The sequence below is a fragment of the Aquarana catesbeiana genome, linkage group LG13 (genome assembly GCF_042186555.1).
Source record: "Aquarana catesbeiana isolate 2022-GZ linkage group LG13, ASM4218655v1, whole genome shotgun sequence".
Classification (NCBI taxonomy): Eukaryota; Metazoa; Chordata; class Amphibia; order Anura; family Ranidae; genus Aquarana; species Aquarana catesbeiana.
In genome coordinates, this window is record NC_133336.1 from 186,442,513 (window position 1) to 186,586,691 (window position 144,179).

The 144,179-nt window shown below is 44.6% G+C and overlaps 2 protein-coding genes across 3 annotated transcripts in view; one reads left to right on the top strand and one right to left on the bottom strand.

Moving 5' to 3' along the window:
* Nucleotides 1-29,224: 29,224 nt before the first annotated feature.
* On the top strand, nt 29,225-89,122 carry LOC141117509 (cathepsin K-like). Its single transcript, XM_073610407.1, has 8 exons — nt 29,225-29,366; nt 30,556-30,704; nt 31,536-31,658; nt 48,831-48,983; nt 55,662-55,883; nt 63,952-64,111; nt 80,219-80,324; nt 88,865-89,122. Exons 2-8 carry the CDS (start codon nt 30,573-30,575, stop codon nt 88,962-88,964), a joined length of 996 nt encoding a protein of 331 aa, XP_073466508.1. The 5' UTR covers nt 29,225-29,366; nt 30,556-30,572; the 3' UTR covers nt 88,965-89,122.
* Nucleotides 89,123-119,661: 30,539 nt separating this feature from the next.
* Nucleotides 119,662-144,179, bottom strand: part of ARNT (aryl hydrocarbon receptor nuclear translocator) — a 114,381-nt gene continuing 89,863 nt past the window's right edge. For both annotated transcript variants that reach the window (XM_073609339.1, XM_073609342.1), the window contains 11 exons: nt 143,045-143,179; nt 140,538-140,612; nt 138,185-138,336; nt 136,307-136,417; nt 132,002-132,077; nt 129,293-129,416; nt 127,045-127,147; nt 125,633-125,780; nt 124,598-124,739; nt 123,205-123,353; nt 119,662-122,257 (listed from right to left, as the gene is read on the bottom strand). In XM_073609339.1, the coding sequence (XP_073465440.1) occupies nt 122,168-122,257; nt 123,205-123,353; nt 124,598-124,739; nt 125,633-125,780; nt 127,045-127,147; nt 129,293-129,416; nt 132,002-132,077; nt 136,307-136,417; nt 138,185-138,336; nt 140,538-140,612; nt 143,045-143,179 (1,305 nt within the window). In that variant the 3' untranslated portion in view covers nt 119,662-122,167. The remainder of the gene's footprint in view (nt 122,258-123,204; nt 123,354-124,597; nt 124,740-125,632; nt 125,781-127,044; nt 127,148-129,292; nt 129,417-132,001; nt 132,078-136,306; nt 136,418-138,184; nt 138,337-140,537; nt 140,613-143,044; nt 143,180-144,179) is intronic.

Consider the following 144,179-nt stretch of genomic DNA (forward strand, 5'->3'; position numbering starts at 1 on the left):
ATATTCAACCACCACGATGCGAAGTATACCCCCCTCTGTCAGAGTGGTCCCAGGGAATTTCACCTGCTTTGCCAGCACCGAGGATAGTGGACAGCAGGTAGGAGACTTAGCCCCGACTTACTGCATACAAAATACATCAACTAGTGACCCACCATACAAGCAGGATTGGTTTCAAAACCAAAAGAAACAATTAGCTGATGTGTGGTGGTTGTGCGGGGATATGAAACTTAGGACCAAACTCCCTCCTAAATGGAAAGGGAGCTGTGCTTTAACCCATTTGCTTCTCCCTTTTTATATGATACCTGTAGGTGATGAGATAAAGTTGCCACAGTTGAAGAAACAACATTTCCGAATGAAAAGGAATGCACCGCAAGGATCGTTTGACAACGAGTACCGCGAGGAGTCCCTAATGAATTCAAAGCACAAGACCAGATATCCGCCGGAATTCACCTCCATCTTTTTGTGGATTCAACCTAACAAGAATGTTGATTGGATAAACTACATCTACTATAACCAGCAAAGGTTTGTGAACTATACCAGAGATGCCCTTAAAGGAGTAGCCAGCCAACTGGATGCAACCTCATTGACAGCCTGACAGAATCGTATTGCTCTTGATATGCTGTTGGCAGAGAAGGGAGGGGTGTGCAAGATGTTCAGAACCTTTTGTTGCACTTTTTATTCCTAACAATACAGCACCCGATGGTAGCATAACAAAGGCCCTGCAAGGATTGCAGATGCTGTCCGAAGAACAGGCTGAAAACTCTGCTGTGGAAGATCCAGTGGCTGGACTCTTTGAGACATGGTTCGGTAAATGGGGTGAACTGGCAAGAAATATGTTAATTTCAATAGTGATGGCGGCCACCGTACTGACTCTGTGTGGTTGCTGTTGCATTCCCTGTGTCCGAGGACTCATTCAACGGTTTATTGACACATCCTTGACAAAGACTATGTTTCTCCAAAAAGATCTAAATGAACTCTATTCTGGATTTCATTCTGAAACAGATGAGGGCGAGTATAAGAACTTTACCCCTGACTCTCATGTGTGAACTATATGATGGACCTTGGTGAAATCCTGAAAGCTGAAGTGCTGAAAGAACTGTCATAAATGAGTATAAACAGGGGGGAAATTAGATTCTTATTTTATAGTCATTTATGAATGCTTGCATGAGATTGCTTTGAAGTAGAATAATTAGAATTAATAATAGATATTAAATAATAGAGTTATTTCGAGTCCTTGAAATGCATATACATCACAGAGATAAGACAGTTCATTTTTAGTTTACTAAAGAGAAAAGAGACTTTTGACAGCTACAGCCTGATAAGATAAAAACATCTTATACAGGTGGTTTAGAAATAATTATGTGGAGTATGGCAAAAGTTATGTACAGTACATTAATTAAGTTTGACAGGGTCAAACAAAGGTCTGCTTGTGCCCTTATTAAAACTACTAAAATACATTGAATAAGAAAACACTGATATGTATGTATATATTAATAATTAGACAATATTGAATAAAGTAATTGGCTTTGTATATATATATATATATATATATATATATATATATATATATAGTATATATATATGCGGTATATATATATGTGCATATATATATATTGTAAGTGATACAGTGCCTTTTTGTAGAACCAATGCAAGTTTTACAATTGTTAGACAGACAAGTCAGATAGGAGCTCATAAGGCTGAACTCTATGTATGCTGCCCTATTGCACGGGTCATAGAGGTCAGAACCAATGGGTAAATATCTGTCCTTTTGTTGTAACTTGTCTCCTCGTACCAGTCAAATAAAGAAAACTTCTTAACTTGATCCAGAGTGTGGTCTAAGGTGAATTTCACTCACAGTAGTTTCCTAGACAGGGGGAGGGTGTAGCATCCTGGTGTTTAGGCAGGGTTTCTAACAAATTTAGTTTGCTAGGTAGTAATTGTCCTGGCTAGTTGTTAGAAGATCCACTGATTCCTCTCTAATTCTGGAATTGCTGCACCTTTTCTCTTCTGTCACTAGGTGGCAATGTGGCTGGTGACATTAGATCGACAAGGGTATAGCAGATTAGAAATGGATGGGGTGTCTCAGCCAATGGGCTGGGTTTTTTTTAGTCCCTTGGCCTGCTGGGAGAGCCTATTTATTTGGGTTGAGTTAGGTGATCGGGGTTCTGTGCCACCTGGACGTGTGTTATGCTGGAAGCCAGAAGCTTATTCCTAACACACCTGGCTGCTACGCTGCCTGAGGCCTATCCAGGAGCAGGAGAAGCAGCAAAGGGTTGGCACTGCAGAATGGGGTCCAACCAACTTGCGAAGGTTCAGCCGGACGGGGAACCAGTTGTGGTCGGAGGTAAAGGGGAGTCAGTCGCCACTAGGGGACCATCCACCTTATTACCCAAGACTACTGTGATTAAGCTAGAGCAAGTACCAGAGCAGTCTTCTTACCAGTTGGGGATGGTGAAGAAATGGGAAAGCTACAGTGAGTGCCAAGCCAGGGACTCAGCGGGTTAGCAGGGGTGATGCTTGAGGAGTATACAGCGGGTTAGCTGTGGAAGAGTTTAGGAGATCTGGTGACGACTAGGATCTGGAAGTCTAGTGAGAGACTGGGAGCTCAGCGAGTGAAGACCTACAGTGGCATACTAAAAGGTAAGAGAAGAACTATTCTGTGTTACCAAGAGTTACCAAGACTACATTTAGTGACTGTTACAAGTCAAGTTGCCATAGGAGACAGCGGACCTACCTATACAGACGTGGCATCCGGCTGGAGGCCTTTCCTTGTACAGCTGTCTACCTATAGTGTCTCAGAGTCTGCCAATTACCATTGCATCTACCTAATGGTGTCCTGGCCCTAACCTGCTCTCCCACAGTTCTTGTTAAGAGACAATAAATCTCTTGTTCGCATTCAAAAAGTGACTGGCGCCCATCATTTCATCTTGCATTACACCCACCATGCCTGTTAACCCACTCTACAAGGGAGGCTGTCAGCTCTCCCTGACTCTCATATTTGTGTCTTGTCAGTCAGGTACCGTATTTATCGGCGTATAACATGCACTGGCGTATAACACGCACCCCAAGTTTAGGAGGGAGTCTTAAGAAAAAAAACTTACATTTAAATGCCCATCAATGCAGCCTTATCAGTGTCCATTTGCAGCCTTTCAGTCTCATTTGCAGCCTTGTAGTGTCATTTGCAGCCTTTCAGTGTCATCTGCAGCCTTGTGTCATCTGCAGCCTTGTGTCATTTGCAGCCTTATGTCATCTGCAGCCTTGTGTCATCTGCAGCCTTTCACTCTCATTTGCAGCCTTGTAGTGTCATTTGCAGCCTTGTAGTGTCATTTGCAGCATTTCAGTGTCATTTGCAGCCTTTCAGTGTCATCTGCAGCCTTTCAGTGTCATCTGCAGCCTTGTGTCATGTGCAGCCTTGTGTCATTTGCAGACTTATGTCATCTGCAGCCGTGTGTCATCTGCAGCCTTGCCCAGTGACACTGCAGCCTTGTAGTGTCACTGCAGTTTTTAAAAATGGCGCCGCCAAGAGACACAGAGCCAGTCCTGTGTCTTTTGGCAGCTCTCGGCTGCTTTCGGCTTCTCTCGTAGTCCTGTGGTCGGACCCAAGCACCGCCGACATTCATACATAGCCGAGTGCACTCGGCTAGGTTTGGCTAGCTCCGGTCACAGTTACGCCCAGTCCCTGTGTTATGTCCATCTTAGGGCGGGACTGGGCGTGACTGTGAGCGGAGCTAGCCGAACCTAGCCGAGTACACTTGGCTATGTATGAATGTGGGCGGCGCTCGCTCCTCCGCTCACAGTCAGCGGGGGATTGACGGGGATTGGCCTGTAACACGCACCCGCGATTTTCCCCTGACTTTAAGGGGAAAAAAGTGCGTGTTATACGCCAATAAATACGGTATATAGAGCACCAGACTCCTAATCACAGCCTCCCATCATTCAACATAATAGAGTACAGATTTAACACAGATCATACATAGGAACTGTGACAGGAGGGCCCGTGGAACTCAGAATACATCTTATGTCTAAGTCACCCTGTGCCATCCTGGCACAGGGTGAGTGAGAAAATATATCTTGGACTACTTAAAATGGGACAGTAATATTTGTCCACAATATCTCCCAGGATGTATGTAGAGACTACTATTGGTTTGGTTGATTCTGAACGCAACCTGTTAATTGAATGAGCTGATCACATTGTCCTCTATACAATGTAGGGGACGGGACGACTCCTATTGGAGCTCATGTTAATTAGGTTAATTAGGTTTTGTTTGTATTGTTAATTGTAATTAGCTCCAGCTATTGTGTTTATATTACTGTGTGAAGCTCGGTGCCCACAAGTCAAACAGAATGCTCTCCGGAGGGATATGACTTTGGCGGCCCTGGATTGCTGTGGGAGAGCCTTACAGATCTTTTTATGTTTGGCGATGAAGGGGAATCTGACCTTGAGGACCTGGGAGAATATAGAGAGTCTATGCTCGGTCTTGCAGGGGTCTCAGAGCTCAAACCTGATCTGGACCATTTGCTAAGGAAGGAACAGCATCTGGAAAGGGCATACAGGAAACTGCTAGAACAAGTTCAGCAGCATGCCAGAGAATCAGCAGTGGAAAATCCGGAGATTGCCGTCCCCAAACCTGAAGTGCTGACAACAGGGCAGAGCTCTGCTAACCTCTGCCCAGATATGATAGCATCTTCTGGGTTCCATGGACAGGAGATGGTGAACCTCTATCCCCAGACATCAGTTGCAGAGACATGGGATTTGATAGACTTTTCTGCTGAGGAAGAACAACCTGATGAGCCTCCAGCAGAAGAGCTGCTATCAGGGCCAAAGTTCACTGTGTTCTGCCCAGCACCAACAGTGGCTTCGGCCTTCCTGAGAGAAGAGGTAGTCGGCCTTTCTCCCACAACACTGACAGGGACATGTGATTTTCTGCCAGCAGCATCTATGGAGTTAAAACAAACTTCTCCAGCTAAAGATCTGGTAACTGAACAGAGGGTCCAAGACCTCTGTCCCACACTTTTACCAATTCCAGAGACTGGGGATTTAATAGACGTTTCTGTAGAGGAGGAACCACCTGGCAAACCCCCAGCAGAAGTGCTGGCAACCAGACAGAGGGTCCAAGATCTCTGCCCCACACCTGCAGCAATTGTGGAGGCTCAGGGTGAGACGATGGCAATCACTTCCCAGCAGCAGATACAGGGGGAGAAGGGAGAGGAGATGTGTGTTGTCCCTCCCCAACAGTTGGCCAGGGTGGAGGAAGCGGGCTTTCCTCCCCAGCAAAGATCCGTGTACCTGGGAGACAGTACCATCGACATGTCGTCTCAGCAGCCAGATGAGGGAATAGAAAAGGAAGCAGCCGGCTCACCTCCCCAATGGCAGCTACACAGTTTGGGAGTGGAGGAAGCCAGCCTCCTGCCCCAACGGTTAGCCGGAGCGGAGGATGCGGAGTCCCCAGCAGAAGTGCTGGCAACAGGGCAGAGTGTTACCAACCTCTGCCCAGCACCGGCAACAACTACAGAGTTCCAGGGAGGCGGGGCAGTCGGCCTCCCTCTCCAACAGTTAGCCGGAACAGATGGTGTGGGGTTTCCAGCAGAAGGGCTGGCAACAGGGCCGAGGACTGCTGGACTCTGCCCTCAACTAACAGAGGATGGATTTCCTGTGAAGGTGGATGGGACTTCAGTCTCCACCTGTATACCCCAGGGATGCTGGGCAGTGGGCCCCGATCCCCAACAGCATGACAGAGTGAGCCCAGTCCCCCTGTCTTCTCTCCAGCGGCAGAAAGGATTCCAGGGAGAAGGGCCAGTCCAGGCCTCTCCCCAGCGGCGGATATGTTCTCTGAGAGAGGCAGAGGTTGGCTGGGTGAGTAATAATCTGTTTGGAACAATTTGTTTGGGGTACTGTGTGGGTACAGGCATTAGAGGACTGGAACTACTTACTAACTTCGGAGTCAACCCGTCAGGGGTCTCCTCCTGTGTTAGTCTCCTGCCGAAAGGGGAGAAATGTGACGGGAGGGCCCGTGGAACTCAGAATACATCTTATGTCTAAGTCACCCTGTGCCATCCTGGCACAGGGTGAGTGAGAAAATATATCTTGGACTACTTAAAATGGGACAGTAATATTTGTCCACAATATCTCCCAGGATGTATGTAGAGACTACTATTGGTTTGGTTGATTCTGAACGCAACCTGTTAATTGAATGAGCTGATCACATTGTCCTCTATACAATGTAGGGGACGGGACGACTCCTATTGGAGCTCATGTTAATTAGGTTAATTAGGTTTTGTTTGTATTGTTAATTGTAATTAGCTCCAGCTATTGTGTTTATATTACTGTGTGAAGCTCGGTGCCCACAAGTCTGGGCGAAAGGTCATGTCTCAGTCACCTAGGCTGTATAAAGGATTAGATAATTAGCTCATGTTAATAAGGTTACAGTTGTATTGTTAGAGGAGGTTCCAACGGCATATAAAGTCTTGTAATTTTGATTCTAAATAAAGTTAGTCCTGATGTACTCCAAGACTGGTGTTGTCTAGTTCTTGGGGGTTCCTATAGCCAGATCCATTGGACTTGTGTTCCAGAACTTAGGAAGCGGTATACAGACGGAAGCACTCAAGCGGAGTGTGGGACGTTCCGTGACAGGAACTATAAAATATTCCATCAAACACTGTGAACTTCAGTGAGAAAGTGAGCTCTCAACGTATTTCGTGGATCATGCTTCATCGGGAGAGACTTTCATGCTGGTGATATAAGAGTACATAATAATTAGGCAAACAAAAATCAATATATGCATTTGCATATACAGTAAGTATGTCATACATTTTTGCTACTCGCGACTGGTAGGAATGGAGGAGATATGGCCCAACCACAGCAGAAATACTGAGGTGAAAGGTGCGAGAGAACCAACTTGAACACCAATGCTCACATGGCTGCAGAGGGCGTAGTCAATCAAGGTGTGGTGATGGTTTGAGACATGTCTCACCTGAGCTCTCTACCTTGGCAGACAGACAGCAAAAGAAGCTTGTTTCTCCTTTCAAACTCAACTGGTTTCTTGGGTCCTGACCCTGGATCTCACTGGATCTCGCTGCTCTATGCTGTTCCATACTAAACTGAACTGAACTGTTCCATAAGTTCCATAAGTGCATGGACTGCTCCGTACTGCTCCACGGAACCATGGAATATTGCCTAAAGCATTGAGCACTAAACCCAGAGGTATTATGCAATTTCTGAGAAGCACTTGAGAAAATTATTTGGCGGCTGTTTGGCGGCTCTATTACAGCTCTATTGCATTCTATTGCATTCCTGGCTTCTCATCAACTCAATTTGATACTTTCCATGAGTTACTTACTGAACCCTGTTAGAAGCGCTTAACAGTGAATGGTGGATAGCATCCTCATCAGCATCTGAGAAAAGCCTGAGGCATTGGATAAAAGCCTGAAAAGAAGCCTGAGAGCCTGAAAGCCTGAAGTGTTTGTTTTTTTTTTTTTTTGCTCACCTGCTTTAGTACCACGGCTTCACGGAGCTACAGCTGCCTCGACTTATTCGGCTTTATTGGCCCCTTTTTTTTTTTTTGACTTATTAGCGCTGTGGCTTTTTTTGGCTTATTATTGCTGCAGCTGCGGCTTTCAAGCTCTTTGTGAGAACATTATCACTGAACCTTATCAGAAGTGTCTGAGAAGTACAGAGTGGCATCGGCAAAGCCTGAAAGTGTTGGTTGTCTTCCTTTTCTTTTACCTGCTTAGTGGCTCCCCCGCTTCCTCCGCTCCACAGCCCCACAGCTTGGGCACCTGAGAAAAGCACCTGAGAAAAGCCTAAATGGTCTGAAGTTTGAAATGTTTGTCTTCCTTGCCTGCTTGCCTATATACCGGCTCCTCCGGTTCTTCGATTCTATGACCCTATCAGCTCCTACAGCTTAATGGCTTCTCCAACATTGCCTCCACTGAGTTTATATTGAGCCTTATATTGAGCCTTATTTTACCTGGAAAAAAAAAAAAAAAGCACCAGTTCACGAGACCACCCGACCAGCTATTTTGCAAATCTGCTAAACTAGGAACCTGGGAAGGGAAGCCTCTCTGCCTCTTTGCTTAGGCTCTACGGCTTTCAAGTTTTCTGGTTTTGGATTCCGACACAAGTGACTCAGCAAGTGTCTCAGCTGAATTGAAAAACGGAACTGCAAAATTGAACTGTATAACTTTTACCTGTTTACCTGCTGTTTACCTGTTATTTTGGTCTTTTAGGTCTTTGGCTTATAGCTTTACAGTCTCTTTTAATACAGATAGTATTAAGCCCAGCTATATAACAGCTACATAACAGCCATCTAACAGCTACAAAACAATTATATATTATACAACAGCTACACTTGATCAATTATGGTGAATAAGCGACAACAGAAGCAGGATCAAAAATCGAAGCCAGATATTATGCCAGAATCACATACTCCAGATTTAAACCGACAGTTAAGATCTGGCCCCCGTGTGAACCCTTTGAATTCTCTGATGCCATCTAAAATTACTGCAAGTGCTAATGCAATTACTAATTATGATGCTGGTATTGGCACTGGTGCTGGTGCTGCTATAGCTGCTGTTTCTGCTACTTCTGTTGCTGCTGATGTCTATGTTACTGATCACACTGTTACTCTTGGTCCCTCATCTGTCTCATCTGTTTTAGACTATCTTACTGTTCCAAGTCCAGTCTCTGGAGTTGTGCCCTTTGAGCCCATTGAGCAGAATTCTACTGTGAATGAGCAAGTACTAACCTCTGCTTCAGGGGCCGATGGTAATATTTCTGGAAATTGTTCTATCTCTCTGGATGAGCAGAATATCGTAGTAAATACCAAAAGTTTTACGGGAGGATGCACTGCTAAGGTCGCAGGGATTACTATGCTTGTATCAGGTAACATCGCTGCTGAATCAGTTATTCCAGCTCTGGTTATTTTTGATGAACTTAATGTTCTCCCTGCTTCTTCTAATATACTGTCTACTATATTGTTCGATACATTGTCTAACAAAACCGATAAAGTATCTGATATACTGTCAGGCCCAGAGCTGCTGCATACTAACTTACAGCTGCAAGGTGAGAGTGTGAGCTTGAGGAAGCCTTTGTCTGAGCCATTGTCTGAACTGTCAAGGGATGATATAGATCTTTCATCTTATATTCGGTCACTACCGACAAGATCAGATATGGAAAATTATGTTTCTCGATTAGAGATAATGTGTAAAACGGAGATCTCTGTTCTTAAAGCCGAAGTTTCTCATATTGGATCTCGGATTAACGATATAGAAATTACTGCTAATGTTTCTAATGAACGTATAGATTAGCATCATAGTGTTTTGAATGAACATACATTACAGGAGATGATATTGCAATTAGACGATCAAGAAAATAGGGCAAGACGAAATATAAGAATTTGAGGATTACCGGAGACTATAGAGCATAAAGAATTATTAACTACACTTCAACAAATGTTTAATAATATATTAAATAGAGATCCATCAACGGCCATTAAAATTGATAGAGCACATAGAATTGCAGGTGTGAGATGTTTAGAACCAGGTAAAACAAGAGATATTATTTGCTGCATTCATTTTTTTGCGGTAAAAGAAGCCATTATGTCAGCAGTAAGGAAATCTAAGGGTGTTCAGTTTAAAGGCTCCCCTATAATGTTTTTGTCGGATCTCTATAAACGTACGTTACTATTAAGGAGATCAGTAAAACCTTTTCTGGAAATACTAAACATTAATGGAGTCCATTATAGATGGGGATTTCCATTTAAATTGATCATCTCAAAAGATGGGAAAACAATGGTGTTCAAACAATCAGGTAACCTACCGAAAATTTTGACAACATTTAAGCTGCCTAATTTAGATTTACCAGATTGGCCATTTAAGTCCTTATTACTCGACTATGTTTCAAGAGAAAATTAGGAGAAAGTCTCTTCCACTTGATCTGAATTAACTCGATTTGTAACGATAGAAGCGATATTGACGCATTTGGGTAAGGATTTGAATGGCTTTATTAATAAGGAGGATTATGTTATGATCTGGGAGCTGATTTTGCTAAATATTATAGAAAGGAAATAACTGTAAAAAATATGAGGGGGTGAGAGAAAAACAATTAAAAATCCCCCCCCCCCTTTATTTTTTCCTCCCTATTTCTGTCCCTTCCATTATGGAGGGTTGTAGTAACAACAGATACCCGGCTGTTTGAAGGTTTGAAATGAAGATTAGGTAATAGAAACCCCCCCATTTTTTTTGTCGGAGGGATAATAACAGGGAAATTAAACTTTGTGATAATAATGTAATTGCTGCGGCTTTGCAGCAGAGAGAGATGTTCTTTTTCATATGTCCATTTATATATTATTTTATCTTTAAATAAATTACTATGAATTTAGGTATTATGATCACATGTTTTTATATATATGTTAGTATAAAAAGAAGTACCATAACATAGGGGTGAAGGCCCCCTCCCCCCCTCCCAACCCCCCCTTTTTATTTTTTTTGTCGTTCTGGCTATATTGCCAGTTAGATTTTTTATTCTCTGGAAATATTCAGAGACATTTAAGACACACACAGACTGCGATATGTCTTATTTTAAAATTAGTTGTTTGGGGGGTTTTTGGGGGGTTTTTTGTTCTTTTCTTCCTTTTTTTCTTTTTTTCTTTTTTCTTTTCTCTCCTTAATTTTTTTGCTCTCACTTAATAAATTCATGGAAATGCTTAAAAATAAAATGTTACCGCTTTATGTCATTTTCAATATGCTCCTTTAATGTGAAGGGTCTTACCCACCCGAATAAACGTTCACAAATTTTTCAATATCTTAATAAAGAAACAAATCGATATAGTGTTTTTCCAAGAAACCCATTTTCGTATGGATGTAATTCCAGCATGTAAAAATATATATTATACCACTTGGTATCATAGTACAAATCCATATGCAAAAATCTAAAGGAGTATCAATCGCTATGCATAAGAATGTGAAGTGCCAAATCTTAGATTCTTGTCAGGTCACCTTGAGGCTAGGTGACAGATGCACTCTGTAGGAGTCAGAAGTGCACTGCTAGGTAGTGGACCCTAGGACTGACTGCTGAGGATTGAACCCTGGGAGGTTCAGGAAGCAGGTCTACTGGATCACTGACACAGATCCCACTGGGAGCTAGAGCATAGATTCTCCAGGGCGCGTAGTCTAAGAGCCAGCAGGTGTTCACCAGAGCCTCTAGTGGTGAGGATGGACTGCGCTGCAGTCTGGCTCCAGGTCACGGCCCCCAGGGTCTCACAGCTCACGCTCACGGTAGACTACAGGAGAAGAGGAAGGAGGTAGCAGGCTGGAACAACAAGGAAAGTAAGGAACAAGCCAAGGTCAGGGCCACAAGCAGACAAGGACAACAGCGTTCACACCAAGGTTCAGGATCACAGACAAACAGGGATGGTCGGGGACATGCCAAAGGTCAGGATCATGAGCAGACAGGAATAGTTAAGAACAGGCCAAAGTCGGTAACTGGAACCAGACGTAGGAAAAACAGCAAGTACACACGAAGGCTAACACACAATGGTTGATCAGCACTGCTGGCTTGCAGTGCACAGGTTAATATAGGGTTCCCTGATAGGGCCTGGGGTGAGGCCATGCTTAGAGGAGAGGTTACAAAAGCAGTCAGGTGAGGGTCAGCTGGTCTCTAGAGATGAACACATGGAGACAGGTAAGCTGACCGACAAACTCTATTGCATAACCATGACAATTCTAAATCAGATATTCAAGGTAGATACCTATTTTTAAAAATTAGAATTCAGAATAAAATATATACTATAGCTAATGTATGCTCTCCAAACACTTCTCAAATTTCTGAAGGCCTTAAATATATACATATTCTTGAAAGCTTTGCAGGGGGTGACATTATTCTCGGAGGTGATTTTAACTTAGTTTTTGATCCTCGAATGGATTCATCCTCGGGGAAAACTCATATTTTGTACTCAGCTAATTGTAGATAAAACACATAGTAGGCTTGGACTATATTTTTGTATCTCAAACATTATTAGATGCTACTCCGACAATTAATATTAAATCTAAAATATGGTCAGACCATTCACCTCTTTTTTGTCTCTGTTTTTTAATCTAGCAGAATTATGTGCCAGGAATAGATCTTGGAAATTAAATTTATTGCAGATCCACTATGTATAACTGATATCAGAAAAGCGATAACACATTTTGTAGAAGACCATAAATCAGATAATACCGCACCACCAATTAAATGGGAGGCTTTAAAGTGTGTTTTGAGGGGAATTTTTTATATCGCACGGATCCAGATTTTAAAAAATCAGAACTAAAGAGTATTTAGCTTTATTAAAGAAAATCTCTGATTTAGAATTAGTTCATAAAAATAGTAATAGCGATAGAGCTAGAATCAAACTTGTCAACGCTAGGAGTCAACTTTTGCACTTACTCGACCAGCAGTCCTTAATAGCTAGAGATAAAACATTGAGAAGGTCTTATGAATATAGTAATACGAGTGGCTCCTTTTTGGCGCACTCTCTTCATCCTAAAACTTCATCATCATCTATATTGAAATGATCTGCTCCTGGTAAAGGATTGGTGTATACTAATTCAGCTATTGCAGAGACTTTCTGTAATTATTACTCTTCATTATATAATATCTCACAAACCAATTCTAAAACTGACCATTCTTTCATAGAGATGGAAAAAAAAATTATTTCATACATGGAAGAAACAGCTCTCCCAAGTCTTGATTTGGCTCCTCCTTAGAGAATTCCTTTACCTCTGAGGAATTGCTAAATGTTATTAAGAATAGTAAGAATGGTAAAACACCAGGGCCTGATGGATTTTCTAGTCGGTTTTCTAAAAATCTTTGCAACAGATCTGTCTCCAATTTTGTTGTGTTCATTTAATTCAATTTTAAGTTCTCAGACTTTTCCGCCCGAAACACTAAAGGTTTATATTTCTGATATTTTGAAACCGGGTAAGGATGAAACAAATCCAAATAGTTATCGCCCTATCTCATTGCTGAATCATGATATAAAGTTTTATGCTAAAATTATTGCACATAGGCTTCAACCTTTATTGCCTAAAATGATTCATCCAGACCAGACTGGCTTTGTGTAGGCTAGAGAGACTCGAGATAACACTAGCAAGACTCTTTCATTGATCTCTTTGTCACAGAAACGACAAATTCTGGCGTGCCTGCTTTCAATAGATGCCGAAAAGGCTTTCGACAGATTAAATTGGAGATTTCTATTTTATTCACTTTGCCAGATTGGTCTGGGGGATAATTTGATAAATAAAATTATGGCTTTATATACAATTCCTTCTGCTCAAGTTTGAATAAACGTTACTTTTTCTAATAGATTTGAGATTAATAAAAGTACCCGTCAGGGGTGCCCGCTATCTCCATTACTTTATGTGATTACAATAGAACATATAGCTATACGTAATAATCCCTCTATACATGGTATTACTATTAGTGAAATAGATTATAAAATTTCACTTTATGCAGATGATGTTTTACTTTATATAACATTACCAAGGATCAGCATCTCCAGCATCTCCTCTGCTTTAAAAGAAATTAATTAGTTTTGATATTTAAGTAATTTTAAGGTAATCTAACTAAATCTGATTTATTGAATATCTCACTACCTAGAGGTGAGGTTTCTTATCTGGCAGTGCTATATGAATTAAACTTCCTTCCACTTCTACTTCAAACGCAAGCCAAATTGCTATTACGGTTCTTTATCATGGTTTGGTCGTATTGATTCAATTAGGATAGATATTCTTCCTAAGTATTTGTATCTGTTTCAAACCTTACCTATTAAAATACCTAAAATATTTTTTTAAAAATTGACAAATTATTATCGCAATTTATCTGGAAAAATATTAAATCTCAAATTAACTGAAAAACACTCTATCGATCTAAAGATCGTGGAGGAGCAGGTTTCGAGTGCTATTATAAAGCAGCAATATTTACTCGTGTTTTGGATTGGTTCCATCATCCCAACGATAAACAATGGGTCCAATTGGAAATAGGTTCTTCTCCATTGAACCCTAAAGCTGCTCTATGGCTCTGTTTTAAGGATATAGGATCACGTTCTTCTTGGCCTTTGGAGTGTTGGCATCATTAATTAAAATTATTTCATTTATCTTCTATTCCATCTCCACTCACTCCTTTAATAGATAATCCTTCTCTTTCTATTGGTACTCGTTCAAATGCTATTCTAACTTGGGACAAATCTTATTGGCCCCAGATTAGACATATGATTTTGGAGGATACCTTTATGCCATTTGGAAATTTTCAAACTTTACATGATCAGAGGAAAGGTATATGGTTTGTTTAGTTACAATTGCAAAGTTTTTACTCTTCTTTTAATCCAAAATATTCTATCCTTCGACCGCTTACAGACTTTAAGCAGCTGTGCATATCTCTAGCACCACCAATACATACTATATCTAAGATATACTATCTACTCTCAACCCACCTGGTTTACCACCATATATGATCAAATGGGAGTTGGAACTAAACCAGTTATTACAAGAGGAAGATTGGGATCAAATTTTTATCAATATTCATACATTTTCAATAGCTTGTGATACCCAAGAGCGTAATTTTAAATTGCTATCTAGATGGTACCGCACTCCAGCTAATTTAAACCGAATTTTTCCATCACAATCAGATCGATGTTGGCGTTGTAATATCACTACAGGTAATTTATCCCATCTCCCACCTCCATTTATAAATTATGGGATCAAGTAATTAACTTGTATAACATGGTGGTTGATGAATCAATTAACAATTCTGTCGAATTGGCTCTTTTTTTTCTTACCTCAAGTATTATCTAAACCCAAAAAAGCTCTTCTTTGGTTTTTTTTATCAGCAGTTAGACAACTGATACAAAGATATTGAAAATCCCCTACTATTCCTACAATTCTGGACTGGATTGAGACTCTTAATAGTATTATGCATATGGAGATACTGATAGCTGAAAATAATGACACTATATAGAAGTTTAACAGGGTGTGGCAGAGCTGGATAACATTTAAAAACTCAACATTTTTGGAAATTTGGTAATGTTCAAAGTTATTGCTGTAGGAGTATAAATACTTTATTTTCGTCAGAAACAATTATACAGGTTGGGAAAACAAAGATTCCATGATATTGTTAATGTGAGACATTATTATTTGTGTGTTTTCTCTATTCTTCCTTTTCCTTTCCCCTCTTCTCCTCCCGCCTTGTTTTGTCACTCTGAATAAATCATCCCTGGCCACCAGTATACTTGTTATTTCTGGTACTGGGACAGTTTACACTTACTCCTCAACCATGGCCACTAATGGGAAGTTGTCAAGTACCTCTGACGTAGAAGGGTCAACATCCCCCGCAAGCTCAAGCAAAATAGGAACATCATTTACTTCAGATATGTTTTTAGGCTTAGTTACCTGTTTTTTCTCCCCAGAGTTTCCAAAAAAGAGGAAAATCACAGTTCAGTATTAAACATGTACCCATACCCCCACAGGCACTGCTGGTAACTGGCTCCCCTAGTTCTATACAGCCAGGCAACACGCATTCTCCACTTGCATTCAAACACAAGAAGTAAGTCACTTGGTTTAGTTTTTATGTTTTAATAGGGGTGACAACCTGGATGGGTGAAGAGATTTATGGGATGTCCAACTTGAAGTAAAGAACAAAAAGGGGACAACTTCCTTCTTCTGTAAAAAAAAAAAAAAAAAGATACTGAAATGCTTACTTCCCTTTCCTCACACAATCCTTAGTAAATTAGTAGCAACAGTTCATTACAGATTAGGAGCTCTCAGCCCCTCTTGGAAATAGCACAAAAATTGAGGCAAACTGCACATAGGAGTGTATCCTCTCCTTGTATAGAACTTTTCCAAGCTACACAGCTTGCATGCACTACCAGCCCTCCTGACTGCTCTGAAGATCTCCCAGGGGCCCAGGGGTTAAGCACAAAATGTCCTTTAGAAAGCTTGCTACATGTGGCAGTCTCTCAGTTTGTAATGTACTCACTCAGTCCTCTTTGCTCCTACTGCTCTCAGGCAAGATTCCAAATCAAACTGTTCTGCTGAATGGATTCTCCTGAGCCAGCCCAAGCCCAGACTCATCCATATTTAAGGGCTGGCCTAGCCACCCTGCCAGGAAAGTACACCTGGGTAATGGCTAGGTTCCCCTAACTTTGCACATCAACCCTCCTGGCCTCCACCCACTAACTTCTATAAGTTTGTCCAAACTTCCAGAACTAGGGGGAGGCACCAGAGACATGCCTTTGTGAGTCATCCAGCATGACCTGCAATAAAGCCTGACCCAGATTCCAGCCTCACACTTACCATGATTAATATATTTGCCTGCACTAAACTAATAGCACACTAGTGGGTGCTACACACAGTTCCACTAGGTGCCTCCTCTGTGAGCACTGCAGTAGGGCATACCTCCCAACTGTCCTGGATTCCCTGGTACTGTCCCACGATTTGATGTAAGTCCCGGCGTCCAAGCGAATCAAGGCTTTGTTCCAGAGTGGAACCAAGTGCTGGAACAGGTTTCAGCACTAGGCTCCAGTGGCTTGCCCGCAATCATGCAGTCGCATGGGCACCAGTAACATCCGCCCTGCGCCTTGTGCGGGTGTTACGGGTTCCGCACTGTTGTGTGTGTTTGACAGGCAACCGGCCGTGAGAGATGCCAGCTGCCGTACACTCATACAGTGCATGGCAGAACAGCTTGCGGCTCCCCCAGGTGCAACATCCATAGGGGGCAGAATTAGTCCTGGGCCCGCTGTCCTGACCCCTGAGTATGCTGTGTGGCAGGAGCTCACTGTAAGGTCTTCGTGATCTCCACAATAATGCTAACCCCCGCTGGCCTGTCACTACTGTGTGGAGAGTGACGAAATGCGAGCACCAGGAGGGAGGAGTTTAATGCCGCTGCGGGTCAGTGTACACTACAGGTGAGGAGCAGAGCACATTGTGGGCTGTGATGCAGACATGAGGGGGGAGGTGGGGAGAGTGATGTCATGCCTGGATCAATGGGGTGGTGGGGGGTGGGCTGTCCCCCCCTTCCATATTTCACTTGTGCCCCACCCCATGGCCACTCCCCCTGGCTGCTGAGAGAAGTGACAGCAGCTGTGCTCTACCTTTCCTGTCATTTCAGCGATCCTCCATATGACAGGTGACACCGGATCCATTGATTGAACTATACACTGTATGATTAGTGCTCCCTGTGTCCTCCAAGAGCTGCTCATCTTTCAGCAAGAATTGTGGATGGGGGTCGTAATCATACAGTGTACAATTTGATCTATGGATCTGACCAGTGTCATGTGCTGTATGGAGGAGCTAAAGTATGCCACAATGGGGGGGGGGCTATTTGCACTGGGGAGGTTAATTTGGGAGGGGGGTTGTCACGGAACGTCCCACACTCCGCTTGAGTGCTTCCATCATATACCACTTCCTCCCAGTCTGTATACATTTATCAGATATTCCAAATGCTTCCAAGCACAAAACAAGGTGGCACTTGCTTAGCTGCTAACATGAACTAACTTTTTTTAGAATCAAAATTACAAGACTTTATATGCCGTTGGAACCTCCTCTAACAATACAACTGTAACCTAATTAACATGAGCTAATTATCTAATCCTTTATACAGCCTAGGTGACTATGTCTCCTAGCTCATTGACTATTCAACACACATTACCATAAACATCAACACAGGGTTAATTAGAACAAACAACAATGAGTTGAATACCCTTAGAACCTGTGATACTAAACTCATTTACATTAACCACATTATAGCTGACATCAGACAGGTGAGTGGAGTTGATGACATTAGCATCTTCTCACAGTATGAGTCCCAACAGTATGACTCAGTCTCTATTGCTACTATTGCAAATACAGGGTCCCCAGAGTCTGTGTGTCCTGGGGGACAAGGACCTGAAGCCAAAGTAACAACACCTCAAGGGTACCCCAAATGCCATGGCCCATAATCTGTAGGCAAGAGGCTCACATTGAGTCCCCTCCAAAAGCCTCTATCCCGGGTGAGTCTGTCACATTTTTCCCCCATAAAAAGTTGACTAACAAGGTCCCAGACCCCCACCTGGTCTGGACATGCGTTAGTCAGGCAGAGTGAACTCACAAAGTCTGTCCGCATGATCTCCTTTCTTGGTTGCAAGGAATAGTTGACCTCAGTAGGTGTGAGGCAGAGGTCATTGACTCTCTGTCCGTCTGTCAGCTCTTCATCTGGGTGGTGTTTACCATTCCATGGCTTGGCCTGTTGCTGGGCAGAGGGGCTCACTGTCCCAGTTCCCTGAAGCTGAGAAGAAACTGTAGGTGCTAGGCAGAGGCCAGCAGTGCTCTGCCCTATTGCCAGCGATTCAGCTGGGAGTAGCATCTCCACTACATCAGCTTGTCCCTGGAGAGAGGGGCCGACTGCCCCGGCTCCCTGGGACTCCACAGTTGTTGCCGGTGCTGGGCAGAGGTTGGTAGCACTCTGCCCTGTTGCCAGCACTTCTGCTGGGGACTCTGCATCCTCCGCTCCGGCTAACCATTGGGGCAGGAGGCTGGCTTCCTCCACTCCCAAACTGTGTAGCTGCTATTGGGGAGGTGAGCCGGTTGCTTCCTTTTCCATTCCCTCATCTGGCTGCTGGGACGACATGTCTATGGTACTGTCTCCCAGGTGCACAGATCTTTGCTGGGGAGAAAAGTCTGCTTCCTCCACCCTGGCCAACTGTTGGGGAGGGACAACACACACCTCTTCTCCCTTCTCCTCCTGTATCTGCTGCTGGGAAGTGATTGCCACCTTCTCACCCCGAGCCTCCGAAACTGCCACAGGTGTGGAGCAGAGGTCTTGGACCCTCTGTCCGGTTGCCAGCACTTCTGCTGGGGGTTCGCTAGGTGGTTCCTCCTCTACAGAAACGTCTATTAAATCCCCAGTCTCTGGAATTGCTAAAAATGTGGGGCAGAGGTCTTGGACCCTCTGTTCCGTTACCAGATCTTCAGCTGAAGAAGTTTGATGTAACTCCATAGATGCTGCTGGCAGAAAATCACATGTCCCTGTCAGTGTTGTGGGAGAAAGGCCGACTACCTCTTCTCTCAAGAAGGCCGAAGCCACTGTTGGTGCTGGGCAGAGCACAGTGAACTTTGGCCCTGATAGCAGCTCTTCTGCTGGAGGCTCATCAGATTGTTCTTCCTCAGCAGAAAAGTCTATCAAATCCCATGTCTCTGCAACTGATGTTTGGGGATATAGGTTCACCATCTCCTGTCCATGGAACCCAGAAGATGCTATCATTGCTGGGCAGAGGTTAGCAGAGCTCTGCCCTGTTGTCAACACTTCAGGTTTGGGGACGGCAATCTCCGGATTTTCCACTGCCGATTCTCTGGCATGCTGCTGAACGTGTTCTAGCAGTTTCCTGTATGCCCTTTCCAGATGCTGTTCCTTCCTTAGCAAATGGTCCAGATCAGGTTTGAGCTCTGAGACCCCTGCAAGACCGAGCATAGCCTTTCTATATTCTCGCAGGTCCTCAAGGTCAGGTTCTCCTTCATCGCCAAACATAAAATGATCTGTAAGGCTCTCCCACAGCAATCCAGGGCCTCCAAAGTCATATCCCTCCAGAGGGCATTCTGCTGTCTCCCCTAAATATCCCTCCTCTGCGTGCCATTGCAGGGCCTGATAACTATTGTCCAGCTCTATCTCCTGCTGGACCAGCCTGTCCAACTCAGTCACCAATTGTTCCTGGGGCCGCTCTCCCAGGAATGCCATCCGCAATGCCCGTTGGTCACTGGCCCGTTGCTCTTGGGTTGGAAAGCACTTGCCCTGTTTTATACCAGCAAGCTGGAGGGCTCCAATCCAGAGCTCCACCCGAATCTGCTGCCTGAGCTCCAGGTATTCATCCTCAGACACAGTCCTGGTGTATGTTGAAAGGATGATCCGCAGCAGCCCCGGGAACTCTGATGCCAGGTCCATATCTCCGCTGGGGTGACAAGTCTGGATCCAAGTCTGCTATGCTGATCTTGGATCCAGTTGGAGGTTTGGATGTCCCAGACTGCAGGAAGCGTCCCACTGCTGCCACCAATTGTGACGGATCCAATCCCACACTCCGCTGAGTGCTTCCGTCAGTAATACCGCTTCCTCCAGTCTAGCCATCAGAGAGATATAATATTATAGCTGCATTGAATACAAGTCTAGTCGATAATAGCTTGTAGAATCTTGAATGATTTATTGGACAGAACACAGCCTTTTTATACACATTTAACACAAGGGGTTAGATAACGAGGTAGGGCTGACTCTTGGATACTCCCCCCTCCCCTCTAGCAAAAACTTAAAAGACAATAATATAATTAACATGTTAATTAACACAACACCCTGGTGACCAGACAGTTCGTCACCGCAGGCTAATGTGATCAGCTCTTTCAAGAATCATGTATTGTTCAGAATAAACAACTAAGAATAGTCTTTGGGCAAGTCCACAAAAAAAAATAACAAAAAAAAGATTAATATAGAAATACCAAATAACAGGGTGAATGTGGACAGAAAAAGGTCCTTGCAGCCAGTGTCCGCGACAGGGGTATTCTTGCTAAGAGGAGGAATGGGGGGGTGAATTTGTGCTAGGAAGGGGTGAAGAGATTTTGGTTAAGAGGAAGAATGGGGGGGGATTTGACCCCCTGTAGCCTTCCCTACTGACTCCTGTCCAATGTCCTGCTGACCTCTGTACCCTTCCCTACTGACTCCTGTCCTCTGTGCTGCTGACCCCTGTACCCTTCCCTGCTGACCCCTGTACCCTACCCTACTGACTCCTGTCCTCTGTCCTGCTGACCCCTGTAGTCTTCCCTACTGACCCCTGTATCCTTACCTTACTGACTCCTGTCCTCCGTCCTGCTGACCCCTGTACCTTTCTCTACTGACTCCTGTCCTCTGTGCTCCTGACCCCTGCTGACCCCTGTACCCTTCCCTACTGAAGCCTGTCCTCTGCCCTGCTGACCCCTGTAGCCTTCCCTACTGACTCCTGTCTTCTTTGCTGCTGACCCCTGTACCATTCCCTGCTGACCCCTGTACTCTACCCTACCCTACTGACTCCTGTCCTCTGTTCTCCTGACCCCTATATCCTTCCCTACTGACCCCGTCCTCTGTCTTGCTGACCCCTGTACTCTTCCCTACTGACTCCTGTCCTCTGTGCTGCTGACCCCTGTACCCTTCCCTACTGACTCCTGTCCTCTGTGCTGCTGACCCCTGTACCCTTCCGTACTGACTCCTGTCCTCCATCCTGCTGACCCCTGTAGCCTTCCCTGCTAACCCCTGTACCCTTCCCTACTGACACCTGTCCTCTGTCCTGCTGACCCCTGTACCCTTCCCTACTGACTCCTGTCCTCTGTGCTGCTGACCCCTGTACCCTTCCCTGCTGACCCCTGTACCCTTCTCTACTGACTCCTGACTTTCGTCCTGCTGACCCCTGTAGCCTTCCCTACTGACTCCTGTCCTCTGTGCTGCTGACCCCTGTACCCTTTCTGCTGACCCCTGTACTCTTCCCTACTGACCCCTTTCCTCAGTCCTGCTGACTTCTGTCCTCCATCCTGCTGACCCCTGTAGCCTTCCCTACTGATTCCTGTCCTCTGTACCCTTCCCTACTGACCCCCCTGTCCTCCATCCTGTTGATCCCTGTCCTCTGCCCTTGTGACCCTTCTTCTCTGCCATACTGACCCCTGGGCCCTGCCCTGCTGACCCCTGTATAGGTTCAAGGAAGCCCAGGTTTTGTTTAACTACACTCCTTAAACCCATCCCACTGTTGAGTATGGCCACACCCACATTTCTGAAGTTCAAACATTGGTAGGTATGCAGTAGGATAGTCTTTAGCATCTCCATGTATACAAAGTATTCTCACTCATTCTGAGCCAAGCTTGGTAGGGTCCACTAAACTGGCATGTACCAAGGGGATGAGGCTTATGGAGTCTAATTATGTCTTCTATTGGTGTCCTTCTATTGTAATAGGACATGTTGCTTTCCACTATCAGTTTCTAGGTATGTTGCATGACCAAGTTTGACAAATATTGACATATACCTACCCAGATAACATTCTATAGATCATAGAACAAATAGTAGCCACATGTCCCAGTCCTTGGTACCACCACCATCTTATATGCTGTGTCCCTCTCAAGGAAGAGATTGCTTTTGGGCTAGAAGGCCATTCATATCTGGCACTCATACATCTCCCAACCCCCTCCCTAGAAACCTATTTGCCTGATGGATAAAAAAGAATAGTCCTACCCAAGGTTAATATTTTCTTTTTTTCAGTTATCAATGGGTACCCAAAAATAGAGAAGATGGCTTGCAACAAAACCTCCATAATATAGATGACAGCAAAGCAGGGTACGTATAAAGTCAACAGAACTCAAGACATATAAAACATTATGCATGGCACTATGCTTAAACAATTGCTTATGTTCCCATATACTGCAGTACACTCATACATTTTTGGATGTTCTGCCTCTATGATCTTGAACAAAGTCTCGGGTACATAAGGAAAGTCTAAAACATGTTCAAAAAACATGCTGTACTAGAGAGTTGTATAATCGAGACAACCGGGTCAACTTATGCCATCCCTAGCCTGGATGTAGATACGGAACGGGTTGCTGAATGGCAATTTGTACACCATTGGAAGTCTCTCCTTTCCTCCTCCTTGCCCTCTGTGGTGTTGAAGGAACTTCATTCCTCCCAAGGATTGGGGAATTTCTGGTATCTACCCTTCTTCTCAGCCCCAACACACACTGGGGCACTTGCCGACACGCTCACCGGTCCTTCTGCAGCCACCACAGCTGCCAGTGCCACTGCATTCTTCTGAGAATTGTACGTCCCCAGCCAGTCCTCTGCGCCTACTGTGCTCTGCTCTGGGGACACCACTTCTTCCCCTAGATCTGGAGGGTTCAACAACTGTGGCTCTTGGGCCTGTACCGCTGGTTTTATTGCAGAACAGGGTTCAGTTGTCTCCTCACTGTTACTTTTAACCCTGGAAAGTAACTGAATAATTGTTGGAAGCAAAGCCACCAATTCCCAGGTTCTCCTCTTTAGACTCACGATGGACAGGTTCAACCCCACTGTTCTTGGGGGGAACCCTGGTGCTGACTTCCCTCCACACATGGCACCAAGTTCCAAGACCCCAGATGCACCATCTATACATGCTGCAGAAGATCTTTAGAGTCTCAGACTGAGACCCATGCTACATCTTCCTCCCAGAGCACTCATTGCTTACACAGACGCACTAGCAGGAAGCACTTTAACCACTTCCGCCCCGGAAGATTTTACCCCCTTCCTGACGAGAGCACTTTTTGCGATTCGGCACTGCGTCACTTTAACTGACAATTGCGCGGTTGTGCGATGTTGTACCCAAACAAAATTGATGTCCTTTTTTTCCCACAAATAGAGCTTTCTTTTGGTCGTATTTGATCACCTCTGCGGTTTTTATTTTTTGCGCTATAAAAAAAAAAAACAACAATTTTGAAAAAACCGCAGTTTTTTACTTTTTGCTATGATTAAATATCCCCCCAAAATATATAAAAAACAATTTTTTTCCTCAGTTTAGGCCAATATATATTCTTCTACATATTTTTGGTGAAATAAAAAAAAATAAATAAATAAATCGCAATAAGCATATATTGATTGGTTTGCGCAAAAGTTAGTGTCTACAAAATAGGGGATAGTTTTATGACATATTTATTATTAATTTTGTATTCATTAGTAATGGCGGCGATCTGCTATTTTTATCGTGACTGCGACATTATGGTGGACACTTTTGATACTATTTTGGGGCCTATATGAGAATAAAAAAAGCACTCACATTGCCTCATCCGTAAATAATTTTGGAAATACAAAAAGAAAGGGTTCCAAAAGGTAACCCAAGGTCAGACTTTAAAGGCACAGTAAACAATAAGGATATGAAAAAATATTAATATTTATTGAAACATAGATGTAAATATGTACATGGTATGAAAGTGGACATAGAAAAAGGATAAAAATCATATACATAAAAATACATGATATATGATGTGGTGCGTCAACGCGTTTCACTGTTAAGCTTCTTCAGGACATATTTGGGATTCATTGGTTGCAAGAAAAGGAAAAGGTCTCATTAGCTTGCAGGATAGTGAGCCTTGTTCAACAAGTGGTCAAAAAGGGGGAACAGTTTCCAAAAAAAGAAAGGGTTGGCTCACAGCAAGAGCAAGTCACGAGACGAGGATTCATAGAAGGCTCATAAAGCCGGGTATTCTAGTGTATTAACCTCGGACAGGGGATAAGATATTGAATGAAGAACAGACAGCCATATACAGGTTGTATAATTGTGAGAGGAGATAGTCCTTCAAGCGGGGTTCCACTCAAATTTTTAACTTAATCTTACCCCCTTCAGTTAATTGCATAGATGTTCAAATGCCGCACAAAATTTTTTTTTATCACTGTAATTACCTTTATATTGTACTTTATTGTGGCACTTCCTGTCTCTCCTCCCATGGGAGTAGGCGTGTTTATTGCCTTTCCCCGGCGCCGCACTGTCTCCTGGGAGCTTAGCATCAGGCTTCCCAAGATTCAGTGCGGAAACAATGATCATGCGCGTGAACAAGCTGTGAATGAACAGCATTCACCGCATCCCGGAAATCAATGCTTGTGGGCTTCACATGCCCACAAGCAAGATGGAAGCAGCCAGCATCATATTTTTTAAGTTATTCTTTAGTATGAAAACAGACAGAGGCGGAAATATTACACCCAAACTGTGAGTATTATTTTGGGGTTAGCAAAGTGTCTCAATGACCTAAAAAAAAAAAAAAAAAAAGTTTGGTCGCCGGACTCCCGCTTTCAGTCCAAAATGACCAATATGGAGGCTCAGCTATACCCAAGTAAAATACTCAATAGCGATCCAAATCAAATTGTTGTCACCCAAAAAAGAAGCATCTTGCTCTCTCCCAGGGGATCATCATTATAGTGCCATATTATCAACTTTTTTGAATGACAACAATTTGATTTGGATCGCTATTGAGTATTTTACTTGGGTATAACTGAGCCTTCATATTGGTCATTTTGGACTGAAGGACTATCTCCTCTCACGTTTATACAACCTGTATATGGCGGTCTGTTCTTCATTCAATAGCTTATCCCCTGAGGTTAATACACTAGGATACCCGGCTTTATGAGCCAACAGTTGGCTTCTATGAATCCCCGTCTCATGACTTGCTCTTGCTGTAAACCAACCCTTCCTTTTATTGGAAACTGTTCCCCCTTTTTGACCACTTGTCGAACAAGGCTGACTCTCCTGCAAGATAATGAGACCTTTTCCTTTTCTTGCAACCAATGAATTCCGAATGTGTCCTGAAGAAGCTTAACAGCGAATGGCGTTAACGCACTAGGGCTCACATCATATATATATATATATATATATATATATATATATATATATATATATATATATATCAATCATATTTTTATGTATATGATTTTTAACCCTTTTTTCTATGTCCCCTTTCACACCATGTATATATTTACATCTATGTTTCAATAAATATTAATATTTTTTCATATCCTTATTGTTTACTGTGCCTTTAAAATCTGACCTTGGGTTACCTTTAGGAATCCTCTCTTTTTGTATTTCCAAAACTATTTTGGGACCATTGTCATTTATACAGTGATCAGTGCTATAAAAATGCACTGATTACTGTGTAAATTACACTGGCAGGGAAGGGGTTAAACACTAGGGGCGATGAAGGGGTAAAGTGTGTCCTAGGGAGTGATTCTAACTGTGGGGGGAGGGGCTACCTAGGACATGACAGCGATCACTGCTCCTGATCACAGGGAGCAGTGGATCTCTGTCATGACACAAGGCAGAACGGGGAAATGCCTGGCTTACATAGGCACTTCCCCGTTCTACCTCTCCACACCACAATCGCGGGCCACCAGAGAACATCGAGTTCTCGGGACCCACGGGCACGCTCCTGCGGCGTGCGCCCAAAGGGCGGCAAATTTCATGGGACGTACCTGTACGCCTATTTGCCTGCCTGTGCCATTGTGACAATGTACATCTCTGTGTGGCGGTTGGCAACCAGTTAAAGAGGCCCTGAGGCCATCTGGAATCAAGCCACAGATCTGCTAAATAAAAGCAATGAATGGCAAGGTCCTTCTACCTCCACCCTAAGATGCCATAGCTATTCCACCTGGGTGTTCAGCCCTGCGGAAGTCTCTTTCTCCCACTTGACAAATGTAAAGGGGCTTGTGATTGGCTGGCTGTTGGAGCCAAATCACCAATAGGATGGATAGGACAGGGACTCACCTACTGGTAGTTATTAGCCTTTGCCATATTGTACCCAACTCCTTCCCAGTGGCCTTCCTATGACATTCCCTGCCATTAGCGTTTATATTCACATAAAAGGTATTTCCAGACAAAATGTATTTTCTGCACTTTACTGTTGTCCATCAAAGATGGCAGTGATGAATCAGTGATGAATCACATCACACAGACATACTATCCAGGGTGTATAGTGGACGTACCGTAGCAGTCATTATGTGAAAGCTGCACATTGTGCATCACCGATAAGTCATCTTCCCTTAGTAGCGCTCTCTCTCATTCCCCAGGGTCTTCAGTACTCACTCAGAGTGCTCAGACTTGCCCATCAGGCTCTATGAATCCAGCTCACAACTCTCTGCATGTGAGTTTTTTGTTAAGATTGTTTACTTTATTCAGACTTTGTGTATGTCATATATGTATGAAGCAATCAAATTTAAATACAATAAAATATATATTCATTGCATGCAAAGTTGTGTTTATATGAATGTTTCTGGGGAGGGAGTCCATAGTTTTCATCGGATTCCTAAAGGGGACCGTAACTCAAACAAGGTTAAGAACCACTGCCTTGGGGGATTCCGCTTTCCCTCTTTGGGGGAAGGTAGGCATCTGATTTGATACCCAATTCTCGCAAGAGTTCAGGCAGCCATCTTAACAAGTGAGTCTTCAAAAAAGGGGTATCATTTGGGTGTGACTTAAGTGAGCGGTAGGTTAGTTTGAGGAACCTGCTTATGGTCTACTGCGCCTGTGCACATGAGGTAGCAGTCACGCGGGATGCACTCATCAGTGCCTAGGACCAGGCAGAGACTGAGGTCATGTGAATTGTCAAACATTAATGCAGTTCCCTGACTTAGAGATGAACCTTTACTGTATGCAGCAATAAAGTGCAGAGTTCCTTTGAAAAGGGACATGCTGAGCCTGCACCCATTCCACCAGTCCAGCATACCTCTGTTACCTCACTCCCAGTAACAGAATGGGGTCCCACCGAGCACATAGCACAGACCTCATGCATGCACTCACTTAACTCTGTCCTTCCCTTACCATGTGACCAGGCCATTGATCTCTAGTCTGCTGCCAGTTGCTATGGCAGACTGACTGCTGGGGATTACATCAACCCCCCTCACTACTACAGGACTTGTCACCCCACCAGGCCCTACGCTTAATGACTGGTGCTCCCTCACTTGGTTACACATAGCAATTACATTTCTCTTCCTTGTCTCGCCGAGTTTACCCTTAATGTATCAGTGTTACTTCATACCCAGTAGTGCAATTACAGATCCAGATTCTTTGAAATATGTCAGAACCAACATGCGCCCCTTTGAATAACTTCAGATGAGGCTTAGGGTGGTTACCATAACTTTACTGCTGAAATGCAGCAGGATAATAGAGCACAAATACTGTCCTTTCCCTAATCCTAGCTAACATGATGTAGTGGCCCACACCTACCTTCATGAGGTGAGAGTCCATGTAGGTATTGTCCATGACTTGGATGTCCGTGACTCCTGGTATCCTCACGTTTTCTCCTAATCGATTGCCTCTGTCATTGCTACTTCAACTGTTCCCTGCTTCTTTTCCTTTATCTCTGATCTCAGAGGTCCTCCCATCCATTAAACACAGGTGGGCCCGCCAAAATAAAAAACCCTGGGAACCGGTCCGAAAAGTGCCCACCCCCCTTCCCACCCTGGGCCAGCTGCTGGAAATGAACTAAATTAATTTTAACCTGCCTACACGCTGGTTAGGGACAGTGTTTTGCTCAGGGAAAAGGTTCCTAGTGAGTAGGGACAGAGTAAAGTACACCATCTAATGCCAAAAAATCTTCTGAGGATCCCTTTTTAGTGGACCACTGGTTTTAGAATATACTGCCACCCCTACTACAGAAGCCATCCTTTGATAACACTACTGCCACCCATATAACAGTGGACTGTGTTGATACTGTCTTGTTTAACAGTGTGCCATAACATTCTTCTATTGTAAACTACAGCTCTAAACTGCCACTATAAAACGAATACAGCGCCAAGACCCTGTGCGTACCTTGTTCAAGGCCTCACCTACACCCAGAGCTTAAAGCCTCGTACACACGGTACGATTGTTGGCCAACCAAGCGTCTAATTTTTGTCAAAAGGGTGTGTGCCAGGATCTTGTCTTGCATACTAACGTTACACAATTATCGTGCCACAAACATGAACGTAGTGACGTACTACGAGGAATTTCAGCTCTTGAGCGTGACCCTTTGGACCCCTTCGGCTAATTTCGTGTTTGGTGAGCATGGATTCCGAGCATGCGTGTTTGTACTTTTGACTTTTGTGCAACGGATTTGTGTACTGACCGTACGGAAATCAGACATGGAGCCGTTGTCCGCCGAAAATTTAAAAGCCGGCCATCCAACATTTGTTGCCCGAAAATTGGAAAACAAGTGTCTAAAGGAGTGTACTAATGGTAAGAATTTAGGACAACAGTCTGTCAACAGACAATCCCCTTCAAACAATTGAACCGTGTGTACGAGGCTTTACACTATTAAAGACATTTGGGATGAATTTGAAAACCATTTGTCACCAAGGCCTTCCCCTCCAATAATAGTACCAGAGCTCACATAGCTCTTTTGACTGAACTGGCACAAAGTGCCATTCCCAAATTGGAGGCTGTTATAGAGACAAAAAATGGGCCAACTTCCCATGGTTTTGGAATGTTCAAAATGTTTTTATAGGTATGATGATCAGGCGTCTAAAAACCTTTGCTGATATATTGTATATAACTGATCCTATGAAGATTTTCAGGATGCAGAATTAGACTTTCTAGGTGCTTGTAGCATAACTTTGATACTTTACACTGATAGTCATTCTGACTTTTGGTTGGGTGACCATTGGTGTCTTCCAACAAGTGATAATTGCGAAAGTCTGAACAGAAGTTCTGCATTCTTCGGGAAACTCCCATCATTGATCAATTCACGTGCCAGAGTCTGGTAGTTTTGTATGGGGAAGTGACTACACGAATTGTGGCTTTGCGGAATACATAAAGCATAAATAGCCCTCAAACTTTACCATTCAGACACCGGCAGCTCTGAATAAACCTGTCTTGGTGAGTAGTAACAATAACTGTCAGCATTTTAATGGTGTCCAGGGACACTCTGTTTTCAAGCCAGTACTACTAACCATAACATGTATAGTACTGTCTTGCTGGATCAACAATTACTGTGTTTTAAAGTATGTTGTTTTATATTGGAATATGCCCTTGTCCCTACACTAAAAGACCCATCTTCTGAAGCTTTTAAGAAGAGATGAGTATTTATGAGTTGCTTAAAGGCAGACTGACTAGGAGATAGCTGGATTGATTGAAGTAGGGAGTTCCAGAAGATGGGAGAGGCTCTGAAGAAGTCCTGGAGGCAAGCATGGCAGAAAGTGACAAGGGAGCTAGAGAGCAGCAATAAAGAGGGAGTTGTAACAAGGAAGTTAATTAGTTGCCTGGTGGTGCCATTGGTTAAGAATGATCTATTTTGGAAATATTACAAAGGTGATGGCAGCAAGATTTGGACAGTCATTAGATATGGGTCTAAAAGGGCAGGTCAGAGTCCAGGATTACACTTAGCAACCTGGCATGAGGAGAGGGGCTAATAATTGTGTTAAAGATTTTGGCAGAAAAGACATGGGAGGCGCACAGGGAGGAAATATCATGAGCTCTAATTTGGAAATATTGAGCTTTAGAAACTGGTGTGACATCCACACTGAATTCGTAAATCAGTAATGCTGAAGGAGAGATCTGAGGAGTAAAAAGATAGATTTGGATATTGTGGGCATAGAGATGTAATTTGAAGCCATGGGAGGTTATCAATTGACCAGGGAATGAGGTGCATATAGAGAATAGAAGGAAACCAAGGAAAGAGCCTTAAAAGACCCCTGCAGACCCTAACACTGAATTAGCATTAAATAGGTGGGAAGAGAATCAGGAAAGAACAGAATGTTGGAAGACAGGGGAGTGGAGTTTTTGAGGAGGAGCAGTTGGACAAATAGTGTACACCAGCCTTTCTCAACCTCTTCAACACAGAGGAACCCTTGAAATTACTTTCCGTATCAGGGAACTCCTGTTTATAATTAGTATTTTACCAGCCTCTGGAGGAACCCTACTTGAAAAAGTCTGGTGTAGAGGCTTTTGGCTTTAAACGTTAGTGACTTTTTAGTACAGCAGTTTCCTTGGAGTATTGCTATAGACAAAGTAATTGGTATAAACCTGTAAAATACTTACATGTTAAATAAATATTTTTTTTTAACAGGTTGACATTGTAAGATAATGGGCTCCCCTGTAACCAGACTTGCATGCTTGCTCAATATTATAATGTCTGTTTATGGCGGTCCTGATCCCACTCTGGATTACCACTGGAAGCTATGGGTTCTACAAAACCAGAAAGTCTACATGAATGCGGTAATATATAATGCCAATGAGGATCTTTATTTGGTGTTTGTTTTTATACCATTTTAGCATTTAACCATCTTGTCCTTATTTATAAAATGCATTGATTACTCTGTAAAAAATTAGTAGAACATTGCAAGCTGCATCTGTGTTACCATCAAGGGCTTGTGGCTGTATTGTTACCTATTTGTATGTTACCTTCAATTAAAATATTGAAACAGACAAATTAGTAGAACAAGCAGCAATGGTATAAAAAGGGCAGTGACGCAAATTCAGTTTTCTATAAAATGGTGAAGTCTTATTGAAGCAATGTTTTAATATTGCCAACCACTTAGGATAACTAAAGGACTACTCTCATAGAAACACTGTACTCTGATAACTGTGTGTGTTAATACATGTAACATTATATATACATTCCTTTAAAATGAATTCCTGTTTTGAATGCTTTTACTGTATTACATGGATCTAAAACCAAAACCTTTTTTATTTTCACTTTGCCAGCAAACATCCATTGCCCAGCACCCGCATAAGTGGCGTGCTGGGAGCATGCACGCGTGCCCCCTACCAGGAAGTGCAGAATCAGGTATATATATGTGATTCTGCACAGTTTTGATTCATAACAAATGTTATAGGTTGATTTTACAGAAGTCTGTTTGTGTAATGCTTACTTTTAGATGGCTTGTATACATTTTGATGATTCCATTATCTCCCCACCAGAAAAAAAAACTGAAATAATACCTGGGAATAGTATAAAAGACATTTATATATGAGTCTGCATTTGTTTTATGTCAATCCTGGATGTTTTGAAGTTGTAATGATGATATCCATTTCCTAACATTATAGATGGAAGAGATGGAAAGACGGAATATCTGGGAAGATAGTGTGAAATTTGTCACCATTCACAATCTGGAGTACAGCCTGGGGCTTCACACTTATGAGGTTGGAATGAACCATCTGGCAGACATGGTAAGAACATGTCTCCAAATGTATGCTTTTAAGTATTTGAAATGAAAATACATTTTTACAAATTTTTCCATTTTCACTGTATATTTTAGTTCTTTTAGAGTGAAATCCTCACTGGGCCTTTTTGCTTCTCTATTCAATGCAGGCAGATTATGGCCGGTGGAAGGGGCCAGCAGGGTGCTGTACATAGCTTCCTGATAATCACAGCACCCTGCCTCAGTACTCCTCCCAAGAGCCCTCAGGACTGATACAATTATTGGGAGGTTTTATGCAAATATCAAAGAGCTAGGTGATGCTGGACGTCCTCCAGGCAGAAAATGAGGCATGTTCTATCTGACTTGCTGCAACTTCGAATGCACATTGTGAGATGCTCACAGTGAGCAGGGAAATCAGAGTAAGGCATTTTAGTTCAAAGAGTAGCCTGACTGCACAAGACTGAATAATAGACTGGAGTTCAGCTTTTAAGTGTACTTTTTGTTTTTTAAAAAAAAAACAACCCCCTCTGCACACCTCACAACTTTTTGAGATGGGAATGAGGGACACCTATCAGCAAAAGTATGTAGGCATAGGATACACCCCTTGCCACGCCCCCTTAAAGGAGAATTGTACTAAAAACAAGATTGGTTAAACCCACAAGTGCTTTTTTTACCACTACTATTCCTTTATATTGGCTTTTGGCATTTACAAATGCAGCAATTTAGAAATCAGGTTTAGTGCTGGAAAACACCTTTTGATGGATAAAAAGTGCATTTTATATACATCTATATAGATCAGACCAAAATGAGGGACAAATGAGGAGGAATGAGGGACAGAGGGACATTGCTCCAAATCAGGACAGTCCCTCGAAATCAGGGACAGTTGGGAGCTATGCCAGTGTTAAAAACAGGAGTTGTAGATCACCCAAACTGTTAGACAGAATAATTTTGTTGGTAGCAGATTGGTCGGTAAGTTGAGCTGGGAATTTTCTTTAGTTTTGTTTTGCATGTGTTGCCCTTTCAAGTGCTTTCTGTGAAGGCCAGTTATAGGTGGGGGCAGTGGCCAGTTGTTTGTTACTGATGTAATATTGGTGAGGGGATGCACTGGACACCTTTGCTGCCATTGTGCTATGTGCTGGGTGTCCAGTGCGCTCTTCTGCCTTTAAGGAGGGATGGGCTACCTCCAGACTCACCTGACCTCTGCCTATCAATTAGAATGCATGTGCTTCCACTGTGGAGGCTCTCATAAATTTACAAGAGTTAGGACTGCAGAAATATTAGGGTGCCTTGGAGCTGCTCTGCAGCCCCGGAAGGTTTTACCCCCCCTTACCAACCAGAGCACTTTTAGCAATTTGGCACTGCGCTGCTTTAACTGGCAATTGCACGCTCATGCAATGCTGAACCCAAACGAAATCTGCGTCCTTTTTTTTCCCACAAATAGAGCTTTCTTTTGGTGGTATATTATCACCACTGGGATTTTTATTTTTTGCGATATAAACATAAAAAATTTTTTAAAAAGAATGAAATTTTCTTTTTCTTAAAACAAATATTCAATAAACTAAATTTTTGTCATACATTTAGGTCAAAATGTATTCAGCTACATGTCTTGGGTAAAAAAATGTTTCAATAAGCGTATATTTATTGGTTTGCGCAAAAGTTATAACATCATCAGACTATGGTATAATTTACACAGCTTATAGTTTATGACTGCCTATCTTATTTCTTGAGGTGCGTAAATTGCTCATTTCACTTCCTCACTACCTATCACAGTTTGAGGCCCTGAAATGTCGAGATAGAACATAACACCCCCCCCCCCCCAAATGACCCCCTTTTCGTGAAGTAGACACCCTAAGGTATTCTCTAAGAGGTATGGTGAGTATTTTTCAGATCTCGTATTTTTGTCACAAAGTTTTGAAAATTGAAAAAAAGAAAAGAAAATATAAACTTTCCTTTTCTTTCTTCATTTTCTAACATACTTGATTTGTTGTAGCCGTATTAGTGCAATTGTGACAGAGAAAATTGAGTACTGTCCGTGATACTTTTTTTATTTGCACTAACATACAATTTTTCAGGACAAGCTTTCGGGTATGTCCCCTTCTTCAAGGTCCAAGCAGTCAGTGCTTGGACCTTGAAGAAGGGGACATACCCCGAAAGCTTGTCCTGAAAAATTGTATGTTAGTGCAAATAAAAAAAAGTATCACGGACAGTACTCAATTTTCTCTGTCTTCATTTTCTAAAAAATTGTGGCAATAAATGAGATCTGAAAAATACTCACATGCCTCTTAGCAAATACCTTGGGGTGTCTACTTTCTGAAAAGGGGTCATTTGGGGGGGGGGTGTTTGTGCTAGCTTCACATTTCAAGGCCTCTGAAACTGTAATAGGTAGTGAGGAAGTGAAATGAGCAATTTACGCCCTTTGAAATCCTGAAGGTGATGATTGATTTTCGACACCCGTACACGGCTAGGCTCTCAAAAAGTCTCACACATGTGGTATCCCAGATGCAGCAGAATGTATTTTTGGGTGTAATTCCACATATACCCATGGCATATGTGAGCAATATATAATTACAACTTTGTGTAAAAAAAAAAAAAGAACATTTTTGTTGCCGTTTTCCCGAAACTTGTAGCAAAACAAAATATTCCATGGACTCAACATGACTCTCAGCAAATAACTTGGAGGGTCTACTTTCCAAAAAGAGGTCATTGGGGGGGGGGGGGGGGGGGTTTGAACTGTCCTGGCATTTTATGCCCAACATTAGAATCTTATGCCACACATCACCCACACTTCTAACCACTTGAAGACCAAGCCTTTTCAAGGATAGCTGATGGTCCTGAAAAGGCTACCCTCTTAAGGAAGAGGTTTTATATATATATTTTTTTTTCCCCTTTGAGGATAGCTGACAGTCCCAAAAAGGTTACCCTCTTAACCGGTTCCCGACCGGCTTCTGTACATTTATGTTGGCAGAATGGCACGGCTGCGCAAAGTAACGTATCCGTACGTTACTTTGAATGTGCCGCCATGTGCGCGAGCGCCGCCGGGGGTGCGCAAGCCTGCCGCGATCCCCGTGAATCGGGTCGCAGGTCCCGCGGACTCGATCGCCGCGGGCATACCCGCGATCGCCTCACGGAGAGGACGAACAGGGAGATGCCGTTGTAAACAGCATCTCCCTGTTCTGCCTAGTGACAAGTGTCACTCGATCTCTGCTCCCTGTCATCGGAGCAGAGATCAGTGACATCACACACACAGCCCATCCCCATGACAGTTAGAAATCACTCCCCTAGGACACACTTAACCCCTCCCCGCCCCCTAGTGGTTAACCCATTCACTGCCAGTGTCATTTCTACAGGAATCAATGCATTTTTATAGCATTGATTGCTGTATAAATGACAATGGTCCCAAAAATGTGTCAAAAATGTCTGACATAACATCAAAGTCACAATAAAAATCACTGATCGCCGCCATTACTAGTAAAAAAAAAATTATTAATAAAAATGCCATAAAACTATCCCCTATTTTGTAAGCGCTATAACTTTTGCGCAAACAAATCAATAAACGCTTATTGCGATTTTTTTTTACCAAAAATATGTAGAAGAATACGGATCGGCCTAAACTGAGGAAAAAAAATGTTTTTTTATATATTTTTGGGGGATAATTATTATAGCAAAATGTAAAAAATAATGCGTTTTTTTTCAAAATTGTCGCTCTTATTTTGTTTATGGCGCAAAAAATAAAAATCGCAGAGATTATCAAATACCACCAAAAGAAAGCTCTATTTGTGGGAAAAAAAAGGATGCAAATTTTGTTTCGGAGCCACGTCGTACGACCGCGCAATTGTCAGTGCCGAATCGCAAAAAGTGCTCTGGTCAAGAAGGGGTGAATCCTTCCGGGGCTGAAGTGGTTAAGGAAGGGGTTTTATATTTTTTTTTTCCTTTCTCCTCCTCTCGGTCTTCCCTTGCTCCTCCGCTCACAGCTGACCGCAGAAATGACTAGGGTAATACATCATATAATGTTAAGGGGTTGAATACCCCAGAGAAATGGTTTAGGCTCCTGGCTGAACTGGGAAGATTGAGATCACAAATTATTTTTCTACAGGAGACACATTTTAGAAGTTATAAAATACCAAGACTAAAAAAAAAAAAAAAAAAAAAAAAAGAAAAATCAGATTCCCGACAATGTATCATAGTGCATCTCGGACCTCTAAGTCAAGTGGGGTATCCACTGTTTTATCAAAGCAGACACCATGGAAAGAATCTAAGGTAATTACAGATGAGGGACGTCTCCTTATTGTAAAAGGAACCATAGGGCAGCAGAAGGTCGTGTAGAAGAAGGTGGATGGAGGGCGTGTGATCAACCGCTTACATCAAAACATGTTTGGTTTATTCATGTCAAATGGAATACAAACATATAAATAATACAAATACTACGTTTCTTAAAAACAGGTGACAAAATATGCACTAAAAAGTTAAAATTGGGATATGTCCATGTTGAGGCAAGTATTTAAAATAGGCTGACGCGTTTCGAGGGTAACCTCTTCATCAGAGCCTGGAGAACAAGAGCACAGTCTGTGTTAGCCTGTAGGCCGACATGTGTACATGGGGAGGAGTGGCTAGTTGGAAGGTATGTCCTGTAATGGGTAATTTATTATTCTAAGCTCCAAAAGCAAAAGGTCACATTAGTAAATATATATTTACCAAATGAGGATCAGATCACTTCTCCAGAGACCTCTCTCCAGTTAGTTAATCAACATAGGGAGGGAACCTTAGTGATAGGTGGAGATCTTAATGTGGACCCCATTTTAAACACATCTAAGGGCTCTTCTTATGTATCATATGAGAAATTACGAAGAGTAAAAGGAACTTCTACAGGTGCTGCAATTGATAGATACTTGGAGGACTGTTCATGTACAGGACAGGGATTATACTTTTTTTTCGGCAAAATATAAGACGTACACCAGAATTGATTATATTTTTATATCTCAAAATGCAATCACATCCCTGATGAGAGCTGCTATTGGATCATTTACTTTGTCAGATCATGCACCGACAAATTGTGTGGTGGAAATAGGGGAATTAGATGCCCGAGAGTGGCATTGGAAGATTAATGAGACCCTTTTAAAAGAAAGGGAATACGAGCAAAAACTAAGTCAGGAACTGGACTCCTTTTTCTCAACAAATGAGACAGGGGAAGTAACTCATTTTTGCCTGTGGGAAACACATAAGTGTGTGATGAGAGGTGTTCTTATCTCCTTGGGTGCACATAGGAAAAGGAAGCTCAATGAACAGATTGAATTGCAGCTTAAAAGTATTCGGGAACTGGAATTGGTACATAAAAAATCCCAGGCACAACAAATAGAGGAGAAATTAGGCGGCCTACGTGAGGAGCTAAATTTACTACTTATCGATAAGGCAAAAGCCAAGGTAAAACGCTGTAGGCAGACATTTTATGAATTTGGGAATAAGCCAAACAGTATGTTAGCAAATGCCCTTAGAGAAACTAGTGTACGGAACCATAGTGTGCGTATTAAAACACAGAGAGATGAGATGGTTAGCTCCTCACAGACAATTGCACAGGCTTTTAAGCAGTATTATGAGGGTCTATATCAACTGGAGGGGACACTCTCTGCCGAAAAGGAAACAAAGTAAATGGGAAGCGGCAATGGAATATCTGTGAACTTCAGGCATGCCAAGGGTGACTGAGGAGATAGCTCGAGATTTGGATGTACCAATTACAGTTGAAGAGTTCTTGAGAGCATTAAAACTTTTGAAATTGGGTAAAGCACCAGGCCCAGATGGGTATACCCTGTTGTACTATAAGTCTTTCGCCGAGAAACTGGCTCCAAGATTCATAGCAGCTTATAACTCACTACGTGAGGGGCAGAAAATACAGACAGAAACATTGTTAGCACAAATAACAGTAATCCTGAAAGAGGGGAAAGATCCATCTCAATGCTCTAGTTATCGCCCGATATCTTTGTTAAATGTTGATTTAAACGTTTTTACAAAGATTTGTGCTACCAGATTAGCTGATCATATCCCCTTTTTGATACATCCAGATCAAGTGGGGTTTACCTCTGGCAGGGAGGGGAAAGAGAACACGCAGAGGGTAGTGAGTGCTATTCATTTCTAACAAAGTCAGCATAAACCCTTAGTACTTATATCCGCAGATGCGGAAGAAGCATTTGATAGGGTTGACTGGATGTTTCTTAGGGCCACTATATAACACATCGGTCTGGGGGATGGAATGTTGAGTTGGTTTACAAATTTATATTCAGTTCCAAATGCCAGAGTCAGGATTAATGATAGAATCTCAGAGCCTTTTTCCATTCAAAATGGCACACGCCAGGGATGCCCACTGTCACCCATTATTTTTATTCTTATAATGGAACCTTTTTTAAGGAAGATATGGGCTAATCCAAACATTAGGGGTATAACAAAAGAGAAAGAGCATAATAAGCTTGTGGCGTATGCCGATGATTTAATTTTTTTTTTATAACTTCCCCAGTTTTTTACCTTCCATCCCTTTTGTCGGAGTTACATTAATATGGGGGAATAGCAAATTTTAAAGTGAATTATAGTAAATCAGAAGCAATGGGGGTGGGAATGAATGCATCCCTACTACATTAGATAACTAGGCAGTTTGATTTTAGATGGACAGAATCTCATATAAGCTATCTAGGGACTTAAATACTGAAGAATTTGACCAAGATATTTGAACTTAATTATGCCCCTATGGTGAGACAGTTTAAACTAGATTTCCAGAGATGGGATAAGGAAGTTTTTACATGGTTTGGGAGGACAAATGTTATAAAGACAAATGTGATGCCAAGGCTTCTGTATTTGTTGCAAACCCTTCCAATTAAGATCCCCCCAAGTTTTTTAAGAGATCTCCGAGGTCTCCAAGGTTCCTGAGGTTTATCTGGGCTGGGAAACCAGGAACAGTATGGAGAGCCATTTTATTGCTTCCTAAAGAAAAAGGAGGGATTAGTTTTCCGGCCCCAGTTAGATATCATTAAGTTTCATATCTGGCTAGAGTGGTGGATTGGTGTGTGATCGACAAGAGGAAACCATGGGTACAAATGATCAGGCGACGATTGATATTCCCCTGGAGGGATTGGTATGGGTCTCGGAAACCGGTATTCCAATAGCAGTGAGGAGACAACCAACGGTAGGCGCAACTCTAAGAACAATAAAAAGATTTTTAGAAATACAACTATGTCAGTATACCCGAGCCCTATGGTCCCAGTTCTGGGCATGTCGGCTTTTCAGCCTGGCTTGACAGATTTGGGATTTGATGCCATACGGCGAAGTGGTAAAAATAGGATTATACATTTCTCATTAGATAATCGCTTAATGACAAGAAGCGAGATTGAAGGTGGGATAGCACCAGAACTGGATTTTTTTAGGGCAATGCAATTAGGGGCCTTTAGTCGATCAAAGTCAAATATATATCCGGAAGTATGGGTACCATCAGGTTTTGAGCAGATATGCCTAGATGGGGAGATATTGAGACATTCCCTGTCATATTTTCACGCTGTCCTGACAGGATTGGAGGCACCACAAGACCTTAATTTTATCCATGCATGGGAAAGAGATTTGGGGATTATATTCTCCCAAAGGCAGAAGAATAGGATTTTACTGTCTACTCATAAGTCCTCAGTGATGAGTAGATATCAGGAGGGAGGATATAAAATCCTTACTAGATGGTATAGAACACCGATGGTATTGCACCGAATGTTTCCCCAGGTCTCAGATCTATGCTGGCGGTGTCATGAGGTGGAGGGCACTATGTTGCACATTTTTTGGGAATGTGTGAAAATCAAGTTTTGGAGTTTTGGAAAATGGTTGAAGAAACTGTTAAAGAAGTTACAGGTGTGTCTCTTGGAGAAAGACCAGCAGCTTTTTTTGCTGAACGATGTCCCTATGTCTATAAAAAAATTTACAAATTAATTGTTGAAACATCTTCTCACAGCAGTGAAGGCGTGTATCCCTGTTTTGTGGAAGAGTGAAATCTCCCCATCTAGAGCCCAGTGGTTTGCTAGAATTGCAGAAATACAACAAATGGAGAATCTCATAATGTTAAAAGAACAAGATGAGAAATATCGGAAGATATGGGCCCCTTATACATCGGGAAGGATGTGATGGAGGGTAGAAATGTTTGTTCAGGCAGCTGGGAGGGGAAGGTAGGGGGAGAGAGAAGGATAATTTGTTTTTTTTTATATATAAACATAGTTATATAGTAGGTGAGGTTGAAAAAAGACACAAGTCCAACCTGTGTGTGTGATTATATGTCAGTATTACATTGTATATCCCTGTATGTTGTGGTCAGTTATCTAATAGTTTCTTGAAACTAACAATGCCCCCCGCTGAGACCACAGCCTGTGGAAGGGAATTCCACATCCTTGCCGCTCTTACAGTAAAGAGCCCTCTACGTAGTTTAAGGTTAAACCTCTTTTCTTCTAATTTTAATGAGTGGCCACGAGTCTTGTTAGACTCTCTTCTGCAAAAAAGTTTTATTCCTATTGTGGGGTCACCAGTATTTGTATATTGAAATCATATCCCCTCTCAAGCGTCTCTTCTCCAGAGAGAATAAGTTCAGTGCTCGCAACCTTTCCTCATAACTAATATCCCCCAGACCCTTTATTAGCTTTGTTGCCCTTCTTTGTACTCTCTCCAATTCCAGTACATCCTTCCTGAGGACTGGTGCCCAGAACTGGACAGCATACTCTAGGTGCGGGCGGACCAGAGTCTTGTAGAGCGGGAGAATTATGGTTTTATCTCTGGAGTTGATCCCCTTTTTAATGCATGCCAATATTCTGTTTGCTTTGTTAGCATGCCATTGCTGAGCCTATCATCTACCAGGACCCCCAGGTCCTTTTCCATCCTAGATTCCCCCGGAGGTTCTCCCCCCAGTGTATAGATTGCAGTCATATTTTTGCCACCCAAATGCATTATTTTACATTTTTCTACATTGAACCTCATTTGCCATGTAGTTGCCCACCCCATTAATTTGTTCGGATCTTTTTGCAAGGTTTCCACATCCTGCGGAGAAGTTATTGCCCTGCTTAGCTTAGTATCGTCTACAAATACAGAGATTGAACTGTTTACCCCATCCTCCAGGTCGTTTATGAACAAATTAAGCAGGATTGGTCCCAGCACAGAGCCCTGGTTGACCCCACTACCCACCCCTGACCATTCCGAGTACTCCCCATTTATCACCACCCTCTGAACTCTCCCTTGTAGCCAGTTTTCAATCCATGCACTCACCCTATGGTCCATGCCAACGGACCTTATTTTGTACAGTAAATGTTTATGGGGAAATGCTTTTGCAAAATCCAGATACACCACGTCTACGGGCCTTCCTTTATCTAGCTGGCAACTCACCTCCTCATAGAAGGTTAGTAGATTGGTTTGGCAAGAATGATTCTTCATGAATCCATGCTGATTACTGCTAATGATGTCATTCTCATTACTAAAATCTTGTATATAGTCCCTTATCATCCCCTCCAAGAGTTTACATACTATTGATGTTAGGCTAACTGGTCTGTAATTCCCAGGGATGTATTTTGGGCCCTTTTTAAATATTGGTGCTACATTGGCTTTCCTCCAGCTGTTACCATTCCAGTCAGTAGACTGTCTGTAAAAATTAGGAACAGCGGTCTGGCAATCACTTGAGTTCCCCAAGTACCCTCGGGTGCAAGCCATCTGGTCCCGGTGATTTATTAATGTTAAGTTTCTCAAGTCTAATTTTAATTCTGTCCTCTGTTAACCATGGAGGTGCTTCCTGTGATGTGTCATGAGGATAAACACTGCAGTTAGGGTTACTGAAGCCCCCCGATTCCCTCGTGAAGACTGAGGAGAAGAATAAATTCAATACTTACGCCATCTCCCCATCCTTTGTAACCAGATGTCCTTCCTCATTCTTTATGGGGCCAATATGGTCTGTCCTCACTTTTTTACTGTTTACATACTTAAAGAATTTCTTGGGATTTTTTTTGTTCTCCTCTGCTATGTGTCTTTCATGTTCTATCTTAGCTGTTCTTATTGCACCCTTACATTTCTTGTTGCATTCTTTATAAAGTCTGAATGCTGATGATGATCCCTCAACCCTGTATTTTTTGAAGGCAATCTCCTTTGCTTTTATATGCATTTTTACATTGGAGTTAAGCCATCCAGGACTTTTGTTCGCTCTTTTAAATTTATTACCCAATGGGATGCATTGGCTAATGCCCTTATTTAATATGCTCTTAAAGCAAACCCATCTCTCCTCCGTGTTCTTTGTTCCTAAGATTTTATCCCAGTTTATGCCTTCTAGCAAGGTTCGTAGTTTAGGGAAGTTGGCTATTTTGAAATTCAGTGTCTTTGTATTCCCTTTATGTTTCCTATTTGTGTGATCTATACTGAAACGAATTGACCTGTGATCGCTGTTACCTAAATTGCCCCGTATTTCCACATCCGTGATCAGGTCTGTATTGTCGGTAATCAATAGATCCAGTAATACTTTATTTCAAGTTGGTGCATCTACCATCTGACCCATAAAATTGTCCTGCAAGACATTAAGGAACTGGCGAGCCTTAGATGCATGCGCGGTTTCCTCCGCCCAGTCTATGTCTGGATAATTATTATCCCCCATTATGATAACACTTCCCATCCTTGCTGCCAATCCAGATTGTGATAGGAGATCTGTCCACTTCCTCCCTCAGGATAGGGGGCCTATAGCATACTCCCAGTATTATTTTCCCCTTAGCTTCATCCCTTTGGAGCTCTACCCATAGGGATTCCACCTCCTCCCTAGCTCCCTTAGTGATGTCATCTCTCACATTCACTTGTACATTATTCTTGATATATAGGCATGCCCCTCCCCTTTTTTTACCCTCTCTATCCTTGCGATAAAGGGTATACCCTTGAATGTTTGCCAGCCAATCATGAGAGCTGTTGAACCAGGTCTCTGAAATTCCCACAAAATCCAAATCCTCCTCGCACAACAGTATCTCTAGTTCACCCATCTTGCCCTCCTGGCATTGGTGAACATGCCACGTAGTTTAGACCTTATCCTTGTATTGGGAGTTCCGAGATTGCAACTAGGACTTGCTACTATACTTACCTTGGGTTTTTGTGCTTTGGTCAACCTACCACTAATGCCCCCAATGCTGCCCTCTGGAATATGTTCCGCGCTGACTGACTATCTCTACCTCTGCACCCTCCCCCCATCACCTAGTTTAAAAACCCCTCTAACTTTTTGGCCATCTTCATTCCCAGCTGATCTGCACCCTCTCATTTAGGTGCAGTCCGTCCCTTCTATGGTCGGCCCAGTCCTCCAGGAACCCAAACCCCTCCTTACTACACCAGCTCTTCAGCCACTTGTTTACTTCCCTAATCTCCCTGTGCCTTTCTGGTGTGTCTCAATGTACCCGTAGTATTACTGAGAATACTACCTTGGAGGTCCTTTTCCTCAATTTAGCTCCTAAGTCCCTAAAATTGTTCTTTAGGACACTCCATCTGCCTCTGACTTTGTCAATAGAGCCAACGTGCACCATGACAGCTGGGTCTTCCCCAGCCCCTCCCAGTAATCTGTTCACCAGATCTGTGATGTGCCGAACCCGAGCGCCCGATAGACAACATACTGGCGCTTCAGGTCTTTGTTACAGATTGCCCTCTCTGTCCTAAGAATTGAGTCCCCTTCCCCTACCACCAAAATCTGTCTTTCCTTTCCCTTGGCTTCCCCCCCACTTTCACTGGAGGAGTTCTTCCCCTGGCAGCTAGGAGAGTCCCTCAGCTCCAGCAGTGCTGGTCTCTGACTGGTTTCACCAATGTCACTCAATGGAGCGTACTTATTGGGATGTTCCAGCCTTGGATCGGCCTCCCTGGCACTTCCCCCTCTACCCTTCCTGACTGTCACCCATCTACTCTTTGCTAGCGCCTGCACCTCTTTGTCTCCACCCGCCTCTGTGCTGGCCCCTTCTGGCACCTGCCGTGTACGTTCCTGGCTCTCTTTTAGTATGGAGGGACTTCTCAATGCTGACAGTTGCTTCCCCAGATTCAGAACCTGGGCTTCCAGGGAAACAATGCGCTTACATTTTGCACAGCAGTATTCACCCTCGATCAGATGATCAAGGAACGCATACATGCTGTAAGATGTACAAAGAGTCACCTCCTCCACACCCGCCGGGCATCGTACTTATTAAATCTAATGAGGATTGGGGATATCGTGTCCAAATTACCTAACAACTAGCTACTCAACTGACTCAACCTAACAACTAATACTCAAGACAATACACAGGTACTCGCAGACCTACGTGCACTCGCAGACCACTCGCAGACCTACGTGCACCCACAATACACAAGTATACAGTACACAATACAGAAATACTAACGATCCACACACACTACTCAGATTACACTCAGGTACTCACACTACACAGGTACTATGACCCCTGTCATAATCTCCTGTTTTAAACTCTGGTTTTAAATCACCACTTAGACCAGTTCCACTTGGACAGAGTTCCAGCAGACTCACAAATGAGCAGGCTCAATATGAGTTATACACAAGGTTATATAGGCCTCAAGCACCTGTGAGCAATTAAACACTCCCCTTAATTAGTAGGCTGAAGGAAGCAAAGAAAAAAAAAATAGCTGTTTAAAAAGTGTCAGAAAAGGGTGTTAAAAAGCTACAAGGAAAAGCCCCAAAAAGAACCTAAAAATGCAACCCAGCAATCAAAAAGCAAGACTTGTTCACTCTCCACTCAAGGTCTCCACCCTGGTTTTAACTCACCACTTAGACCAGTTCCACTTGGACAGAGTTTCAGCAGACTCACAAATGAGCAGGCTCAATATGAGTTCTACACAAGGTTATATAGGCCTCAAGCACCCGTGAGCAATTAAACACTCCCCTTAATTAGTAGGCTGAAGGAAGCAAGGAAAAAAAAAACTAGCTGTTTAAAAAGTGTCAGAAAAAGGTGTTAAAAAGCTACAAGGAAAAGCCCCCAAAAGAACCTAAAAATGCAACCCAGCAATCAAAAAGCAAGACTTGTTCACTCTCCACTCAAGGTCACCACTCTGGTTTTACCTCTCCACTTAGACCAGTTCCACTTGGACAGAGTTCCAGCAGACTCACAAATGAGGTTCTCATGTTTGGGGGAAAGAAGAAAAGGGGAGTAGAAAAAAAGGGAGTCATATTTTGTTATTGAGCTGGTCATAATGGATAACACGGGTCACATAGCATATAATGTTAATGTAATATGTTAATATAGATAGATGACAGTGTTAAAGAGATATTACAGAGAGAAGATATATATATTTTTTTTAATGAAATGTAATATGATCTGTGTAAAAAATAAATAATTAAAAAAATAAAATAAAAAGGGCTGTAAATAAAGCTGCTGCTAGTAATCTCTCTTGACAAATCTTGTTGATCTTCTAAATCCACATAGCATTCAGCTGTGGGTAAAGCTGGGGTATCCTTGTTCTCATCTTGTAGTGGATTTACACTAATACCGAAAATGTTATAATTATTTTTAAACAAATTTTTACTGTAAATGGTTTAAGAGAATTTGGTTAATGAAATTAGTCAATCCATGATTAAAACTGACAAATTGTTATGCTATCAGTCTGCTATAAAATTACTTTGAACCCCAAAACAGTATATATTTTTTTAAAGCAGAGGCCCTACAGAATAAAATGGTGGGTGTTGCAATTTTTTTTTCACACAGTATTTGCACAGCGATTTTTCAAACGAAAAAAAAAACTTTTTTGAATTTTTTTTTTTGCAAAATCTTTTTTATTAAATGTTTCACTTTTTTGAATTTTAATGCACAAAAACACACTATATTACCCAAATGTTTGGTATAGTATAAAAGATGATCCTATGCCAAGTACATAGATACCAAAGATGACATGCTTTAAAATTTTGCACTCCCGTAAAGTGGCATACATACATTTTTAAAAGCCTTTAAAAGCCTTTACAGGTTATCACAGGAGGTCTACTACTAGAATTACTGTCCCCATCTGAGGTACCTCACATGCATGGTGCAGTTGCTGTTTACATACGACACTGATGCTTGCGTTCATGTTTTTTTATTTTTATTTTTTTATTATTTATTTTGCTTTTTTATTTTATTTTTACACTGTCCCTTTCATTTTTATTTTTTTATCACTTTCATTGTTATCACAGGGAAAGTAAATATCCCCTATGATAGCAATAGGTAGTGAAAGGTACTCTTTTGAAAAACTTGGGGTCTATTAGACTCTAGCTCTCTCCTCTGCCCTTAAAGCATCTGACCACACCAAGATCAGTGTGATAAGATGCTTTCCCTTTATGGAAACGGTGCTGTTTATATCGGGTGAAACTGAAGTGATGAAATGCTCGTAGTTTCCAGTTTCTTAGGCCATAGAGATAATTGGATACCTTCTGGTCTTCGATCAGCCCTATGGTCAGCTGGCGGAACCACCGGCTGCATTTGCGGGTTCCCCGGTGGCACAGGAGAGCTCGAGAAAACCATGAAAGGCGACGGGGGGGGCTGTCCCCTCCCACTGCTTGTAAAAGCAGTCTAGCGACTAATTAGCCGCTAGGATTGCTTTTACATGAAAGCCGACCAACAGCTGAAAAAAGATACCAAGATGATGTCTATGCCTGTGTGGTATGCCCACCAATAACATACCGCCCTGCATCTACCCACTTCTAATGATAGGCATACATGCAATTTAAGTTTTTTTTTTGTACAGATTCCTCCACTCACATTGATCGATGTGGATGAAGAAATCTCTGCCAAGAAAAGAGAAAAAAAATATATGCCGAAGCATAGGAGTGATCCACCCTCTGTCCACCCGGCATATATGCTTTCGCCAACAAATTTATAAGTACCTAGTGTAAATCACAGGTAAAAAAGCACCTGGTTGTCAGTGACTGTTTGAACCACTACAAAAAAATGTAACTGCTAGTGCTAGTAGAGATCAGGCCAGACTTTGCTGATTCTGCGGTTTTGTGTGCTCTGTATTGGAAGTGACAGTGATCTACTGATACTGCACTTGTTTGGGGGGGATGGCTGAATGCAGGTGATGGCAGGTTTCGGCGCTGATCCTGCTAACGCTGCATTTTTGGGAACACCATACTACTGGAGACGCTAGTATAGTTCTGATCTGATCAAAGATATAGATCCATTCAGATTATGCTAGTAATGGAGGTGTTTCGTGTGTGTCTGTGTATTAGTGTTACTGGCAATCAAAGTGTTAACTTTTCTTAGTGAATATGTGGTGGGCAATCTGACGCTGTCTGGGATTGACGCTAACTGACGCTAACGCTGACTAGCATCACCCGTGACACTAATACAGTGATCAGAAATAAGATCTGTACACTGTACTAATGACACTGTGACAGGAAGTGAAAGCATTAACTGGATGGCAATCAGGGGGTTAAAACTTTATTAGGGAATATGTGGCGGGACCCAGACGCTATATAAGACTGACACTAACTGACGCTGACGCTAACTAGCCATCTATGGCGGGTACCCTAAACCTATCTGGGACTAACGCTAATTGCCGGTAGACATGTGCATTTCGGTTCGTTCTGAATCGAAATTTGGACGAATTTTTCATTATTCGGAAATTCGGATGCATCCGAATTTCTGAATTACAAAAGTAATGAATTTAAACGAATCTGAAAAAAAGAACAAATTCGAATCGAATTTGAAAACGTATTCGAATTCGGAAAAAAAATTCGAATTGAATTTGAAAACATATTCGAATTGAATTCAAAAACATAATCGAATTTGAAAACAAATTCGAATCGAATCTGAAAACAATAGAAATCGATTTTCTTTTTCTTTTCTTTTCTATTAGTTTCTATTCTATAATAGTCTTTTCTATTCCAATTCAAATTCATTCTATGAAGATCAAATTTGGTATAGAATGAATTTGAATTAGAATAGAAAAAATTTGAATAGAAAAGAATAGACTAGAAATTCGAATATTATATAGAATTAAATCGAATTTGAATAAAAAAGATTAGAATAGAAAAGAAAATAATAGAAAAGAATCAGCTAGAAAAACATATATTGTATTTTACTCTATTCTGCTCTATTGTTTTTCTATTGCTTTCTATTTTATTCTAATCTTTTCTATTTGAATGCAAATTTATTCTATGCGAAATTCAAATTTCGGAAAATGGTTATATAGAAATAGAATGAAATCGAATTCTAATAGAAAAGACTAGAATAGAAAAAACAATAGAACAGAATAGGAAAAAAAAAAAAAAAAAAATATATATATATATATATATATATATATATATATATATATATATATATATATATAAAAAACATCTTCCGGAATTGGAATTTGGTACAGAATGAATTTGAATTTGAATAGAAAGATTGGAATTCTATTGGAATTCGATTTCATTCTATATGAAATTCGAATTTCGCAAAATGGTTATATATAGTTTACTTTTTCAAATTCGGTCAAATTTTTTCGAATGTGGTAGAATTTTTTCGAATTTGATAGTTTTTTTTTGAATGCGGTAGAATTTTTTCGAATTTGATAGTTTTTTTCAAATGCAGTAGAATTTTTTCGCATTTGATAGCTTTTTTCGAATGCGGTAGAATTTTTTTCCAATTTGATAGTTTTTTTTCGAATGTGGTAGAATTTTTTCGGCTTTGATAGTTTTTTTCGAATGCGGTAGAATTTTTTCGAATTCGAATACGAAACTAAACGAATCCCAAAAACGAATGTAACTAATGCAACTAATTTAACTAAATGAATTTAGTTAAATAACGAATCGAAACGAAACTAAACACATTTTTTCATCCTGCACATGTCTAATTGTCGGTGATGCTATTTAGCGTCACAAGTGACACCAGTACAGTGATCACTAAAAAATCTGTACACTGTACTTAGGTTACACTGATGGGGCATGAAAGTATTAATTGGGAGGTGATCAGGGGGTTCAATGTGCCAAACTGTGTGTCCTGGTGTCAGGTAACCAGAGTTTAGTGCCACTTTAGCATCTACCTCCTCCTATATGACAAAATTATTTTCAGTAATAAAACATAATAATAATGGTCGGAAAATAAACCAAGACAGCAAAAATGGTAGCCATTGGTGGTCAGTGTTGAAAAGCCTCCTAACCCTGGAGCTTGGTATGGTACCCTCTTATAACGGTGGACAGGTCAAGAATATTGTTGTAGTTATTCTCATCTTTTTATTCCAGACATCGGAGGAAGTGGTGGCCACAATGACGGGCTTTAGGGCTCCTGAGGTCGCAGAATTGAATTCCACAGGTGAATTAGCTAAATGGGATGTTAACCTTCCGTCTTCAATTGACTGGAGAAAGAAAGGCTGTGTCACAAATGTGAAGAGCCAGGTATGTCACATTTACAGAAGTTTTCCACTTCAAACTAGAGTTGTACCCACTTCATAATCCTACATAAAGTCCTAATCCTACCATAAGGTCCCAGTCACTTGTACTTCTCCTTAAAACACACTGTTGTATATTACTGTGGAAGGTATATGGAAAACAAGAGCATAACACCATTGGTTCAGGATTCCAAGAGTACTTATTTCAGCATAGAAGTCCAAAGACAAGAAGCCAACACTTTTGTAGGGATATGGAATGTCCTTTCCTTATGGCCTTTGAGTCCCCTTTGTGTTAGAGAGTTGTTGTGCTTTACAGAAAGGACTTATGTTCGCAATGAGAAATTAAACCAATTTTGGATCCAGTGCCTCCCACCTACACCTTTTCAGACTGTGTATATGTAGCAGAGTCTCCATGGTGACCTCCAGAGTTAGGGAGAGCTGACATCCTTCCTTGTAAAAGTGGGTTACCAGGCATGGTGGGTATAATACAAGATGAAATGATGGGCGCCATTCATTTTTTGAATGCGAACAAGAGATTTATTGTCTCTTAACAAGAACTGTGGGACAGCGGGTTAGGGCCAGGACACCCTTAGGTAGATGCAATGTTAATTGGCAGACTCCAAAACACTATAGGAAGACAGCTATACAGGGAAAGGCCTCCAGCCAGATTCCACGTCTGTAAAATTAGGATCACTGTCTCCTATGACACTGAACTTGTAACAGTTACTAAAGGTAGTAGTAAATAACTTGGTAAAACAGAACAGTCCGTTTCTTATCTCACAGTATCCCACTGTAGGTCTTCAATCACTGAGCTCCCAGTCTCTCACTAGACTTCCAGATCTCAATCGTCGATGGATCTCCTGAGCTTTTCTACAGCTATCCAACTGTATACTCCTCAAGCGTCACCCCCGCTAACCTGCTGGGTCCCTGCCTTGGCACTCGCTGATGCTTTCCCACTTCTTCACCGTCCCCAGCTGGTGAGAATACTGCTCTGGTATTTGCTCAAGCTTACTCACTGTAGTCTCCGGTAATAAGGTGGATGGTCCCTTAGTGGCGACTGCTTCCCCTTTACTTCTGACCACAACTGGTTCCCCGTCCAACTCGGTTGGACTCCAATCCTGCAGTCCTAACCCTACGCTGCTTCTCCTGCTCCTGGATAGGCCTCAGGCAGCCTAGCAGCCAGGTGCCCCCGGGATAGGCCTCAGGCTTCTTGCCCAGCAGGGGCAGGGCAGGGCGAAATAACACATATCCACCTAGACAGCCGTCCAGGTGGCACAGAACCACGATCACCTGACTCCACCCAAATAAATAGGCTCTCCCAGCAGGCCAAGGGCCTAAAGAAACCCCTGCCTATTGGCTGAGACACCCCATCCATTCATGATCTGTCCTTGCTATGCCCTTGTCTATCTATCATAACCATATGGAATTAGACACCAAACTACTTGACTGTAAATAAAATAAGTATATTATTGCAAGGCAAAAATAAAAAAAACAGTGCACAAGGACAGTAAGTAGGTAAATAGTCCATTTGAATGCACTGACATGTACCCCACACTAAGATATGTCAGTTTTTCCGATCACAGTGACCCTAAGCTAGATCTAACTGGTATCAGCAGCACTGGTAAAGGAGCAGCATTAAACAGTGAACCATTTGAATCATGAACAACATAAATAGAAGAGTCTTACAGTACCTCTTATGCAGTAAATCACTAGCAGTTGTATCAAAGTGAACTGTATATATATATATATATATATATATATATATATATATATATATATATATATATATATATGTATGTATATATATATATATATATATATATATATATATATATACACAGTATCTCACAAAAGTGAGTACACCCCTCACATTTTTGTAAATATTTTCTTCTATCTTTTCATGTGACAACACTGAAGAAATGACACTTTGCTACAATGTAAAGTAGTGATTGTACAGCTTGTATAACAGTGTAAATTTGCTGTCCCCTCAAAATAACTCAACACACAGCCATTAATGTCTAAACCGTTTGCAACAGAAGTGAGTACACCCCTAAGTGAAAATGTCCAAATTGGGCCCAAAGTGTCAATATTTTGTGTGGCCATCATTATTTTCCAGCACTGCCTTAACCCTCTTGAGCATGGAGTTCACCAGAGCTTCACAGGTTGCCACTGGAGTCCTCTTCCACTCCTCCATGATGCCATCACGGAGCTGGTGGATGTTAGAGACCTTGCGCTCCTCCACCTTCCATTTGAGGATGCCCCACAGATGCTTAATAGGGTTTAGGTCTGGAGATATGCTTGGCCAGTCCATCTCCTTTACCCTCATCTTCTTTAGCAAGGCAGTGGTCATCTTGGAGGTGTGTTTGGGGTCGTTATCATGTTGGAATACTGCCCTGCGGCCCAGTCTCTAAAGGGAGGGGATCATGTTCTGCTTTAAAATGTCACTAGATTGGCGCAGGGCGAACGTGGTGCCTATATTTAAAAAGGGATCAAAGTCTTTACCAAGTAACTATAGACCTGTTAGTTTAACTTGTATAGTCAGGAAGATAATGGAGAGTTTAATAAAAGACCACATAAACGAGTTCTTGCTGGAAAAAAACATTTTAAGCAACAGACAGCATGGATTCATGAAAGACAGAAGTTGTCAGACAAACCTGATTTCTTTTTATGAAGAGGTAAGTAAAACCTTGGACAGAGGGGTGGCTGTGGACGTGGTATACTTGGATTTTGCAAAAGCATTCGATACAGTTCCCCACACGCGGCTCATGTGTAAGGTAAAGTCTACAGGCTTGGAAATATCAGTTTGTAAATGGAAAACTGGCTAAAAGACAGAATTCAGAGAGTAGTGGTTAATGATTCTTACTCTGAATGGTCTAGGGTTATCAGTGGTGTACCCCAAGGTTCAGTGGTGGGACCCTTACTTTTTAATATCTTTATAAATGATATTGGGTCTGGGATCAAAAGTAACATTTCTATCTTTGCAGATGACACCAAGCTATGCAGTGGAATAACGTCCTTACAGGATGTCTCCAATTTTACAAGGCAACCTCAATGCACTGTCTAATTTTGGCGACTGTGTGGCAGATGAGGTTTAATGTTGAGAAATGTAAAGTTATGCACTTGGGGGCTAAGAATATGCATGCATCATACATGTTAGGTTGAGTACAACTGGGGGAATCCGTGGTGGAGAAGGATCTGGGGGTTTTGGTAGATCATAAGCTCAATAATAGCATGCAATGCCAAGCTGCGGTTTCCAAAGCGAGCAAAGTCCTTTCTTGTATTAAAGCGGAGTTCCACACAAAAATGGAACTTCCGCTTTTAGGAACCGCAGGCCGCTCATGCATGGGACGACGTCAATAGACGTAGCCCCGGCAATGTAGATCCGCGCTGTTGCCGTCATTTGGCAATGGCCCGGATCTGGAGAGGTTAAGAAAGGCCTAGATACTTTCCTAAATGCACATAAAATAACTGGGTACTAACATTTATAGGTAAAGTTGATCCAGGGAAAATCCGATTGCCTCTCGTGGGATCAGGAAGGAATTTTTTTCCCCTGCTGTAGCAAATTGGAGCGTGCTCTTCTGGGGTTTTTTGCCTTCCTCTGGATCAACTGTTGGTATAGAATTGAGTATATATTATATTTTTATTTTTTATTTTATTTATTATTACTATTTTTTTTTTTTTTTTTATGGTTGAACTGGAAAGACTTGTGTCTTTTTTCAACCTGACTAACTATGTAACTGTAGCAATAACTCTCGGTGGAGCTGCTGGTTTAAGCGGGCTGTTACCGTCACCTTCTTTACCTTTATTTCAGCAGAACCGGGTCTAGGGTCCCGTTGAGTTTACCATAAACGATGTAGGCACCGGACACTTGAATATCTTTTCCAATGCTTTAATAAACGTAAATTGAAGGAAGTAGCAGGAAAGAGGTTGAAGGAAAGTTGCAGGGAAGATCAAATACCTTTTCTTAATGTTCTTTGGGTAGCATTAGGGATTGAAAACTTGTAGCGGAATATACTCTCTCTGTAGAGTTGAATCTTTGCCCGCCTGGATAGGTTTCTCTCACTAACCTAGCAGCCAGTACGCAGCACGAACAAAAGTCTCTGCCACAGACTTGATTGAAACAAAACCCGTACGATCCTCTGCCACAGGATGTATTGGTTTACGATGAACAACGAAACACAGCACTCAGACCTTTAAGCCAACCCGGCAGTACTATGCGGTAGGATTACTTTAGGATACGTCCTCCAACTGAGTCACCAGGCCCCTCTCCAGACCAGCACTCTGCATGATCCTTCCATGACGGGTCCTCCCCTGGGATCTTCTCAGTTGTCCAGCTTCTTCACACAGGATAGACAGCTCAGGACCATTCCTCTGCTGCTGTGGTAGGCCCCAGACAAGCCTCTGGGCCCACCCACAAGCCGCAGCGCTGTGGGCCTCCAGATCAGAGGACCACGAGGTAGTACTCTTAGCGCATACCTGTCGGCCAGGAGGGCCAGCAGGTGGACGGAAAAAAAACCCCGAAACATGGCGTCTGTCCCATAAATACCCTCTCCCAGAATGCAACTCGGAGGACCACCTCCACCGAGTTATCTCCGGGACAGAGGAGCACTTATACACTTCAACGTGTTGCCTTTCCAACACTGGCCCATAGTAACAACGACACCCACAGGCACAGTGTGAAATTACATGCAACTCAGCCGAGCTGGAACAGAGGCAAATCTGACTATGTATGAACAGATAACCCACTAAATTTACCTATCAGCAGTAGATTAAAAATCTACCAGCGCTACATAACTATGTCACAGTACATGTTGGCATTCATGGTTGCCTCAATGAACTGTAGCTCCCCAGTGCCAGCAGCACTAATGCAGCCCCAGACCATGATACTCCCGCCACCATGCTTGACTGTAGACAAGACACACTTGTCTGTGTACTCTTCACCTGGTTGCTGCCACACACGCTTGACACCATCTGAACCAAATAAGTTTATCTTGGTCTCATCAGACCACAGAACATGGTTCCAGTAATCCATATCCTTAGTCTGCTTGTCTTCAGCAAACTATCTGCAGGCTTTCTTGTGCTTCATCTTTAGAAGAGGCTTCCTTCTGGGACGACAGCCATGCAGACCAATTTGATGCAGTTTGCGGTGTATGGTCTGAGCACTGACAGGCTGACCCCCCACCCCTCAACCTCTGCAGCAACGCTGGCAGCACTCATATGTCTATTTCCCTAAGACAACCTCTGGATATGATGCTGAGCACGTGAACTCATCTTCTTTGGTCGACCATGGCGAGGCCTGTTCTGAGTGGAACCTGTCCTGTTAAACCGCTGTATGGTCTTTACCACCATGCTGCAGCTCAGTTTCAGCGTCTTGGCAATCTTCTTATAGCCTAGGCCATCTTTATGTAGAGCAACAATTCTTTTTTTCAGATTCTCAGAGAGTTCTTTGCCATGAGGTGCCATGTTGAACTTCCAGTGACCAGTATGAGAGAGTGAGAGTAATAACACCAAATTTAACACAACTGCTCCCCATTCACACCTGAGACCTTGTAACAAGTCACATGACACCGGGGAGGGAAAATGGCTAATTGGGCCCAATTTGGACATTTTCACTTAGGGGTGTACTCACTTTTGTTGCCAGTGGTTTAGACATTTATGGCTGCGTGTTGAGTTATTTTGAGGGGACAGCAAATTTACACTGTTATACAAGCTGTACACTCACTACTTTACATCGTAGCAAAGTGTCATTTTTTCAGTGTTGTCACATGAAAAGATATAATAAAATATTTACAAAAATTTGAGGGGTGCACTCACTTTTGTGAGATACTGTATAAATATACAATATACATATATATACTCTTGGGATCTGGTTGCCACAACAAAGTTACTGTTCAGTATATGGTGCCTGACTTGCTTCTTCAGCTGGCTAACGGTGGGGCCCAAGCTGTACAGTGATGCACGTATTACAGTCTCTTTAAGACTGCATGCAGTAAACTACTTTTGTTCTATTAGGGAAAAAAGGACAGTCTCTGGCTGTATTGGGTCACTAACAATGGGAGCATAAACACAACTGAATCCACTCACCAGTCCTGGTACAGTGTGAACCTTGTCCTGAACGCTTGGCGGTCTGTTAGCCATAGGAATCTGATTTGACAGCACCAATGTGCGAATGACAAATCGCGGAACTCGCATTTGAAATATCATTAATTGAATGACACCTCAAATCACAGTGCGAGAAAACGCGCTGCAATCGCGGCAATCCGCATCACGGGAAGCATGTTGCCCAAAAGAAGCTCCTGAACTTTTTTTGGGCGACATGCTTCCCGTGATGCGGGAAGGACTGCATATCCCATGATCCCTTGTGGCTGTAAGCTCTGATCTCCAATTGTCACTGCAATCCAGGACAGACAGCAATGGAGGGGGGCAGAAGTAGTAAGGCAGCCAGCTGGAGAAAGTGAAGGAGGATAGCAGGCACAAGAATTAACAGCCCATTCCTCACACATAGCCGGCGGCAGCACACGGCTACATTTGTATGGATGATACTTCTAGATGATACTTCTAGTAATTTTGCAGAAAAATCTATAATGATTTGCATTACTACTGTTCCTTTAGTTGGTGTCCTATGACCCTATAAACATTGTATAATCACAATGTATCTCATGTTCAGCATTGTACATATTTGCAGGGGCGTTGCGGCTCTTGCTGGGCTTTCAGTGTAACAGGCTCTCTAGAATGCCAGATGAAGCTGAAGACAGGAAAGTTGCAGTCACTGAGCGAACAGGAGCTTGTGGATTGCAGCAGGAGCTATGGAACCCATGGATGTCGGGGTGGATGGATGGAATTGGCCTTTGAATACGTCATTAATTATGGACTTGCACTAGAATCCTCATACCCATATCGAGGAAAGGTAACAAAACAGAGTCATGAAATACTATCACGCTCCTCTGAAAGATGTTTCTAAAGAACATCACCTAAAACACACATTACAGTGCCATTTGTTTTAAATCGGCTCCTCAATTAATCTAGGCGGCACACTGCAGTGCACCTGCGTTGTAACACCTCAGAATGCACAGGTGTGAACCATTGTGAAAAAAAATGGTCCATGTCCAGTTATATGTAGGTTGTGATGCCTTGGTAGCCCATTGAGAATCAATGGAACTTTCCCTTACACAACACACATTATATTCGCAAATACAGTGGAACCTTGGTTTATGAGTAACGCGGTTAACAAGCGTTTTGAAAGACGAGCGTTTTAAAAGACGAGCAACTTTTTTTTTTTTAATTCTGACTCGGTTTGCGAGTGTAGTCTCGCAAAACGAGCAGAATTCAAGCTAATGGGGTGTGCAGTACTGCATTTTGCCAAAGGTGTGAGGGCGCCGGGGACACTTGGAACGGTTCGGAGCCATTCGGAAATACTCGGAAACACTCGGAAATACTCTGTTCCTGAGTGTTTCCGACCCTTTCCAAGTTCAGCCGAGCTGTCCCCGAGTGTTTCTGAGGCTCTCCGCCCACCTCTGGCTACATGCGGTATTGCATGTAATTGAAGTCAATGCGGAATTAATTATCTTTGTTTCCATTGACTTTTATGGGGAAACTCACTTTGATATGCGAGTGCTTTGGATTACAAGCGTTCTCCTGGAACGAATTATGCTCGTAATCCAAGGTTCCACTGTACCATGTTGCATGTTCATACATAATCTGACAATCATGATATAATCTAAAAAGTGGATTGCATAGCATGAGATGCTATCTAATCTGAATAAGTAATTTCAGTCTGATAGTCTAACTATAAAGTAATTTAGGTCTGGGCTGAACTCCATAAACTTGTAACTGATGTAACTGGTTGGTGTTTGTAGTGACAGCAATGGATGCAAAAAGTGAGACCTGGAGGAGAAAATGGACAGAGGGGCTGCATGACTATGGGAGGAACAGGGTCAGGGAACGGTCAGCTAGGTCAGTGATGTGGGTAGGGGTGGAGACCTTACCTGATTGGAGGCAGATGTTTAAAGGGGCAGGGTCCAGAGGAGAGAGTCTTGCAGGGGGGTGTTTTCTGTAGCATTCCAAGAAGTCAGGAGAAGTGGCAACTTCAGTCGTCCCCCCACCTGCAGGTAGAGACAAAATGAGTGATTTGGAGGCCTTGTTGGCACAGGTCAGGGCCGCAGCTGTGGATCGGGCCTGCAGTGGCTGCAGCAGCAGCTATCAGACGTGCTGGAGGGGGTCGGGAGCAGCTCGCTCACCTGCCTTTTCTCCTCCGGCCGGAAACAGGCTAGGAAGTTTTGCTCTCCTGAGCGCCTCAGTCCATCCCTTGTCTCCCGGGTCCAGCATCCACATAGACGCCCCTATCATAGGGACCCTCCAGGGTCTGCTACTGGGTTTCCTGCTTCCAGTCCCGGCGGGGGCCCTGGGAGGAATCCTCGTCGCCGGCGGGACCCGAGGGGGGAGGACGCATCCTTCTCTTACTCTCCCTCCTCCCCCTCTCATCAGATGCTGGAGCTTGTGGCTGCCCTCCTGCTGAGGTGCCGAGGGGGGGCGGGTCGGCATGGGAGACGCTATTGAACGCGCAGTGGGGGGTGTCACAGCCCCTCAGCCGCTCCCAGTGGGAGGTCTGCCTTGGATGTGAGGGACCACACTGAGCGGGTCTTCCCCTGCCCGTCGCCGCCACGGAGATCTGGAGCAGTTGGCTCTCTCTGTGGATCCAGCACAGAGAGGAGCTTGGCAAGGCTACAGTTCAGCCACGAGCAGCAGGAGGGTTCGGGTGCCCTCTGCTGGTTCCCAAGTGCCGCTGCACCCAGTTCCTCACAGTGGAAGTCTGCCAGTGACTTGGGCTGGGGGACCTGTCCCCTTAAAGAGACAGCACGTCCCTGCTGCGGCTGGGGTTTTTAAGGTACCCCGCAGCTCATTATCCTTGATGCATCTCCATCTGCCCCCCCTCAGCATCTCGTGGCTGGGGCGGATGGAGATGCTTCCAGGAGCCATGAGCCAGAGTCGCCAGAACGCAGGGCACAAGGGACGCCTACACAGCAGTAATCTTCGGCTACATCCATTGAGGTCACCAGTGAAGATGATGACGAGCGGTTTGCCGGGAGGCGATCTGCTTTGTGGAGCCAGCTGGGATCCAGACAAGCGTCTGGTCGTGTCTTAGCGTGGCAGCAGCCTGGTAAGTCACTTTCTTTATCTATGTCTAATTGTCAGGGTGGGGCGGTTAGTTTAGGGGTTTCACAGGGGGTTCTTTTGGGTGCCAGGACAGCGGGGGGTTCAGGACCCCACAGATTTGCAGCTTGCTTTGGTATCTAAGATCAGGGCCCTGTATGCTGCGCCGTTTTTGGACACATTTTTTTCAGGTTTTCGGGAGTTATTGGCCCGTTGTGACCCACCTGGGTCTTCTTCCTCATCCCAAGGGCCCACGGGGGCATGGACCTCTGCCGCTTCTTCATTGGGTAATGTGGGCTTAGTGGTTCCATCACCGCCTCCCTCAGCGGAGCCAATTTTGGTGGGAGGGTCATCCACGGTTGAGCCTGATTCGCAGGGCCGCAGGGAGGCAGCCCCCGGGACTGGGGCAGTCGCGTCCTCCGTTGCCAGCATGACGTCCGCGTAGCAGACAGAGACGGCTGGGGGGTCAGAACCTCACAAGGCAAAGGAGTCCACTGAGGATAGGGTGAGGTTGGCGGATGTGGCGAAGTGCGAGATTTATGTGTGCTTTGAGGGCCCGCTGGGGGTCCATCTTAAGCAGAATGTCAGGGAAAAGATCTGGAAGGGGGAATATGTTGAAATATTCTCCCTTTTGCCGTTGGAGAAATTTATTATAGAAAATGGTAAGGCGGAAGAAAGCAAGAAAGGAGGCGGCTTATCCCTTGAACTCTTTCTAATTGGCTTCAGGCATTTGCCATCTTAGCCAGTGTAATTGCTATCCGCTTTTTTGTTATCTTGATGCCATTGGAGAAGCGTATAGAGTTTACAGGGGTACTGCTTGGCTGCGATATGATGAGCAGTTCTGCCAGCGCAAGGCCTTGCGGCCTCACTTGCACTGGGATCATAAGGACATTGGGCTTTGGATAAAGCTCATGGCTCAGACGAGGGCTCCGGGTCAGCCCTTTCTTGGGGGGGCATCGGTTCGGGTGCCGCTGGACAGTCGGCCACCCATAAAAGAGGAGTTTGTTGGCAGTTCAACGAGGGGTCATGCCGTTTTGGCGTGGCCTGTTGTTTCGGTCATGAGTGCTCCGGTTGCAGGGCTCTCCCACAGTTATGCCAAATGTTTTAAGAAAGGGAAGTCCCAACCCGGTGAGTCTTTCCAAGGTTTGCTGAGGTCAGCCGAACTGTCCTCAGGCCTTCCAAGCCATTTGCGAGGCTCTCCAGCGCCCCCCCGCCTCTGGCCACATACAGTATTGCATGGCATTGAAGTCAATGCGGAACAAATTATTTTTGTTTCCATTGACTTCACTGGGGAAACTCGCTTTGATATGCGAGTACTTTGGATTCTCCTGGAACGGATTATGCTCGTAATCCAAGGTTCCACTGTACTTCCTTTGATGATGCAGTGGGTTGGGTGCAACGTTATGGCCAGGGTTCGTTGTTGGCGAAGACAGATATTTGCCTTCCGCCTGCTGCCGGTTCACCCAAAGAGCCAACATTTGCTGGGTTGTGTTTGGGATGGGTAGTTTTTTCTTGACCGCTGTCTCCTGATGGGCTGTTCCATTTCCTGCGCATATTTTGAGGTCTTTAGCACCTTCTTGAAATGGGTGGTACGGGAGGAGACCCAGTTGAGATCGGTGCTACACTATCTCAATGATTTCCTTTGCATTGGCCCCCTGGATTCCTCAGTTTGTTCTGTACTGTTACACACTTTGGAATCTATTGCGACACGGTTTAGGATTCCTCTGGCACCTGAAAAAATGGAAGGTCCTTCCACTGTCATACAATTCTTGGGTATTGTCATTGACAGGCATCTAATGGAATGTCGCTTGCCAATTGACAAACTGGAAGATCTGTGTCGGAGGGTTGCCGAGATCAAGGCGGCGAAGAAAGTTAGGCTTAAACAATTGCAGTCTTTATTGGGTAAGCTTAATTTTGCCTGCCGCATTATGCCTATGGGACGCATCTTTAGTCATCGCCTCTGCGCTGCCACTTCAGGGGTACTACTGCCGCATCACTTCATCAGGCTCTCGCGCGAGCATGAGGCCGATCTAGGGGTTTGGGGTGAGTTTTTGGCCTCCTATAATGGCAGGTCTTTATGGATGGCTCCAGTCGTGTCGGCTTCCGACCTTGGCATTTACACTGCTGCTGCAGGCAGTCCAGGGTTTGGGGCTTTTTTTTAGAGTGCCTGGTGCCCTTCGGCGTGGCTCGAGGAATGGCAAGCAGCTGGATTCTTGCGTAACTTAGTGTTATTGGAGCTGTTTCCGATTTTGGTAGCTGTCAATATCTGGGGCTCTACATTTCGGGGTCGTCGAATTTGTTTTCATTGCGACAATATGGGGGTGGTGGAGGTTGTCCAGTGGTGAGCCGCCAGTGGTGCGCTTACTGCGTCACCTTGTCTTGCTGTGTTGAATTGTTTTGTGCAAACTGTTCATGTCCCAGGTGTTCTGAATTCCATTGCCGATTCCTTGTCTCAGTTTTAGTGGGAGAGGTTCCGGAGGCTGGCACTGGAGGTGGAGCAGTGGGGGGTTCCTTGTCCCAAGTGGCTGTGGAGACTTTGGAGTAGCAGGGGAGCTGTTACGTCGCTCTGTGGGTGTGGGTACCTGGGCTGCATATTCATCAGTTTGGGGTAAGTGGTCCGCATTGGTAAGTTTGGTCGGGGGTTGTTTTTCCACTCAGGATCGCTTAGCTTTGCTGTTGTATTTCATTGGGATGGAATTTACCCGGGGCACATCAGTTTGAAAAATGAACAGGGGTTTGGCCGCTTTAGCTTTTCTCTTCCGGATGCATGGCCTGAGTGATGTGACCAAAGACTTTATGGTGCGACAGACTAGGAAGGGATTTAGGCGCGGGCAGGTGAAGCCAGATACCAGGCGCCCGGTCTTGTTTGATTTGCTTCGGGATCTACTGAAGAAGTTGCCTGGGGTTTGCACCTGCTTATGCTGTTCACTGTAGCTTTTGCGATAGCTTTTTTGTGGCGTTGCGAATTGGGGAGTTGGTAAGCAAGAACAGGTGTGGTGTGGGTAGGCTACAATTCTCGAATGTGACAGTGGCTGGCCATTGCATCCAGATTCATATTGGGAAATTGTCTAAACTGTGTCATTGTTTCGGGTGCTGCCAGACTCGGTTTGCCCAGTTTCTTCTGTTCAATGTTTTCTCGAGGTGAGGGGGTTGGCACTTGGTTCCTTTTTGCTGCACGAGGATAGATCGTCCTTGTCTCGCTTTCAGTTTTTGTCTGTTTTCCACCGTTGTTTGGCTGTGGCTGGCAGAGAGGTTTCCCAGTTCAATACTCATTCTTTTTGTGTGGGGGCAGCTACAGAGATGGCCAGATGGGGTTTGGGCGTTCAAGTGGTGAGACATATAGGGCGGTGGGAGTCAGATCGTTTCAAGATTTATGTTCGCCCTCATTTGCTTTGAAGTTACATTGAGTGTTTTCATGTGGTTCTATATTTTCTTTTGTTTTTCTCTTTCAGATCTTCCTCCTGGTCTGGATCTTGGGAGATTCATATGTTTTTTGGGGGGCTGTGAGGGCTGATGCTCGGCCCGAGGGGGAGCAACTTGGCATTTCATGGAGTGAAGCTGTTCTTAAATAACTGCAGATTTGGGGCATGATGTGGGGCTGGGTTCTCCCCAAATTTCACTACTATTCTACAGTCGACAGGCCCCCAGATCTTTTAGTGCTGCGGGTTGGGGGTAATGATTCGGGGGTCCGGGCCACCAGGAACCTTGGCGAGAGATGTAAAATTTGACTGTTTGCCCTTGATGTGCAATTTTCCCAGATGCATCATTGTATGGTCGGATAACGGGGCTAGAAAGGTTTGGCGTTTTGCTCGCTCCATTGGTCGCCTGAACAAGGCAAGAATTAAGTTGAACAGGGAGGTTGGCAGGTTTGTGGCCCGGCTTGGTGGCGTAGTGGTTCGGCACCGGGAGCTAGAGGATCAGTCCGTCTGCTATTGGCGGGACGATGGTGTTCACCTGAATGCAGTGGGCACCGACATCTGGTCTTTGGGCCTTCAGGAGGGGGTGTTGAGGGCGCTGCAGGTGTGAAGGGAATGAGGTTTTCAATCAAGCTCATGTGGCGGATCAAGGGGTCTTTGGGGGGTCAGTGAGGAATTACATGGTTACAGGATTAGAGGGGCCCATCTAAGGTATTACGCTTCCACTTAGTTAGCGGTGGTTCTCCCAGGAGCTAGGTCCCCTGGGGGAGGGGAATATGGAAGTATCTGTGATTTCGAAACGTCTTCGAGCTGGTTGGGGCACAGCTTAGAGCATGGACCATTCCAGGTTAAATTGTGCCTTAAAACACCCAAAGACCTCTTGTTGTTGGGCACTACTTTATTGAATTTGCACTCATGGGTATGTTTTACGTGATGTTATTTTATTCTTTGGTTAATAAAAATTTGGCTGCTGTGGCCATATAAAACCCATGTCACTCAGTCCGTGTCTTTATTTTAATTGTAAGGACCAAAGTTGACGAATCCTTTAGTCAAGAAGAAGAGTCAGCAACATGCACTTGCAGATCAAAGATTTACATGGTTTTATTTGTATCACATAGGTCAAATACAGTCAATTTTTCAAGGCCTCACAGGGTCCCTTAGTCAAGGTGACACAGTGATAACAAAAACACCTTTAGGAAGCGAGCCTGTGGGGCCCCAAAACATTGGATGTGTTTGATCTACTCCTCTTCTGGTGCCTCTTTTTCTTATATGATGCTCCAACTCAGAATTTAGGCCCACGGGCTTGATGCAGCCTTTTATTTGTCACTTTGGAAGTGTCACTTCCATAACACTAATGATGATGCACTATTCCTCCCATGACACCAATGATGGGGCACTGTTCCTCCTCCTCTTGACCACAGGCAGCATGTATTTTACTTACTCCAACTGACCAACAAGCGTGATACATTGTCTTCTCCTACTGGCCACAGTCTGGCCCTCCTAAGGTTTGAAGGACAGTAAACTAGCCCTTTATTTAAAAAGTTTGGAGCCCCTGCTCTAAATAGTCTCACAGATCTGTGTCCCTTCCACAGGCCTTAGCCAGATTGTAGTCCATTTGTAAAATGTATTAAAATTAGGTTGTTTTGTATGATTAGTTCAGTAACACTAATGCCCCGTACACACGGTCGGACTTTGTTTGGACATTCCGACAACAAAATCCTAGGATGTTGGCTCAAACTTGTCTTGCATACACACGGTCACACAAAGTTGTCAGAAAATCCGATCGTTCTAAGCGCGGTGACGTAAAACACGTACGTCGGGACTATAAACGGGGCAGTGGCCAATAGCTTTCATCCCTTTATTTATTCTGAGCATGCGTGGCACTTTGTCCGTCGGATTTGTGTACACACGATCGGAATTTCCGACAATGGATTTTGTTGTCGGAAAATTTTATATCCTGCTCTCAAACTTTGTGGGTCGGAAAATCTGATGGAAAATGTGTGATGGAGCCTACACACGGTCGGAATTTCCGACAACAAGGTCCTATCACACATTTTCCGTCGGAAAATCCGACCGTGTGTACGGGGCATTACAGGTATTGTCCCACCCCAGCCTGTGACTGGGCTGTAAAAGGAGAAGCAGCTCATCTCTTAGTCATTCTCCTCCTATCAACATGCTTCTTGTACCTGAGAACACCTGTTTGCCTCTTTTTCGCTGCTTCACTCACCCCTCTCTGAACTGCATTACAGGGACTATAAGAGGCTGATACATAGCAGGTACTTATAATGCTTGCATTTAACAAAAATACATTTAATGATATATTAATGGCTGCAGAGCTGAAATAATATGTCTTTTATATATGCCTGAAGGATCCTGTACTTAATAATTTTGCTTGTATCCATTCACCAGGAAGGCACCTGCCACTTTGCTGGTACTGCTGCTCAATGTCGGTCTTATAAGATATTGCCATCTGGGGATGAACTGTTCCTTCAACAAGTGGTGGGAATTGTGGGACCTGTGTCTGTGGCAATAGATTCTTCTCAAAAATCCTTCCATATGTACAAAAGAGGTGTGTATGAAGTATTTGCATTGTGTAAGAAATTACTGTGCTACCAAAGCTGAAAGTAAGCTGCTAGCACCACAATAAGTCCCCTTTCACACTGGGACGTTTTTCAGGTGCTTTTGGGCTAAAAATAGCATCTGTAAAGCACCTGAAAAACACCTCCCCTGCAGTCCCAGTGTGAGAGCCCGAGTGCTTTCACACGGGGCGTTGCACTGGCAGGACGTTAAAAAATGTCCTGTAAGCAGCATCTTTGGGGCAGCGAAGGAACGGCCCGCTATCGGCCGAATAGTGCCGCTAAAACTATGACGGTAAAGCACCGCTAAAACTAGCAGCATTTTACAGTCAACGCCCGCCCCAGTGTGAAAGCAGTCTAATGCCCTGGACACACGGTCGGACATTGATCAGACATTCCGACAACAAAATCCATGGATTTTTTCAGACGGATGTTGGCTCAAACTTGTCTTGCATACACACTGTCACACAAAGTTGTCGGAAAATCTGATCGTTCTGAATGCGGTGGCGTAAAACACATACGTCGGGACTATAAACGGGCAGTAGCCAATAGCTTTCATCACTTTATTTATTCTGAGCATGCGTGGCACTTTGTGCGTTGGATTTGTGTACACACGGTCAGAAATTCCGACAACGGATTTTGTTGTCAGAAAATTTTATAGCAAGCTCTCAAACTTTGTGTGTCGGAAAATCAGATGGAAAATGTGTGATGGAGCCTACACACGGTCGGAATTTCCGACAACAAGGTCCTATCACACATTTTCCTTTGGAAAATCCGACCGTGTGTACGGGGCATAACAGCTTGATAGGAGATCTAGATGTTCCCGAAAGAAACAAAGTTAGACACACACAAAAATGTACAGTAGCATCACTAAACAATTTAGGAGCAAAGCCTCATTCCACAAAAGAATGACACTCTTTTCCCGCATATTTTCCTTCTAATGAAAATGAACTAAAGTAACTTGAAAAGTCCATCCCTATCTCTGGGTAAATTATATCCTTTCAATAAAGGAAATCCAGCTAGCAAAAAAGTCTTTGAATTTAGAAGCACTGAGACGAATAAAATCTCTTGACCACGGAGATCTCTAAACACTAACACTATCTGGCTATATACCCCAAAGTTCTTTTTTTTTTCTTTTAGAAGAATAGAAGGCAACAGTCCCTTTGCATAATCACCAATAAAACCGAGGATCTGGTAATGTCAGTTTCTTCCCTAGTTTATCCACGGTGGTGATAAAGTAAACAATGTAGATTGTGCCGACCATAGTTCCAATGCAGCAAACATCTCTTAAAACGTTCATCCATAGTAACAGAATACCCAGCTTTCCGGAAAGGTTTTGGCACAGACAAATAGTCCCAAACAGCTTCACGGTACCATTGTTCCCGGTTGGCCTCAATTTCCTGCATAGTTTCCTGAGTAATGTAGGGAAATTCCAGACCATATTCTGTGGCAAGACATTTGGTGAGCACTCTCTGTAAACGGGCAAGTCTAAGCAAAGTTCTATTTTTCCCCAAACCAGGAGGCACACAAGAATTTGGTGATTTGCGCACCATGGATCCGATGGGTGTCGGCTCAAACTCAAGCAAACTAGCAACTTTAGACAATGTCTCTTTAGTAGTACTGTGCGGCTCCACACAAGGTGATGTCTTCCCAGAATCCATGGCTATCCACTCTGAGAAAGTGAGGGCAGAAGCAACATCTTCACCCTGGGCCTACAATAGTTCCTGTGACATTGTCTCAAACAAATCATCATAACCAGAGAGATTTGACATAGTCCGAGCCTTCTCATAAGCAATCTTCAGACTCTTCCGCAGCCTATTTGTATATCTTCGATGAGAGGTCTCTGAGGTGTAGTCCAGAGAAGTTCCGAAAGCCAGGTCCACTGGTAATCTAGCCTCTCGCCCAAACATCAACCGATAAGGTGAATATCCTGTGACGTCACTCTTGGTGCTGTTATACGCATGTATCAAAGCAGTGATATGCTTACTCCAATTGGGCTTTTGCTCAGAGGTCAGTGTCCCTAGCATATTAAGAAGGGTTCTATTAAACCTCTCCGGTTGAGGATCTCCTTGCGGGTGATAAGGTGTAGTTCTAGACTTCTGGATTCCCAATAGATCCAACAACCTCCTGATGAGCATACTCTCAAAGTCCCTCCCCTGATCTGAGTAAATCCTCTGTGGTAAGCCATAATGGACGAAAAACGTTTCCACTAGCGTCTTTGCCACTGTGACTGCCTTCTGATCTTTCGTGGAGAAAGCTTGAGCGTACCTGGTAAAATGGTCTGTGACTACCAAGATATTTCCCTGTCCACTCAAGTCGGATTCTAAACACAGGAAATCTATGCAAACTAAATCCATGGGACCTTGGCTTGATAAGTGAACCATCGGGGTGGCTCGTTGCGGCAAAGTCTTTCTCTGGATACACCTATGGCAAGAGTGACAGTAACTCTCCACTTCTTTCCTCATGTAAGGCCAATAGAATCTATCCTTTATCAGTTGAAGAGTTCTTTCTGTCCCCAGATGGCCATGACAATCATGCAGGGCGATTAACACTTTCTCCCTGTGTTTCTCTGGCAGAACCAGTTGCCACTTCTCCTCCAGATCTTCAGAGGGGCCCCTTCGGTAGACCACCCCTTGTTGCAACTGCAACCGACTCCACTCTTTATGTAACAACAGAGCTTCCCTCCGGGCACTTTTCAGGAGTAAATCGGGGTGCTGACTCTCCAAAGCCTCCAGTATCAAACTACAGAGTGGATCTTCCTGTTGATCTCTCCTAAGGTCTTTTCTCGATAACTTAGGTAGACCTTCTGCTGTAATCTGAGAGACATTACAGTAATACTCCTGCTGTAGTCACTCCAATCTCTTCAGCTCTGGCTCCACCTTTCTTCTGCTTTTCTGCTCCTTCACAAAGAGCTCTTACCCCTTCTGGGGCAAGCTGAGTCCAATCCTCTTGGGAGCTCAGGGGACTGTGGGGTCTTCTCGACAGCACATCTGCATCCCTGCTGCCCACTCCTGGCCTGTATTTCAGGCTGAAGGAAAATGTTGAAAGAGCAGCCAACTACCTATGGCCTGTGGCATCCAACTTTGCGGTGGTGAGCAAGTATGCGAGGGGGTTGTTATCTGTTTTGACCACAAATTCCGCACCATACAGGTAATCTCTCAACTTGTCCACCACCACCCACTTCAAGGCCAGAAACTCAAGTTTATGAGTGGGATAGTTCTTCTCAGCAGGGGATAGACTTCGGCTCACATAAGCAATGGGCCTTAATTGTCCATTATGATCTTGGTAGAGCACTCCACCGAGCCCATCTCGGCTGGCATCCACGTGCAGTTCATAGGGCTTGGCAGGATCCGCATAAGCTAACACTGGAGCAGTGGTAAGGCTCCACTTCAACTGTCTGAATGTCTCTTCACACTGCGGAGTCCACTGATCCTGAATAGACTCCTTCTTTCTGGGCCCTTCTTTCCACCTCCCAAGTTTCTCTGAATCCACATCAGCCTCTTCTTGATTCTTTAATAGTTCCGTGAGTGTGTGGGCTTTGCAAACCCCTTCACAAACCTCCGATAGTAGGAGCAGAATCCCAGAAATGACCTGAGCTCACATTCGTGGGCTTGGGCCAAGAGGTTACAGCTTCCAACTTCTCGGGGTCAGTTGCTATCCCTTCTTCAGACACAATGTGCCCCAGATAGTTCACCGAAGATTGATAGAACTGACACTTCTCCATTAAAAGTTTCAAGCCCTCATCATGTAATCTTTTTAGGACCTTTTCCAGTCGCTCTTCATGCTCTTCAAGCGTTCGGCAAAATACTATGATATCGTCCAAGTATACTAGGACCTCAATCAAGTTCATGTCGCCTACCGTCTTTTCCATGAGCCACTGAAAAGTTGCCGGGCCCCAGACAGACCTTGTGGCATCCGGTTAAATTCATAGAACCCCATGGGGGTGATGAAAGCAGTCTTTTCCCTATCCTCAGGACTCATGGGGATCTAGTAATAACCACTCTTCAAGTCTAATACTCTGAACCACTTCGCCCCTGACAGGCTCTGTAAGGCATCTTCTATACGAGGGGTAGTGCATTTATCGGGAATGGTCCGCCGGTTCAGGGTCCTATAGTCGATACACAGCCGTAGCGACCCATTCTTTTTTCTCACTACCACTATCGGGGAGGCGTATGGACTCTTGGACTCCCTGATAATCCCAGTCCTTTTCAGCACAGCCAGCTGTTTTTGGAGGTCCTCAAGATCTCCCAATGGGATCCTCCTGACCCATTCTCGAAAAGGTTTGTCTTCCTCCAGCCGGATCTTGTGCTCTGCACTCTTGGCATACCCCACATCAAACTCACTCCTTGAAAAAGCCTCTCTCCATCCCATGAGCTGGGTTTTGGCCCTCTCCATCCAAACAGGTGTAAAGGAGGTGTTCTTCGGGTAGAAGTATTCTATGGGAATTTCCCCTTCTGGTCCTTTTTTGATATCACATGGCGAGACCGGGGTCGCTTGATTTGCCTGTCCAAGCAGCATCTTTGCTGGTATCTTCACAGGCAAAGCTGTCGTGTTTTGAACACTGACTGAGACTCTCCCTCTGCTTCTCTTAAGTGCCTTGGTTGATAACACTTTTGGGAATTATCTCCAGACCCACATCTTCTTCTCGAGTGTCCATCTCCAAGACAATAAAAGGACCAGGTTGTCTCCAACTCAACTTGATAGAGGCCCTCAGACATATCACTTCACCCGGTTGTAGTAGTTCTTCACCTCGGCCTAAATGCTAAACTTTTCCCACCCATTCTAGTGGGGCTTTCTGTTCATGTACTATATCCTTGTACACTTGGGCTAGCATGGGGTGTAACTTCATGGCCGGGGCACTTTCCTTCTGTACAAGCGGTGTCAGGAGTCTTCTGACCAGATCAGTATTTGTCCCAATGATAAGGGAACTTCTATGAGCCCCAGGGGGCCGAGGACACACTACTGCCAGGGTGTCTAAAGCTCTGCCTTTCCAGCCACACTCGGGTCAAAGGTGAGTTTGATAGGGATATACCCCTCGTAAGGGAAGTTCTGGGTACCCAGGCCCCATATCTCTAATTCTTCCAACTTTTGCAGGGGCAGATGTTTGAGATGCTTCATATAGAAATCTTTGTATAATAAAGTCACTTGGGCTCCAGTATCCAGCAGTGCTTTGGCGTAGATTCCTTCTACCTGGATTGGGATGATCGGAGAGGGTCCTACTAGATTGGGAGGGAATCCACCATGAGTGTTTGGCTTAATTTGCTTGTTAGTGCGCATCTTGACTCCTTATTCAACTTCGTTCCCTCTCTTACCCTCAGAACTTTGTGAACCTGGGATTCGTTGGAGTTGGTGGCTGTTACAGGGCACCCAAAATGCCCAGTTTTCGGTACCCAGTCCCTGAGTATATTGGGTTCCCTTTTTGACGATGGGACACAAAGTTCCCCAGGGCTGTGAATAGTTCTGGCTCAATTACAGCCAGGGCTGACTGTGATGGAACCTTGACTTCTGCTGATCTCATCTGTGGGAGGGGGGTAAGATACTCCCCTTGTTCCCCTGGGTGGGTCAGATAAAATTTGGTCTTATCAGCAAGTTCAACACTTGTACCCTTGAAATTTTCCGGAACTCCCTTCCTTCATTCTAATAATGCATAAGTGCGGAATGTCTCATGATTGGGTCTGACTGCGACCACCTTGGCTCTTTGTTCTGGGAACAGCGTTTTTACCACTCGATTAATGTGTTCTTTCTCCCAGACATCTCCCCAGAGTTCCATGGCCACACTCGCTTCTGAGCGGGTGCCTTCCGCCTCACACCACTGTGCCACAGTGGGGGGATCCATTCTATGGTTCTTAAGGGGGTGCTTGACTTCAGAGCGACAGTTATCCCAGATGAGCCCCCACATGTAGCACTAACTCACGGAGGAGCTGCCGATTTAAAGCGGGCTGTTTCCGTCACCTTTTTACCTGTGGTTTCACCAATACCAGGTCTAGGGTCCCAGTCGAGCTTATTATCAGACAATGTAGGCACCAGTCACTTGAGCACTTTTCCAATGCTTTAATGGGAAATAACTGGAAGAAGTAGCAGGAAAGAGGTAGAAGAAGAGTTGCAGGGAAGTTCAAATAGCTTTTCTTGGTGTTACACTAAGGAATTGAAATCTCATGGATGAATGTATCTTCAGTTCAGGATTAAATCTTTGCCCGCCCGGATAGGTCTCTCTCACTAACCTAGCAGCCAGGACGCAGCACAAACAAAAGTCTCTGCCACAGACTTGGGTGAAACAAAACTGTACGATCCTTTGCCACAGGATGTAGTAGTTTTCGGTGAACAGCAAACACAGTACCAGAACCTTTAAGCCAACCCGGCAGTACTTGTGCGATAGAATAGTTTAAGATGCGTCCTCCAATCGAGTCACCAGGCCCTTCTTAAGACCAGCCTTGCATGGTCCCTTCCAAGATGGGTCCTCCCCTGGATCTTCCCGATTGTCCGGCTTCTTCCCGCAGGACAGACAGCACAGGACCATCCCAGCATTAGCAGGCCCCAGACAGACTTCTGGGTCTACCCGCACGGCTGCAGCAACGCAACCCTCCCGCCCAGAGGGCCGCGAGGTAGAACTCACTAACACATACCTCTAGGCCAGGAGGGCCACGAGGCAAAAGACTCCCAAAAGCATGGCGTCTGTCCCATAAATACTCTCTCCCAGAATGCAACCCGGAGGACCACCTCCGCCGAGTTATCTCTGGGACAGAAGAGCAATCATACACTTCAGCTTGTTGCTTTTCAACACCGACCCATGGTGACAATGACACCCACAGGCACAATGCGGAACTGCACACAACACAGCCAAACTGGAACAGAGGCTAAATCTGACGATAAATTGAATCTGAACTATGTACAGAGCAGATAACCCACTAAATTTACCTATAAGCGGTAGATTGGAAAATCTACCAGCGCTACATATATATATATATATATATATATATATACTTGTAACAACACCCCGAGTATGAAAGGGGTTAAAGTCGTTTAGGACATTCCATACTCGAACACAAAGGCAGCTACCGAACACTCCGATCAGCCGAACAAGAAACCCATAGGAATAATTCTCCCCCCAAGTACGAGACGAGGCTCTGTGTTGAGGTTCAAGACAGGAATGAATTTTATTTTGAGATCTCACACAAATATATACCGCAGGATGAAAATACATCCTGTAAGCAGACACCTAATTAACATGAGCTAATTATCTAATCATTTACCCAGACTAGGTGACTCAGAGACATGACCTTTAGGACAGACTTGTGGTCACCGAGCTTCACACATTAGTATAAATACAGGACTCCTTCGTACAATTGCAGGGTTAATTAGCCCAGACAACAATGGCTGAAAGAGAAGCCACACTAGACTCATTTACATTATAGAAGACAACAGACAGAGACAGGTGGCTGGAATTGACATCAGCATCTCCTCACAGTATGTGTCCCAACAGTATGAATCAGTTACTATTTGTAATATGGCAAATACAGGGTCCCCAGAGTCTGTCTCTTGGGGGTATATGGACCCGAATCTAAAGTAACGCCACCTCAAGGGTCCCCAGGCAAACAGCTCACAAAGAGCACCGTTCCCCCAAATGCCAGGGCCCATAATCGGTAGGGGGGAAGTGATGTCACCAGCCCAGGCAAAGGAACAGGCAGACTACGAGGGACCACCTAGCAACAGGCATTTTAGAGGTAAGTGAAAAAAAAAAATATCCAAATGTTTTTTTGGGTTTTTTTTTTAGAATTTTTCCAGGTATTTTTGTTTTTTGGGTGGAACCCCACTTTAAGTTAAAATCAATATTTTTTTTGCTAAAAAAATTACTTGGAACCCCCAAACATTATATATATATATATATATATATATATATATATATATATATATATATATATATATATATATATATATATGTGTGTATTTTTTTTTGTAGCAGAGACCCTCTGGAATAAAATGGCAATTGCTGCAATATTTTATGTCACACTGTATTTTCCCAGCTTTCAAATGCAATGGGAAAAAATACGCTTCAATAAATAAAAAAAAAACGAAACAGTAAAGTTAGCACAATTTTTTTTGTTTTAATGTGAAAGATGATGTTACGCCGCGAGAATCTTGAGAGAATCGTGATCTATCCTCTAAGCAAAAAAATTGTGATTCATTTTAGCCAGAATCGTGCAGCTCGAGTCCCTGGCAAAGGGAGCCCCACCCTGCTGCTAAGCAGAGTCTAGCAGCTGTCTGTAGGCGATCTCCAGCTCCCATTCCTGAATGGCCAGAAACTCCAAATCTTCCTGTGCCCAGTGCCCTTCCGAGACATTCAGTCTTCGTTCTCTGTGCTCCATTATTTCCTCCAAACGCCACTCCCGATCACTCCCAAAGTCAGGGTCCCTGGACAGCCTCCAATACAACAATCCCAGGCCATCATAGTCAAAGCCTTCCATGGGGCTGACCACGGGCACTCTTGGGCTACATACCACCGGAGGGCTCTGTAGCAGGGGCGTAACTAGAAATAGCAGGGCCCTATAGCAAAATGTTGTATGGGGCCCCCCTGCAAACAGCCCCCCCCCCCCACAGCTGCCCTAGTGTCAATGCAGCGTGACCTGTGTCACATACAGCGTGACCTGTGCCCAATGCAGCGTGACCTGTGCTCAATACAGCCTGGTCTGCCTGTGCCCCATACAGCCCCACCTATGTAAAAGAAGAGGCAAGCCACCCAGATCAGCAGAGAGCGGGATTGCCCGCTGTAATAGCTTTCATTTGAATTTCCCGTCTTCCCGGGGCTTATCGTCACATAGACCCACCTCTTGGCCCGACACCTTTGATGACGTCACATGTCCCGCATTGGATCGGCGTTCTGTCTATCAAAGGCACCGGGCCAAAAGGTGGAGCTATGTGACGTGAGCCCCGGGAACACTGGAATTTCTAATGAAAGCTCTTACATCGGGCAATTCAGCTCTCTGCTGATACGGACAGCTTGCCTCTTCCTTTCCTCTCTCTTCCCCTGGCTGGGAGACTGTGCCGGCGGTGCTCTTATCCTCACTGGGCCCCACTCGGCTGCGGGCCCCATAGCGCCCACATGGGTCGCTATGGTGGTAGTTACACCCCTGCTCTGTACCTCTCGTCCACCCGCATCTCTGCCTGGATCAGCCTGCTTAACTCAGCTGTCCACTCCTGCTTTGGTTGTTCCCCCAATAACAGCATTCATACTTCATACTGGGACCAGTAACTTACATGGATGGAGGGGAGAACTTTTCCCTGGTGTTGCTGCTTGAGAGTTAGCGCTTTCTTCCAGAGTTCACAGTGGATAGAATCAGACCATCCCAGCAGGAACTGCTCTGATACTGGTCCTCTATGCTGTATCTGCATCTCTCGCAACCTCCTTCTGAATTCCTCTTCCATGGTGGCTGGTATCTGTACCTCTCCTCTCCTTTAAGTTGGTGCTGCTGTGACTTCTGCTGCTGCTGCAGCACCTCTTTGCTGTAGCCAATTTGCCTCCACAGCCGCTATAACTAGGTCTATGATCTCCGCTGTAGGGTTAGGACCATAATGTGCCAGTCTTATGTTAACAGCCCGATCAAAACTTGCCTCTTCGGGTGTCCTGTCTGTTACGCTGGGCCTTTCAGTTATGTTGGGTCTTTCGGCTCTATTCATTTTGACTAGTTCTGCGATAATGTCCCTCTTTTTACGGTTGTTGGCCGGTTGACCCCGGTTCTCCAGTAAGGCCTTGAGGGTAGAGCGCTTTAGCCGTTCATACTGTGCTTCCATTGGCCTGTGTCCTCTTGTAGCTGTCCTTCTGGGCTGTGGGAATGATCCCGCTGCTTGCCACCAGTTGTAACGACCCCCCGAGTATTTATCATTTACATTATAGAAGACAACAGACAGAGACAGGTGGTTAGAATTGACATCAGCATCTCCTCACAGTATCTGTCCCAACAGTATGAATCAGTCACTATTTGTAATATGGCAAATACAGGGCCCCCAGAGTCTGTCTCTTGGGGGGATATGGACCTGAATCTAAAGTATCGCCACCTCAAGGGTCCCCAGGCATACAGCTCACAAAGAGCACTGTTCCCCCAAATGCCAGGGCCCATAATCTGTAGGCAAGAGGCTAGCATTCAGTCCCCTCCAAAAGCCTCTGTCCCGGCTAGGTCTATCACAATACTGTATACAGTTTAGCTAGATCTCACTGCAGAGCGTTCCTGGTGTACTGTCTCTAATATACTACAGCCAGGCAGTTGATTCAGTTAGCTGCAGTATATTCAGTATAATGTATCCAGTTTAGCTAGATCTCACTGCAGACCGTTTGTGTTGTTCTGTTTAAAATATACTACAGGCAGGCAGTTGATTCAGTTAGCTCCAGTATATTCAGTACTGTATCCTGTGTAGCTAGATCTCACTGCAGACCATTCCTGGTGTTCTCCTCCTAATATACTACATGCAGGCAGTTGATTCAGTTAGTTGCAGTCAGTGCCGGGACAAGGTCATCCGGTGCCCAGGGCGAAGATGAAAAACTGCGCCCCCCCTGTGAAAATCTACAGCGCCTACAGATGATGGGATCTATACTAATGCATCAGTGACAGTGCATTAACCCCCTTCCTGCTGCATATTACCAATACCATTGCTAATTAAGCAAACTCCCCTCAGAGACTGCAGACATGATACAAGAGATCAATGCAGTCTCACCAGTGCCCATCAAATGCAGCCTACCGCTGTGCCCATCAATGCCGCCTCACTATGCCCATAATTGCAGCCTCAATGTGCCCATAATCGCAGGCTCTGTGACCATAATCGCAGCCTCTCTGTGCCCATAGCTTCAGCCTCTCTCTTTGTGCCCATAATCGCAGCCTCTGTGCCCATAATCGCAGTCTCTCTGTGCCCATAGTTTCAGCCTCTCTCTTTGTGTCCCTAATCTCAGCCTCTGTGCCCATAATCGCAGCCTCTCTGTGCCCATAGTTTCAGCCTCTCTGTCTGTGCCCAAAATCGCAGCCTCTGTGCCCATAATTGCAGCCTCTGTGACCATAATCGCAGCCTCTCTGTGACCATAATCGCAGCCTCTCTGTGACCATAATCGCAGCCCCTCTGTGCCCATAATCGCAGCCCCTCTGTGCCCATAATCGCAGCTTCTGTGACCATAATTGCAGCCTCTCTGTGACCATAATCGCAGCCTCTCTGTGACCATAATTTCAGCCTCTCTGTGACCATAATTTCAGCCTCTCTCTCTGTGCCCATAATCGCAGCCTCTGTGACCATAATCGCAGCCTCTGTGCCCCTAATTGCAGCCTCTCTGTGCCCATAATCGCAGCCTCTGTAATCATAATCGCAGCCTCTCTGTGACCTTAATTTCAGCCTCTCTCTCTGTGCCCATAATTTCAGCCTCTCTCTCTGTGCCCATAATCGCAGCCTCTGTGCCCATAATCGCAGCCTCTGTGTCCATAATTGCAGCCTCTCTGTGCCCATAATCGCAGCCTCTCTGTGCCCATAATTGCAGCCCCTCTGTGACCATAATCGCAGCCTCTGTGACCATATTTGCAGCCTCTCTGTGCCCATAATCGCAGCCTCTGTGACCATATTTGCAGCCTCTCTGTGACCATAATCGCAGCCTCTGTGACCATAATTGCAGCCTCTGTGCCCATAATCGCAGCCTGTGTGACCATAATTGCAGCCTGTGTGACCATAATTGCAGCCTCTCTGTGACCATAATTGCAGCCTGTGTGACCATAATCGCAGCCTCTCTCTCTGTGACCATAATCGCAGCCTGTGTGACCATAATTGCAGCCTGTGTGATCATAATTGCAGACTCTCTGTGACCATAATTGCAGCCTCTCTGTGACCATAATTGCAGCCTGTGTGACCATAATCGCAGCCTCTCTCTCTGTGACCATAATCGCAGCCTGTGTGACCATAATTGCAGCCTGTGTGACCATAATTGCAGCCTCTCTGTGACCATAATCGCAGCCTGTGTGACCATAATCGCAGCCTCTCTCTCTGTGACCATATTTTGAGCCTCACTTTGCCTATGAATGCAGACTCACCATATCCTGCCCTGGATGCATCACACAGCCGACATCTCCTGCAGCTCTGTGTCACACAGCTGGGTCTGTGTGTGTGTTCGGCGGTGTAACAAGGTCCTGCCCCCTAGACTGGCTCGTGTGATAGGCGGAACACTGATTCAATCTGCTACCACATGAGCCAGTCTAGGGGGGTGGGTCCTAATCTCAGCCTCTGTGCCCATAATCGCAGCCTCTCTGTGCCCATAGTTTCAGCCTCTCTCTCTGTGCCCATAATCGCAGCCTCTGTGCCCATAATTGCAGCCTCTCTGTGCCCATAATTGCAGCCCCTCTGTGCCCATATTCGCAGCCCCTCTGTGCCCATAATCGCAGCCCCTCTGTGACCATAATCGCAGCCTCTCTGTGATCATAATCGCAGCCTCTCTGTGACCATAATTTCAGCCTCTCTGTGACCATAATTTCAGCCTCTCTCTCTGTGCCCATAATCGCAGCCTCTCTGTGCCCATAATTAGAGCCTCTGTGCCCATAATCACAGCCTCTGTGACCATAATCGCAGCCTCTCTGTGACCTTAATTTCAGCCTCTCTCTCTCTGTGCCCATAATTTCAGCCTCTCTCTCTGTGCCCATAATCGCAGCCTCTGTGCCCATAATCGCAGCCTCTGTGCCCATAATTGCAGCCTCTCTATGCCCATAATCGCAGCCTCTCTATGCCCATAATCGCAGCCCCTCTGTGACCATAATCGCAGCCTCTGTGACCATATTTGCAGCCTCTCTGTGCCCATAATCGCAGCCTCTGTGACCATATTTGCAGCCTTTCTGTGACCATAATCGCAGCCTCTGTGACCATAATTGCAGCCTCTGTGCCCATAATTGCAGCCTGTGTGACCATAATCGCAGCCTCTCTCTCTGTGACCATAATCGCAGCCTGTGTGACCATAATTGCAGCCTGTGTGACCATAATTGCAGCCTCTCTGTGACCATAATCGCAGCCTGTGTGACCATAATCGCAGCCTCTCTCTCTGTGACCATATTTTGAGCCTCACTTTGCCTATGCAGACTCACCATATCCTGCCCTGGATGCATCACACAGCCGACATCTCCTGCAGCTCTGTGTCACACCGCTGGGTCTGTGTGTGTGTTCGGCGGTGTAACAAGGTCCCGCCCCCTAGACTGGCTCGTGTGATAGGCGGAACACTGATTCAATCGGCTACCACATGAGCCAGTCTAGGGGAGCGGGTCCTTTTTACGGCGCCGCCGAACACACACACACAGACCCAGCTGTATGACACACAGCGCTCCTGGCGCTGTGTGTCAAACAAGAGGAGGAGGTGGGAGGGGAGCGCTGCAGCCACAGATCAAAGGGGTCTGTAGCGTGGCCTCTACTGCGCCCCCCTTCCTCCAGTAAATGGTCCCGCACAGGGCATCCGTCCCTTCTGCCCACCCCTTGTACCTGCCCTGGTTGCAGTATATTCAGTATACTGTATCCAGTTTAGCTAGATCTCACTGCAGACCGTTCCTGTTGTTCTCTTCCTAATAAACTACAGGCAGGCAGTTGATTCCGTTAGCTGCAGTATATTCAGTACTGTATCCTGTGCAGCTAGATTTCACTGCAGACCGTTCCTGTTGTTCTGTTCCTAATATACTACAGGCAGGCAGTTGATTCAGTTAGCTGCAGTATATTCAGTACTGTATCCTGTGCAGCTAGATCTCACTGCAGACCGTTCCTTTTGTTCTGTTCCTAATATACTACAGGCAGGCAGTTGATTCAGTTAGCTGCAGTATATTCAGTACTGTATCCTGTGCAGCTAGATCTCACTGCAGACCGTTCCTGTTGTTCTCTTCCTAATATACTACTGGCAGGCAGCTGATTCAGTTAGCTGCAGTATATTCAGTACTGTATCCTGTGCAGCTAGATCTCACTGCAGACCGTTCCTGTTGTTCTCTTCCTAGTATACTACAGGCAGGCAGTTGATTCAGTTAACTGCAGTATATTCACTACTGTATCCTGTGCAGCTAGATCTCACTGCAGACCGTTCCTGGTGTTCTCTTCCTAATGTACTACAGGCAGGCAGTTGATTCAGTTAGCTGCAGTATATTCAGTACTGTATCCTGTGCAGCTAGATCTTACTGCAGACCGTTCCTGTTGTTCTCCTCCTAATATACTACATACATAATATATACATACTATACTAGATCTCACTGCAGACTGTTCCTGTTCTCTTCCTAATATACTACAGGCAGGCAGTTGATTCAGTTAGCTGCAATATATTCAGTATATATATATACATCCCAGCTTTGTGCAGCTACATCTCACTGCAGGCCATTCCTGGCCTACCTATTCAAATACATTACAAATACATCATATACAGTATGTCTGGAAGGCCAACAAGGAAAAGCAGACACTCATAGGCCACTAAAAGAGGGCAAGCAGGCTCTGTGTCTACAGCCAACAGTGCTGGTCGTGGACATGGCGCATCCTCAGCACTTTTTTTTTTGTCGGCAGCTGGCCGTGTTGAGCCACAACATGCAGAAGAGTTGGTAGACTCCCATGCAGTCCGTTGGCAAGCTTACTTAATAGACCCACACCATAGAACAAGGCGGACCTCTCCTTGCTCCTCATCAGCTGGGATCTCCAACCCCACTATACCTTCAGTTCTCTCAGAAACCTGCACTGAGATGAATGAAGGTGTAGAATTAGGTGTGCCAAGTACTTGCGGGCAATCTGCTATTGCTACACCAACATCCGATTGTAGTAGGCAAATTTCGACTTCTGTAACCCCTATTCACCACTCACCTTTGCACTACCTGTTCACACTTTACTTGTGCGCCCCCGTTCACAACTCAACTCTGAATCCCTCCTCTACAGCTCATCTCTGCTCCACACATCCCACTCTGGCAACCTTTGTCCACAGCTCTCACCTTTGCACCCCCATCAATAGACAGTTCTCACCTCTGCACCTAGCCCCCACCCACCTTTATTCAGCTTTCTCTTCTGAATCCAGCTCCAAGCCATCTATAGATTTCATCTCAGCACTTGGCAGTTCCCCTTCCTCCTATACATATCTCTCCCTCATGTTCCCAGCACTGTGACCGCCCATCCACATCCACCTTTATTCACTCCATACTTTAGCCATTCTAAAGCTCACTGCCCCTCCTCCTTAAAGCAGCCGACACGGCTCCAGTAGACAGCGGCCAGCACACTCCCCGCTCTGCCTCTCTCACTCAGTGGCAGTGTTCAGGAAAGCATTGCCAGGGCGGGGTTGGCATCCCAATAGCAACAGTTTTGGGATGCGGGGCAAGTGACATGACAGGAGAACCAGCAGGCCCGCCTGCAGTGGTGCAGGATGAGATGAGCGGCGGGGGGGCCAAGTCAAGCGGCAGTTATGAGTACCAGCTGTTCTAGAGATGAGCTCACCCTCCTACATCAGGCGCTGGAGCCGAAGTCTTTCCTGCTGTCTTGGGGCCCCCTTACAGTGGCAGAACACCAGGGCCCATTTGCAAGTGGGACCACTGCGACCCTGGTAGTTCTGCCACTGGTGTAGTATTACCAGCATACCTCCCAACATTTTGAGATGGGAATGAGGGACACCTACTAGCAAATGTATGTAGGCATAGGACACGCCCCCTGCTACACACCCTTAAAGGAGAATTAACCAAAAAAAAAGTTCATTAAATCTACAAGGGTTTTTTTTACCACTACTATTCCTTTATATTGGCTTTTAAAACTTACAAATGCAGCAATTTAGAATTTGGATGAAAGTTTTAGCACTGGGAAACATTTCTTGAAAGATAAAAAGTGCATTTTATATACAACTATATAGATCAGACCAAAATGAGGGACAAATTAGGAGGAATGAGGAACAGAGGGACATTGCTCCAAACCAGGGACAGTCCCTCGAAATCTGTGACAGTTGGGAGCTATGTTACCAGTATCAACAACATGGAGGGGTTGTCAACTTTTTTCATACTTTTAGCAATATAGTATATCAATTCATTGTTTACATTTTTAGTTATTAGTCTATACAGAAGGGTAAGCTGACTTTTTTAACATACTTTCTTTTTGTGAACTAGGTGTGTACTATGACCGTAACTGCAGTTCAAGCAAATTAGACCATGCAGTACTGGCAGCAGGATATGGTACAGAAAATGGAAAGGCCTACTGGCTGCTTAAAAACAGGTATACTGTACATTTAAAAGAAGAAATCATTTAAGTAAGAACTTCATAAAAGTGCATTTGCGAATAAAATGATTATCACCATAAGGTTTTTTTGGTAGCCTCTCTTGGCCCTTAGTATATGATCAGGTTGAACCAGGGAAAAAAAAACGTATTTAACTAGGTATAACCAGCTCTTACCTTGCTCTACAAAGCTGAGCTGTGATATTTTATGAAGGAGTTAGTTACTAGATTCCATATGAACCTTTATCTATTGTAGGAAAGGTATATATTGTAAATAAATTTACTTGACTGTATTAGTCAATTTACCAGCTCCTACTTTAACCACTTGCCGACTGTGCTTTAGCTGAAAGACAGCTACAGTGTGGTCGTCCAGTTCTGGGAGGGCATCTAGTTATGTCTTCCCAGAACCCCGTCCCCCTGCGTGCCCACCAGGCATACATCAGGTGCGCTCTGTGATCGCTGTGTCCTTTGGACATTGCTAATTACAGATCGAGGTAAAGGGACAAACACAGTGGTCCTTTACCATGTGATCAGCTGTGTCCAGTCGCAAATAAATGCATTTCCTTTCCTCGGCCCTGTCACTGTGTGAGGAAAGGAAAGCCAAAAACTGGCAATCCTGTGACAGCACACATTTACACTGATAAGGGCACCAGGGCCGGACTGGCCAACCGGGATACCGGGAAATCCCCCGGTGGGCCGGTGGTCTGGCTACCCCTGCGGCCGCTGTGAGGGCAGCGGCGCCTGAAAGAAAAATGGCTGCGGGGGCCGGGCCGACGTGCAACTGCGCAGGCGCCAGCGCTGTTCCGAGGTTAGCCGTTCTCGGGAAAACCCGTACACGCTCGGCAATTTTCGGAAATGCGGGCGCATGCGCAGTGACACGATGGCGCCGAGCGGCGCCATTTTTAAAGGTAAAGCGGTTGTAGCGCACAGTGTCTGGCATCTGGTGGCCTGTGCCTCTTCCTGCGTCCCTCCACAGCCTCTGACCTCCTGCCCCCCCCCCTGCAGCCTCTGATCACCTGTCCCCCCCCTGCACCCTCTCCCCCCCCAGCAGCCTCTGACCACCTGTCCACCCCCCCCTGCAGCCTCTGACCACCTGTCCCCCCCCTGCAGCCTCTGACCACCAGCTCCCCCCCCCTGCAGCCTCTGACCACCTGTCCCCCCCCCCGCAGCCTCTGACCACCTGTCCCCCCCCCTGCAGCCTCTGACCACCAGCTCCCCCCCCCCTGCAGCCTCTGACCACCTGTCCCCCCCTGCGACCACCTGTCCCCCCCCTGCAGCCTCTGACCACCTGTCCCCCCCCCTGCAGCCTCTGACCACCTGTCCCCCCCCCCTGCAGCCTCTGACCACCTGTCCCCCCCTGCAGCCTCTGACCACCTGTCCCCCCCTGCAGCCTCTGACTTCCTGTCTCCCCCCTGCAGCCTCTGACTTCCTGTCTCCCCCCTGCAGCCTCTGACCTCCTGCCCCCCCCGCAGCCTCTGACCTCCTGCCCCCCCCCGCAGCTTCTGACCTCCTGTCCCCCCCCCCGCAGCCTCTGACCTCCTGTCCCCCCCCCGCAGCCTCTGACCTCCTGTCCCCCCCGCAGCCTCTGACCTCCTGCCCCCCCCCCCTGCAGCCTCTGATCACCTGTCCCCCCCCTGCAGCCTCTCCCCCCCCTGCAGCCTCTGACCACCTGTCCCCCCCCCCCTGCCGCCTCTGACCACCTGTCCCCCCCCTGCAGCCTCTGACCACCTGTCCCCCCCCTGCAGCCTCTGACCACCAGCCCCCCCCCCTGCAGCCTCTGACCACCTGTCCCCCCCCCTGCAGCCTCTGACCACCTGTCCCCCCCCTGCAGCCTCTGACCACCAGCTCCCCCCCCTGCAGCCTCTGACCACCTGCCCCCCCCCCTGCAGCCTCTGACCACCTGTCCCCCCCCTGCAGCCTCTGACCACCTGTCCCCCCCTGCAGCCTCTGACTTCCTGTCTCCCCCCTGCAGCCTCTGACTTCCTGTCTCCCCCCTGCAGCCTCTGACCTCCTGCCCCCCCTGCAGCCTCTGACCTCCTGCCCCCCCGCAGCCTCTGACCTCCTGTCCCCCCCCCCGCAGCCTCTGACCTCCTGTCCCCCCCGCAGCCTCTGACCTCCTGTCCCCCCCCACAGCCTCTGACCTCCTGTCCCCCCCCCACAGCCTCTGACCTCCTGTCCCCCCCCCCCCCCCCGCAGCCTCTGACCTCCTGTCCCCCCCCGCAGCCTCTGACCTCCTGTCCCCCCCCCCGCAGCCTCTGACCTCCTGTCCCCCCCCCCGCAGCCTCTGACCTCCTGTCCCCCCCGCAGCCTCTGACCTCCTGTCCCCCCCCCCGCAGCCTCTGATCTCCTACCCCTCCTGCAGCCTCTGACCTCCTGCCCACCCCTGCAGCCTCTGACCTCCTGCCCCCCCCTGCAGCCTCTGACCTCCTGCCCCCCCCCCTGCAGCCTCTGACCACCTGTCCCCCCCTTCAGCCTCTGACCTCCTGTCCCCCCCTGCAGCCTCTGACCTCCTGCCCCCCCCCTGCAGCCTCTAACCTCCTGCCCCCCCCTGCAGCCTCTTACCTCCTGCCCCCCCCCTGCAGCCTCTGACCTCCTGCCCCCCCCCGCAGCCTCTGACCTCCTGCCCCCCCCTGCAGCCTCTGACCACCTGTCCCCCCCTGCAGCCTCTGACCACCTGTCCCCCCCTGCAGCCTCTGACCTCTTCTCGTCCCCTCCTCAGCCTCTGACCTCTTCTCGTCCCCTCCTCAGCCTCTGACCTCTTCTCGTCCCCTCCTCAGCCTCTGACCTCTTCTCGTCCCCTCCTCAGCCTCTGACCTCTTCTCGTCCCCTCCGCAGCCTCTGACCTCTCCTGTGGTCCCCTCCGCAGCCTCTGACCTCCTGTCGTCCCCTCCTCAGCCTCTGACCTCCTGTCGTCCCCTCCTCAGCCTCTGACCTCTTCTCGTCCCCTCCTCAGCCTCTGACCTCTTCTCGTCCCCTCCTCAGCCTCTGACCTCTTCTCGTCCCCTCCTCAGCCTCTGACCTCTTCTCGTCCCCTCCTCAGCCTCTGACCTCCTGTCGTCCCCTCCTCAGCCTCTGACCTCCTGTCGTCCCCTCCTCAGCCTCTGACCTCCTGTCGTCCCCTCCTCAGCCTCTGACCTCTCCTGTGGTCCCCTCCTCAGCCTCTGACTTCTCCTGTGGTCCCCTCCTCAGCCTCTGACCTCTCCTGTGGTCCCCTCCTCAGCCTCTGACCTCTCCTGTGGTCCCCTCCTCAGCCTCTGACCTCTCCTGTGGTCCCCTCCTCAGCCTCTGACCTCTCCTGTGGTCCCCTCCTCAGCCTCTGACCTCTCCTGTGGTCCCCTCCTCAGCCTCTGACCTCTCCTGTGGTCCCCTCCTCAGCCTCTGACCTCTCCTTTGGTCCCCTCCTCAGCCTCTGACCTCTCCTGTGGTCCCCTCCGCAGCCTCTGACCTCTCCTGTACCATCCGCAGCCTCTGACCATCTCCTGTCTTATATCACGTCTGCAGTCTGGAGCGGAGTCAACAGTGCGAGTGCCTCAGGGATGGGGGTCATGGGAGAAGTCAGACATGTATAGACTATGGAGAGGAAACTATGGGATAAAACCAGAGCCACCGAGCTGGAGCCGACTGACTGAGCCCTGTACGGTGCACCCGAGAGGAGGTCAGTGACAGCGCCGCTAGGCCTACCTGAGAGGGGGGGGGGTCAATACAATATTGTAAGGGGGCATTGATATATAGGTTTCCCCCTTATATCAGTAAACCCCCATACCTTAGTGTTTTCTTTCTGCAGAAGGTGGTCTCTGGTCACCAGAGTCCTCCCCACATTCCCAGAGTTCCCCTTTACATCACAGTCTGCAGGATTCCACCTTACAGTGCAAGGGGGGACTCTGATGTAAAGGGCAATTCTGCAGACCCTGATGTAAGTGAGAACTCTGATGTAAAGGGGAAAGCAATGGACTCTGATATAAGTGGGGTCTCTGGTCACCTGTGCCCCCCTTTTATATCAGAGTTCCTGCTTAGATCATGATCTGCAATGTTCCCCTTTATGTCAGAGTTCCCTTGCACTGTAAAGGGGAATCCTCCTGATATATGGGGGAACTCTGTGCTGGGTTATATTAATCTGACCTTCATGTAAGAGGAGAAATATGGTGTTTGACTTTTGTTTAACTTAACACATTGCTAATAGCAGTTTATTGCTTAAATATTGATATTTGCACTGAAACCTTTTTTTTGCAGTATCAGTAAAAAATGTGCCAGTAAATGGCATGATTTTTGCCAGTAAAAAAATTAAAAATTGCTGCTGTTTGTAAATTCCATGTCTCTCTTATTTATATATAATACACTCTTCAAATGTGCTTTAAAATGCATGGTTTTCCCTTTTGTGAACAAAAAAATAATGACGTTATGCAGTTGGGCTGGTATAAAAATGCTATGGGGCTGGTATGAAATTATTTCCAGGGCTGGTTTTTATTCCCAGTCCGGCCCTGAAGGGCACTGATCATCATTGCTGTATTGATCAGTGCAGCCCCATCAGTGCAGCTTTTTAAAGTCCATCAGTGCAGCATATCAGTTCCCCCTTAGTGCCACCTCATCAGTGCCCATCAGTGCAGCCTCATCAGTGTTCATAAGTATCACCTCATCAGTGAAGCCTCATCAGTGCCCATTAGTGCAGTATATCATTTCAGCCTCATCAGTGCCCATCAGTGCAGCTTATTAGTGTCCATCAGTGCAGCATATCAGTGCCCATTAGTGCCACCTCATCAGTGCAGCCTCATCAGTGCAGCCTCATCAGTGCCCATCAGTGGAGCCTCATCAGTGCCCATCAGTGCAGCATATCAGTGCCATCTCATCAGTGCAGCTTCATCAGTGCCCATCAGTGCAGCATCTCAGTGTTCATAAGTGGCACCTCATTAGTGAAGACTCATCAGTGCCCATTAGTGCAGCCTCATCAGTGCCCATTAGTGCAGTATATCAGTGTAGCCTCATCAGTGCAGCTTATTAGTGCCCATCAAAGCAGCATATCAGTGTCCTTTAGTGCCACCTCATCAGTGCAGCCTCATCAGTGCCCATCAGTGCAGCCTCATCAGTGCCCATCAGTGCAGCCTCATCAATGCCAATCACTGCAGCCTCATCAGTGCCCAGCAGTGCAGCATATCAGTGCCTCCTCATCAGCGAAGCCTCGTCAGTGCCCATTAGTGCAGCCTCATCAGTGCCCATTAGTGCAGTATATCAGTGTAGCCTCATCAGTGCAGCTTATTAGTGCCCATCAGTGCAGCATATCAATGTCCATTAGTGCCACCTCATCAGTGCAGCCTCATCAGTGCCCATTAGTGCAGTATATCATTTCAGCCTCATCAGTGCCCATCAGTGCAGCTTATTAGTGTCCATCAGTGCAGCATATCAGTGCCCATTAGTGCCATCTCATCAGTGCAACCTCATCAGTGGCGCCTCATCAGTGCCCATCAGTGGAGCCTCATCAGTGCCCATCAGTGCAGCATATCAGTGCCATCTCATCAGTGCAGCTTCATCAGTGCCCATCAGTGCAGCATCTCAGTGTTCATAAGTTGCACCTCATTAGTGAAGCCTCATCAGTGCCCATTAGTGCAGCCTCATCAGTGCCCATTAGTGCAGTATATCAGTGTAGCCTCATCAGTGCAGCTTATTAGTGCCCATCAAAGCAGCATATCAGTGTCCATTAGTGCCACCTCATCAGTGCAGCCTCATCAGTGCCCATCAGTGCAGCCTCATCAGTGCCTATCAGTGCAGCCTCATCAATGCCAATCACTGCAGCCTCATCAGTGCAGCATATCAGTGCCACCTCATCAGTGAAGCCTCGTCAGTGCCCATTAGTGCAGCCTCATCATTGCCCATTAGTGCAGCCTCATCAGTGCCCATTAGTGCTGTATATCAGTGTAGCCTCATCAGTGCAGCTTATTAGTGCCCATCAATGCAGCATATCAGTGTCCATTAGTGCCACCTCATTAGTGCAGCCTCATCAGTGCCCATCAGTGCAGCCTCATCAGTGCCCATCAGCGCAGCCTCATCAATGCCAATCACTGCAGCCTCATCTGTGCCCAGCAGTGCAGTATATCAGTGCCAGCTCATCAGTGAAGCCTTGTCAGTGCCTATTAGTGCAGCCTCATCAGTGCCCATTAGTGCAGTATATCAGTGCAGCCTCATCAGTGCCCATCAGTGCAGCCTCAGTGAAGAATAAAAATATCTAATTTATAAATCAAAAATTTCAGTCGTTTTTCCATTTGTTTAGCAACAAATAAAAAACCCAGTGGTAATTAAATAGCACTAAAAGAAAGCTCCACAGTGGAACCTTGGATTACGAGCACAATCCATTCCAGGAGAATGCTTGTAATCCAAAGCACTCGCATGTCAAAGCGAGTTTCCCCATAGAAGTCAATGGAAATTAAGATAATTCGTTCCGCATTCACTTCTATTACATGTAATACTGCATGTGGCCAGAGGTGGGGGGGTGCCGGAGAGCCTCGGAAATACTCGGGGACAGCTCGTCTGAACTCGGAAAGCCTCGTAAACACTCAGGAATGGAGTATTTCCGAGTGTTTGAGTATTTCCGAGTGATTTAGAGTATTTCTGAGCGGCTCCGAACCTTTTCGAGTGTCCCCGGCGCCCCCGCACCTCTGGCCAAATGTGGTACTGCACACCCCATTAACTTGAATTCTGCTCATTTTGCGAGACAACACTCGCAAACCGAGTCAGAATTTTAAAAAAAAGTTGCTCGTCTTTCAAAACGCTCGTTAACCACGTTACTCGTAAACCAAGGTTCCACTGTATCTGTCTCAAAAAAATGATAAACATTTCATATGTGTACAGTGTTGTATGACCGAGCAATTGTCATTCAAAGTGTGACAGTGATGAAAGCTGGAAATTGGCCTGGGCAGGAAAGGGGTGAAAGTGCCCAGTAGGCAAGTGATTAAAGTGGACCATTCATCAAACATGACTATCCTGCTCTCCCTACTCTCTGAAATACAGGAAAGATAACAGCAGTTACTCTAATACTAACTATGGCCTTAAAAAAAACAATGCTTGGAGATCCAACATTGCCCTGTCACGTGATATCTACTGTAAATAGTAAATAGGCATTTGGTCACGTGATATCTACTGAAAGGGAGGATTAGAATTCAGAGTGGTAATTCGGGACAGCCAAAGTTTATATTTAATGATAGCACTTCTTTAAAAGCAACATTCTACTAGAGTTCTGTGGAGAATATTAACCGCTTCAGCCCCGGAAGATTTTACCCCCTTCCTGACCAGAGCACTTTTTGCGATACGGCACTGCGTCGTTTTAACTGACAATTGTGCGGTCGTGCGACATTGCACCCAAACAAAATTGACGTCCTTTTTTTCCTACAAATAGAGCTTTTGTTTAGTGGAATTTGATCACCTCTGCGGTTTTTATTTTTTGCGCTATAAACAGAAAAAGAGCGACAATTTTGAAAAAAAAACGCATTATTTTTTACTTTTTGCTATAATAAATATCCCCCCAAAAAAATATTTTTTCCCCTCAGTTTAGGCCGATATGTATTCTTCTACATATTTTTGGTAAAAAAATTGCAATAAGCGTATATTGATTGGTTTGCGCAAAAGTTATAGTGTCTACAAAATAGGGGATAGTTTTATGGCATTTTTATTTTTAATTTTTTTTTATTAGTAATGGCGGCGATCTGCGATTTTTATCGGGACTGCGACATTTTAGCGGACACATCAAACACTTTTGACACTATTTTGGGACCATTGTCATTTATACAGCGATCAGTGCTATAAAAACGCACTGATTACCATATAAATGACACTGGCAGTGAAGGGGTTAACCACATTTTGAAGCGGAGTCTCACTTTCCTATTACATAGGCACTTCCCCGTTCTGAGGCTCCGTGACACGATCGCGGGACACCGGCGGACATCGAGTCCACCGGTCCCGCGGGCACGGTCCCGCTGTATGCGGCGGGCACGCGCCTGCTATCCTCGGCTCTTAAAGGTGGACGTACGGGTATGCCCATTTGCCACTGTAAAACAAGGAGAAACGGAGGTGCCTCTGGGTGCAGACTTTTAAAACAATTTAATAAAAAGGCAACAACAAGGTTTGCATTCACATTTGCGAACAGTGCAAATCTTGTTGTTGCCTTTTTATTAAATTGTTTTAAAAGTCTGCACCCAGAGGCACCTCCGTTTCTCCTTGTTTTAAAGTGTCTTTTTGGGATCATGGTTTTCACTCCCACCGGAAGGCTGCCATGAATGTGGACTATACATTTTACTTCCATCACCCATTTTGCTGTGTCATATCACGGACTCCATTTTCATCTTCATATTTTATCTAATTCAGAGCTCTTTTATGTACAACACTGTATATGATTTGGATTCTTGCTTTTAATTCTTTGCGCCAAACACTTGTTGTATACCCATTTGCCCACCGCTGCCATTGTGCCGACGTATATCGGCGTGCGGCGGTTAGCAAGTGGTTAAAACAGTGTGCCAAATTTCCGAATCTATAATATTACTTGTGTACATTCTTTGCAGCTGGGGCCCAGGATGGGGCGATAAAGGGTACATCAAAATGGCCAGAAATCGTGACAACCATTGTGGAATTGCCGAACACTGTGTCTATCCGCTTGTGTGAGACTGGAAATGCTGGATATCCTTTCCGTACCTAGCTATGAGTAAGGCTCTACATGGACTGAAACGTGTGTGCCGGCTTTTCTATATTGGCTTTCCGTACTTTGTATTTGGTCTGCTTTTCATTGCAACAATAAAATGATCTATGCTGTGTTTGCAAGATATCAATGCTTCTTTATTTCAGAAAAATCAACCTACAAGATATAAAGGTGGTGGGTAGAAACTGAAATCATTGTTGCTTTCTCTTACAAAGGTTTGGGATGTTTTGGAATTGTGATGTTAAGCCACACCCACAAATAGTACCTAAGCGCACCTTTTCTCACAAAGTCTCTCATTTAAAAAAAAAATGTGCTGCAGCACTTAAAAGTGATTAAGGAAAAATTTGTATAAAAAAAAATAAAATAAAAAAATAACAAGCATGTTATACTTACCTGCTCTGTGTAGTGTTTTTTCACAGAGCAGCCCCGATCCTTTTCTCAGGTCCCCTGTCAGTGATCTGGGCTCCTCCTCCGTGCCTAGTGCCTCCATAGCAAGCCGCTTGCTGTGAGGGCACCCACGTGTGCTCGTTTCCGAGCCGTCTCTGTGCTCATAAGACACAGAGAGTGTGGCTCAGCCATGCCCCCCGCTCCTGCGTCACTAGCTGTGACTGACAGCAGAGGGAGCCAATGGCTCCTCCTGCTGCATCTCAGCCAATCAGGAGGGAGTGACCTGGGAGAGCCTCAGGTATTATGCACATTGCAGGATTGGGATCGGGCTTAGATAAGTATTAGGGGGAGCTGCACACAGAAGGTTTTTTACCTTTATGCATAGAATGCTTTAGCTTTTACAACCACTTTAATTATAAGTACATTGACATTTACAGTTTACTGTCCTGCAAAGTACCACATAAACCTTCTAATCCTGCCAGTGAGGTACACCTAAGACTTTATGTTGTAGAGATACAGTGGGGACAGAAAGTATTCGGACCCCCTTCAATTTTTCACTCTTTGTTATATTGCAGCCATTTGCTAAACTCATTTAAGTTAATTTTTTTCCTCATTAATGTACACACACCACCCCATATTGACAGAAAAACACAGAATTGTTGACATTTTTGCAGATTTATTAAAAAAGAAAAACTGAAATATCACATGGTCCTAAGTATTCAGACCCTTTGCTCAGTATTTAGTAGAAGCATCCTTTTGATCTAATACAGCCATGAGTCTTTTTGGGAAAGATGCAACAAGTTTTTCACACCTGGATTTGGGGATCCTCTGCCATTCCTCCTTGCAGATCCTCTCCAGTTCTGTCAGGTTGGATGGTAAACGTTGGTGGACAGCCATTTTTAGGTCTCTCCAGAGATGCTCAATTGGGTTTAAGTCAGGGCTCTGGCTGGGCCATTCAAGAACAGTCACAGAGTTGTTGTGAAGCCACTCCTTTGTTATTTTAGCTGTGTGCTTAGGGTCATTGTCTTGTTGGAAGGTAAACCTTTGGCCCAGTCGGAGGTCCTGAGCACTCTGGAGAAGGTTTTCATCCAGGATATCCCTGTACTTGGCCGTATACATCTTTCCCTCGATTGCAACCAGTCGTCCTGTCCCTGCAGCTGAAAAACACCCCCACAGCATGATGCTGCCACCACCATGCTTCACTGTTGGGACTGTATTGGACAGGTGATGAGTAGTGCCTGGTTTTCTCCACACATACCGCTTAGAATTAAGGCCAAAAAGTTATATCTTGGTCTCATCAGACCAGAGAATCTTATTTCTCACCATCTTGGAGTCCTTCAGGTGTTTTTTAGCAAACTCCATGCGAGCTTTCATGTGTCTTGCACTGAGAAGAGGCTTCCGTCGGGCCACTCTGCCATAAATCCACAACTGGTGGAAGGCTGCAGTGATGGTTGACTTTCTACAACTTTCTCCCATCTCCTGACTGCATCTCTGGAGCTCAGCCACAGTGATCTTTGGGTTCTTCTTTACCTCTCTCACCAAGGCTCTTCTCCCCCGATAGCTCAGTTTAGCCAGACAGCCAGCTCTAGGAAGGGTTCTGGTCGTCCCAAACGTCTTCCATTTAAGAATTATGGAGGCCACTGTGCTCTTAGGAACCCTAAGTGCAGCAGAATTTTTTTGTAACCTTGGCCAGATCTGTGCCTTGCCACAATTCTGTCTCTGAGCTCTTCAGGCAGTTCCTATGACCTCACGATTCTCATTTGCTCTGACATGCACTGTGAGCTGTAAGGTCTTATATAGACAGGGGTGTGGCTTTCCTAACCAAATCCAATCAGTATAATCAAACACAGCTGGACTCAAATGAAGGTGTAGAACCATCTCAAGGATGATCAGAAGAAATGGACAGCACCTGAGTTAAATATATGAGTGTCACAGCACAGGGTCTGAATACTTGGGACCATGTGATATTTCAGTTTTTCTTTTTTAATAAATCTGCAAAAATGTCAACAATTCTGTGTTTTTCTGTCAATATGGGGTGCTGTGTATACATTAATGAGGAAAAAAATGAACTTAAATGATTTTAGCAAATGGCTGCAATATAACAAAGAGTGAAAAATTTAAGGGGGTCTGAATACTTTCCGTCCCCACTGTATGAGAGTGGGAGCAATTGAGTAATTTAGCAAACAACACTGGGCAGGGCTGACACCAAATAGTGCACAAAAAAGCTGTGTGTTGTCAGTCTACAACCAGTATTAGGAGCCGAGAGCATTTTAGCACACAACAGATATTTTTATGTACTTGTCAGGTTTTTAACCCATTTACTGCAATAGACACCGGTGCTTTAGATGGGCCATGATGCCCAAGGCTGATAGAAGGGTTCCAGATCATGTGTCATTGTGATTAGCTATACAGTACTAATATTGGGAGCCCATCCTACTGGCTCCTGAAAGTTAGTACCTGAGAATGAACTAGTGATGCACACCATTGGTGGATTTACGGACGGTTTGTGAAAACCGGCACTTTTCTTTGCCCATAACTGTCCATGACAAGAAAAGAGTGCCTGATAAAAATATAGCTGTGCTCTGTCGGCTCGGAACAGTGCATGCCGGCCAACTCAGATTATTTCTTTTCACCTGATAATCCTGCGAGTAACACTCTGTTTTAAGCTGGCCAGGCTCGCTTACTTCACTTTATAGAGGGAGTCATGGTTGGCATCCACGCTGCTGTTCTGATTTGGTTTACAAACATATCTTCCTCTATTCATCTTCTTTACAAGAATGATGGGTGCAAGGAAATAGGTGTTTTACTGAAGATAGCTGAAAAGGAAGATAAGATTTTCATTTTTATTGAATGAACATGCATTTTTTATAGGTGCTAAAATTATTCCCTGGCATGAAAAATAAAAAACAAATGCAACCATCACATCTAAGGACTGGTAGTCTGAAATATATTATATTTTTGGTTTTAGGAACACTTTAAGCTATGTGTAGATCAATGGTAACCTGGGCCATTGGTAGAAGTTGTCCGCCTGCCATGTGAGCTCCATCAGTTGGGCTGTTTACCAGTTTTGGATTTAGATATTCTTTAATACATAGGCACAATGCCTGGGAGAAGTTTCATGGCAGATGAGTGAGCCTATCATTGTTGACAGGGAAGGAATACTAAGAGACTACTTAACCTTTTTCCTATGGAGTTGCTCTCTCACAACCAAAGAAGACCCTACTGTGGCCATGCCAGCAAGGAGGAGACATTTTAGGACTGTGGTTGTCTCATCACAGTGAAAACTGCCCCTAAGTAGGGATGAGCTTCATGTTCGAGTCCAACGCATGTTCGACTCGAACATCGTGTGTTCGGTCGTTCGCCGAATTACGAACGTTATTGGCCGTACGCACCAAATTCGAGTGGCGCGTCACTGCCCATAATTCACTGCGGCATAGTGCATTGCTGGCTTATGATTGGCCAAGCATGCACTATGACAGGCATGCTTGGCCAATCACAGCGCAATCTGCACAGAGAGCTGTAATTGGCCAAAGCCAGGGAGGCTTTGGCCAATTATGGCTCAGGGGGTTTAGTACACGCCCCACACTATATAAGGCCGCCTGCATGGCGGCCTTGTGTAGTGTGTTGCTGCGGAGAGAATTAGATAGACAGAGAGGTTGTCATTTGATTTAAGTAGGCAGGTCGAGTCAGTTAGCTGCACTTACAGTGTATTGTGTATATATATACATCCCAGGTGTTGTATATATTTATACACTGTATTCAGTTTAGCTAGATCCATTCCTGTTATTCTCTTCCTACTATACTGACAGGCAGGCAGGTGTTTTTACAGTATTTCCAGTTAGTGTACTGTGTAACCCTGCACAGTTGCACCTACAGTATAGCTACCCGAAGCCAAGTGCTTGTGTGCTTCTTCTGATCCTATTAATAGCACAGGCAGGCTCTTGAAGTATTTCCAGTTAATGTACTGTGTACCCTGCACAGTTGCACCTACAGTATAGCTACCTGAAGCCAAGTGCTTGTGTGCTTCTTCTGATCCTATTAATAGCACAGGCAGGCTCTTGAAGTATTTCCAGTTAGTGTACTGTGTACCCTGCACAGTTGCACCTACAGTATAGCTACCTGAAGACAAGTGCAGGTGTTCTCATACTAATAATACTGCAGGCAGGCAGTTGATTCTGCTAGCTGCAGTATAATCTGTATATATATTTATACATCCCAGTTTTGTGCAGCTACATCTCACTGCAGGCCATTAGTATGTCTGGAAGGCCAACAAGGAGAGGCAGACAGTCACAAGCCAATAAAAGAGGGCAAGCAGGCTCTGTGTCTAGAGGCAAGAGTACTGGTCGTGGACACGGTGCATCCTAATCAGCACGTGGCTGTGGAAAACGCTTGGCCTTTTTTTCGGCAGCTGGCCGTGTTGAGCCGCAACATGTGGAAGACTTGGTCGAGTGGATGACCAAGCCGTCCTCATCCTCCTCATCCTCTCTCACCCAGGCTCAGGGTACTTTGTCTGGCAAAGCAGCTGCCAACACAGCCTCTTCCCTCAGCTCAATGGCATCAGTCACTCCTTCCCTAGCCTCACCATGTCCTCCTGAGGAGTCCCCCGAACTGTTTGACCACAGTGTTGGGTACATGCTCCAGGAGGATGCCCAGCGTTTTGAAGGCTCCGATGATGGTACTCAGCCAGAGGAAGGCAGTAACGTGAGCCCAGACAAAGGGGGTGCCCAAGAAGGACAGCAATCTGGCAGTCATGTTCCCCCTGCTGCAGCATATTGCCAGGTTTGCTCCAGTAATGAGGAGGGAGGGGATGATGAGGTCACTGACTCCACGTGGGTGCCTGACAGGAGAGAGGAGGAGGAGGCACATCACCAACGAGGCAGGATGCCCTCCAGGGGCCAGCTTAAGGGCAGCACACTGACTGCATCACACCGCAGAGCTCCGCATGTACAGGGCGCTGCTGTCTCTGCGCGTTATTCCAAAAGTTCTTTGGTGTGGGCCTTTTTTGAGACAAGTGCATCAGATTGCACCGCTGCTATTTGCAACATATGTCTCAAGCGTATCTCGCGTGGCCAAAACATCTCCCACTTGGGCACCACATGCTTGACCAGACATATGTTGACCTGCCATGCAGTTCGTTGGCAAGCGTACCTAAAAGACCCACACCAAAGAACATAGAGGATCTCTCCTTGCTCCTAATCAGCTGGGATCTCCAACCCCCCTATACGTTCAGTCCTCTCTGAGACCTGCACTGAGAGGAATGAAGGTGTAGAATTAGGTGTGTCACAGCGGGCAATCTGCTATCGGTACACCGACGTCAGATTGTACCAGGCAAATTTCCCTGCCCCAGCTGCTGCACCACAGAAAGAAGTTCGCTTCCAGCCATCCACATACCCAGCGGTTGAATGCTAGCTTGGCAAAATTGCTAGCACTTCAACTGCTACCTTTTCAGTTGGTAGACTATGCCCCCTTCCGTGAGTTTGTGGAATGTGCGGTTCCTCAGTGGCAGGTTCCCAAACGCCACTTTTTCTCACAGAAGGCGATTCCGGCTCTCTACCGGCATGTGGAAGGCAATGTCTTGGCCTCGCTGGACAGGGCGGTCAGCGGTAAGGTGACTCATGGTCCAGCAGGCATGGACAGGGACGTTACCTAAGTTTCACAGTGCATTGGGTGACTCTGCTGGCAGCTGGGAAGGATGCAGGACAAGGTGCAGTAGTGTTGGAGGTTGTTCCGCCACCACGCCTCCAAAATGCTACTACTGGTGATTCTGCCACACCTCTCTCCTCCACCCCCTCCTCTTCTTCTTCCTCCATGGCCTCTTCCTGTGCTTTGTCCTCGGAACCAGCGGTGCTCCGTAGGCGTTCAAGGGGCTACTCAAGTACGCAGGCCAAAAGATGCCATGCGGTGCTTGAGCTGGTGTGCTTGGGGGACATCAGCTCTACAGGGGCAGGTTCAGAGGTGGTTGATGCCACGCCAGCTTAAGCCAGGAATGGTGGTTTTCAACAATGGCACCAACCTCCTCTCCGCCCTCCGACAGGGACAACTGACCCATGTGCCCTGTTTGGCTCACGTCCTTAAAGTGGAGGTTTGCTGAAAAAAAATATTAAAAGCCAGCAGCTACAAATACTGCAGCTGCTGACTTTTAATATATGGACACTTACCTGTCCAGGGAGCCCGCGGTGTCAGCAGCCGAAGCCGATCTGTCCTTCGGCTCTAGGCTGCTGCCGCCGCCATCCTCGGTAAGGGAATAAGGAAGTGAAGCCGTGCGGCTTCACTTCCTGGTTCCCTATTGCGCATGCGCGAGTCGCGCTGCGCATCCTCTCAGGTCCCTGCTGTATTCTGTGTCTCACAGAATACAGCGGGGGAGGACGGGGAGGACGGGGTAGGCGGCGGAAGTGGTGTAGGTCACCGCAATCACCGCGGTGATCTATGCCAGGAAGTGGGAGCAAATACCTGTATTAGACAGGTATCTGCTCCCTCCTCCCCCCTGAAAGGTGCCAAATGTGACACCGGAGGGGGGGAGGAATCCAGAAAGTGGAAGTTCCATTTTTGGGTGGAACTCCACTTTAACTTGGTGGTGCAGCGGTTCTTAGGCAGGTACCCGGGCTTACAGGATGTCCTGAGGCAGGCCAGGAAAGTCTGTGTGCATCTCCGCCGGTCGTATAATGCCAGTGCTCGGCTGGCTGACCTCCAAAAGGAATTTAACCTGCCCAAGAACTGCCTAATCTGTGACATGCCCACCAGGTGGAACTTAACTTTGGCCATGCTGCAGCAGCGGGCAATCAATGAGTACCTGTGCGACTATGGCACCAGGACAGGATCAGGGGAGCTTGTTTTTTTTTTCCCCACGCCAGTGGGCCATGATAAGGGATGCATGCACTGTCCTGTCACCATTTGAGGAGGCCACGAGGATGGTGAGCAGTGACAGTTCATGCATCAGTGACACTGTCCCCCTTGTCCACCTGTTGGAGCACACGCTGGATGGAATAATGGACAGGGCCCTTGAGGCAGAACAGAGGCAGGAAGAGGAGGACTTACTTAGCTCTCAAGGTCCCCTTTATCCAGACAGTGTTCCTGCATGCCCGCCAATCACACAGAAAGAGGACGAGGAGGAGGAGGAGTATTGTGTCAGCATGGAAGTGGAGCCTGGCACTCAGCATCAGCAGCAGTCTTTAAGGGATCATTTACAGTCCCAAGAATCCCATGGACTTGTACGTGGCTGGGAGGAGGTGGCTGCGGATAATGTCATCCTTAGTGACCCAAAGGACTCCGGACCGAATGCCTCAGCAAACCTACGCTGCATGGCCTCCCTGATCCTGCAAAGCCTGCGGAAGGATCCTCGTATTCGTGGTATCAAGGAGAGGGATCGTTACTGGCTGGCAACCCTCCTTGATCCACGTTACAAGGGTAAGGTTGCGGACCTTATCTTGCCGTCGCAGAGGGAGCAGAGGATGAAACATCTTCGGGAGGCCTTGCAGAAAGGTCTGTGCAACGCATTCCCAGAGACTGGGAAGTTACAAACTCCTGTTCCTGGACAACGTGTTGCTGAGGCTTCGGTCAGTCAAAGAAGGGGCGGTGGAGAAGGTGGCCATCTGACCGATGCGTTCAGACAATTTTTTAGTCCGCAGCCCCGAGGTATGATCGGTTCCAGCAACCATCGCCAGCGTCTGTTTTACATGGTGCAGGAATACCTAGGGGCAAGATCTGACTTGGACACCTTTCCCACCAAAAATCTTCTGGGTTACTGGGTCTTGAGGATGGATCACTGGCCAGAGCTTGCACAGTATGCAATTGAGCTACTGGCCTGTCCTGCATCCAGCGTGCTTTCGGAACGCACATTTAGTGCTACTGGAGGCTTTGTAACCGATCGCTGGGTGCGTCTGTCCCCCGACTCGGTCGATCAACTGACCTTCATAAAAATGAATCAGTCTTGGATCACCACCAGATACCAAGCACCTGATGCTGATGTAACCGAATAAGTTTTTTAAAATGTCAGATTCCTTCAAGACTCCCTATGCTGATGCTGAGTGACTATCCTGTTATGCTGAGTGACTATCCTCTTCTTCCTCAATGACCATGCTGATAGCTTGTAAGAATATTTTTGGTTCTGGGTGCCGCCACCAGTGGCTAAGGCCCAATTTTTCAGCCCCTGTTTAACAGGGGTGTGTAATTACAATTTTTGATGCAATACTTTGCAGCAGGGCACGTTCGTGCGCTCCAACTAGAGTATCTGTGAGGGGTTGCAGTGCTGTGGCACCAGCACCAATGCCTAAGGCCCAATTTTTCAGCCCCTGTTTAACAGGGGCGTGTAATTACAATTTTTGATGCAATACTTTGCAGCAGGGCTCGTTCCTGCACTCCAACTAGAGTATTTGTGAGGGGTTGCAGTGTTGGGGCACCAGTGCCTAAGGCCCAATTTTTCTGCCCCTGTTCAACAGGGACATGTAATTATAATTCTTGATCTAATATTTCACAGCAGGGCCCGTTTCTGCGCCCACCAAGAGTAACTGTGAGGACTTACAGTGTTGTGGCACCAGCACCACCACCACCATCACCAAAGGCCCAATTTTTCTGACCCTGTTCAACAGGGGCATGTAATTACAATTCTTGATCTAATATTTCACAGCAGGGCCCTGTGAGGGCTTACAGTGTTGTGGCAACACCAACACCTAAGGTGCCAATTTCTGCAGAGTATATAGGGCAGGCCCCTACTTTCAAACATCCAACTTACAAACGACTCCTGCTTGCAAATTGAAGCAGACAACAGGAAGTGAGATGAAATCTACCCCTAGGAAGAGAAATTCTCTCCTGTAAGAGTTAATATGGGAAAAACGTTGCTCCTTTCCACTGATGCTTTATCACCAATCCTTGTTTCACTAAAAACCCCACATTTTTAAAAAACATTTGTCATTGGGACAGAAAGTGAGGTGAAATCTTCTGAAGAGGAGCACAGACAGCAAAACAAATGTCACAGGGGTGATAACCCTTGCCTATGTTTTCCAAAAAGCTTAAAATAGATTTTTTTAAAATGTACCAGTTCAAAATTACAAACAGATTCTACTTAACAACAAACCTACAGTCCCTGTCTTGTTTGCACTGCCTGTATACTGCTGTTCAGAGGGCCTGGGGCCCCACGCCTTTCCTTTTTTAAATTTGTGTGCGGGGTTCCCCTTAATATCCATACAAGACCCAAAGGGCCTGGTAATGGACTGGGGGGGGGGGGGGGGTACCCATGCCGTTTGTCTCACTGATTTTAATCCTTATTACCGGGACCCGACATTACATTAAAGCCATAAGCAGTTTTAAATGACTTTTATTCCTTTAAAAATGTCATTTTGTGCAGGGACTGTTCTAAGCATGGGAAACACGCGCCACTATACAGGCATACTATAGACACCCCCCAGGTACGACATTTAAAGGAATATTTCACTTTTTTTTTCACTTTAAGCATTATTAAAATCACTGCTCCCGGAAAAACAACTTTTTTTGCATTGATACATGTCCCCTGGGGCAGGACCCGGGTCCCCAAACCCTTTTTAGCACAATACCATGCAAATTAGCCTTTAAAATTTGCACTTTTGATTTCGAACGTTAGAGTCCCATAGACTTCAATGGGGTTCTAATGTTTGTGCGAATTTTCGGTCCGTTCGCAGGTTCTGGTGCGAACCGAACCGGGGGGTGTTTGGCTCATCCCTACCCTAAGTACATATTATGGAGCGAGGTTCCCCTTTTTCACTGTTTGTGGGTGATTCAATGAAATACACCAGCACATACATGTGTTCTCCATGCTGGTCATTTTTGACACAACCTTCATTTGCAAATGCTAGTTGCCTGGCCAGTTGTGGCTTCAATAGTTTCTGAGCGACTAACTTAGGACAAGCATGCAGGTTAAAGTATATCCATTCCAAGAGAGTCCAATGACTTTGCCAGTTCTGAAGACATTGGATCATGACACAGGAAATACATTTGTAAGGGTAACTCTGGATTCTTGTGATCATCCTTATACATTTGTGCTCATAAGTTTACATACCCTGGCAGAATTTATGATTTCTTGGCCGTTTTTCAGAGAACATGAATGAGAACACAAAAACTTTTCTTTCACTCATGGTTAGTGTTTGGCTGAAGCCATTTATTATCAATCAACTGTGTATACTCTTTTTAAATCATAATCACAACAGAAACTACCCAAATGACTTTGGCTTGCTAACATGCACACAAGTTGACACAAAGGGGTTTGACTGGCTATTAAAGGTAACCATCCTCACCTGTGATCTGTTAGCTTGTAAATAGTGTATGTGTATAAAAGGTCAATGAGTTTCTGGACTCCTGACAGACCCTTGCATCTTTCATCCAGTGCTGCACTAAAGTTTCTAGATTCTGAGTCATAAGGAAAGCAAAAGAATTGTCAAAGGATCTGCGGGAAAAGGTAGCTGAACTGTATAAAACAAGAAAGGGGATATAAAAAGATATCCAAGGAATTGGGAATGCCTATCAGCAGTGTTCAAACTCTAATCAAGAAGTGGAAAATGAGGGGTTCTGCTGAAACTAAACCACGGTCAGTTAGATCAACTAAAATTTCAGCCACAACTGCCAGGAAAATTGTTCGGGATGCAAAGAAAACCCCACAAATAACTTCAGGTGAAATACAGGACTCTGAAAACATGTGGTGTGGCTGTTTCAAGATGCACAATAAGGAGGCACTTGAAGAAAGATGGGCTGCATGGTCGAGTCGCCAGAAGAAAGTCATTACTACGCCCACAAAGTATCCCGCTTACAATACGCCGAACAGCACAGAGACAAGCCTCAAACCTTCTGGCACAAAGTCATTTGGAGTGATGAGACCAAAATTTAGCTTTTTTGCCACAACCGTAAACGCTTGAAGAGGAGTCAACAAGGCCTATGATGAAAGGTACACCATTCCTACTGTGAAACACGGAGGTGGATCGCTGATGTTTTGGGGATGTGTGAGCTACAAAGGCACAGGAAATTTGGTCAAAATTGATGACAAAGATTTGTGGGGAGCACTAATGATAAAGTGACGTAATAATAATAAAAATATTATATATAAACTTACAATAAATGATAAAAAATGTATAATTATAAAAAGTGAAAAAAACACTGTACACCAGCCTGCCTAAATGAAACCAAGACACCAATAACTGTTAAATGGGTATTGTGCCTAGATAATCCAATGGTATTGATAACCAGTATTGTGCAAACAATGTGCTTAAATTCACAAATAACAATAGCATAATGGTCATATGTGTCCCATAGTGTACCATAAAACATTTCATATAAAACACACATAAAACGTGTATCCATAAAAGTCCATATGTGAATTAATCTTGTGCCTGGATCTTATATTCAAATGAACAGTGGAACACCTTCACCACCTAGGGATAACACCCAAAAGTGCTCATGAAATGGGTGTCAGCTTACCAGATGTAGTTGACCTAATTAATGGAAAAAAGGTCAAATAGGCTTTAGCAAGATATTGATTGCTGCAATGGAGAAATCTGTAGACTGGGTTCCTGCCCTCACACCAGAAGAACCTCACGAATGGGATATGAAAATGTAGAAGGAACCAAAATAGTGTAATCCCGTTTATTTAAAAAAAGTTAAAAACAAATAAAGCCAAATGGCTGCTTACAAATAACAAATGGGAGTGAGAAACCATTTACCATCAACCCAACAAGGCACTTAAATATTACAAAAGGTACATCGATGATGTTATCCTTTTGTGGGAGGGTTCTCTGACTGACTGTCGGTCGCCATTTTTCAAGGCGACCGACAGAAATGGGTTTGTGCCAACCACTAGTTGTCACCATACACAATGGCTAGGAGCAGTCCCCAAAGGCCAGTATATGCGTATTAGGAGAAATTGTGACAATTTAACTGATTTCCATGCACAATCAGAGGTACTCACCCAAAGATTTTGTGAGAAGGGTTATTCTCATAAAGACCTCATTAAAATTAAAAGTCAAGTATTGGCTATGGACAGGGAATCACTCCTAATCCCTAAGGAAAAGACTTCATCTCCAGGGGATCTTGCCTTTGTATCAGGGTTCCACCTTCAGTATAGGAGTGTAGAAAAGGTTTTTAGAAAATATTGCCCTATACTTCTTAAGGACAAAGATCTACAAACTACCCTCCCTTCGATACCCAAATTTATTTACAGGAGAGCGCCAGGATTAAGGAACATGATAGCTCCCAATGTTCCAGACCCCCTCAAAAAACCCTCCACCTTTCTTGATGGTTCAGGGTTTCATCATTGTACAAGGTGTAAAGCTTGTCACACCACCAAACGAGTAGGAAAGAAGATTTCTAAATTTCAATCCAAAGTTACTCAACAGGAATTCTCTATCAAACCTTTGATAACATGTAACTCAAGTCATGTCACATATGTATTGGAGTGTCCATGCTCCCACCAATATGTTGGCCGCACCACACGGAAATTAAGGGTCCTTATCAATGAACATGTGGCCAACATTTCTAAGTGTTTTCTGAACCATAGCGTATCATGTCATTTTCGCATGGTTCATGATAGGAACCTTCATCGTCTAACTTTTTATGGGATAGATAGAATCACCCAGCACTGGAGGGGCACCGACCTCAAGAAGGCAATTTCCCAGAACGAAACCCAGTGGTTGTACCGTTTACATACGATGCAACCCCAGGGTTTAAATATTGAGTTGGATCTCAATTGTTTTTTAAACAATGAGTAGTCCACCCCCACATTTCTTTTGGGACATCATTTATATAGGTATAAATGATGGGATTTTTCTTGAATGTAAGACATTTCCATGCTTCTTAATAAATACCTTGAACTGACTACTTTCCAAAGTCATTTGGGGGGTATTTCTACTGTCTCTCTTGTGCTCATCCATAAATCCAGACATTTCCATTAGTAATGTAGAAATACATTATTAATGGAAATGTCTGGATTTATGGAAGAGCATAAGAAAAGACAGTACAAAAACCCCCCAAATGACTTTGGAAAGTAGTCAGTTCAAGGTATTTAGTAAGAAGCATGGAAATGTCTTACATTCAAGAAAAATCCCTGTGAAGAAAGCAAGGAGTTTCTAAGGAGCCATGACATTTTCTTTTTGATGTTGTACAACTACAGAACATTTCACCAGAGACTCCATAGCTACAGCATAATGAAGCTTGAATTGTGAGGTCCAATGACAAAGAGGGCAGCAGACCTTTAAGTAGACACCATCTTCTGGGAATATACATACCTTTTTGCCTGGTGAGGAGTGTTGATAACTAGAGAATTCCATCTGCTGTGGACGCAGCTCCATCCAGTCTGAATAATCCTTCTGGGTACTTTATCACTGCATATATGCTGAGCATGAGAGTGCAAGGCATTATCTTCTGGTGAGTGCGGCTCCATATGAGTGGATCACGATCACAGTCGGTGTGGTGAAGGAGTTGTCTTTGACACAGGAAAATTTATGCTTGAGAGCCACTTTTTGTTATCCACCTTTAAGCACGGACTTTATTTTAGTATTTCATCTTTATATTGCATGAACTATCTGCAGTTGTTTTGGTCTTTTATGTATATTTTTCTTTTGTCACTAAGAGAAATGTTTATATATATTTTATAATTTTTACTTATTCAAGGATTATGATCATACATTCTTGAGTTATATTGGTAGAGATATAGTACTTACCACGGTCACTTAATATATGGCTGTTCAGTACAGCTATAGCACTCTTAATTATTATTGTTTTTGTATCACTGGTTATAATTTATAAGTACTTTATTCACCATTTTTTGATTTTTATGGTGTTTATAGCGCCACTATTTTATTTATTTAGAATACGTTTTCACAGTCTTCCTAATCTGCCTCTTCCTACGCTGCGGTGATGTTCTGTCTTCTCCTCCCCACGTTGTCTTCTGGGGAATGGGGCGCGGTGTGTTATGGGAACTGTGTGTGTCCCACAACACATTGCGTCCCATTCACAAAGCGCTGCGCGACTTGCGCAGTAGGAAACGGGCAGTGAAGCCGTAAGGCTCCACTGCCTGTTTCCCTTAGTTAGGATGGCAGTCCTGGGACCCGAGAGCCGAAGGACGGGTCGGCCTCGGGCAGCCGACATCGCGGGCACCCAGGACAGGTAAGTGTACTTATTTAAAGTCAGCAGCTACAGTGTTTGTAGCTGCTGACTTTTAAATGTTTTTTTTCCCGGCCGGAACCCCCCTTTAAGCACATTGTTTGCACAATACTGGTTATCAATACTATTGGATTATCTAGGCACAATACCCAGTTAACAGTTATTGGTGTCTTGGTTTCATTTAGGCAGGCTGGTGTACAGTGGTTTTTTCACTTTTTATAATTATACATTTTTTATCATTTATTGTAAGTTTATATATAATATTTTTTATTATTATTACATCACTTTATCATTAACGCTCCCCACAAATCTTTTTCTACATGTTCACTAGTGATTTATCACTTAGTTTGGGGTTAGCTGCTATTTTTCTTTTTCAATTTTTTTCATTTTCTACTTATCACAATTAGGCGCGGGATTTATTATTGTTTTCAAAATTGATGGCAAGATGAATGCAGTATGTTATCAACAAATACTGGAGGATCATTTGCATTCATCAGCCAGGAAGCTGCACATGGGACGTACTTGGACATTCCAACATGACAATGATCCAAAACACAAGGCCAAGTCAACCTGTCATTGGCTAAAGCAGAATAAAGTGAAGGTTCTGGAGTGGTCATCTCAGTCTCCTGACCTCAATATCATTGAGCCACTCTGGGGGGATCTCAAATGTGCAGTTCATGCAAGACAGCCCAAGAATTTACAGGAACTGGAGGCTTTTTGCCAAGAGGAATGGACAGCTTTACCATCTGAGAAGATAAAGAGCCTCATCCACAAAATACCACAAAAGACTTCAAGCTGTCATTGATGTTAAAGGTGGCAATACACGGTATTAAGAACTGGGGTATGTAAACTTTTGATCAGGGACATTTGGGTAGTTTCTGTTGTCATTATGATTTATACTTGAGCAGTTATGATTTAAAAAGAGTAAACACAGTTGATTGATAATAAATGACTTCAGCCAAACACTAACCATGAGTGAAAGAAAAGTTTTTGTGTTATCATTCATATTCTCTGAAAAATGGCCAAGAAATCATAAATGATGCCAGGGTGTGTAAACTTATGAGCACAACTGTATATAAAGGGTGTAGTAGAGGTATTTGACTAGGATGTCTGGATTCTTCAGGCAGGCAGCTTCTCCACAACAAAAGGATTTCTAATATCTCCTTGATTTGCATCTGAGGAAATTGGAGATTAACCACTTCAGCCAGACCATTTTTTGCGATATGGCACTGCTTCGTTTTAACTGACAATTGCGCGGTCGTGCGACACTGTACACAAACAAAATGAATTTCCTTTTTTCCCACAAATAGAGCTTTCTTTTGATAGTATTTGATCACCTCTGTGGTTTTTATTTTTTGTGCTTTAAACAAAAAAAGATCGACAATTTTGAATCAATCACAATATTTTTTACTTTTTGCTATAATAAATATCCAAAAAAAAATAAAATACATTTCTTCATCAGCTTAGGCCAATATGTATTCTTCTACATATTTTTGATTAAAAAAAAACGCAATAAGCGCATATTGATTGGTTTGCACAAAAGTTATAGCATCTACAAAATAGGGGATAGATTTATGGCATTTTTATTATATTTTTTTTTTTTTACTTGATTGGCTGGGAGGAGGATCAGTGTTACAATAGCGAATATTAATTCGCTATTGTAACACACCTGGGTGGGCTTGGTTCACAGTGCTTGCGCCCCGAGCCCACCCTATTTTAAAGCCTATTAGAGCCTCTGGCTCTAATCAGATGCTTAAAAAAAAAAACACCCCCGCCATTGGAATCCATGCATCCGACTTCCTGCAAGGGGCCGGACGCATTTATGGGGGGGGTGCGCCCTTAATGCACGGGCCGCCCCTACTCCTATGTCCCAGTTGTTGTTGGTGCTCCTTCCTTTCCCCTGCAGCAGCTGCTGGATGACAGAGGGAAGCCAGATCATGCGACCAGAGCAGAGCAGCCTGAAAATAGGTTTAGGTTTGCACATATTTTTTAAACAGGTTATTCGGCATAGGTTTTAGGAGGGACGGGCCATTTTTAAAACTAGTTAGGTTTAAGCCTCGTACACACGATCGGATTGTTGGCCAACAAAGCGTCAGACTTTTGTCCGAAGGGCATGTGCCGTGAACTTGTCTTGCATACTAAAGGTACACAATTGTCAGTCAACAAATATGAACGTAGTGACGTACTACCTGGAACTTCAACTCTTGAGCGCCACCCTTTGGGCACCTTCTGTTAATGTCGTGTTTGGTGAGCATTGATTCTGAGCATGCGTGTTTGTACTTTGGACTTGTGTGACGGACATGTGTACACACGATAGGAAAATCTGACAACAGACCGTCCACTGAAAATTTACTAGCCTGCCATCCAACATTTGTTGGCGGAAAGTTGGCCAACAATTGTCTGATGGAGCGTACTAAAGCCTCGTACACACGATCGGATTTTCTGCAGACAAAACCTCTGACTTTTGTCTGAAGGGCGTTGGCCAGGAACTTGTCTTACATACAAACGGCAAGGAATTGTCGGCCAACAAACATGAACGTAGTGATGTACTGCTTGGTTTTTCAGCTCTTTAACGCCACCCTTTGGGCTCCTTCTGCTAATTTCATGTTAGTAGAAGTTTGGTGAGTGTTGATTCGCGATTTTCATTTCGAGCTTTTCATTTCGAGCTTTTCATTTCGTGCTTTTCAGTTCATTTCTGAACGGCCGTTCGTCAACCAGCCATGTTGCGGAATCGGAGGAGATAACGTATTATTTATTATTGGCCTTGGAGTTATTGCTTTGACCCAAGTCCAGTTCAGGAACAGGAGGAGGAGGATTTCTTGGACTAAAAATTGGTTGCTTTATTAATCATGACCAATTATGTCATATGTCTTTGCTGCGGGAGCTCCAGGAGAATAATCCGGATGATTTTTGGAATTATCTCCGGATGACGGATCCCTGCTTTCACCAACTCTTGGCATTGTTGATCCCCTATATTAAGAAGCAGGACACATGCATGAGGCTTTTATTTTATTTTTTGGTTGAATAATAATGATTTGATTCCGTATATTTTCTATATTTTTGGATGCATAGAATGCACTTTTTGGTTAAGTTCTATTGGCAGATAGCATGTCTAATTTTGTTTTCTTTTTTTAATGCACAATAAAAAAAATTGTGGAGAATAATACTTGGCTATGTGTTTTACTTCAAATGGCACCAACATAGTTGTATCTTTGAACTTAAAAACTACAGGATAATGGTGTTGTGGTAACTTGCCCAAAAAAAAACAAAAAAACATAATAATATTATTCTTGATATCACTAGAAAAAAAAGCCTTTGCAAATTTGTTTGCAATAACTCCATCAGTATCACCAGCAAAGCAGCTTCATTATTATCCCATTAAAGAAGAAGAGAATTGTGCGCTGCATTTCGAGATTTCATAATTTGCCACATCAGGAATGTTAATTCTCCATTACAAACGCTAGTTTACAAGACCGACCTCTTCTGGCTCGTCCTTGCTTCCGAGCAGTGTTTGTACTTTGAACTTTTGTCCGACAGACTTGTGCACACACGCTCGAAAAATCCGACAACAGACATTTGTCCACGGAAAATTTATAAACCTGCCATCCAACATTTGTCCACGGAAAATCCGACAATTGTCTGATGGAGCGTACACACGGTTGGGTTTTCCGCCAACAGCCTGTCATCACACAATTCCTGCCAGAAAATCCGATTGTGTGTACGAGGCTTTAGGTTGGAATTCTACTTAAGTTTCTAGATTGGGTGAAGAAAACTTCATAAACAGAACATATCCCTCCATGCTGATCCATACTGATATACTGATATTGATATGAAAACTTCATAAACAGAACATATCCCTCCATGCTGATCCATACTGATATACTGATACTGATATGAGTCTTTGAATGAAACTGGAATACGGAGCATACAAGTTCAAAAGAGTGCCAACAATTTAGTTTGCACGATACCCTGCAACGCCAAGGGATGGCTGCACCTTTCACACATTTGCAACCTATCCTATCTCGCAATGCAAAAACAGGTTGTTTTGAAGCTGCAAGAAAAAATATATTGGTTACACCATTTGTTATTGTTATCTGTAGCCTTGTTGCCTAAAAAATACCTCCTCTGACCAGAAGCATCATAAAGCTGTAAATTTCCCTCCCATAAAAGACATTGATTAATTAGTGCCGGTCCACACTGGGGCGGCTTCAAAGTCGTCCGACTGAAGCCAGGCATACAGCGCGACCTCAGCGCGGCTTGCAAACGACTTCTTTAATAGAAGTCAATGCAAGCCGCTCCGAAGGTTCCATTGCACTGCATGGAGTGTGACTTGTCAGGTGGTTAAGTCGCCTGAAAGGTCACCCCAGTGTGAACCACCACTTACTGGTCTCTAAGGGGTCACAAAAAGCTACAATAACTTAGCCATGTCTGCTAATTTGCTGCTGTCCTGATACTCTGTAAAGGTAATCTATGGATGTTAGTGATCCATAACATGCCAGGATCAAGCTACAAACCCAGAAAAAAAACAAAGATATTTCAGGCTATATAGCAAAGGTCTTAAGTACATATTTATATTTCATCTTACCAATTCTTAAATATGGTGGCTGCAGTAGTTTTCTTTTTTTTTTGCCTTCTTTTCTTTATTTTTACCTGGTGATCCTACAAATAACACACTTCTTTCTGTTCCAGGGTGTCTATGCTCACTTACTCCACTGTATCTAAATGGAGGGAGCTACAGTTGTCACTCACACTGTTCTCCTGACCTGGTTTACAAACACGTCTTCCTCTATTCATCTACATTACATGAGGGAAGGGTGCAAAGGAAATTTGTGGTTTACCTAAGAGGGCTGAAAAGGAAAATGAGATTGTTTGCGTTTTCAGTTCAGCTCACAGGAAGAGACCAGGATACAGCCTTTCTGATTGAACGAACAGGTCTTGGCCTGAAAAAAATAAATAAGAATGCAGCCACTATATAGAACAGTGGTCTCCAAAATGTGGCCCAGGGGTCGGATACTTGCTTTTATCCAGTCCTTTGGGCATTACCCCCCCCCCCCCACTGTCAGCAACAGGGGGGCATAGTTCCTGTAACTGACACTGGAGCACTATTCCTCCCAGTGACACCTATGATGGGACACTATTTCTCCCCCTAATACCAATGATGGGGCACTATTCCCCCCACTGACACCGATGGGGCACTATTCCCCCCCACTGACACCAATGATGGGGCACTATTCCCCCCACTGACACCAATGATGGGGCACTATTCCCCCCCACTGACACCAATGATGGGGCACTATTCCCCCCACTGACACCAATGATGGGGCACTATTCCCCCCCACTGACACCAATGATGGGGCACTATTCCCCCCACTGACACCAATGATGTGGCACTATTCCTCCCACTGATACCAATGATGGGGCGCTATTTCACTGATATCAATAGTGGGACACTATTCCTTCCACTAACACTAATGATGTGGCACTATTCCTCCCACTGACACCTATAATGGGACACTATTCCTTCCACTGACACCAACAATGTTGGGGCACTATTCCTCCCACTGATACCAATGATGTGGCACGATTCCTCCCACTGACACCAATTTTGGGGCACTATTCCTCTCACTGACATCTATTATGGGACACTATTCCTCCCCCTAATACCAATGATGTAGCACTATTCCTCCCACTGATACCAATGATGTGGCCAAGGGTGGGGCACGATTCCTTCCCCTAATAGCAAAGGGGGGACACCTTTTACTTCCATTGACACCAGGACATTTTCTACTCCTGCTGGGCCCCCCCTAAAGTTTGAAGAACAGCAATCTGGCCCTTTGTTTAGAAAGTCTGGAGACCCCTGATATAGAAGAAATGTATTATATTTTTGGGTTTAGATGCACTTTAAGCTACCTATAGATCAATGGTAGCCTGTACCATCAGTAGAAGTGGTTAGCCTACCATGTGAGCCCCATCAGTTGGTTGTTGGGCTTTCTTATCTTGGTTTGGTGTAGAAATTCTTTAATACATAGGAACAGCTTCTGGGAGAGCAGATGGCAGATGAGTGATCCTATTGCTAGCGAAAATGCAGGAATACTAATGCCACGTACACACAAGCGGACTTTCCGGCGGACTAGGTCTGACGGGATTAGTCCGGCGGACAATCCGATAGTGTGTGGGCTAGTCCGATAGCTTTTCGGTATAAAAATCCGACTGAACTAGAAATAGAACATGTTTCAAATCTGTCCGACGGACTCAAGGTCAGACGGACTAAAATTGTGAAAACTGTTCGTCTGTGTGCTGGTCCGACGGACCAAATACGACGCAAGGGAAGCTATTGGCTACTGGCTATTGAACTTCCTTTTTTAGTCCCGTTTACGTCATCACGTTCAAACTGAACGGACTTATGAAAGGACTTAGTCCTATCGTGTGTGGCCAAGTCCGTTGGTTTGGAAAGACCATTGGACCTAGTCCGCCGGAAAGTCCGCTCGTGTGTACGCGGCATAAGAGACTACTTACCCTTTTCCTATGGAGTTGCTCTCTTGCAAACCAGCTATTGCTAGGTCACTGCTCTCTTGCTAGCAAAAAATACCTTACTGTGGCCATGCCAGCGAGGGAGAGACACATATTAGGGAAAGTGGTTGGCTCCCCACTGTGACAACTGCCCTCTAAGTACATATTATGGAGCGAGGTTGCCACCTTTCCACTGTTTGTTGGTGATTCACTGGAATACTCCAGCAGATAATACATGTGTTCTCCATTCTGGTCATTTTTGATACAACCTTCATCTGCAAATGCTAGTTGCCTGGCCACCTGTGGCTTTAGTAGTTTCTGAGTGACTAACCTAAACATACAGATCAAAGTATACCCATTCCAAGTCCAATTCTTAAGACACTGGATCACGCTATAGGAAAGAGATTTGAAAGGAAAGCTTTGGAACCTCATGATTACCCTAATCTTTATCTGAACGATTAAATTTGCCTGTGTCACTTCTCAGATCTCAATCTTAGATTTTCACTTGGTCATGGCAGACAGAAATAATCAATATACATTATATTACCAAAAGTATTGGGACACCTGCCTTTACACGCACATGAACTTTAATGGCATACCAGTCTTAGTCCATAGGGTTCAGTATTGAGTTGGCCCACCCTTGGCAGCTATAACAGCTTCAACTCTTCTGGGAAGGCTGTCCACAAGGTTTAGGCGCGTGTCTTCGGGAATGTTTGGCCATTCTTCCAGAAGCGCATTTGTGAGGTCAGGCACTCATGTTGGATAAGAGGGCCTGGCTCGCAGTCTCCGCTCTAAGTCATCCCAAAGGTGTTCTATCGGGTTGAGGTCAGGAATCTGTGCAGGCCAGTCAAGTGCCTCCACCCCAAACTTGCTCATCCATGTCTTTATGGACCTTGCTTTGTGCACTGGTCCAAATCATTCGGTGGAGGGGGGATTATGGTGTGGGGTTGTTTTTCAGGGGTTGGGCTTGGCCCCTTAGTTCCAGTGAAGGGAACTCTTAAGGCGACGGCATACCAAGACATTTTGGACATTTTTCATGCTCCCAACTTTTTGGGAACAGTTTGGGGACGGCCCCTTCCTGTTCCAACATGACTGCGCACCAGTGCACAAAGCAAAGTCCATAAAGACAAGAATGAGTGAGTTTGGGGTGGAGGAACTTGACTAGAATGCACAGAGCCCTGACCTCAACCTGATAGAACATCTTTGGGATAAAATAGAGCGGAGACTGCGAGCCAGTTATATTATTTATTTATTTTTTTCCCACGAAAGTGGAATTACCCTTTAGATAATCAAGTCTACAATTGTGTTTAAAAACAAAATGCCTCACCACTGGGGATCTGAAATGATGCTGATGTTATAAACATGATCATATAGTTGCCACCAGAGACCTATAATTAACACGTTTATGTAAACTAGGAAAGAAGTGAGTTTTTGAGTCCTGGCGGGCATGTATATATTTACTGTGAGCCTGGTGTTCGATTTTCAGCAGATCGGTATATCACAGGTGTGCTTTTAACCACTGCAATACCGGACACTTTCATCCACTTTCTGCCCAGTCCAAATTTTCAGCTTTTAGCGCTGTCACACTTTGAATGAGTCATGCAACACTGTACCCATATGACATTTTCTATTACCAAATAGAGCTTACTTTTTGTGCTATTTAATAACCATTGGTTTTTTTTTTTAATTTTTTGCTAAATATTCCCAAAATGACACCTTTTTTTTTTTTTGAGAAAATATTTTTTTCACATTTTTTTCTCACAGTCACCAGTGCAGTAAAGCATTATCATACAACTGGTGTATGTGATCAGGGACACTGACTGGTGACAGTATGTAAAAAAAAAAAAAAAAAATTTCTTTGCATTTATTTTTTTAGTTATTTTTGAACACACTGTGACCAGATCAATGCAGTGTTACCATAGTTGTTTTTACATATTATGATTGATTATACCAGTGAATTTCATTGGTCTAAGCAAACATTTTTACTGAATGAAACCAATCACAGCTAGCAACACAATTGCACACAATGGATGGCATGAAAGGAAGCCATCCATTGTTTACAATTGTCATGTGATTTGCTGTGATTGGTTACAGCGATCACATGGTACCGGCAGCGAGCCGGTACACTGATCAGTCATTGGCTGTGTCCAGTGGACACAGCCGGTGACAGATCGTGCTGCCCAGAACAATAAATAGCCCGCCTAGCTGTCAATTGACAATAGGCTGGGTGGGAAGTGGTTAATGTATCGTGGTAATTGAGTTTAAGTTTTTCATTAATAAACAGGTCTTACAAAGCCTTGGTTCACACCTATGCATGCGCAGGAGTCGTGTGTGTGTGTGTGGCAGCCCCCTTTTATTACAATGGACTGTGCTACCTGTGAGAAACACAGGGAATGAAGTCCCCTAACCATTTTATAAAATGATGCTGCACCATGCGGTTTGGTCTCAGAAAATAATGGCACCTTGCACGTCTGCTAAAGAGCAGCACATTTCTGTGCATGTTGGGAAGCACGTGATTATGCAAGCGTTCCCGACACAGATGTGAACAAAAGAGAAAAGCTCCAGGTGGTCCATATTTGTGGTTATGTATTTTGATGGTTATTTGTGGGTAAGAGAATTTTTCAGTCCATGGCAGTCCATAAAAAAAAATAAATAAATAAAAATGGAAGCCTTAATGCTTCTCAGCACAAGTTTTCTTGCCTAACATTGGCAAAACTGTCGCTACTGAGAACTCATCATCAGTAGGATGGCTTTGAAGGACACAGCACGGAGTGAAAACACTCACCTGATAGCATGTCACTCTCTCTCTCTGGCTTGTGGAGTGAGGTATTGCTCTCTCATCGGTGGACTCAGGTTTTTCAGCTTTTTTTTTTTTTTGGCAAAGGAGCAGCTCCTCATTGCCAAGGGAGCAACACATACAAAGCAGGTAAATCTCCTCCCTGTAGTTTGTAATAATCCTGTCGCTGGCAAATTCTCACTGGAGACAGCATTGGTAGTGTGACATGGGACATAAAGCCAACTGCTTCTCAACTTGACTGAACAGTATTCTAAGTGGTATAATTGCTGAGGCTCTTATAAAGTGCTACTAACAAGTACACCTGTACTTCTTCCTTATCAATAAAGCAGAACTCCAGGCATGATCTTTATTGCATACTTACATTGGTCCAGCTTGGACCAAAGTAGCTATCCATATCTCATACCTGGGAGGTCACTGAGGAAGCTTAGTGTAGCAGTCAGCACTGTGAAAGCCACGGTCCTCCAGGCACTGCCACCATTCACAGAGTGCCTTGTATTTATTTTTAATGAACACAAGGTATTCTCTGAATGGTGAAGTTCTGTCAACAGCTTGGACCAATGTAAGAATGTATACAGTGGGGACGGAAAGTATTCAGACCCCCTTAAATTTTTCACTCTGTTATATTCCAGCCATTTGCTAAAATCATTTAAGTTCATTTTTTTTCCTCATTAATGTACACACAGCACACCATATTGACAGAAAAACTGAGAATTGACATTTTTGGAGATTTATTAAAAAAGAAAAACTGAAATATCACATGGTCCTAAGTATTCAGACCCTTTGCTGTGACACTCATATATATAACTCAGGTGCTGTCCATTTCTTCTGATCATCCTTGAGATGGTTCTACACCTTCATTTGAGTCCAGCTGTGTTTGATTATACTGATTGGACTTGATTAGGAAAGCCACACATCTGTCTATATAAGACCTTACAGCTCACAGTGCATGTCAGAGCAAATGAGAATCATGAGGTCAAAGGAACTGCCTGAAGAGCTCAGAGAGAATTGTGGCAAGGCAAAGATCTGGCCAAGGTTACAAAAAAATTTCTGCTGCACTTAAGGTTCCTAAGAGCACAGTGACCAGAACCCTTCCTAGAGCTGGCGGTCAGGCCAAACTGAGCTATCGGGGGAGAAGAGCCTTGGTGAGAGAGGTAAAGAAGAACCCAAAGATCACTGTGGCTGAGCTCCAGAGATGGGAGAAAGTTGTAGAAAGTCAACCATCACTGCAGCCCTCCACCAGTCGGGGCTTTATGGCAGAGTGGCCTGATGGAAGCCTCTCCTCAGTGCAAGACACATGAAAGCCCGCATGGAGTTTGCTACAAAAAACACCTGAAGGACTCCAAGATGGTGAGAAAAAAGATAGAACTTTTTGGCCTTAATTCTAAGCGGTATGTGTGAAGAAAACCAGGCACTGCTCATCACCTGTCCAATACAGTCCCAACAGTGAAGCATGGTGGTGGCAGCATCATGCTGTGGGGGTGTTTTTCAGCTGCAGGGACAGGACGACTGGTTGCAATCGAGGGAAAGATGAATGCGGCCAAATAGAGGGATATCCTGGACGAAAACCTTCTCCAGAGTGCTCAGGACCTCAGACTGGGCCGAAGGTTTACCTTCCAACAAGACAATGACCCTAAGCACACAGCTAAAATAATGAAGGAGTGGCTTCATAACAACTCCGTGACTGTTCTTGAATGGCCCAGCCAGAGCCCTGACTTAAACCCAATTGAGCATCTCTGGAGAGACCTAAAAATGGCTGTCCACCAACGTTTACCATCCAACCTGACAGAACTGGAGAGGATCTGCACGGAGGAATGGCAGAGTATCCCCAAATCCAGGTGTGAAAAACTTGTTGCATCTTTCCCAAAAAGACTCATGGCTGTATTAGATCAAAAGGGTGCTTCTACTAAATACTGAGCAAAGGGTCTGAATACTTAGGACCATGTGATATTTCAGTTTTTCTTTTTTAATAAATCTGCAAAAATGTCAACAATTCTGTGTTTTTCTGTCAATATGGGGTGCTGTGTGTACATTAATGAGGAAAAAAAATTAACTCAAATGATTTTAGCAAATGGCTGCAATATAACAAAGAGTCAAAAATTTAAGGGGGTCTGAATACTTTCTGTTCCCACTGTATCTCTAACAAGCTGACAAATCACTGTAGTAGTTGGCATTACTATATAAATGGCTACTATCTCCTGGGTCATGACCACACCTGTAAGGAAACTAATACAGCTAAAGCTCATTCTAGAGCAGCTAATGCTAGTGCACATGCCAGCATACAGACAAGCTCAGGCCAGTAACTAACATGCATTGGCACACATCGGTGCGCACAGCCACTCCACAGAATGGTGCCAAGCTGTCTATTTAAAGGAGACCCTCATGTGCGCTAATCTCTGGATGTTCTTCAGCTTCCCCGTGACCTTTGTTCCTGTGCTCCTGCACTTGCTGACTGATCTCCCATTACTGACCTTGCTCTGTGGATTCTAGATGCCAACATCGGCTTGCCTCTGACTACGCTCTGCTTGCTTCTCTGGTACTGACCTCTGCTTGCTACACAACTACGATTCCTTCTGTCTTACCATGACTAGGTCTCTGTCCCTAGCAGTCACCTGATACGAAGTTATCGGCACCCGTGCTTCTTTCAGTCTTGTACTTCTGTCACCACATTCAGGGTTGCTCAGACCAGCAGGGAAGCCCTCTCCTCAGCTCGGTCTCTAACCAAGGTACGCGACACCACCACTCCTTCTCTTCACCTTGTCAAATCTGAGAACGCCTCCTTGTGTTCTTTGAAAAAAGTTCTGTGAATGGCGGCAGTGCAGAGCAAGAGACATCCTGTGGTCAATGTACAGTGGAGAATCTGCTTGGCAGAGGACCTGAAGATCTTGGCTATCACTGTGGTAGTGCTGACTACTATAGTGGTTGTCAGCTTCCTCAGTGCCCGCCCTCCAGGTATGAGATATGGATACTTACATTGGTCCAAGCTGGACTAATGTAAGCATGCAATAAAAATCTACCTTGAGTTCAGCTTTAAAGACATATAGAGAAGATACTCAGGAAACGGGGCTATAGGCCATGCATGGCACCAGGTCTGTTGCTTAACACCAGAAGCAAGTAATGTGGCCCCAGGAAAAAAGTGGAAGCTGCTAGCAGGTTTAGAGTACACATATCTACAGTAGCTTTTATCACCTCCTCCACAAATGAATGCCAAGAAATGTTAAACAGGCAAAAATCTGACGCGTCCTATAGCGACAGACCTTGCCCTAAAACTCAGACCCTTCCAGTATTGATGGACATTACCCATCCCTACGCACACATTTATTGGCCAGTGAGGGAGCCCATCATAGGGATAGGCCAAAGGGGATGTGTTAAAGGCAAGCTCTAGGAACTTTGACAACCTTGAGCTTTGCCCATTCATAACATCCCTGTATTCAGCTTTCCTGGCGCCAACATGGTGGAATAAATGTGGTAGTATCCCAGCCTACTTCCACAGGCAAGCTGTCATGGTTTGGCACCAGGAAATAGAAATTACAGTAAATATTTGATACAATTTTCTCTATTCCTGGTAGCAACATGGCAAAATACATGGTAAATTTGGTCGGGATACTACTCCATGTATGCTGCCATGGATTAGCATCAGGAAAGGAAAATAACGGTAAGTATTTGATACAGGTTTCTGTTTTCCTGGTGCCAACTAGGGATCGACCGATATCGTTTTTTCGGTGCTGATACAATACCGATATTTCGTCCACCTCTCAGGCCGATTATTATGTGCCAATAATCTGTAAATTTTTTTTTTTTTTTTTAAATGTACACTGTCCTTTTACTTTGTTTTCTTCTTTATCACTGCCATCCCCAAAGCAACAAGCTCCAAGGCTGTTGTGACAGTAATGGCCTCCAGCAGTGGTACCCCATTCCTGATGCCATCCCCAAAGCAACAAGCACCAAGCATGTTGTGACAGTAATGTCCTCCAGAAGTGGTGCCCCATTCCTGATGCCACTCATAAGTTTCAAATCAATGAGAACGAGAATCAAGTATGATGTAACACAGTGATGTCCTCCAGCAGCAGTGCCCCATTCTTTATGCCATCCTCAAGTCAATGAGCACCAAGCATGATGTAACACAGTAGTCTTGCTAATTAGTCTTGCATGTACTCAAGTGTCTTGTGAAAGAGATTTTTAAAGTTGAAACTTGTAATAAACAGATTAAGGTCTTTGATTAGTCAGAATACTCCGGAATCCCTTATTTTACTGAACACGGAGAGGGATGTCAGCAGAAGTTCAGCTTATAAAAGACATCCTTGATAAATGTACTCATTCTTCTTTAGTTCTCAAAAAATTATTTTAAACATGTTCAATTTTACTTGCAAATTTTATATATATATATAATTGTTTTTGACTTTCAATAGCTATTGCTGTCACAAGGAATGTAAACATCCCAATTGACAGTAATAGGCAGTGACAGGTACTCTTTATGAAGGGATCGTGGATCTACAAGACCCCAAACCCCTCCTCTGTACTTGAAAGTATTCAAAACTTCAAGATCGGAGTTTTTGAATACTTTCTATTTTTTAAAACTGGCGCCTTTAAGCTGCCAGTAATCCGGGAAGTGAGGTCATGACATCGCTTCCGGGTTATTAGATCCGAGACCCGAACAAAGCTTTGGCTTTGTTCGGGTCTTCGACCAGCCGGCGGACATGCCGGCTGGTTGCCCAGGCCTCCCTGTGGGACGGGAGATCCCGGGAAAGCGGCGGAAGATGGCGGGAGAGGGTGGACGTAAATCAGGTGCAAATAGCTTGTGTGTGTTATACGCCGATACTTCAATTTTAGCTGCCTCGGAGGGGGCGGGGGGCAGGACGAGCGCCGTCAGATTACATACAGTGAGAATCTCCTGTTTACTTGGCGGCCTCTGTAATAGGAAGCCCCGTCTCCTGAGCCATCATTGGACCACTGTTCTGTCTATCATAGGAGATTCTCACTGTATGTAATCTGTCGGCGCTCATCCCGCTCCCCTCTAGGCTGCAGATGGGCAATGGTGAGGCTGCTGCATTGATGGCAATGGTGAAGCTGCTGCATTGATGTGGACTGATGAGACTGCATTGATGGCACTTGTGAGGCTGCAGTTGGGCACTGACCCTTATTTTGCTTCAAAGTTTCTTATTTAAAATTTATGTTTTTTCCCTGAAACTTCCCTCTTAAAATGAATCTGCGTGTTATATGCCTGTGCGTGTTATACGCCGATAAATATGGTATTTGACACAATATTCCGTTACCAGTGCCATCATTTTATACTTGCAAAGAATCAATGCAATGCAAAAGAAAAAAACAACAAACTTTCATTAAACAAGTAAAAATTCTCATAAAATTATATTATTTTATATAGTATACACATAAAACACTTTACACAAAAGGAAAGTTTCAAAGAAACCAAAGAGCACAAAGGAAAGCCGAGAATAAATGCATTTGTCCTGCTTAAAAGTGTGTAACGTAATACAAGATGGATAATCCGTGTCTATCTTGTCTACATCAAACAGGATACATGTCACAGATAATAAAAAGTGAAGCTGACTCCGGTCAGGGGCTATAGGTCTCCCTGATGACGGTAAGTGACATTCGGCTGTGGGCCTGTGAAGAGATCTGATAGAAAGCAAGTCTATCATTTGAATTATCAATGCAACAACACAGCTGTCCTAGTGTGACAACTACGCCTGGATTCCCTTCACATAACTGTCTATGGTTTTTCCTATTTTCCAACAAGAGTTTAACCTCAGCTTGTGGGTGCATCCAAGTAAAAAAAAAAAAAATATGCTACACAAGTTCTGTCCATTTCATAGAACCCTTACTGATCTAACACTGTGGAGAGGTGACAGATTCTGAGAAGTGCTTAAGAGGGATGGAAGTTTGAATGTGTCTATAATACAAAGGCGGCCAATCCTAAAGCCCAGCTGAATTCACAAAAATAGATATGCAGTCACACACACACACAATTTGTACTAACAACCACACCTTTCACGTTACAGAAGTTGTGCAGGAAGTCTAAGGGCCGCATAAAATGCAGCGTTTGCTTTTTTTTTTTTTTTTTTTATGGATCTGAACGCAGGCGTATGGTCTGCTATGGCCCCATGCACACAACTGCGTAAAGATTGGTAACCCTGCACGGTGTTCGTAAAACCAAAAGTTAAGGTTGCACCAATACAGTTTTTTTTTTTAAATCGGCGAGAACGTGTACCGATTCTTTCGGTACCAGTACTTTGAAATGTGATTTCCGTCAAGACAATACAAATTGTCGCAAATTGCACTGCATGTGACTTGAACAGGAATGTGGTGCGATTTCCCCCACTGCTCCTGTGTGTGTGTATAGAAAGGGAAAAGCTTCATCTAGACCAGTGGTTCTCAACCCTGTTCTCAAGTATCCCCCAACAGCCCATGTTTTGGGAATTTCTCTTTGATAAAATAGCTGTCCAAAATACCAAGCCATTGACTAGGATTTAAAGCACCTGTGCAAGATAAAGGAAAACCTGCAAACATGGCCTGTTGGGGGTACTTAAGGACAGGGTTGAGAACCACTGATATAGTGGGCAGCTTAGTAAAATGTTAGAACTCACAGTACATATCTGGCCAAATGCTAAATCTTCCTAGGTGTCCTGGTCCCGCCTATGATAGAAAATCACGGCTGCTGGAGGTGCTCACAGGGCTGGAGGAGAAGTTCCGGGACTCCATGAGTATAGAGCGGAAGTGATGTCAGCATGGGGGCGGACCACCTCTACATCTTCCCCAGCCCTGTGAGCACCTCCAGCAGCCGTGATTTGCTATCATCAGCGGGACCGGGACACCTATAAAGATTTTGCATTTGGCCAGATATATACTGTGAGGTCTAACATTTTAATAAGCTTTCCACTAGATGGAGCTTTCCCTTTCTATACACACACACGAGGGAAATAGCATGTGATTCAGACAGGAATTACACCGCATTCCTGTTCAAATCCCATGCGATTCTTTAAAGTAGGATTTGCGTCCATTCATTTTGTATTGCCACAAATCCAAAGTATTGGTTTTGGTATCTGGAGCATTTGTGCGAGTACCAATACTCATGCAAATGCTTGGTATTGGCACCGATACTGATATCAGTGCTGCACTATTAAAATTAAAACATCTGCATCCACAGTCCTGCATACAGATTTTATTTTATGCACTGAACATTTGTGCTAAGGTTTACATACATAGAGCGCAAATATACTCTACTAGGGTACAAGAGCCACCCACATCCTAGCAATGGATGCTAAGCAGCAAGTGCCGCCTGCGTCCTAGCAACAAAAGACGGTAGGCAGCAAAAGCTACCTGCGTCCTAGCAACGAAAGACGATAGGCAGCAAGTGCCGCCTGCGTCCTAGCAACGAAAGACGGTAAGCAGTAAGTGCCGCCTGCATCCTAACAACGAAAGATGGTAGGCAGCAATAGCTACCTGCATCCTAGCAATGAAGGGCGCTAGGTGGCAATGACCGCTTATGTACTAGCAACCAACAGGCTGTATTAACGCTGTAGGGTGCATTTAAACCCGTGTTGCTCTACAAGGAGTGATCCGCAGTGCACCGTTTTTCACAGAGCGGTGCAGGCGCAGCTGACAGCCATTCAGGAGGTGATGTAGCTGAATGGGCTTTCTAACTGGGAATACTGTGGCTCAACCATAAGCCTAGCATTTGCAGTGCAGACCCATTCACTTAAATATGTGGCATTTGGCAGCAGTACTGCTCGCCGAACATGGAGGGGGTCATTTTTGCCACACCACAAAGCAAAGCATTGCCTCATTTGTACACCCTGAGCACCTGACTTTGCAGCATAAGAAATAGGCGGTAATAAAAGGGCCCAACTGCCTATTTTTCATCCCACCCAACCGCAAGTGTACTTTACATGCATACAATATTCGGACAACTAAAATAAAGGATCTTGCTGCAAAAACTCGGTATGCCCATGATCACTTACCCTAAATACGCTTTTGCATCCTATTAGTCACCTGAGTTAGACCCACTGTAATGTAAAATATCTGGTCAAACGCCCCCTCCCTCTCTCTCTGTGTGAGGACATTTGTGCTTTACATCTCAAAATACATTCTGCTACCCTTCCCGAGTATGGGGATACCACATGCGTAAGACTTTTTCACAGCCTAGCCACATATGTAAGCAGGTGCAGTTAGCTAGCCTGTCACCAGGTGGCTCTGTCCCAAAGTAGTGCGATAATAGGGAATATTGTAATCAGGTGTTACGTCCCCTTTTAGACAAAGGGGTGTGGCTGTTACTCAGCCATTCCAGCACAGAACACTGCAGTGTCAGGGTTGAAAAAAACCCATACTTTTCACAAAGAAAAGGGTTTTTGAGGCATTTTCTAGTAAACATCCAAAGTCACAATTTATAACAATGCATTGGTTCAGGATTAAAAATAGATAAAATGTGTGACACTTCAACTGGGCTTTAAAGTTTCTAAAAACAGACTGGCAAAGTTCAGTTAGTGTGTCATGACGGTGGCTTGCAAATTCAGAAGAGATTTTGAAGTAGTAACTTAAAACATCACAGCGACCCATTTTGGGGTATTTCTATAAAATAAAGTGAAATAAGATGTTTTAACCTGCATCTTCATCAGGATTTTTGGCATCTTTCTACAGGCCCAGGAAATGTTAAGAGTCAGTTTTTTTCCAGACCTTTTTGCTTCTAGCTGAGGTGCAAAACAACGATAAATCCACTTGTAAGCCAAAGCGTTAAATTAATAAGCTAATAAGCAGAATATGGTGGACATTTAATGTCTCACCTGCATATAGTCATTTTAGCCCACCGCGGGTAGAGAGAATGCCTCAGGTAGTAGTAAAGATATTATAGATGTTTTCTCTAGCGAACAATAGTTTCCTGTCCTGACATTTTTTTTTAAAAGGCACCTACTACAATTGTGATTATCCTATGCAAATTGTATCCCTGATTGAGCCTAAAAACAACAGATTTTAGGGTCTTATTAGAAAAATGAAATGTGTTCTGGCTGACAAGTATTGAGGCGTTCCTGGGAGGAAGAAGGTTTAGTAGAACATAAATTTGGTGGCACGACACGTGAGAATTAAAGCTGGTGAGGGCTGGAGAGCTTCATGTTGACATCTCCTGAGGTTCACAAGGAAGGCAGTTTTGTGATGTCTTGTGCGTCTTCCACCCAAGCTCTGGATCTGAGGTCCTTCTCGTTTTTTCCACTCTTCTTACCACAAATGGTGCGGTCACAGTTCCTTTACTCCAAGTCAAGGTTGAGAATCGAGTGGACTTCATGAAAGAGAGGAGGAAGCTCAGTTTACAGGCATCTGGGTTTCATTTCGTGTGCTAGAAACACCAATTTTCTACTCCGCAAAAGACTGGAACATGTTGAGCTCTGAAAACTCTTCGCTGTTGTAGCTTGAGGTCTGGTCTCCCAGTATGGACAGCATGTCCTAGGCACAAAAAAATTCCCAACATTGTAAAAAAAAATAGACAAGACTTCCTCTAGAGAAGGGGTATTCAAACTTTCTAAACAAAGGGCCAGTTTACTCTTAGAGGGGGTGGACTGTGACCAGTGGGCATAAACGGTGTCCCACCATTGGTGTCAGTGGGAGGAATAGTGCCCCATCATTGGGGCCAGTGGGAGGAATAGTACCCCATCATTGGTATCAGTGGGAGGAATAGCCCCATCATTGATGTCAGTGGGAGGAATAGTGCCCTATCATTGGTTTTACTGGGAGGAATAGTGCCCCATCCTTGGTGTCAGTGGAAGGAATAGTGCCCCATTGCCCCATCATTGGTATCAGTGGGAGGAATAGTGCCCCATCATTGATGTCAGTGGGAGGAATAGTGCCCCATCATTGGTTTTACTGGGAGGAATAGTGCCCCATCCTTGATGTCAGTTGGAGGAATAGTGCCCCATCCTTGGTGTCAGTGGGAGGAATAGTGCCCCATCCTTGGTGTCAGTGGGCGGAAGCATGCCCCATCCTTGGTGTCAGTGGGAGGAAGCGTGCCCCATCCTTGGTGTCAGTGGGAGGAAGCGTGCCCCATCCTTGGTGTCAGTGGGAGGAAGCGTGCCCCATCCTTGGTGTCAGTGGGAGGAATCGTGCCCCCTCTTTGGTGTCAGTGGGAGGAACAGTGCCCCATCTTTGGTGTCAGTAGGAGGACTCGTGCCCCATCTTTGGTGTCAGTAGGAGGAATAGTGTCCCATCCTTTGGTGTCAGTGGGCGGAATGTTGCCATGTTGTTGGTAGCAGGAACTATGCCCCACGGTTGCTGACAGTGGAGGGAATAATGCCCCAAGGCTAGCTAAAAGCAAGCAAAGGGCCGCAGTTTGGGGACCACTGCTCTAGGATACCTGGAAATCACTTATTAAGGAAAGTGAATAAGGTAGAACTTACAGGGAAAACTTCTGACTGGCTGGCTTGCGGCTGTACATGTGTGTCTGCGGTGTTCGGCCCATGGTGCTGATTCTGCCACTGTGGCCAAACTCCTACTGCATCGGCTGCCCGCGTCTGGAATGGCACCCGCGGCTGTCCCACCTCTGTAGCTGCAAAAACAAGGTTGGTTAAACCCCTGAAACATTTAAGCTGAGATGTGCAGAGATGAACTTAAAGCTTCAGCTGCCACCTTGGTAGGACAGCCCCCCCAATGGTGTGACAGCCCACTTATAAGGTAGCAGAAAGAGTCTTGTGCATAACCCATAGCACCTAATCAGATGCAATTTCTGTTAAAGGGTCTGTCCAACCAACACTGGCTTGCTACTTATGTCTCCTGAAACAGTCCAACCAGAACTAACTTGCTACTTATAGGTCTAGGGGAGACCAGCAGTGAGGTTTCCTTGACCATCTTGGAGGCGTGACCATCCCTACCTTGCCAATTCTGTGGCATTTTCTATTATATAAAAGAAACTAAAAATCCAAAATTGTTTTATCAAACAGGTAGACCTGATAAACCAAGAGAAATACAACACCACTGGAGTTTTTGAGGGATACAGGAAAGTCTAAAGGTGGTTTACCTTACCAGCAGCTGTTGGGAACTAAATGGAAAATGAATCTCACCGGGTGGAGTTCAACGCTTAGTTTAAGCAAATCATATAGGCGTACCAATAACAATAAGCTGTGCGTGTCAAAGCAAGCCAGATCACCAGAATAGATCCCTAGTGGCATACAATTTCTCTGCACATGCCCCAGGAGCCCCCCAAAATTCTTAAGTTAAAGAGTACCTCTACCACTTTATAATACTACACAGGTGCCTCTTATTAGTCTCCAAAAACATGGAATGCCCCAAGCGTGCCTAAGAGCTACATTCTAAAAGGTGGGAAATGCACTTTGATTTAGAGAGTCCGCCGGGTGCGGTGCAGAGGATATTTAAGCTGCTAGCTGTATGCGAGATTGCCTAGTAAAACCTACCTTTATACACAGCTTAATTGTATTCATCTTCTATATGATAGATTAACTTTAAGTAATTGATACCAAATGGTCTTACATTAGCCAAACCCCCAGTGCAGTGGTAGACACACAATGGTCTGTACAAGACATAAATACAGCTTTGTTGAAGGAGGCAGGTCATGTCTCCCCAAAATTAAATCAGAGATGCACCTACTCTTTTGAAAGTCAAAAGTCTCTGGATGGGATTGTATTGTTATACACCTAGAATGATGCAAGATCAACTATTATGCCACAATCTCTCCTTAGCGTAGACCATCTTTGGAGAGTACAGCACTAGCACATAGAAGAAAACTGCAGTCATATATGGGATGCATAGAATGGCCCATCAGAAGCCTGGGCTTACCAAAGCTGTTGGCCCTACTGGCCAGGTTAGGATAGGCAGATCCAGCTGGAGAGGATGTGGAACTCTGGGAGGACAATGGACTGAAGTTGGCTGTTGTTGCCTGGAAGTTACCCATACCAAATGGAGGAGACTGTGTCTTTGTCTGTAGAGAGGAGAACACAAGGATATCTCAATAGTCTGTCTGCAATCATTTCAGGTAAATACCAACTGGGCCAGACAGAAAATGATAACATGATTCTGCTGAAAGTCGTTAAATAATCTAAATTGATTGTCCTATTCATAAAAAGGACGTGCACAATCTTTGTCAGCTCCATCTGTAAATTAAAATTGAACCCATGTAGATAAATAGGATTCATTTAAATTAGACTACCAAGTCTGACTACTCATGTAGTAAAACTACAAACAGTTTGCAACCTGATGGAGTAAAGCCAGAACAGGCATGTGTTTAAAGTGAAACTGACACTTTGTGTGGCTCAGCACAATTCTGAGTAGCAGTCATGGGCCCCCGTTCTCATAACCTCAGTTTTGCTAAATGCCTATTTAATTTACATGGGGAGTACCAATAGCATGGGGGCACAAAATCTATCGTTTGAAGGACTCACACATCACATACCATTCATTGATCCAATGTGGGAACCTCTCTATAAGTCATTGCTCCTGCATGGGGTCACTAGAAGTCTGAATCCAAGGATTCCAGGCACTCTGCGGTGCTAACTTTATAATTCTGGTTTAGTGGGGTTACATAAACTAATTTTAGTTGAATATGTTTTACTATAGTTGGACCTGCTGAAAACATTCACTTTAGCGTGTTGTGTCAAGGGAAAAGTGCTGGGAAAATGTTTTCACAATGAAAAGAAAGACAATCGCTAAAAGTTAGCAGGATGGAGGCAGGTTGCTGACCAAGCTAGAATACTTGACTGCAGCATAGAAAAGTGAGGTTTCCAAACAAGAACATCTGGATCAGAAGAATGAACAGACCTTCATGTCTAGAGAGCAATACCTAATACATTTGAGAGCAGTAACGGCTTTTCATACCTGTGCTGTGAAGGATGGCCTTGCGGCGGAGCTCCAGTTGGTCCCGGTGACTTGTGTTGGGCTTGTGTGCCGAGATATCTGAGCCAGGATCTGGCCAGCAGATACAGGCTGCTGGATTATGTTGGCTGGTGGCACCATTGAACTATTCCTACAATGACAAGGGACATAATAAACATCTATTACACACCCCCCTGTACACTGCAGCATAAGCAACACCCAGACTACTTAAACCTAGGATGTATGTGTCATTTCTAAACATGGTTTATAATTACATTTTGTTAAAAGTAAAGTATGGGTTTTTTTTTTGTTTTTTTTTTAAGATTCATACTTACCTAAGTGGATGCAGCATCTGTTCCCCGGTGCCTCTAACAATGGGAACCGAGCATTCCAACACCACGGATCGCTCAGTTCTCACAGTTCTCCGAGCAGAGAGCTGGTGACCGTCAGTCACAGTTCTCTGCTCTACCCCCTCCTCGCTCACTGGAGTGCTGGGCTGTTTGGGGGGATGGGAGTGGCTGGCTTTGGCTGAGCCGGGTGTCGGTCCAGGGATCTGGGCAGATCCCAACTCCATGGTGGTGATGATGTCGAGCCTGGACCGACTCGGACGTCAGCAGAGAGCAGACTTCAGCCCGCTCTCTGCTGAAAACGGGTCACAGGAGTGCAGAACAAACTAGGGTGGGGGCTGTGGTCACATGATCGGAAGCCAGTCTGTTAGTGGGGACCATGACCGGTCTTTGACAGCTCGGTCTTTGTGCTGGGCGCACTCTCAGCAGAAACATTGGCTGCCCAGTGATGCATGTGTGTGGCGTGTGGGCGTCAAAGCCTACTCTTATCATTGCACTTCTGTATTACGTGGGCAACAACTGATTGGGTAAAGCTACTCTTTAACAATTAATGGGTACAATTCATGCCAGTAACAAATAAGGCAAACCTGTCATATGCCAATGCAGGGAAAAGCACAGGTTTGATTTAAAGCCCAACTCTAGGAATTAAAAAAAAAAACACTACTCATGCAGAGGTCCCTGCACTGTAAGGGTGGCTAAATACCCAGGATGAAGAATAATGTGTAATACCTTTACTCATCGCTCCGGTGTTCTTCTCCACACAGACTTAAGAGAAATTCCTCGCCCTCTTTACATGCAGGACTGTTGGCCCTGCATGTAAAGACACCCTCCCAGAACTGGACGACCGCGCTGTAGCCGTCTTTCAGCTACAGTGCGGTCGGCAAGTGATTAAGAATGGGACAAAAACTGAAATTTGTAACACCCTCATATAGATTTCTATTTCATTCCATAAAAGTACTGTAATGATGAATACCTTCTCAACATGTACTGCTGTGATGCTATGATGTGTATTCACTATAATGCTTATTTATTTAGGTCATAACATACATTGGATCCTGGGCATCATACCTGAAGTTATCCACGGGACGAGGGGCTGGGGTGAAAGTGCTGGCTTGTGGGAAGAGCTGCTGGTTGACAGGGACTCCACTGGGGTTGAGTGCTTTGTTCTGGTCTGTTATGGGAAAGATAACATGTCTTAAAACTTAGACTAATAAAACCAAGCATTTCAGTTCTGCATGAAAAACTTTTTATGGGCTCAATCACTCACTGAACTCTTAGGCTTCATTCACATATATGCCAATTGGATGCGTTTTGAAACTGCATCTGATTCGCTTGACGTGAAATGGCAGCCTTTTCTATGGAGCTGGTTCACATATATGCGGTGCAGTGGAAGTGCAAATTCAATAGGAGTCCTGTGTGTTTTCTGAGCACCAGATTCATAACAGGCCCCACGCCATAATGTGAAAAAAAAATAAAAGAAAAATGGAGTCGCCCCCCCCATCCCCCCCCCCAATCTATACCGGACCTTTATCCGAGCATGCAGCCTGGCAGGCCAGGAAAGGAGGGGGGGGGGAGCGAGAACCCCCCCTCCTCCTGAACCATACCAGGTCACATGTCCTCAACATGTGGGGAGGGGGGGTGCTTTGGGCCCCCCTACCCCAAAGCAGGGGCCCTCCCCATATGAATGAGTATGGGGTACATTATACCCCGACTCAGTCATCAAAAAAAAGTGTCAAAAAGAAATAAACACAGACCGTTTTTGACAATTCCTTTATTAAACAAAAACAATGTCCCCCAGTGTAGATCCATTGTCAATCACGACGCCTGCCACACCACTGACCCAGAAAAAAAGAAAGCTCTGCCTGCACCGAAGGCTTCTGTCATCTGCCTGCTCCGCCGCCTGACAGTTCTTAAAAAGCTAAGAGGCTGGGCCACCTGGTGGCACCGCCCTCTTGTGATGTCCCCAACCCAGCATGCACTAGTCGATGACTTAAGCACTTCAGCCCCAGAAGATTTGGCTGCTCAATGGACCATGCCATTTTTTTTGCGATATGGCACTGCGCTGTTTTAACTGACAAGTGCACGGTTGTACGACGTTGTACCCAAACAAAATTGACGTCCTTTTTTTCCCACAAATAGAGCTTTCTTTTGGTGGTATTTGATCATCTCTGCGGTTTTTATTTTTAGCGCTATAAACAAAAAAAGAGCAACAATTTTGAAAAAAAAAAAAAAAAAAAACACAATATTTTGTACTTTTTGCTATAATAAATATCCCCGATTTTTTTTTAAAAAAAGCAAATTTTTTCCTCAGTTTAGGCCAATATGTATTCTTCTACATATTTTTGGTAATAAAAATCGCAATAAGCGTATATTGATTGGTTTGCGCAAAAGTTATAGGGTCTACAAAATAGGGGATAGTTTTATGGAATTTTTATTTTATTTTTTTCTTTACTAGTAATGGCGGCGATCTGCGATTTTTATTGGGACTGCGACATTATGGCGGACAGATCAGACACTTTTGACACATTTTTGGGACCATTGGCATTTATACAGCGATCAGTGCTATAAAAATGCACTGATTTACTGTGTAAATGTCACTGGCAGGGAAGGAGTTAACCACCAGGGGGCGATGAAGGGGTTAACTGTGTTCCCTAGGGAGTGATTCTAACTGTGGGGGGGAGGGGACTGACTGGGTGAGGAGAGTGATCGTTGTTCATACTTAGTATGAACAACAGATCGCTCTCCTCACCCCTGACAGCACGGAGATCTGTCTGTTTACATTGACAGATCTCTGTTCTGGGTGGAGCGACCGCAGGTGCCCGGCGGCACGCGCATCGGCTCCAGCGGCGCGCGCCCCCCTAGTGGTCAAGAGGTGAACCACCGTATAGTTACGTTGATTCGCCCAGGGGAGCCAACCTGCCGCAGTTCAAATGCAGTGGTTAATCGGGAAGGAGTTAAGCTACTGACGGCTGAATAACAGCAGATAGGCTAGATAGTTAAACTCCGCCTTTGCATGCAGCAACACTCCAATTGGGCAGTTTATATGCGCCCATAGCACACAATACCATTATACCACTTTAGAAGTTATAGGGTTGCAATGGCCCACGCCTCAGTTTTTGTGTGAAGATCCACTATAGGTTGTAACCAAGATACCTGGAAAAGCATTTTGTACCAAGAATGTCTGCCTTTAACTGGTTTAATTTTTATAGATTTATTACTAGGGATGATGGTAAATTGAGCATATACATGAAGTGTACGTACGGTAATATTGTTTTAAAAAGTAATAATAAAGAACATATACTGCTCTGTGACCCACCTGTGTTGATGCCACCATAGATTTCAGCAAACCTGGGATCTCTCTCCTGGCCATAGAGGGAATCTGATTTTTCCAGGGCTTTGCTGTGGTCAGAAACTGCTGACCCCACTGGCTGAACTGGAACCTGTTTGCAAAAAAGAAGAGAGATGGAATGAAAGTCACAAACATAAATTACATACCACCTTTACCTGTGGTGGAAGTATTAACTACATACCGTTCGGTTACAGTAGATTTACCGTGACTTTGCCTGCTTGCTACTGGGTTTGGGGTGCCCCCTGCTGACCCACGCTGTGGTTGGACACAGCAAGATTTTGTCAGCAGGTGTCAGACAATGATTTATGGCTGAGACCTGCTGATCGGCTGTGTCCAATCACAGCACAGAGTCCTGTGTGTACAAACACACAGGACTCTGTACACAGAGCAGCGATCTGGCCGTTTCTTTGCAGGGAGAAAAAACAGTCAGATCTCTAAGTAAAAGCAGCACACATTACACTTCTTAGGTACACAGTTAGCCCCTTGATTGTCCCTAGATGTTAACCCCTTCTCAGTCAGTGTCATCAGTACAGTGACAGTGTACAGTATTATCACTGCAAAAGTGTCACTACTGATGTCAGTGTACCTCCAAGCGAGGGTCTGTTAGTGCGAGATTGCCCGCCACGCGATCACAGTCTCACTATACATCGCTGATCACCGCCATTACCAGTATAGCATCATACCTGTGTAAATTCCAGTATTCAGTATATATATATATATATATATATATATATATATATATATATATATATATATATATATATATATATATATATAATGTGTACTGCTTTTACTAACAGATCTGTCTGTTCAGATCGCTATCTGTGCACAGAGTTCTGTGCGTTTGTCAATGCAGAACTCTGTGGTGTGATTGGCCACAGTCAATTAGCAGGTTTCAGGCAAAATCATTGGCTGAAATTTGCTTACAAACTCGTTCTGTGTCCAATCACAGCACGGGTCAGCAGGGGGTGTGCGCATGTGCACTGCCAAACCGTGACATATGGGTACGTCGCAGTGCCTGGCAGTGCTCCCGCTTGCAGTATATTTACTGTGAGTGGGAAAGCAGGGGGTAAATGTTTAAACAACAAAACCTGTTGTCTATTACATATACAGGCTCTACTTTCTGCTTTGTAGTACTACTTACATATTACCTAGGTTTGGCATCACATGTGGGTATTACCTAGGGAGGCTCGGCATCACACTAGTAAACTCGGCGTCACATGTGGGTATTACCTAGGGAGGCTCGGCATCACATGTGGGCATTACCTAGGGAAGCTCAGCGTCACATGTGGGTATTACCTAGGGAGGCTCAGCATCACACGTGAGTATTACCTAGTGAGCTCGGCGTCACATGTGGGTATTACCTAGGGAAGCTCGGCGTCACATGTGGGTATTACCTAGGGAAGCTCGGCGTCACATGTGGGTATTACCTAGGGAGGCACAGCATCACACATGAGTATTACCTAGTGAGCTCGGCGTCACATGTGGGTATTACCTAGGGAAGCTCGGCGTCACATGTGGGTATTACCTAGGGAAGCTCGGCATCACATGTGGGTATTACCTAGGGAAGCTCGGCGTCACATGTGGGTATTACCTAGGGAAGCTCGGCGTCACATGTGGGTATTACCTAGGGAGGCTCGGCGTCACATGTGGGTATTACCTAGGGAAGCTCGGCGTCACATGTGGGTATTACCTAGGGAAGCTCGGCGTCACATGTGGGTATTACCTAGGGAAGCTCGGCGTCACATGTGGGTATTACCTAGGGAAGCTCGGCGTCACATGTGGGTATTACCTAGGGAAGCTCGGCGTCACATGTGGGTATTACCTAGGGAGGCTCGGCATCACATGTGGGTATTACCTAGGGAGGCTCGGCATCACATGTGGGTATTACCTAGGGAAGCTCGGCATCACATGTGGGTATTACCTAGGGAGGCTCGGCATCACATGTGGGTATTACCTAGGGAAGCTTGGCGTCACATGTGGGTATTACCTAGGGAAGCTCGGCATCACATGTGGGTATTACCTAGCGAAGCTCGGCATCACATGTGGGTATTACCTAAAAAGGCTCGGCATCACATTTGGGTATTACTTAGGGAGGTGTGCATGCAAATACAGCCTGCCTAGGAACACCCACTCCTCCAGCCTAGCATCCACCCATCAAGGCATTTTAATATTTACATAACTCCTCCCAGGAGCCAACCCACTGTGTGTATCAGGGCTGAGGACTCTGAAGAGAAGTACTGAGGCAGGGCTGCTGTGATGTTTTCAGGAAGCTATGTACTACCAGACCCTCCCAACAACCATGATCTGCCTTAACTGCATAGAGAAGCACTGAGACTTAGTGTTTCCTGCTAGCCTCTAAATCACAACAAAAAGTCACATGAGAAATTACTTAAAAATAAACGCTGCAGCGATTGCTCCCACACATACACACATTGCCTTTAAAGCAATCATTCTGAAGTCTCAGACACTTGCTGTGTTGGCAGTTAATGCACTGATTTTAATTTTTCCTGGAGCTCCTTTTTAAAGGTATTTATTATTTCCTGTCTGACGGTAAAGATGAAATCACATCAATGTAAACATAATAAAATATATATATCATATCTTAACAAACCAGCAACACTAGACATTGCAATTAGGCTGTCAGTAGGATTGATGATATGAAGAATGGCTCACCTGTGTATGGTTGTACGTGCCCAGATTATCCCTGCTGCTTACAACATCCATGTCTGCTTGGGGCGGAGGCTGTTGTCTGTGCAAAGAACAAATTATTACATAATAAATCTTCAGATATTTACATAGTGTGTAACCCCTGTCTGAAGCTCATACAACGTGAATAACATTGAATAACATTAAATGACATTAAAATGTCATGTGCACCATTCCAATAAGAAGGGCCCAATTGAAAAGCTCTATAATTTTATAACATTGGTCAATGATGGAAGATCCACAATGAAAAGAAAACTAGTATAAGTTTGTTTTCCTGTTTAAATGACAGGCTTTGTAAAATGTGGAGAACGAATGAAATGCACAGGATGAAACCAAAGAAAAGACAAAAATGGGGGATAAAGCCGGGTACACACGGGCCATATGTCTGGAGACATTTGCCGGTTAAAAAAAAAAAAAAAAAAACGACCAGAATTCGCCCCGTGTATGTCGGATGAGCATGCTGGAAAACGAGCGGCCGACCGACTTCCAATCAGTGCTCTCAGCCAATGGTGGAAGGCGCTGATTGGAGTATTCTGGCGAGGGGGCCATTCCCCTGTGAGAACACAACAGCACAGTGGGGAGATCGCTGTACTAAACGTCGGGTGGTTAGTACAGCGGCTCTGACCGGAGCGGTCAGCCCTGTTTTTTTTTTTGTTTTTTGCACAACCTACCAGGCTTAAGTGTGGGCAGGAGTGTGAAAGAATACAATTGGTGGAATTCAATATAGCACCACCTTCACTTTTCTGGCGCTTTAACCCTTTAAAAAGGCCTGCGGTACAGGTACAGAAACCCTACTGCCCATTTTAGTAACTTTTCCCAACATGTGCGGTAGATTCAGGTAGTTTTTAATAAGCTCTCTTTTACAAAGTGGCACTATTAATGCACCAGATTCAAAAATAATTATCTCCAGTTTGTTGAACAGTCTGGGTCCCCCACCAGTGCCACCATCTTTTTCCTGGGTGCTGGGCTTTGGGTATCACCATTGGCCAAATCGGGATGACGTAGCACCTGCGTACGAGCAGGAGTCAGTCATCCCTGCACATGGGGATCGCTGCTGGTGCTGTGAGCTGAGCTGCGCATATGCAGTTCAGTTTACATGTCGTAGAAATGTAAGCAGGCAGGTAGGTGTTTTTTTTTTTTAATCACCAATGTCTCTTCTGTGATAATAGTCTGCCTGCTCTCAGTTAGAGCTACACGATTAATCGTCAAGAATCGTTATTGCGATTTTTTCCCCGTTGCGATCTTGACAAAAGTGTCACGATTCTTTCTACGCAAGGAATTCTTTCTGCTCTTCTGAAGCCACAGCCCTAAAAAAAAAAAAAAAAAAAAAAAAGGGGGGCAGTCTGCCAAGAATCACAACATTCTTTAGCAGTGGAACTTCAGTATAAACATTGTAATGCACCGTACACACGGTCGGATTTTCATACGGAAAATGTGCGACGGGAGCTTGTTGTCGGAAGCTCTGACTGTGTGTAGGCTCCATCGGAATTACCGTCACACAAAATTTGAGATGTGGATCTCAAATTTTCCGATGACAAAATCTGTTGTCGTAAATTCCGATCGTGTGTACACAATTCCGACGCACAAAGTTCCACGCATGTTCGGAATCAAGCAGAAGAGCCGCACTGGCTATTGAACTTAATTTTTCTCGGCTCGTCGTACGTGTTGTACGTCACCGCGTTCTTGACGTTCGGAATTTCCGACAAGATTTGTGTGACCGTGTGTATGCAAGACAAGTTTGAGCCAACACCTGTCGGAAAAAATCCGATGGATTTTGTTGTCAGAATGTCCGATCGTCTGTACGGGGCATTACAATTTGTCAAAGGAATAGACTTTGTGTGTAAATGAGGAAAGTTTACCACTTAAACACTAAACTTTTTTCTGACATTTGTTGGTTTTTAAGTTAAATAATTTTTTTTGCTAGAAAATTACTTAGAACCCCCAAACATTATATATATATTTTTTTAGTAGAGACCCTAGAGAATAAAATGGTGGTTGTTGCAATAATTTATGTCACACTGTATTTGCGCAGCGGTCTTTCAAATGCATTTTTTGGAAAAAATTACTTTAATGAATTAAAAAAATAAATTAAAAAAATAAATAAATAACCAATAAAGTTAGCCCAATTTTATTCGTATAATGTGAAAGATTTTACGTCGCGAGAATTGTGATCTTTTTATTCTAAGCAAAAAAACCGTGATTCTCATTTTGTCCAGAATCGTGCAGCTCTACTAGTCTATTATATGAAGACTTCTGTTCCGCTTTAAGACCCACTCTAACTTGGTGTACATAGATAGGCACAATGCCTGTCCCCGTACACAGTGTAGCCGAGCAGCGCATTTGCTGCCACTACCTTCTCCCTGTCACTGATTGTCAAGGATGCTGTCGGCTGTACAGCTTACAGGCTCCCACCAACCAGTAGCACTGCATTGGGCAGAGCCTGATTGAGAAACTGATACACCAGTTCCCTACTCACCTTGTAATTGAAAGCAGGCAGTGGGTGGATTCTTTAGCCAATAGCAGGCTGTCTATTGGTTAAGGTTCTGCCCACTGCCAACTTATGAATAAGCACCTGCCTTGACGGTGTGAAACGCGTTAGTGGTTCTATCCCTGCTGTATGGATTTATATGAATAAAAAAAATTGTTTTTCATTGGAGTGGGGCCATCCAGACTTTTTGTTCTTGTCTCTGATGTTGGACTTAGGAGAAAGTCTGGGACAGCACTGGCAATATTTTTTATCTTATACAGGGGAACTGAGATCACATTTTTTATTTATTTCAGGAACTTATATAGCGCCGTGAATTTACACAGCGCTTTACATATACATTGTACATTCACATCAGTCCCTACCCTCAAGAGCTTACAATCTAAGGTCTCCAACTCACATTCATACATGCATATACTAGGGCCAATTTAGACAGGAGCAAATTAACCTACCAGATGAAAAAAAATAATAACTGGAGTTCTACTTTAAGTAATTTCTGGTGGGGACTAGTAATTGCTATGACAGATGTATTTACCTCCTTGACCTATACAAATTTCTCCTATCTACGCAACAGCTTCAAGCTATTTGAGAGCTTCAATATCTGGACAATGTAATAACTGAATTCCTATTTCTGCAGACAGTGAGTTACTGATGAAGCTGAACACATTGAGGTTGATTTGCTAAATCTGGAATGTGCAAAATTTGGTGCAGCTGTGAATAGTAGCCAATCAGCTTCTACTTCAGGTTGTTCATTTAAGCTTTGACAAAAAAAAAAAAACTGGAAGCTGATTGGTTTCTATGCAGAGCTACACCAGATTTTGCACTCTCCAGCTTTAGTAAATCGACCCCAGTGTGTTTGGTATGTCAGGGCACCATATAGATAGTGAAGAGTGCCAGAATGACAGAAGAATGAAGACATGCTGGTAGGTTAATTGGATCCTGTCTAAATTGTCGCTAGTATGTATGAATGTGAGTTAGGGACCTTAGATTGTAAGATCCTTGAGGGTAGGGACTGATGTGAAAGTACAATGTATATGTAAAGCGCTGTGTAAATTGATGGCGCTATATAAGTACCTGAAATAAATAAATAAATAAAGAATGTAAACTACATTCCAGGCTAATGCAGATAACAAGATCACAGCACAGCTAAAACTTAACACAAGGTGGCAGCAAAAAAGCAACACTTGTGTTAAAGTAAGTTTTTCTAATTGGACCTGTAAACGGACTTAAAGCGGAGTTCCGCTTAAAAAAAAAGCAATTAAAAGTCAGCAGCTACAAATACTGCAGTTGCTGACTTTTAATAATCGGACACTTACTTGTCCCAGGGTCCAGCGATGTGGGGGAATGACGCCCCGCTCATCTTCCCCTCCTCTCTGCGGCGCCGGCATTGTCACTGTGGGTGCCCAGCTGTGGCTTCACAGCCGGGCACCCACTGCGCATGAGCGAGCTGCGCGGCGTCTTGTGACTGGCATCTGTGACCCAGATGATTGCCCAGAGGGAGGGGGAGAGGTGAACAGACTTCCGGCGCCGCAGAGCCCATGGAGGAAGTGGGAGCTGGAACCCTCTAAAAAGAGGGTTTCCGCTCCCCCCCCCCCCCCCAAAAAAAATGATATGCCAAATGTGGCATGTCAGGAGGTCACCTTCCCTTAAAGCAGAAGTTCCATTTTCGGGTGGAACTCCGCTTTAACTGCGCCTCTGAAACGATTATGTACACCAAAATTCTTTTTATAATTCTGGTGGCTGCATGTGACACCCGCTCCCCATTATGGCATTATAACCCTTCTAACCTGGTGGCAAGCTGCCCTGGGCCCATTTCCAGAGGGTGGGAGATAGTCTGACTTAGTGGAGGCCTTGGCATAGTGCTGGAAAGAGCAGATCGTGCTTCCTGACTGGTATTCCTAGGAAAAAGAACACAGACATGTAAGGAATTTTTTAGTAAGTGAGGAATTTGCCCATCATTAAAGAATGCAATTGTAAAGTATTATATAAAATGTGAAACAATTTTTATCGCCCATGCTGTAGCTATGTTGCAGTGTAGTGTATGGGCATAGCACAGAAGAGAGAAAAGTCCCTTGTAACACATGATGGCAGTGACACAAGTGTCATAACGATGTCACCCCTGTAGTATGGATAACATTACAGCCTGGCTGTGCAGGAGGAGATTGTATACTGTTGGGTGTCAGTGAGCAGCAGACCATTTAAGCAGCTGTAGTGAGGAGGAAGAAGCATTGATGGAGGATATACGATGTAGAGACGGTGAGAGGATGCCCTGGTCTGCAACAAAATAGTTTTTTGTTTTTTTTTCATTCAACCAGCGGGTTGAACAAAAAAAAAAAAAAATCACAGATTCCCACATCCACACAAGTGCATTTTTATAGCACTGATCGCTGTATAAATGACAATAGTCCCAAAAATGTGTCAAAAGTGTCCGATGTGTCCGCCATAATGTCGCAGTCCCGATAAAAATTGCAGATCGCCACCATTACTAGTAAAAAAAAAAAAAAATAATAATAAAGATGCTAAAAAACGATCCCCTATTTTGTAGACGCTAACTTTTGGGCAAACCAATCAATATACTCTTATTGCGATTTTTTTTTACCAAAAATATGTAGAAGAATATATATCAGTCTAAACTGAGAAAAAAAATAGTTTTTTTTTTATATATTTTTGGGGGATATTTATTATAGCAAAAAGTAAAAAATATTGCGTTTTCTTCAAAATTGTCGCTCTTTTTTTTGTTTATAGCGCAAAAAATAAAAAACGCAGAGGTGATCAAATACCACCAAAACAAAGTTCTATTTGTGGGGAAAAAAAGGACGTCAATTTTGTTTGGAAGCAATGTCGCACGACCGCGTAATTGTCAGTTAAAGCGACGCAGTGCCGAAACGCAAAAAGTGCTCTGGTCAGGAAGGGGGTAAAATCTTCCGGGGCTGAAGCGGTTAACTTGCTGCTATGAAGCAGATGGTGCAATCATGGAAATGTGGGTGAAACTCCGCTTTAAAGTGGTTGTAAAGTATGAAAGCTGTTTTTACCTTCATGCATTTTATGCATGAAGGTAAAAAACCTTCAGTGTGCAGTCGCCCCCCACCCCCAAAACTTACCCGAGCCAGATCCTCATCCAGTATGTGGACAAGAGCAGAAGCTCTCCCGGGTCTCTCTCTTCTCATTGGCTGAGACAAAGCAGAGGGAGCTATTGGCACCTGCTGCTGTCAATCACAGCCAGAGAGGAGAGAGCGGGGGCAGGACTGAGTGTCCCATAGACAGATAGGGAGGGGCCAGAACTGTCGGTAGGGGGACCCGAGAAGAGGAGGATCAGGGCTACACTGTGCATAATCATTACACAGAGCAGGTAAGTATGATGTGTGTTATTGTATGGGGAAAAAAAGTAAATTCTTTAGATCAAATTAAATTTAGGTTTTTTTTTTGCAAGTACTCCTGCATCTATCTATCCCCATACCACACCAAGTAATAGGCAGAATGGAGCACAGCTTTACTCCAAGCTTTTATTTATGCCCACACCTTCATAACTGGACCAAGATGACTTCTCTCTCCTCTTCCCTTCCCCCTCCGCAAAACCTTTACAAAAAAGTAACAGGCACTCTTCCTATTTGTCCATGAAATGATAGCAGTATAGTATTAGGATTCTGAAAAGGAAATCTACGTACTTCACGTTGGTATTTGTGCAGATGATATATTCTATTTCATCAGAGTACGGGTTCTGAAAGGTGAAGGAGCTGGTTCTCATCAGCAACCAATCGCGGTTTTTGGACCGAAACCGAAACATAACAGACAGAACCTGGCCTTTTAATTTCACCACCTTGAAAGAGAAAAAAAAATTAGGAGACTAGCACAAAAAAAACAATATTAAAGAACAGATAAAAAGACAATCAGTGAAATACTAATTCTACCCAGCATATTTGGCACAGCAACATTTCACAGCATTTCAAATGGATAGTTGACTAATTTTACTTTGAAGTGATATTATAGCCTTCATTTTTCTTTTTGCCCACCAATTTCTACTGCTGAAGTGAAGACTTACAATATACACTGACCAGCCATAACTTTACGATGGTAGTCAGTCGCTGAAGTTCCCAAAGGAATTTAGGGAAAGCTGCACGGAGGGATCTGGCTCCATGGAAGTCCTTGGGCACATACACTATATTACCAAAAGTATTGGGACGCCTGCTTTTACATGCACATGAACTTTAATGGCATCCCAGTTAAGGATGAGCTCTGGCGTGTTCGCAGAGCCCGCCAGGAAGTCTGCCTGTGATCAGCTCCGTGCCAACTTCCTGGCGGGCTCTGCACGTGGGCTGTGCGAACACGCCAGAGCTCATCCTTAATCCCAGTCTTAGTCCGTAGGGTTCAATATTGAGTTGGCCCAACCTTTACAGATATAGCAGGTTCACCTCTTCTGGGAAGGCTGTCCACAAGGTTTAGGAGTGTGTCTATGGGACTGTTTGACCATTCTTCCATTTGTGAGGTCAGGCACTGATGTGGACCTTGCTTTGTGCACTGGTGTGCAGTCATTTTGGAACAGGAAGGGGCCATCCCCAAACTGTTCCCACAAAGTTGGGAGCATGAAATTATCCAAAATGTCTTTGTATGCTGACACCTAAGGCTTAAGAGTTCCCTTCACTGAAACCAAGGTGCCAAGCCCAAACCCTGAAAAACAACCCCACACCATAATCCTCCCTCCACGGAATGATTTGGACCAGTGCACAAAGCAAGGTCCATTAAGACATGGATGAGCGAGTTTGGGTGGAGGAACTTGACTGGCCTGACCTCAACCCGTTAGAACACCTTTGGGATGAATTAGAGTGGAAGCTACCAGCCAGGCCTTCTCGTCCATCATCAGTGCTTGACCTCACAAATGCACTTCTGGAAGAATGGTCAAACATTCCCATAGACACACTCCTAAACCTTGTGGACAGCCTTCCCAGAAGAGTTGAAGCTGTTATAGCTGCAAAGGGTGGGCCAACTCAATATTGAACCCTACGGACCAAGACTGGGATTAAGGATGAGCTCTGGGTGTTCGCACAGCCCACGTGCAGAGCCCGCCAGGAAGTCGGCACGGCGCAGATCACAGGCAGACTTCCTGGCAGGCTCTGCACGTGGGCTGTGCGAACACGCCAGAGCTCATCCTTAACTGGGATGCCATTTAAGTTCATGTGCGTGTAAAGGCAGGTGTCCCAATACTTTTGGTAATAAAGTGTATGTGCCTAAGGACTTCCATGGAGCCAGATCCCTCATTGCAGCTTTCCCTAAATCCCTTTGGGAACTTCAGGAACTTACTACCATCGCAAAGTTATGGCTGGTCGGTGTATATTGTAAGTCTTCACTTCAGCAGTAGTTCATGTGTGTAAAGGCAGGCATCCCAATACTTTTGGCAATATAAAGTATAAAGAGACCCAAACATGTATTGTGGAATGTTTCCTTGGTTGATGGGAATGTATTGGTTTACAAAACTTAGAAGCGTTTAATACTACAGCATACACAGCTCCATAGAGGGTCAGTAGAAATGGAATTCATCCAGCATGTGCTCTCTCTCTCTCTCTCTCTCTCTCTGCTTCATGCATCAAATACCCTCAAACGCCCAACTATGGTCTGAATCTGATTGGTGGTTGCAGGAAACTTTACTTCTGGAATTTATTTTTTGCACCAGGTAGTCTGTCTAATGGACAACATGCAGAAGGTCTCGGCATCACCAGGGTACAGATAAAAAGGAATGTGGTGGAATGATGCCTTGCCTTCCTAATGTGTGTGTGTGTGTGTGTGTGTATATATATACAGGGAAGAGCCACGAGAGCCGCCGGGGGACACCAGAAGAGGATGTTCGGGGCCACTCTGCAAAACGAGCTGCACAGTGGAGGTAAGTATGACGTTTGTTATTTAAAAAAAATAAAACACGATCCTTTACAATCACTTTAATTCAGTTGAACCATCCTGTCTCACAAACAGATCATAAATATTTCTAAGTATGCAAGTCAAGTGTGAAGGTCCATAATCAAATCTTACCTGCTGAAAACTGTCTCTGAGAAGCTGCTGGTCTTCTGGGTGGGCAAACTCCACTATGTCCTTCCCTAGGAGTTCCTAAATTAAAGACAACACTTATCAGACCGAGAACATTTACTGTGAACTCCAAGCTAGTGGCTGCAAACTGCAACACCATAAGGAATATAATATAGCAAGAACGGAAAATAGGGATAGGGTGGAAATCTTCATTGGGGACATCGGTTTCATTTACGTAGGAGAGATTTTTCTGACTTCCTGAAGCATCTCCAGTACAGGATGCAAGAGAAATTTCCTCAATGGGACACAAGACAGGAAAGAAAGAAAGAACTTGACAGGGGTTTTAACCCTTCCCTACTCCATCCAAGACAAAAAATAAGGTTTTGGCTAATGATATACTTAAGAACCCAAGTCGGAGAAAATATAAAATTGCCCATTGAAGTGGGGCTGTGCCCGCACTGCAAGAGTTATTAGCTCATTTTGTCTAGGGGACAGGAGAAACAATTTTACTTGGACCCTGCGTTGGTCATTATGAGGTCAGGACCCATGACATCTATAGCGAGAAGGAGAAGAAGTTGCAGGCAATGGTCTAGCTTCCGGAAGAAGCCAAGTATTGGGTACCTAAATCAATCCTTTTTTGTTCTTCTAGATCAAAACAAGAAATGAACCCTTTCCGTGCAGACACAGCCCTACTTATTTTTTTTGCCCCGGAGCTGGCTTTTTAAAGGAAATATACCGTGACAGAAATAGAGAGTATGTCAGCTTGAACATTTAAAGACCAGGCCAGACCAGTTTAGAGTTACAGAGGAGGTTTTTGTGCTAGATTTATTGCTCTCTGTACCAATCGCGGCGATACCTCACATGTGTGGTTTGAACACCGTTGACATTTGCGGGCACAACTTACGTAAGCGTTCACTTCTGCGCGCGAGCACGGAGGGATGGGGCGCGTTAAATTTTTTAATTTCTTATTTATTTTATTTACATTTTTTTTTTTTTTTTTTTAACACGGTCCCTTTAAATTGATTTTCTTTTTTTAAATCACTTTTATTGCTGTCACAAGGAATGTAAACATCCCTTGAGACAGCAATAGTCACGTGTCAAGTATTTTTGTTGAGGGATCTTAAAAGCTTTCAAAACGCCAAGTTTTGAGGCTCCTATGAGCCTTCCTCCCCTAATGCTTGAGGAAGGCGCGCGCCTGTGGTATACAGTTACATATTTGGGGGGCACACCCTACAATGCGTTTAAATTCAAGATGGTGCTGCTATAAGACCTAGAAACAGTACAAAATATTTTACAGCGCACATACAAGAATGACATTTCCTGCAAGGCTAGTAGTGGTATACAGTGCGCATGCGCCGAAACGTCGTTGCAACATCAGTGACGTCGCTTCGTTGTAGACCTGCGCTCTATCATCCATACCAGCTGAGCCTCGTTCTCAACCCAGGGACGTTGCACATACACATCCTGCTGGAAGGGACTGTTTTTCCACTCTCCCCTGGTTTTGAGCTTATCTACAGTTATACACGGAGTGACCACACTAACTGAGGGATCTGTGCTCAACTTGCCTTTCTTTTATGTAAGTGGATAAATTCATTTTGTATAATAAAGCTTTTAAACTGGTTCTGACCCAGAGGCGCTTCTCTTCTGCTTTTTTTCTACATGTTTGGAGCCTGCTTCATGCTTCCCTGGACAGCTGCCCTGGAACACAGACTGTTTTTTAGCCCACACAGAAGGTCTTTCTATTCATTTTTTATTCCATTGGGACATTGCTTAATCCATTATTGTTTTTCTCCTAAGGACATTTGGATTGTATTTTTGCACCAACAGTAACAGCGCTACTTACCTACATTTATAAAACGCCAAGTTTGGCTGTTTTGAATACTGACATTTTATTAAATCTGGCTCCTTTAACACTCCAGTAAACCGGAAGTGATGTCATGACGTCACTTTCGCGTTACTAGATCCGAGACCTGATCAAAGCCAATTCCAGCTTTGTTCAGGTTTCCGGCTCGGGCCTTCCGGTGGGACGGGAGAGCCCGGGTGGAGCGGTGGGTGGGGGGGGGGGTACGTCCCCTCTTGCTGCTTGTGAGAACAATCGAACGCCTGTTTTAACGGTTGTTAAAACAGGAAAGCCGACTGTCGTCTCTAAAAAATGGTACCGTGGTGAGGCATCACCCCGGTACAACCACTTGAAGCAGAATGACGTACAGGTACATGGTTTTGCAGCAAGTGGTTAAGGGCTAACTTGCTAAAATGAAAACAGTTATGACCAAACTTGCTGCATAAGGGCCCATTAACACAGAAAGTCACAAACTGCATTTTGTTTAGTGCATTTTAAAATGGATTTTGCAGATTTTCTCTGCATATTATATTTCAGGCACCCAGACTAAAAAACATGTATGAATTTAATCTGGCACAAAACACAGAAAAAAGACCAATGCACAGTACCAGTGCAGGAAAGGAACAGGTGTAGGACCCGTCTGAAGCACTGACTGCATCCTGTATCTACTCACCTGTGGTTGGTAGCCCACAGTGGAAGCACACCGATGGTCAACAAATGTGAACATGCCATTGACGTTGTGCCGGGAGATGAACTCTATTGGCTGGCATACGCTATTCATATCCGTACAGTTAGGTGCGCTCGTTACCTGTTTTTAAAAAAAAAAAAAAAGCTATTACTTTGGGAATAGCATTCGCTTACAGCTGGTTGGGACCCCTCTAAAGCAATATAGTTTCTAATGAAACTCTGGACTTGAAGCATATCATGGAAAACACAAAAATTACCACCTGATAACTACTTTTTCAGGGAACCTCCAGGACGGTAAGCTCATGTGACCATCCTGGAGGAAGACTTAGGAAACCCAATCATTATCAGCGATCAAATGATGTGCCCCGAGTTCGGGAGTAAGCACGCATGGGTGCCCCCATAGTAAGCGGCTTGCTATGGGGGCACTCAGCAAGGGGGAGGGGCCATCATGAGCGCCGGCGGGGGATCCCAGAAGAGGAGGATCAGAGCTGCTCTGTGCAAAACCATTGCACAGAGCAGGTAAGTATAACATTATATATATATATATATATATATATATATATATATATATATATATATATATATATATATATATATATATATATTATAATTTTTTTTTAAATAAGAGTATTTATTATCACTTTAACCCCTCCAATACTGGGCACTTTCCCCCCTTCCTGCCCAGGCCAATTTTCAGCTTTCAGTGATGTCGCACTTTAAATGGCAATTGCGCGGTCATGCAACGCTGTACCCAAACTACATTTTTATCATTTTCTTTCCACAAATAGTGCTTTCTTTTGGTGGTATTTGATCACCACTGGGGTTTTTATTTTTTGCTAAACAAAAAAATTTCTTCATTTGTTATAAAATGTGGTTTTCTCCTTCACTGATGGGCACTGATGAGGCTGCACTAATGGGCACTGATAAGGTGGTACTAATATGTAGCACTGATATGCAGCACTGATAGTCAGTACTGATAGGCGGCACTGATAGGCGGCACTGATAGGCGGCACTGATAGGCAGCACTGACAGGTGTTACTGATGGGGGCTGAGCTGATAATTAATGCGCCGATTATCAGCGCAGAACCCCCCCCCCTCTGACAGGAGAGCCGCCGATCGGG

What these genes read in the sequence shown, in the direction of transcription:
- LOC141117509 (XM_073610407.1), top strand. Translation starts at nt 30,573, where the DNA reads ATGGGCTCCCCTGTAACCAGACTTGCATGCTTGCTCAATATTATAATG. An exon ending in CATACCCATATCGAGGAAAG is followed by an intron (nt 55,884 to 63,951) that starts GTAACAAAACAG and finishes TCCATTCACCAG; the next exon opens with GAAGGCACCTGCCACTTTGC. An exon ending in TACTGGCTGCTTAAAAACAG is followed by an intron (nt 80,325 to 88,864) that starts GTATACTGTACA and finishes CATTCTTTGCAG; the next exon opens with CTGGGGCCCAGGATGGGGCG.